At 47.8% G+C, this 131,368-nt stretch overlaps 1 protein-coding gene and 1 long non-coding RNA gene across 2 annotated transcripts; one reads left to right on the top strand and one right to left on the bottom strand.

The window, feature by feature from the left end:
* Positions 1-15,194: 15,194 nt before the first annotated feature.
* IGFBP5 (insulin like growth factor binding protein 5) lies at positions 15,195-37,692 on the bottom strand. Its single transcript, XM_029605111.1, has 4 exons — positions 36,891-37,692; positions 19,883-20,100; positions 18,890-19,009; positions 15,195-17,290 (listed from the first exon to the last, which is right to left on the bottom strand). The coding sequence occupies exons 1-4, from the start codon at positions 37,222-37,224 to the stop codon at positions 17,159-17,161; spliced, it is 804 nt and encodes a 267-aa protein (XP_029460971.1). The 5' UTR covers positions 37,225-37,692; the 3' UTR covers positions 15,195-17,158.
* Positions 35,321-125,313, top strand: LOC115093420. The gene is made up of 3 exons (XR_003857306.1): positions 35,321-35,382; positions 124,892-124,927; positions 125,026-125,313. It is a non-coding gene; the product is annotated as an uncharacterized LOC115093420 (long non-coding RNA).
* Positions 125,314-131,368: the final 6,055 nt, after the last annotated feature.

Here is a 131,368-nt window from a genome sequence, read left to right as displayed (position 1 = left end):
AAGGCACCATCGCTCTTCTCCTCCTGCCGGCGGACGAGTTAGTGGAGGGCAGAGGATTGTAGACGCTGTACCTGTGACCACCGGCCAAGCCCTCCTTCCTGGACCTCAATTTTCTGCGATATTCAGGGGACTGCACAAGCCAGCGGCGATAACCAGGTTTTGCAGCCCTTGTCACAGTGGAGGAATCGTGGGAGACCCCGCGGGGCCCTTCTTCTAACCCATCACATCTCTCTCAGCGCCATCTAAAAGGATAAGAGACCCTTCCCATTCTTCTCTAGGGCACCACCTTGGTGGTCATGTAGAGGGTGAGCATGGCCGACCTGGGACCTGCCTGCTAATCTGGAGTCTTGAGGTTGTCCCTCTTACTCTGAGCTGGTGCCGCAGGGCCACTACAAGGGCCTGCAGGAGGAACCGCGGACAGTCCCAAGTCTGCATCCCGTGAATGTAATGAAAGAGGGGGAGAAGGTGGTGAAATGAACCTGAAGCTGGTTTATTGATTCAGATGCAGATAACTTTATTGGCTGTAATGATGGAAGCAAGGCTGTGGCGTCCTGCCAGCGGGACACCAAGCGCCACGGAATGTGCCCCGGCTGCTGCAGGAGAGCCCGTAGATGGGGGGACCTCACACCACACTCTTTCCCCCCCCCCTTCTTTTTCTGCTGTGTTTAGCTGTCACTCTCATCCCCTTCCTTCCCTACGACGAGATCTGCGGTCACCGGTCAGTGAGTGAGGTCGCTTCTCTGAAAGGCCGAGCTCTCCGCAGTCCCTCTGTGGCTCCTCGCCGTGGAACCGCTTCCGTCACCTTCCTCGCACCTGAGCGAGGAGGGAGAGAATCCGGGTTTGTGCAGAGTTAATATTACAAACTCTGCTGCAAGAGGCTGTTTGAGCTTTTATAACTGAGTGCGTTCCGGGACTGGGAGTCCCGGTTCTGATATTAAAAGTCAGCGGGGGCAGGTGTAACCGTCTCTTTTTAGTCAGTAAGGAGGTCCAGACAACTGATCCGTAAAGATAGACTTTTATTGCCAGCAAGATGCAGCTAAGACAAAGGCTCAGTACAACTGCATGCCCCTCCCCTCCAGGAGCAGACTCTTATGCACTTTACAGTTCTTATCTTTTACACATGCGTTCTAAGCATTGCTGAGCAAGCATATTCCGGCTGAAGGGGCTACTGACCCCCTCCCTAGACACCCTGGAACTTTCGTGAAACTTCTCCCATGTTCTGCAGGAGAGGCTGCTGGGACTTGCAGTTCTGGAAAGGAATTCGCGAGTCTGCAGTAGTACAGCCCATCACATAATACATCCATTGTTCTAATCTAGGTTACAGCAGTGAAAGCTTATCAGAGAATAAGAACAGCGAAGCCAAAAAAATGAAAATGTGCAATGTGCTGACAGAAAGTTTCTCAATGTCCTAATTACAGCTGTATTGCAGACTGTAAGTAAACCCGTCATGAAGCAGGGAATTCTGGTACATGAAGTCCTTTGTCAGGTTGAAGCGTTCAGACCCCTTCATTCCCCCCTTTGATACTTATCATTCTTTATGAAAAGTATCACACCATCACAACGCAACTGTGGAGCTGAAAGAAACAGAAACAAGAAAAATTAGCAATTTGAGTTCTCAGGGGGCCCTAATTTCCCAAACAGTCCGATGGTTTCTTCACGGGTTTGAGACGGATGGGCCCTATTGGCTCCACCCCCCTTTGTAGCCCGAACTTGTCATGTATGGGAAGATGGCCCAGGATAAAACATGAGGATGGTTAAACAGGTTCTATAGGCTCAGAGGAATACATGTACAGTGACAGAAGCTGCGTGGCTGTTTTGCGTTCAGCAATGTCCTTCATCACCCGACGAAGGCGGTTTGAGCAAGAAAGGAATAATTCAGGGTCCTAAAAGACAAAACAGAATTAAACTGGCTGGGATAACAAACAAGCTCTTAAATCCACCGATCATGGAAAACCAACCACGGAATCCATTGGTCCAGTCCCAAGCACTATTCCACTGCTGGACAGGGACGTGTGCCATCTTGACCATGCGATCAGTGATGTCTTGGATAACCTTGTTTTGGTCATCTACCTGTAAACAACAATTGGAGAGGTTAAATGTTCCACAAACCCTCCTTCCTGGGCCAGAGGATAATCTAAAACCAATCTATTCTGGTACACTGCAGTCATAATTTTGGTATTTTGTTTTGCCCAGAGTTTAAGAGCGAAAGCAGTCGTTGGTGATGAGCTCCAGGACTGCCTGAAGCCTGATGATTCGATGCAATTAATACTGCTTGGAAGGGTTCCCGAGTTGCCCCTTTTTGCTGCTTCATCTGCTCTCTGATTTCCTTGACAATAGGGTTTGATTTCCTGGTGTGTGCTTTGCAATGCATTACAGCCACCTTGCGAGGAAGCCAAACTGCGTCTAGTAATTCACGTACTTCTGATGCATTGTTCAATTGTTTTCCCTCTATAATGCTCCATGCACTTGAATTGTAAGGAAGGCATATTTAGAGTCTGTATAGATATTTACAGTTTTCCTTCTGCCAACTGCAGAGCTCGAGTAAGGGCAATTAGTTCAGCTTTTTGTGCAGACGTTCCTGGGGGAAGAGGTTGAGCCTCAACGATTTCATCTTCGGATACAACAGCATATCCAGCAGAACGTATCTCATGAATGATTTGGCTGCTCCCATCAGTTAATAAAGTCCAAGCTCCTTGCCAGGGTTGATCCCTCAGGTCTGGTCTACTGGAATGTATTGTAGTCATGACTTCTTCACAATCATGGGCAACTGGTTCAGGTGCCGGCATAAGAGTGGCCGGGTTCAAGTTTTTGCTGTCTTGTATTTGAATTTCAGGTGTTTCACACAGTAAGGCTTAATACTTGACGAGACGTGAATTAGTCATCCATTTTGGTCCATGGGTCTCTAGCAGTCCTTGAATGGTGTGGGGAGTTGTTACGTTCAGAGTTTGACCAAAAGTTAATTTGACTGCTTCTGGAATTAGTAAGCATGCAGCCGCAATGCTTTGAAGGCAACCAGGCCATCCTTTTGCAACATTGTCCATTCCTTTTGAGAGATATGCAACAGGTCGCTCCCATGAGCCTAGAGTTTGAGTCAATACCCCAATGGCCATTCCTTTTTTCTCGTCGACGAATAGATGGAATGGTTTCATCACATCTGGCAATCCTAAGGCAGGTGGTTCAATTAAGGCTTCTTTTAATTGACGTAAGCTTGCCAGTTTGTTTCCTTCCCATTGGAAGGGTTGAGATTCTGCCTCTTTACCCCGCAGCTTGTCGTACAGGGGTTGGGCAATAACTGCATAGTTAGCAATCCACAGCCTACAGTATCCTGCAGCTCCAAGGAATGCCCGGAGCTCTTTCTTGCAAGTGGGTACAGGTTGATCTCTTATAGAACTGGTGCGAGAAATCCCCAGACATCGGGTTCCTCCACGTATTTGGAAGCCTAAATACTCTACTTCCAATTCACAGATTTGCGCTTTCTTTTTACTTGCACGATACCCTTTTGAGTACAACGTCTTTAGCAGCTGAAGAGTGGATACCGCACATTCGAGGTACGTCTCTCGAAACAACAGAAGGTCATCCACGTATTGTATGACTGGCCCATACTTTACTTGATACATCTTTAAGTCTTTTGCCAGTTGCTCACCGAACAGCGTAGGTGAGTGCCTAAACCCTTGAGGCAACCGAGTCCATGTGTACTGCTGCTTTACTCCAGTATCTGCATCTTCCCATGTGAAAGCAAAAATCTTCTGACATTCCTCCGCCACCGGGACGGAGAAGAAGGCATCTTTGAGATCAATGACACTGTACCACTTTGATGCAGGAGAGACTTGAGCCAGGATTGAGTACGGATTTGGGACGAGGGCTACTAGATCTGCTACTTGACTATTCACTTTTCTTAAGTCTTGTACTGGTCGATAGTCATCAGATCCAGGTTTCTTTACGGGCAACAAAGGGGTGTTCCAAGCAGATCGGATTCGTCGGAGAATGCCCAAGTCGTACAGTCTCTGCAGATGTATCTGGATTCCTTGCCTGGCCATATATGGAATGGGGTATTGAGGTTGATTAATCACCTGTGCATTCTGTTTCATCTCTATCCATATGGGGGTAGTGTCGATAGCTATTCCTCCCGGGTTCTGTTCGAACCATACTTGGGGTACACTATCCATCAGTTGTCTTCGTTTTTGTTGAGGGGGGTGTTGTTTTCATATCGATGTTCGATGGTTCGTTCGACTATGGGAAGATGTAGTCTCCATTCTTCTTGGAGGGGACAGATGAGTATCACTGGATGGTCCCCGAAGGAGGCTTTAACTTCCCCTGTTGGTTGAAATCTCAATGTGGTCTGAGGCTTACACAGCAGGTTCCATCCGATAAGGGATACCATGGTCCCGCCTACTTGTATAGTTCATTCTTTCTGCAGAGGGGCAGTGAGTACCTGACCTGAGGCACCCACTATAGAAACAGTCTCTTTCGTCGGGGGGCCGATTGGTGCAGTCATGACAGATCGTTGGCCTCTGAGTCCAACAGGCCCCTGATTTTTGTTGTGTTACCTCGTGGATCTCCACCAGAGGGTCAGTGGGGATTCTTCCCTCCCGGTCTCTTCAGGCTGTATGCTCCTTGTCGCCTCCCCCGCCATCTGCCAGTGGGGGTTGTCCGATCTCCTTCCTCCTCGGCCCCTTTGTGTCGGTGCAGGTCCATTTTTGTCGTTAGTATTCACTGCAGGGCTCCCGTATTTCTTTTGCCATTCTTCACAGTCTCTCTTCCAATGGTCTTCATTTTTGCAGTACGCACACTGATTCTTTCCCAAAGGGGGGGGTCTTGTTCCCCCTCCTCTTCGCGGTCTGCCATTGTCTTGGCTCCTTCCCGTCTGCGTGTCCTCGAGAGCGGCGGCTAACAGTCACTTTCTCCTTCATGTCTCTACTTGCTTCTCTCTTTTCTCTTCCACTTCTCTATTTCCACATACTTGGTCTGCTATAGCTTTTAACTGGCTGAGGCTCATGCCCTCAAAGCCTTCGGCCTTCTGCAGCTTCTTTCGGATGTCGGGTCTCTATTATTAAGTTCCTGGTTGCAGGGACGGGCCCTTTTCTTCTCTTCCTGATCCCTGTTCCAATACACCTCAAAATATGATGAAAAGATCACAGTCCATCTGGAAATTGAATAGGTGACCTGCGCCTGGAGGCAAATCAGTTCTGACGAGGCTGAGAAGCTGCAAAACATTGCTTCCTTCATACTTGTAAGTTTGGCATTGGGTTAATTCAATAAAGTAAACCTGGATCTGCAGGCAAGGATCCAAGGGGGGCGCTTTAGGTGTGCAGGAGTGATGATCAAACCCTTGGAAGCCTTGTATCAATTACATTGCAAACACTAAGAACATATGGTAATAGCCAGAGCCCAGCCCCCACCAGTGGTAAAAGAACATAATTGCAATATATATATATATATGTGTGTGGGGGGCCACTACTTTATCATTTGGGCCGACTCATATTTGCTCTTGTTCCTAATCTTGCATAGTGGCCCCTTCTCTTGCCCACAACTTCCAATAATCCTTATCTTGCGCCTGCCACTGAATCAAAATTTTTAATATTAAGTCTTTGTTTTCTCCGGTTTTTTTTTTTTTTTTTTTTTTTTACAAACGGCATCCTGTAATTCTCACAGTCAGCGCTGCACATGCTTGGCTGTCTTATCTTGCCAGTTCCTTAAAACAGGGAGTAGCTCTGCATATTTAACTACTGCTAGCCAAAGAAGCAACAAGAAAAACTTTAACAAAGAACCCATTCTTAATCATTTCTCTAAATTTCCCAGAGACAGCTTCAAAATAAACTGCGTCAGCAAAAGAGAGTTCATACTTTATCATGCGTTCCAATGTAACTTTTAAATAACAGATAATATATATGAGACAAGCATTGAAACGCACAGCCATATTGAATGCACTACGCACTGGCTCAACGTCTTTTTTTTTTTTTTTTTTTCCTCTGGCTCGATTCCCTCCTCTCTCCTGTAATTATCTCTGCCATTAACCCTTAACTGCCATCAAGTTCTAAACTTCAACACCAGTAAATGCATTCTCCAGCAATCAAATCAGTATTTTAACTTAACACTGTACATTAATTTGTTGTATAGTAGTCTTGTGCAGCATCTGTAAACCAAAATCTCTTCTTATTAGGGTTTAAAACAATTAAAAACAAAGAATCCCTGGTACATGTGCTTGCAATTCACAGATAGCAGTTACATACATTACAATCCTTAATTAATAATGGGGACTTCCAGTTCCCCATTTTGTGCGCCTGAGCCACCATTACGAGGGCGGCTCCCTCCACTAACTTCTTTGCCCACGACGGAGGATTCTCAATAACTGCAATCCAAGCAGTTATGTACGGTATATCCTCAGGGCAACCCGGATTCCCTTCTTCACTAACTATTTTCTGGACCCTCGTGGCCGTTTGGAAATCGAAAGTTCCTACCGGAGGCCAATTTACACACAAACTGGGCCACCTATGGGTGCATCGTTGAATCATTCCGGGCTTTGTACATTTATGTCTATCGAACACTTCCCTATAGTGTTCCGTCATGACTTTTAATGGAGTCGAACCGCCCCCCTCCCATCAGGATAGAATTCACAGACAAAGGAGGGAAGGGAAGACGGATAGGTAAGGGGTCCGTATCTGTCAGACACAAAAGGGTCACAATCGCCCCGACTAGGACGCGGTCAGCCCGGCCTAGAACTGCGAGGCCATTCACTCTCTTTCACACAACAAGAAACCTATTCCCACTATCGTATGCGTTACTTCTTTTTCCTCTTTTTATGCGCGTGGCTTTCGGAATGCAATTCCTACCAAACCACCGCTTGGGGTGTGATCAAAGCCCCCTCGGTCCCCTCACGGATGGACCGGTTATTTGCTACTCTTTTAGCTATTCTTCACTTTTCCCATCATTCCCTTAATACTCGCCTGCAGGGTTCTTCCGAACGTCATGAAAGCCTTCTTCCCAGATCACCAGCCCAAAGGTCTCAGAGGATCTCCGTGGAATGACCCCCTCAGATACCTGATCACTGAACTCAGCGGTGGCCACTCACCAGGCAAGTCTGGGGGATCACTCCGCCACAAAATTCCCTGGACCAACTGGGGGGCTAAAATAGCGTCCCCGGTACCTCCTGGCTGGCTCGCCAAATGTAACCGTCTCTTTTTAGTCAGTAAGGAGGTCCAGACAACTGATCCGTAAAGATAGACTTTTATTGCCAGCAAGATGCAGCTAAGACAAAGGCTCAGTACAACTGCATGCCCCTCCCCTCCAGGAGCAGACTCTTATGCACTTTACAGTTCTTATCTTTTACACATGCGTTCTAAGCATTGCTGAGCAAGCATATTCCGGCTGAAGGGGCTACTGACCCCCTCCCTAGACACCCTGGAACTTTCGTGAAACTTCTCCCATGTTCTGCAGGAGAGGCTGCTGGGACTTGCAGTTCTGGAAAGGAATTCGCGAGTCTGCAGTAGTACAGCCCATCACATAATACATCCATTGTTCTAATCTAGGTTACAGCAGTGAAAGCTTATCAGAGAATAAGAACAGCGAAGCCAAAAAAATGAAAATGTGCAATGTGCTGACAGAAAGTTTCTCAATGTCCTAATTACAGCTGTATTGCAGACTGTAAGTAAACCCGTCATGAAGCAGGGAATTCTGGTACATGAAGTCCTTTGTCAGGTTGAAGCGTTCAGACCCCTTCACAGGTACCAGAGTGCATGGGCTGGAGGCCTGGTCTTCTGGCAGAAAGCGGCTCACGTGCCTGCGTTCGGGTTTTAGGTGCCACAACGCCACCATTATTGTTCACAGACTTGCCAATTCCGAGGCATTTTCGTCTTGCCCCCGATGGGCATCTTTTGCCCTCCCTGTGTCTTTAAATCTCCCCCCCTGTAAGCTTTTTTTTTGGGAGTTCCCCTGTTCTTGTCGATGCAATGCTTAAACAAGGAAGATTAGAAAACAGCATCGCCCCCCTTCGCTCCCGCTCGCCAGGGTTAGTGAAGCTTTGCAGTTGAGGATTCAGCTGTGAATGGGCCAGTGCCGCCATTTCTCTGCACCCCTGGTAAAGCAAGGAGCCTCACCCCTGCAACAACTGAAGGGTTTCACCGGAGCATTGAAATGCTGGGAACAGGTGCCCTGAAATTCCCCTTGCACACCCCCCCCCCTCCCCTGCAGCAAGCAGGCGCCACTAAATGCCGCTCGCTGCATCCGATTGGTCCGGACCACTGACGTCACCACTGATATCGGGGTCAGGTAGCTTTATGGGCGTGACAATTTTACATGTTTCCAAAGAAATACACCCAGTTATTTCATTAAAAAGGAAAGCAAAGACAGGGGAAATATTACAAAATAACAGTAGTCAGAGTTACAGATTACACAAAGTACAGTATCCGGGACAGTTCTCGGGTTTTGGTACTGCTGGTCCATATTATTCCTGGTCAGCTTTCATGTCTGGTCTGATGACAGGATACCACATATTTTGCTGCTCTAGCTGCGGTTTCTCCTGTTTAACTTCAGGATTATAGAGAGTTTTGCTATTCATTGTTTTGTGGGAAATCTTTGACTTAGTTTTGGGAAATGTGCATCTCTGATGTCTTTGTAGTTTGCGCAACACAGGAGGAAATGCAATTTTGCTGCTGTTTGTCCATTGTTGCACTACGTACACAGAGTTGGACTTCGTGGGGTTTCCAGTTCACTTTGTCTGTGATCACCTATCCTGTATTTGGTGAGGGTCTGCCTGTGTTTTTGCCTTTTTGACTTCAGGTGAGATGCTCTGCTTGCATATATTTTCTGTATAGGTATCTGTGCAGCTTGTTCTGTTTTCCAAGTTGGACCTCCCAATATGAAATGTATTGGTATTATAGAAACTGTTGCAATATATGCATTGTTGCCTTTTCCCAGGCTTGGCTGTAGTGATGATTTCCAGGTGTTAGCCCTAGTTTGGTGCAGATTTACTACATATGCATTGAGTGTGGGGGTTTTTTTTTCCAGGGTTTTGTGTTACTTCACAGAGTGCCTGGCAGTGGACGGAGTTTGTGTTGCTATTGAGGTGACACCAGAATGTGAATATTCTTTTTTGCAGGGTGAGTAGTAAGGGGAATATCTTATTTTGAAGACATGGAGTGTATGTCTACAGTACTGGAGGTATATGATTTCTGTTGGGATTCTGTCCCATTCTGTATAGTTTGGGGTTAATAGGGATGTACATTCATTTGAAACAAAAGTACAAAAGGGAATAAATGAGTCTGTTTTCGTTTCATTTCAAATGAACTGAAAATTAAAATAATAATAATTTAGTGTATTTTTTTGTTTTTAGCAAATAGTGTGAACTATTCGCCGAAAACAAAAAAACCCCCCCAAGAAAACACAAAAAAAGCCCCAAAAATGAAATAACCCCCCTTAAAAACTAATTAATGAAACAAATATGAAAACTATTTGCCTGCTTATCCCTAGGAGTTAATAAGCTCCAGACCTCATATCACTCACTAGGGATGTGCATTCGTTTCATACGTGTCCCATTATATGCCAATTAGATGTGCATTCGTTTCATATTTCATGCTTGTATAGGAAACGTATGCACATCCCTATCACACACAGTCTCAATCCTGACCCATCTGATCCCATTTCCTGTAGCTGACTTCCACAGAATATGTTCAATCATAGAAAATAGTTATCCCGTAGGTGCTTGCTGAGGGCGCTGTCAAAAAATAGCCAAGGAGCTGTTGTGTCATCAGACCTCATTTGGGAAGCCTTGGGTACCTCATTATTAAGCCAAATTAAGCACAGCCCTGATTTCTAGAATTAGGTTTTAATGTTCCCTTTGGAGTTCCTTTGTTTGATTTTTTTTTTTTTTTGGGGGGGGGGAGGCTTTACCTGTTTTTCTTGCTAGCAGCCTCTGCCCCCCTCACCCTCTCTCCCCAGACTGGCAGGCTCAGTAGGGGAACCTCGCCAGCTTGAGGCCGGGGGGTTTTTACTCCTCTCCCCGGAAGCGCCAGCTGAAAGCCTGGGGAGAATTCCTCGCTGCGAAGGAGCTGCGTCCGGGATTTTTTTTTTTTTTTCCGGAGACGGGAAGCCCCAACTCTGGGGTCAGAAGTGCAAGAGAAGAAAAAAGGTCCCAGCAGTCCGAAAACAGAATACATAACTTTATTAAATAAATGCTTTGTCATGACAAAAAAAAAAAAAAAAAGGACAAAGATCAAAGAGTAACATAAATTATAACTTGAATAAATAGTATACAGCAATCTTCACTTTTTTAATAAAACGTGAGATTTTTTTTAACGTACAAAACGATAAAACAGAGTTACTAAACTCTTCTGTGGTCAGTTTTTCACAAACTGCTGCTTTTTTTTTTAATTATTATTATTATTATTATTCTCACCAGCAAGACTATGAATACTTGGTACTGAGAACAATCTCTCCCCCCTTCCCCCAGTAAAGTCATAAAGAACGACTGTAATGTGTTGCAGTGATTATTGCTTAAACCCCCCCCCTCCCCCCTTTGGGAGTGTGCTGTTCCGGAATATAAAGGTGTTCTGGAAGGACTGTACCAACGCGAGGGGAACGGGAGGGGTGAGGGTGGAACAAGGTGCAAGGCACTGACACCGTAACAATGTTATAAAGGGGGAAAAAAAAAAGAGACACCACAGAGCCCCAAGTCACCAGTGAGGGCGGCCACCTCGCTCAGGGCAATCCGGTCACACACACCCACCCCCTGCACGCCCGGAGTCAAGTTCCTGCTTTTCTGCCAATGGGGGGGAGGGTAGGACAAAGCCAAGGCCGGGTCGGCCTGGGTGAGGTGGCTGCCCTGGTTTTCAGGGGGGGGGGGGCTGAGCCTCTTCTGCTTCCCCCCCCCCCCCATGGCATCTCACTGGACTGCTGGTTCCAGTGATGCTAAGTGAAGCAGGAAAAGAAGTGCAGAGATGCCATGGGGGGGGGGGGGGGGGAGTAAAACCAGGAGCGGCTCATCCTGCCCTCGTGACATGCAGCCGTCTGATCACCCTAAAGTGCAAATAACACCCCCCTAGTAGTGGTTTCAAAACAGGACAGCCCAGAGCGGTACAGACGGGGGGGTGATCCTGTTAATATCTGGTTCCCCCCCCGCCCCCTAATCAATACCACCTCGCCTCTCCCCTCTCACCAGCAGCATCGGCCTTACACACAGCCTGTCTCGACATCGGCCTCCCCCCAGCTTTCTGTTTCCATGGGTAGCTTCCACTCAGTTGCCTCCTCCTCCTCCAAATTACACTTTAGACATACCAGGCCCCACAACAAGGGTCACACCTCAGGACTCCAACCCTAGGCAAGCTTGGTTTTTATCCCATGACAGGCACAACAGGGGCAAGACCAGGTCGGAGCCAGCTGTGACCCTACTGGCACCTGCACTCCCCATCTCCTTTGCAGACTGACCTACGTCATGTTTTGGGGTTTGTTTGTTTTTTTGTCCCCTTGCCAGCATCCATCGCTGGGCATTCTGGGAACTGTAGTTCTGCTTCTTTCCACATGACGCACAGGGAGGGAGGGATTGTGCTGAGTGAGCCCCGGCGCATCTATGAGTGACCCGCGGGAATGCGAGTTCTCGCCGTGCAGCGCTCCACGCCAGAGCCACAGTAAGGAGGAAGTGGTGCAGCAGCCACCAGGAACCAGTCTCATTTTAGTACGGAATGGGGATTTGTATTTTAAAAAAATGTGAGTTTGTATTTGAATAAAACGCACAGGGACTCTTCAGTCCCAGAGGTCCTTCGGATGGAAGTTGCGGTTTTGAAACAACTCCGAAACCTTGCCAGAGAAGTGCTCAGGACAGCTGGAGTTAGTGAACTTCTTCCGTCGAAGCTTTTTCGTTTCAAACAGTTATCCACGTACAAGATCTGTGACAGAACTTCCGATCGGTTCAAAGATCACACGGCTGAACGGCCTAAACTGCTGCCTACCAAGCCATGGACAACTTCAGCATGGGTTTTACCCCATAGCGTCCAACGGACCTTGCACTTCCTTCTGTGCTCAGGAAATGGAATCGGCTTATCCCCTCTGACATGGGACCACCTCAGCACCTTAGCTTAATTATTCATCAAGCTTCTCCCCTCCCTGGTTTATTTTTTTCTAGAAATAATCCAGAAATAATTGGTGGGGAAAGCAACCCCCTGCCCGTTTTCTATCTTTGGGAAGTATTATCCTCCGAGACTCCACCATAGTCCCTCGTTTTCCACTATAAGCTTCATTCTCAGTCCGTATTTCACATATATGCATGCGTAGGGTGTGAATGTACTTTCTGACCACAGTATGGCGTGTGATCATTCCTTCTTAATATTATTTGCAAAGCCAAGTTACAGGTGCTCGGCAACGAGCTCCCTCCCGCCGAAATCCCCTGGGCAGTCTGACGCTGCCCACGGGGTGCGTCCCGGCCTTCCTCTGCATTGGGTTAGGGTCATTACCAGGGTACAGCTGCTGCATGGCAGTGGGGCTGGGAGGGAGCTTTCCCCCCCATGCCCTTGGGGTTCTAATTCTGGGAGCTCAAGCCACCCCCCCCCCCCCCCCCCGGCACTCTGAAATGAGGAATTCTACACCAAGTCGGGGGTAGCTTATGCAGGCCACGCCAAAGCGAGGAAGGAACGGAAAAGGACACGCAAAATACCAGACTGAAGCCAGAACCCCAGCAGCTTTTCCCTGCTTGTAATATGTCTCTCTGGGGTGAAGCGCCTCCTTTCTGTCCCCTGTCAACCTTGCAAAACTGCTGTTAATCAAGTTGACTTAGGGAATAGCCACTGCTTGTTGCCGGCATCAGCAGCATGGGATCTGCTTAGTGTTTGGGTACTTGCCAGGCACTTGTAACCTGGATTGGCCATTGTTGGAAATAGGATGCTGGGCTTGATGGACTCTCGGGCCGACCCAGTATTGACAACTTCTTATGTTCTAAACTCTTCTTGTGTTGCTAACATAGCACGGCCGGCTCAGTCAAGGACCACCTTTCTCTCTGCTGCTAATATATGGCAGGGTCTGCAACCCTATGAGAGAAGGCACACAGCATAATCTCCAAAAAAAAAACCAGAAGGTAAATAGCCTTTAAGATATGGGAAGTAGGGCCGCTTGGTGTTGGATTTAAGTACGGGATCTATTGTGCTCGTCTATCCAGGAGGATAGAGAGAACCAAAGAGGAAAACTTGACGTGGATGAGGAGCGATGGCCTACAAAAGGTCAAGCTTCTACAGCTGACATACCACTAGGGAGGTTAAAATAGTCCAATTGGTTTCTACCTGCCGACAACTACTACGTTACTATGAGTTACTGTAAAGTAAAAGTATCCAACGAAGCTCAGGGTGCGGTCTTTGCTCGGCCTGGATGCATCTCTCAGGAGATGATGCTATCGGGGTGCAGGGCAGCCACGGGCTACAGCTTCCGAATCCTGGAAGACTCATGCTGACCCCTCTCACCTCTGCCCTCTCTGGGCCGTTACCTTTATCATGGGACGGGAGAGCGCGGGTAAGTGTGCAAAGGTAATTAAAACCCCTGGACCACTGATTTCTGCAAGAATCTCGGAAAGATTTTCAGAAGGCAACGCAGCCGACAAAAGCGTGAGCTTATCCCGAGAGAAAAAGGAAAAAAAAATGACGAATGTTCCCTTTTTGTCTGTTTACAAGAGGCCTCGTTCTCCCACAAAGGAGGGGCCCAGGTTCCTAGAAACTCCTTCTCTAATACCTGCTCCCATAACGTAGATACAAACCGCTTGGGTCACTTAAGACGAGACAGGCCAGAACCCGAGGAAATCTCCCCTCACGGTGCGGCTGGGCCTATCCTGATGAACCCTGGCCTGTTGAGTTTTCCCCTCACAATTAATTTGCACGAGATGAATTTGTAAATACGGGGTCTCCTATATATGCAAATTTCTCTCCTTCATGTTCATGGAGGGGTCACCAGGGTGGGCCTGGGAAGCCCTGCAGAGATGACCTTTCATGGACCCTCAGCAGAAGCCTACACTTCTCGCCAGGAGCTCGCCTTTTTGCCTCCCGCTGGGTCCCAGCAGGGCAGACCCTTCCCTTCTTACTTGTTTCTGGCAGTCACAGCACCTCAGAGTGTAAGGTTTTCCTGGATTCATCAGCAGGATAGAGGCAGGAGGTGACGGTTGGGTTTTTGTGGCAACAAGATGGCAGAAACCATTCTGAAGCCTGGGGGGGGGGGGGGGAGAAACTGGCGACTAAACCGGCCCTGGGTTACCATGGCTACCCGAGCACCCGGGACGCCTTCACCCGCTGCATTTTGTTGGATACTTTCCCCCGACAGCGGCAGGCCTGAGCTGAACAGGCCAGTGGAGCACCTGCGTATCTGGAAGCTTTCACCGGGGGCTTCCGCTCGCTTTCGGGCTTTGCCAGCACCTCGCAACCTCCGGTCCTGGAGTAATTCCTGCCGCACTGCATCCCTCACAGGAAACGAGGCCGAGGCCTAGTGACCCATCCCTGCCATCACCCCCTCAGGAAGGGCCCATCCCTTTCTGCATCTCCCTTCCTCCTAGGTCCTTGTCCCAAAGCGCGTCTGCAGGCGCCGGTTCCTCATGGACCTCTCCCGTTCCTGTCCTGGATTTACCCTCACAAAACGGGCTTCCCTGCTCCACTTTCCACTTCTCTTCAGCCCCCCTGAGCAGTAGCTGACAAGATGCAAACTTCTTCGCGTCTAGAGGAAGTTGGACGCCTCTAACTGTCAAGGTGGAGCACTAAAAGCTAAAACAGGCGGCAGAGAGTCCATCTTACTCCAGCATCCACGGAGCCAGGCAGGGAAGGGAACCTCGACGCTGTTCTGGAAAACATTCGGACGCATTAAACCCAATTTCAGGGGGGGACCAGATCCAGGCCCCTTTCTCCCTCGTCCCTGCCCCCCCAAGCAATCACCAAAGCAGCCCTGACGTCCTTCAAAGCGTGTCGTGTCCCCCCCCCCCCCCCCCCGAGTCTTAAACTGGGACAGCCCCCGCGCCAAGCCTGCCGGATAAAACCACCCAAACAAGCCCCTCCCACCCCCCCTTACCGAACACCACACGTGCTTGTGAAACGCAGCCCCCCCCCCTCCCCACAAAAAATAAAAACTGGCACGGAGGGGCCGGAAGGCGATGACGTGAAGAGGAGGTGGAGAGCTTCAGCCCCTTCTAACTGGGCCCGTGGCCGGAAAGTGGCAGAGTCCAAAGTTATTCTCAGACTCTTGTCTGCCAGTGGAGGGGGGGGGGGTCAGGTTATGCTTGGCAGCCGTCACCAACTTAAGCCACAGTCCCCTAACCCCCCCCCCCCCCAGCCTGAAACGCTCCCACTCAATGGTTCACGCCGCGTCATTCTCTGCATCCCCTTCCATTACACCCTCGGCTCTGTAACGGCGACTTCCTTTTCCTTAATAAAAATATAGATATAGATATACACACACACATATATATATATATATATTTATATATTATTTCATTAGTTTTTTTTTCCCCCAAAGCAAGAGATTTTGTTAACTTTGTTTTTGCCAGATCTTGCCCGAAGGAACTCAAAACGAGCCAGCAAGACCTTTGTCCAGTCGAAGTTACAAACTGAAGGCTCAGAAAGGATATAGAAAAGCTCACTGGTGAAACTGGGAGGAGCCACGGAGCTCCGTATCGCAGGCCCGTACATTTACAGCGCCTCCCGCCCCCACTCCCCCCACTCGCAGCCTCATCAAGCCGACGGGGGTGCCACCGGCGAAGGCCGAACCCCCCCCCCCCCCCCGTATACGCTGCCGGTAAAGCTCCCCAAACACCCTCCCTACCTCCCCCAAACCCCCTCCCAACCAACAGATCCACCACGAAACCCACGTGCGGTCTCTGTCCTACCCCCCGAAGACGAGCCAGCTTCAGACGCATCCGGTGGAAAAACACTGGACAGGGACAGACGATACTGAGCGTGCACGCGTGTGTGCGCGAGGGCGCCGTTCAGCTTTACCGCAGTAACAAACACAGGTCAGCACGTACTCCGTTCTGAAAGAGCGCGCGAGCGAGGAGCGCAGACAGTATCCCGGAGCTCACGGCTCCGCCTCGCTGCGTAAAAAAAAACACAAAAAAAAAACGCTCCCCTTTCTTCCTCGGCTGTTCTCATCTGGATCTCAAACGTCCTTTTTCTGCTTTGTTGAAAGAAAATTTCCCATCCAGCGTACAATTTTTTTTTCCTGACTTGAGGCTTCAACGATCGGTTTGACGTGACCCCTCCTCCAGCCGTCTCTGACTTCTAAAGAATTTCGTTTTCAAAAGTAACTGCAAACTATATATATTAAAAAAAAAAAAAAAAGATAGGAGAAAAAAAAAAAATATATATATATCTCTATAAAACACTATGAACATTCCTTGCTGATGGATCCGTTATGATGGTTCTCAGTCCTGGAAGTGTTAGGACACAGAGGCCACAGTGGCCACGGAGATGTCAGGTTAGAGCCTTCAGTCATCCAATGCATAATCGGCCTTTCAGAGGACAGGTCGAGGAGAACTTCCTAGTTATAGAGAGAGAGAATTTTCTTTTTATTTGGTTGTGGCTGGGTGGGGGAACCCAGGACTTGTTTTGAGAACCCAAGTGCATTCAGGAAATTCAGAAGCGTAAAGTCAGTCAGAGCCCCCCCCCCCTGCCCTCCGTCACTGATCTACAGCTGCCAAGCCACACAAATGCCCAGAGGGAGATTCTGGGCCGGTCCCAGATGTCTGGCAGCGCCCCCCCCCCGACCCGCCTCACTCTGGTACTTGCCGTGCCAATTAAAAAAAAGACAGAAGCAGGGACTACAAACCCCATAATGCACCGGGGGCCAAGTTCAAAACCCAGGACCGGTCTAATGTCTCCCTCCAGGAACTGGGCAGCCAGGACAGTTCTGCAGATCATTAGGTGGAAAAAAAAATTATTTAAAAAAAAAAAATCGATCGTCTTGATACAACTCTGCGCTGCTACTGCTGTTGTCCTTTTACGTTCGTTTCTCTTAACGATGATTCTTTCCCATTCGTTTTAAAAGGTGAGAGGCAGAGAAAAAAAGAGAGAGAGGCGAGTTTTCCAAAAGGATTCCGAAGTCCCCCAATTTTGCTTACGAGACTGAAAAAAAATGTACAAGTCAAAGAAAAAAAAAAAAAATAAGCAAAAAGGAATCTGGGGGTCCCTCCCGGTCGCCGGCAGTCGCTGCCACCTCATTCGGTGTTGCCGCTGTCGAAGCTGTGACACTGAAGGTCTCCCATGACGAGGTCGCTGCCGGGGAGCTTGAGGCCGTACTTGTCCACACACCAGCAGATGCCACGTTTCCGGCCACGGGAGGGTTTGCACTGTGGGGGTGGGGGGAGAGAGAAGGGAGAGGAGATGCGTAGTTAGGCAACGCAGCATGGGAGAAAGAGCATAAAAAGATAGTACCCCACCCCCCTTCCCTAATGCCCTCCTCCTCCCCCCATCAGGGCAAAACCACGCCTGGATTTCCCACCACGGAGTGCGATGGTAGAAAAAGAGCTGAGAGCTCTGGTAAAAGGCACGGGGGAAGGGCAGCTTGCCTTGGGTTATGTGGGAAGCGACGGCGTATGCTCGTCTCCCGCAGTGGACGAATGTCGGCTGGGCAGACAGGATGGGCCGTTTTTGGGGCTTTACCTGCAGTTATTCACTAGGTTACTCTCGGGCCGATACAGTAAAGTTCGCAGGAGAGCGGGCGGGAGAGCTGTGCGCGCGATTCAGTAAACTAAAATATTTAAATTAGGGCCGGCGGTAAAAAGAGGCGCTAGGGACACTAGCGCCTCCCCAGCGCCTCTTTTTGGACAGGAGCGGCGGCTGTCAGCGGGTTTGACAGCCGACGCTCAATTTTGCCGGCGTCGGTTCTCGAGCCCGCTGACAGCCACGGGTTCGGAAACCGGACACCAGCAAAATTGAGCGTCCGGTTTTCAACCCGCGAGCCGATTTCAAATGCTCCCTGGGCATTACAGGGGAGAAGGAGGCCAACCTCCCTCCCTGGGCATTACAGGGGAGAAGGAGGCCAGCCTCCCTCCCTGGGCATTACAGGGGAGAAGGAGGCCAACTTCCCTCCCTGGGCATTACAGGGGAGAAGGAGGCCAGCCTCCCTCCCTGGGCATTACAGGGGAGAAGGAGGCCAGCCTCCCTCCCTGGGCATTACAGGGGAGAAGGAGGCCAACCTCCCTCCCTGGGCATTACAGGGGAGAAGGAGGCCAGCCTCCCTCCCTGGGCATTACAGGGGAGAAGGAGGCCAGCCTCCCTCCCTGGGCATTACAGGGGAGAAGGAGGCCAACCTCCCTCCCTGGGCATTACAGGGGAGAAGGAGGCCAGCCTCCCTCCCTGGGCATTACAGGGGAGAAAGAGGCCAGCCTCCCTCCCTGGGCATTACAGGGGAGAAGGAGGCCAGCCTCCCTCCCTGGGCATTACAGGGGAGAAGGAGGCCAGCCTCCCTCCCTGGGCATTACAGGGGAGAAGGAGGCCAGCCTCCCTCCCTGGGCATTACAGGGGAGAAGGAGGCCAGCCTCCCTCCCTGGGCATTACAGGGGAGAAGGAGGCCAACCTCCCTCCCTGGGCATTACTGGGGAGAAGGAGGCCAACCTCCCTTCCTGGGCATTACAGGGGAGAAGGAGGCCAGCCTCCCTTCCTGAGCATTATAGGAGAGGAGGCCAACCTCCCTTCCTGGATATTACAGGAGAGAAGGAGGCCAGCCTCCCTCCCTGGATATTACAGGGGAGAAGGAGGCTTCCCTTCCTGGGCATGATAGGTGAATGAGGAGAGGAAGATCGGTCTTCACTCTTTCGGTATTACAGGCACGACCAGCCTCCATGCCTCCATTGACAGCGAGGTGAACCTCCGCTCCTCGAAGGGGACGCCTGACACTACACGATGAATCCATTAATTTGAGGGTGGGTTTCTGTGACCCATCTCACCTGTTTCCTTTTGTAGAATCCCTTCCTGTCGCAGTTGGGAAGGTAGACGGCTCGGGGGATGATGCGGTGAGTAGCTTTAATGTCTTGCAACGCTGACTCCATCTGTCTTCGGCACGGGCCCTGTACAAGGAAACAAAGACCAGAGGGTCACACGGACAGCCTCACCTCCCAGGCAGGATGACTGGCTGTCCCGCGCCAGGCAGGCATCTGTGCTTCTCATTTCTTTAAGCACATCTAGGAAGCTACACAGCTCAGATGAGAGACGGTTTCTGGAGGGAAAGTTGTGGCCATTCCATCTGAAATTAGAAGTACAGGTGCCAGGATGCATCGAGGAGGGAGAGGCGAAAAGCCAGGGCTGGTCTGCAGGTTTCCTCCAGGAACCGGGTCACATGGCAGCTCCGGTGTAAGGGGCAAGCAAACCCGGTGATCCAAATCACGGCCTTACCACCAAAAGCCCTGTGTGGGACGTCCACCTCACCTAAGTCGATCCGAAGAGATGGGGGTGTGGGCCTAGCTTTGCCCCACTTCATGCATGGATTTGCAGTAGGGACGTGCATTTGTTTGAAACAAAAGTGCAAAATGTGACAAATGAGCCCGTGTTTGCTTTGTTTCACGTGAACCAAAAATTTTTGAAACATGAAAAATGTTTTAATTTTTCATTTTTAGGAAATAATGTGCCCTATGCGCAAACAGGGCACCCCATATCACGAAAACTAAAAAAAAACAAACAAAACAAACAAAAAAAATGTAAAAAAACAAAAAATACAAACAAAAGATCTCCAAAAAATGAAATAACAAAATGAAGTTAAAAAAAAAAATGATTGTGCCCATCCCTGATCTGCACTTCTGATTTTCTTTGGGAAATCAACGGGAAACCCAGAACTGCAAATCCATGCACTGTACGCTCGGTTGACCTGGGGTGTGAAGGCAACCCTGGCTTCAGAGCCCACCCTGCCTCAGTCGGTGAGCTGCAGGGCCGCCACGCGTTCTCACCTGCTCCGACTCGAGCCGGTGCTCCTGGGACACGCGGAGGTGTTTCTCGGTGTCTGTATTCTCCGCCACCAGGAACTTGGCCAGCGAGTGCTTCTTGAGACGATCTTTCTTCAACGCCCCGGCTTTGTGTTCCGTAACGCGCCCAAATTTTCGATACTTGGGTGGGTAGGTCTCCTCGGTTATTTCAGAGGTGGTGGGGTCCTCGTGTGACTCCCTCTCTGCAGAAAAGGGGAGAAGAATGACCCTTGTAAGGAGGCTGAGAGTTACTCAGTATAGACAGCCAACGGCTCCGGGCTATTATTTTTCCCCATCGTGATTATTGTAATAGTCTGCTCTTAGCTTTACCAAAGTCCACTCTGCAACCCTTACAGTTACTACTTAATTCAGCTGCTAGATTTGTTTTGAATACAAAACGATTTGATCACATTTCACCCATTCTTTCCCATGAAGTGCGTATACAAGATAATGTAAAAAAATTCAGGTGTCCTTTAAAAAGCTTCCTCCTGCAATATGCCTATGGTGGGTTCTGAATAACTGATGATGGTTAAGGTATTTCTGGTTTAATACAGACTGCTGTCTGGAATTTTTTTGTTTCCTTTATTATTTTATTTTTATTTATTTTTTTTAATTTTATGGTTGTGATGTTGTTTTGTAATGTATTATGCATTGTTTTTTTATTTCTATATGTAGTGTTTAAATCGCTTTATGTATGTTTTATTGTAAATCGCTTAGACCTTTCTGTGTTAAGCGATTAATAAATTTTAATAAATGAAATGAAATGAAATCACGTCCATCAGATGAATCGCTCAGACTACATCTCCCTGCAAGCAACAGAGTAAAACCAGGACTACCTTAGGGCCGGATTTTCTAAACTACAGCGGCTTCCTGAATCCCGGCGCCAATGGGGGGGGGGGGCAGGGGGATGAAGCGAGGGGTGGGCCTGCGAAAGCACCACCGCGGTGTTATCGCTGCCGGCTTTCGCACCCAATAGCGCCATCGTAAAAGGTGCTGCCGGCTTTCGCACCCAATAGCCGCCCCGGTGCCGACGCTGCCCCGACTCCGCCCCCTATGAAGCTATTGCACGCGAAAAGGGACTTTTCACGTGCGATATCAATAGAAAATGACCCCCCCCCCCCCTTAGTTTTCCCTTCATGGCTGGAGTCACCAGGGAGCCCTACTTTCAGGAGAACCACAAATTTTGAACTTATGCTGGCATCCCTCTGGTGCAGGCGCAGAAACTGGATCCCGGCCAGAAGATTTACAAACTCTGCTGATGGCCAGGGAAGGTCTTGTGGTTCTCTTAAAATGTTAGTGTCACGGAAGACCTTTGAGCTGTAGCCCCCTGCAGGCTGCCCTGTGCTTGGAAAGGAGTCCCAAATGATCTCGCGTGCATCCCGAGTGCGCTCGGGCTGGACCTGTCCCCCTGGGGGAGGGCCCCAGCATGGGTGGCGGGAGCACCGTCTCCCGGTCACACGCAAAGCGCGCTCCAGCGCCAGCCGCCTCCCCCCCCCCCGAGGCTCCAGCTCCGCCTGGAAAGCCTCCGCCGAAAGGGCCGAGGAGAGGCCAGTTCCTGCCTCAGGAGCGCGGAGGGAGGTCACTGCCCCGACACCGGGATCAGTGTGGGCGGCCTTGGGCCACCGGACTCGAGGGAGGAAGGGGGGCTCGTTACTCATACCCTGCTCTCTTCCATTTATCGGTGCAGCCACTGGGAGCAAGGGGCGACGGTGGAACCTTGCACAAGAAAACCAGCTTGCAGAATAATGATAATAAATCCTTTTAACTGCAAGCTATTTCCAATGTCGTCTTCAAACCGTGACACAATAGCCATGTAATAAAACAATAACAGATGCTGCATAATGTAAAAAAAATTGCTATTTATAACAAAAAAGCAACAGCGACGTGCGCGCGTAAGACAGATAAATATAGCATCGCATTGCACACCGGGGGGGGGGGGGGGAGGGGTAGTAAACAGAGAGTAATTCAGGCCTGCTCTGCCGCCGGCGGGGGTGGCTATGCAGAGCCGGGCTCGCACTCCCGGTCCAGCGTGGCCCACCATGCCCTGAGCAGACGGGAGCTCATCGGGGCTGCTGGGCAGTTATAAATAGGAGCAGCCTGGTGAGACAACTGACAGACTTAGCTGACTTGTGACCTTTAAGGTGCCCACCCCACCCCCCGTGGGTTATTTTGGGCTGGATTTGAACGAGTTTGTAATTGCTAATTCAAATGCACGAGGAGGGGGGTGCGGATCGGATCTCTGCCCCCACTGGGGACGGGACGAAGACGCGCTGGGCTTAAATGTCAGCAGCCGGAGATGCAGGGGTCAATCGTCGGGCAGGTCTTTCCAAGTCTGGCCACCGAGGCCGGCGGGAAAGCGTCCCAAGCATTGAGCGGGACCCCTGAAACAGGGGGTGCCGACCGGGCCAGGGACCTGCACGCCTGACTTCCTTTAGGACAGCGAAACTACAAATCCCTGCGTGCAGTGCGGGTAAAAGCAGGACCGGATCGAAGCCGGGGCCAGTCGGAAGGATTCTACCAGCGGTTTCAGGGATTTCGTTTCGCACCGAAAGATACCGAGACTTTCACCCGAAGGAACGACAGAAATTCGTGTCGACGTTCTTGCCTGCAATCGGACCCCCTGAAGGCGCATCTTTTCCTGCTCGAGAGAAGCAGCGCCGGGAGCGGGGACGGGAAGTAAATGGGGGCCGGTAGAGGCTCAGTTCCACCCCCCAACGCCCAGGGCACAGGAGGGGCGGAAGGTTTTGAAAGAAAACAAAAAAAACCCAAAAACCCGCGCAGTTTCATTTTTGTAAACTTGGAAGTTGTTCTGTCCTTAGATGTCAAAATAACAGCGCGCACACTTCAAATTTTAAAGACAACAAAAAAACCCATTTTGGAAATGGAAGTCCCTCTAGTGGCCAGTCCGGTGGCAAGTGCAGGAGGCCTGGGGGTTTGATCCTTACAGGCAGCCAGGGCAGGGGGGGGGATCCCACAGGAGCTGTGAAATGGCCGAGAAAAAGAAATCCCCTTCCAACTGAGATTTACTTTACAGGTTTCACCTTCCTGGTTTGGCTCAGCTCCAAGGAGCTCCGTGTCCCCATGGGTGGTTAAAACCCTCCCCTCCTCATCCATTTTGTACAGGTTCCCAATATCAGCCTAAAAGGGACCAACTTCTCAGTTCATGGCTCAGAACCTTAAAAAAAAAAAAAAAAAAAAGGCCACGAAGGGATCCTAATGACTGGAGAGTAGGAGCCCAGCCGGCAGCAAAGAAGGGCCTGAAGCTCCGCCACCATCAGCCCGAGCAATAAAATCCTCTGAAAATCACCGACAGATTCTGGCAAGGGCTGCGCTCTCCGGGAACGTGCAAGAGGCTGAGCGCGCCTTCACTCACATTCGGTGCACGGAAAGAGTGCGCACACATAAGCGCCCCCACCCCTTCCAGACTAATCGTACATTAATGAAGTCGTTAATGCAGAGAAGCTGCGTTAGTACCCGGAAGAAGGCTGGAAATTCAGAGGGGGAGCACAGCGGGCTCACATTTCTGCGGCTGGTTGTAAGCCTCTGGGGCTGTGCCACCGCCGTCCCCGCACCTGGAGCTCCTAGACTTGAGTCTCCCGGGTCCGAGGTAGCCCCAGGCCTGAGACCCTGGTGGCACGGCACCGCAGGCTTACACTCGCCACAGAAATGTGACTTAACTTCCTGGCTCTGAGATGGAATAAAAGTTAAGGTTCCGAGCCTAAAAAGAAAAAAAAAAAAAAAAGCACTAAGCATTGGGGACTCCCAAATCACTGGTGGTTTACCCTGGGACCCCCCCCCCCCCCCCCCCCCAACTCACTAACCTGCCCCATCCTCACCCTCCAGACCAGGTTATTCTTACCTTTCCTGGCTTCAGTGCTAAAGGATAGGTAAAAATGCGGTCACTTTGCTCCCATATTCGTGTGCGTTTTCTGTGCACCAAGGGGGCACCGGGCCGAGCGCACATTGTTGCATTAGAAGCATAGAAATGATGGCAGAAAAGGACCAAATGGTACATCCAGTCCACCCAGCAAGCTCATGGACGTTTACTTAACTTCCGATGCATCAGCCTGATGCATTCGCGTGCAAACAGAAAAGGTGCGCTGGAGTTCAGCGCGCATGCTTTCCTCAGGTCTCGGAGGTAAGGACGGCGAGTTCAGGGCTGGATTTAAGATTTCGGTGCTCATAGGCGGGACTGGAGAGCGGGGGTGGGAGGGCACAGCGGAGTGTCACAGTGGTGCCCCTTTGAAGTGCAGCCAGCGCAGAGCCCTAAAGCAAGCAGGAGCGGGCTTGCTCTTGACCTGGCTATTTGATTCCTTCAAAATCAGGCACCTTAGGCAGCTGCCGATGGCTAAATCCGCGCCAGGGGTGAGTTTAATAACTCGGGAGTTGCATCCACCACTCCCAAGAATAGTGCTCTCCTCTAACCAGCAGAGGGCGCCCAAGACCCATGTATTGCAAAGCGTCTTTTGGCCAGGAAGTCAGGATGCTGCCTCCCAGCTATTATCCAAGAACAGGTCCTGCTAATAGGCGGAATACAACTTAATGCAAATTAATAAATATAATTAATTAAAATGGTTAACTTTTCTGTGTGTACGAGGATGGGATACTTAAATCTCTGGCTGCCACCGCCTGCAGCAGGATCCATGCCGGGCTTTGCTATCAATCTGTGACAGTGCAAGCATAAAAAATCCAGAATGTGCTCTCTGGCCCGATTTCCAGTGCCGGCAGTTTAGGCCCGGCAGGTTGTGCATGTTGACATTCGTTGGGTGAGGAGTGTCTGCAGGATGGAGAAAGGGTGGAGGGTTCTACGATTTGAGTGTGTGCAGATCCTGTCACTGTTAGACTGGAGATGGCCATGTGACGGAGCCAGAAAATTAACTCGTTCCTCACAGCACATAAACACAAACTGCACACCAAGAAGCTCTCTGCCTCCGAGGTGGTAACGAAATGGATTCTCACTGATCAAGAAGCTCCCTGCCTCTGAAGTGTGCAGACATTTGGACCCAGCCCCGATACTCAGAATGGTGCACTAGTGAGGGAGAAGCGCCCTGCCCCTGAGATGTGCAGACACACTGCACCGGGCTGTGATACCGGGAATGGTGTAAGAGTGAGAGAGAAGCTCCCTGCCTCTGAGATGTGCAGACACACTGCACCGGGCTGTGATACAGGGAATGGTGTGTGAGTGAGAGAGAAGCTCCCTGCCCCTGAGATGTGCAGACACACTGCACCGGGCTGTGATACAGGGAATGGTGTAAGAGTGAGAGAGAAGCTCCCTGCCTCTGAGATGTGCAGACACACTGCACCGGGCTGTGATACAGAGAATGGTGTAAGAGTGAGAGAGAAGCTCCCTGCCTCTGAGATGTGCAGACACACTGCACCGGGCTGTGATACAGAGAATGGTGTAAGAGTGAGAGAGAAGCTCCCTGCCTCTGAGATGTGCAGACACACTGCACCGGGCTGTGATACAGGGAATGGTGTAAGAGTGAGAGAGAAGCTCCCTGCCCCTGAGATGTGCAGACACACTGCACCGGGCTGTGATACAGAGAATGGTGTAAGAGTGAGAGAGAAGCTCCCTGCCTCTGAGATGTGCAGACACACTGCACCGGGCTGTGATACTGGGAATGGTGTGTGAGTGAGAGAGAAGCTCCCTGCCTCTGAGATGTGCAGACACACTGCACCGGGCTGTGATACAGAGAATGGTGTAAGAGTGAGAGAGAAGCTCCCTGCCTCTGAGATGTGCAGACACACTGCACCGGGCTGTGATACAGGGAATGGTGTAAGAGTGAGAGAGAAGCTCCCTGCCCCTGAGATGTGCAGACACACTGCACCGGGCTGTGATACAGAGAATGGTGTAAGAGTGAGAGAGAAGCTCCCTGCCTCTGAGATGTGCAGACACACTGCACCGGGCTGTGATACTGGGAATGGTGTGTGAGTGAGAGAGAAGCTCCCTGCCTCTGAGATGTGCAGACACACTGCACCGGGCTGTGATACAGGGAATGGTGTGAGAGTGAGAGAGAAGCTCCCTGCCTCTGAGATGTGCAGACACACTGCACCGGGCTGTGATACCGGGAATGGTGTGAGAGTGAGAGAGAAGCTCCCTGCCTCTGAGATGTGCAGACACACTGCACTGGGCTGTGATACCGGGAATGGTGTGAGAGTGAGAGAGAAGCTCCCTGCCTCTGAGATGTGCAGACACACTGCACCGGGCTGTGATACAGGGAATGGTGTAAGAGTGAGAGAGAAGCTCCCTGCCTCTGAGATGTGCAGACACACTGCACCGGGCTGTGATACAGGGAATGGTGTAAGAGTGAGAGAGAAGCTCCCTGCCTCTGAGATGTGCAGACACACTGCACTGGGCTGTGATACCGGGAATGGTGTGAGAGTGAGAGAGAAGCTCCCTGCCTCTGAGATGTGCAGACACACTGCACCGGGCAGTGATACCGGGAATGGTGTGTGAGTGAGAGAGAAGCTCCCTGCCTCTGAGGTGTGCAGACACACTGCACCAGGCTGTGATACCAGGAATGGTGTGTGAGTGAGAGAGAAGCTCCCTGCCTCTGAGACGTGCAGACACACTGCACCAGGCTGTGATACCGGGAATGGTGTGTGAGTGAGAGAGAAGCTCCCTGCCTCTGAGATGTGCAGACACACTGCACCGGGCCGTGATACTGGGAATGGTGTGTGAGTGAGAGAGAAGCTCCTTGCCTCTGAGATGTGCAGACACACTGCACCGGGCTGTGATACCGGGAATGGTGTGTGAGTGAGAGAGAAGCTCCCTGCCTCTGAGATGTGCAGACACACTGCACCGGGCAGTGATACCGGGAATGGTGTGTGAGTGAGAGAGAAGCTCCCTGCCCCTGAGATGTGCAGACACACTGCACCGGGCTGTGATACCGGGAATGGTGTGTGAGTGAGAGAGAAGCTCCCTGCCCCTGAGGTGTGCAGACACACTGCACCAGCTGTGATACCGGGAATGGTGTGTGAGTGAGAGAGAAGCTCCCTGCCTCTGAGATGTGCAGACACACTGCACTGGGCTGATACTGGGAATGGTGTGTGAGTGAGAGAGAAGCTCCCTGCCTCTGAGATGTGCAGACACACTGCACCGGGCTGTGATACCGGGAATGGTGTGTGAGTGAGAGAGAAGCTCCCTGCCTCTGAGACGTGCAGACACACTGCACCGGGCTGTGATACCGGGAATGGTGTGTGAGTGAGAGAGAAGCTCCCTGCCTCTGAGATGTGCAGACACACTGCACCGGGCTGTGATACCGGGAATGATGTGTGAGTGAGAGAGAAGCTCCCTGCCTCTGAGATGTGCAGACACACTGCACCGGGCTGTGATACCGGGAATGGTGTGTGAGTGAGAGAGAAGCTCCCTGCCTCTGAGATGTGCAGACACACTGCACCGGGCTGTGATACCGGGAATGGTGTGTGAGTGAGAGAGAAGCTCCCTGCCTCTGAGGTGTGCAGACACACTGCACTGGGCAGTGATACCGGGAATGGTGTGTGAGTGAGAGAGAAGCTCCCTGCCTCTGAGACGTGCAGACACACTGCACTGGGCTCTGATACTAGTAATGGTATTTGAGAGAGAAGCTCCCTGCCTCTGAGGTGTGCAGACACACTGCACCTGGCTCTGACAGCTGGAACAGGTCCCAGAGCTGTGATCTTCAGATGTGCACATGCAGAGGACGCCTGTAAGCGCTGCAGCAGGCTCTTAATACCGCAGACTGAATTTCTTCCATGTGAATGAAGCTCAGGAAATTGACTCCACAGCCCTAGATGCACAAAAGTATCTGGTGACCAGGGTTTCAACAACACTTCTTATCTCCTAAGAGGTCACTGCACCTCTGCCCAATGGGCAGACTGGTTTCAGGGCAGCTCTGGCTATTAATTCAGGTTCATCCCTTGCTGTTTTGTTACCGTGTCCTGCGCTTCCCCTCCTCACATCAGAAGACAGCGCCTAGGAAGGATTCTGGCCAGCCCTCTGCAAGCCTGAGCTCCGGGATTGTGCCAGAGAGGGATCAGATGTGCCTGGGACAGAATGCGCTTTGGGACCGAGTCACATCCGGTCGAGAGATCCCGCGCAGCCTGGATCCGGTCACACATGCCCCGGATAGCTCTTGCATCAGAACCCAGGACAGTCACCACGTGCAGTTACAACTCGTGCACCGAAGTCCATTACCTCTGAAATATATACAAGCGGAGCTTAATCACTGCTAACCCCCCCCCCCCCACCCCTGCCACCCGCCCCGCAGGGCATCCTCTGGCTCTCCAAGACAAGCACTCACTACAAAATGTTAAAATAGGAGCAGGGTCAGTCAGCTCTTCCTGGATCAGCCAGGCTTTATTTTCAGAGCACCCGTCTCGCCCCCCCCTATCTGCAGGGACACGGACACTTTTGTAAGCTCTTCAGAGAAGGGACTGTCTCTTACTTGCATTTGTTCAACGCTGCGTTGAGTCTGTGGCACTAGAGAAAATCATAGCCGTCCTCGGTGACCCCAGGCTAGTCCCCAGTGACTATGCAGGAGACAGATCTGCATAGACCAGGGCTCCAGGGTATACAAATTAGATCTCCTGCGTATTGCTTGTGGGAAATCTACAGAGCGGATCTGTATCGCTGCACATCCACATCCTCACATCTTACCCACAGAAAGCCTCACAGAAAGTTGGAGAGCTCTGTGTGCTTTGCAGAGATGCAATTCTTTGATAAGGAAAATGTTCTCTCTCTCTCTCTCCCTCTCTGGAATCTGTATAATATACATTTATACACCTCTACCATTCCCAGTACACGTTCTTGTGCAGTGCTTTGGGAAACTGGTTTCTGACTGCAACGTGAATTGCCTTCAGCCGCTGCTTCACCCGGGTTTCAGGGGAGCCCTAGGGTGAGCGTGACCCCCACGCTCTACGCTGGTCTTAGCCTCCTCGCCTTTGCCAGGATCTGCTCCCGTGAGCCTGGCCCGACCGCGTGGCTGCGGCCCCGGGGGTTAAAGCCGATGGCTGTGGCTGCAGCTCCCGCCCCCCCGACAGGACCTCTCTGTCACCGCCACCGCTGCCGGCGTAACGCCAAACTGCGCTTCAAGGGTCTTCGGGGAAGCTGCCCGGCGCAGGCACAGGACGGCTCCAGCTTCCCGAACCCGTCCCGGTGGACCCCCCATCCCCAGCCAGTCGGGTGTTTGAGATATCCGCGAGGCCAGATGTGCCTCTGGAAGGGACTTTGCAGCAGGGACTGTGTGAGAAGGCTGAGTGTGCCCGCTGCAGGCCCTCGGAGGGAGCCGAGTGGTCCTGTCACCGAGGCACTATAGACGGCTACGCTCCTCTGTAGGGGAGACACTGGCAGAAGCTGGGAATGAGTTGTAAGGAGCAGCCAGCAGGGAGAGGGCAGCGCTGCCAGTCAGTGGACCAGAGCAAAGCTTATCAGAACCCAGCATCATCTCGTCAGCAGCAAGCAACGGAGGCGGGAGGTTAAGAGCCAGCAGCCCGAGGGCCGGCTGACGGGTGAAGCAGTGACCAGGGTGCACGTGCGTGTGCGAGCTTGCACGCTCATTACCTGTCTCTGTGCCCGCGCGCACGCTGCTCCATGGGGCGGTGCCGGTGCTGGTTTACTGCTGCCCTGTCATCGCTTTCCATTGGAAACTACAAATTTGGCTGCACCAGGCCTGACCGGTACTCGAGATGCAGCGGGAGAATCTCCCTGCTATGACCTTGAGAAACCGCCAAACCCCCATTTTTTTTGCGGGCTTTGTGGCAGCAGGAATCCATGCACCCCCTCCCCCTCCCTCTCCCTGTCTGCCGAAAGTGCCTCCCTGCGAGTCGTGCAAGGCGATCAGGAAACATTTTAGGAAGCCTCGGCCTGGGCCTGGCCTGCTGTCCACTCTGGGATTTCTTCCAGAGCTCTGGTGAAGCCGGGCACGGTTAAAGCTTCAAATCCAGGGATGTGAATTCAAATCCCCTCACCTGCCCCGTCTATGTAACCTGCGGGCAAACTCTACCCCTCTCTGCCTGACTCCGCTCATCTGAAACTGGGTCACGATGAAAGATGTTCTCTGCCCTCTCTGGTCAGGTAACAGCCCCCCCGAGCATCTTTAAATGAAGTCCGGCTGCCCTTGCCTTCACGATGCCCACCATGGACGGAGAGCGCCGCTCTGCCCGAATCCAGGTGCCGACAAGCTTCTGGGGCGACGATGCCGAACGTCCCGCAGAGGGCCGGCGAGTGGGGGTGTTTGTTGGAAGGAGGCCCACAGCTCTCTGCTGAGACCTCACGTGGGCGACTGGAACCGTGTGGCTTTAAACGAGGACGTCCGCCGGCGAGAGGCCGAGGGCCGAGGTCAGAGGAGGCTGCCCTGCCCGCAGCGGTGGCCTCAGCCGCCCGGAACGTCCCCCCATGCCCTGGCACCAGGTGATCCGCTGGCAGGACGAGGGGGGGGGGTTTCCCCCACACCGGGCCTGGCAGCCTCCCTAGGCCTGGACAGCTCTTGCGGGCAGATTCAGAGGTCGAGGGGATGAATGACGCCAGCAGGTGGGGGCCTGTGGGCTGGGCTTGGCCGCCGGACACGTTACCTGACCCGTAATCTCCGCAGGTCGCTGTCTGTCCCCCGATATAGCAGCTGCGGGGGTTGAGGGGGCCGGGACTCGCCTTTTAAGAAAGGAACACGGATTTCTCCCCCGACACAATGCAGAGGGGAGACACGGGGACGTGGGGGAGGATAAAAAAAAGGATAGACAAGTTTTTACTTTCTTTTATTTACCGCTATAAACATAGAAATGACGGCAGCAAAGGACCAAGTGGTCCATCCAGCCTGCCCGGCAAGCTTACGGTAGCATTAGACGTGCCAGACAGGTCTCCCCCATGCTCACTTTCCCAAACCATCAAAGTCAGGACCCTTGTTGGTTGCTGTCTGAGTCCCAATCCCCGCTTGCCTTGAAGCAGAGAGCAATAAGCAGGTGTCAGGAGCATTTCAGAGGTTTGTTTTTAACTGGTGTGAATTTAAATAGCACCATAACTTCCCCAAACATTAAACAAACAAACAAACAAACAAAAAAAGCGATTAAAGAGAATTACACAACACTGCAGTCCCTGGGGCAGAGTGAGGTAGGAGAGCACTCAGTACTGGGACAAAGACCTGCCCGAGATCAGATCTGCAGGAGCTCAGTTACTGCCCGAGATCAGATCTGCAGGAGCTCAGTTACTGCTGCAGGGACCTGCCTGAGATCAGATCTGCAGGAGCTCAGTTACCGCTGCAGGGACCTGCCCGAGATCAGATCTGCAGGAGCTCAGTTACTGCCCGAGATCAGATCTGCAGGAGCTCAGTTACCGCTGCAGGGACCTGCCCGAGATCAGATCTGCAGGAGCTCAGTTACCTCTGCAGGGACCTGCCCGAGATCAGATCTGCAGGAGCTCAGTTACTGCTGCAGGGACCTGCCCGAGATCAGATCTGCAGGAGCTCAGTTACCTCTGCAGGGACCTGCCCGAGATCAGATCTGCAGGAGCTCAGTTACTGCTGCAGGGACCTGCCCGAGATCAGATCTGCAGGAGCTCAGTTACTGCTGCAGGGACCTGCCCGAGATCAGATCTGCAGGAGCTCAGTTACTGCTGCAGGGACCTGCCCGAGATCAGATCTGCAGGAGCTCAGTTACCGCTGCAGGGACCTGCCCGAGATCAGATCTGCAGGAGCTCAGTTACCTCTGCAGGGACCTGCCCGAGATCAGATCTGCAGGAGCTCAGTTACCTCTGCAGGGACCTGCCCGAGCTCAGATCTGCAGGAGCTCAGTTACCTCTGCAGGGACCTGCCCGAGATCAGATCTGCAGGAGCTCAGTTACCTCTGCAGGGACCTGCCCGAGATCAGATCTGCAGGAGCTCAGTGACCTCTGCAGGGACCTGTCCGAGATCAGATCTGCAGGAGTTCAGTTACTGCTGCAGGGACCTGCCCGAGATCAGATCTGCAGGAGCTCAGTTACTGCTCGAGATCAGATCTGCAGGAGCTCAGTTACCACTGCAGGGACCTGCCCGAGATCAGATCTGCAGGAGCTCAGTTACCTCTGCAGGGACCTGCCCCAGATCAGATCTACAGGAGCTCAGTTACCGCTGCAGGGACCTGCCCAAGATCAGATCTGCAGGAGCTCAGTTACCGCTGCAGGGACCTGCCCGAGATCAAATCTGCAGGAGCTCAGTTACCTCTGCAGGGACCTGCCCGAGATCAGATCTGCAGGAGCTCAGTTACCTCTGCAGGGACCTGCCGGAGATCAGATCTGCAGGAGCTCAGTTACCGCTGCAGGGACCTGCCCGAGATCAGATCTGCAGGAGCTCAGTTACCGCTGCAGGGACCTGCCCGAGATCAGATCTGCAGGAGCTCAGTGACCGCTGCAGGGACCTGCCCGAGATCAGATCTGCAGGAGCTCAGTTACCTCTGCAGGGACCTGTCCGAGATCAGATCTGCAGGAGTTCAGTTACTGCTGCAGGGACCTGCCCGAGATCAGATCTGCAGGAGCTCAGTTACTGCTCGAGATCAGATCTGCAGGAGCTCAGTTACCACTGCAGGGACCTGCCCAAGATCAGATCTACAGGAGCTCAGTTACCGCTGCAGGGACCTGCCCGAGATTAGATCTGCAGGAGCTCAGTTACCACTGCAGGGACCTGCCCGAGCTCAGATCTGCAGGAGCTCAGTTACCTCTGCAGGGACCTGCCCGAGATCAGATCTGCAGGAGCTCAGTTACCTCTGCAGGGACCTGCCCGAGATCAGATCTGCAGGAGCTCAGTTACCTCTGCAGGGACCTGTCCGAGATCAGATCTGCAGGAGCTCAGTTACTGCTGCAGGGACCTGCCCAAGATCAGATCTGCAGGAGCTCAGTTACTGCTCGAGATCAGATCTGCAGGAGCTCAGTTACCACTGCAGGGACCTGCCCGAGATCAGATCTGCTGGAGCTCAGTTACCTCTGCAGGGACCTGCCCGAGCTCAGATCTGCAGGAGCTCAGTTACTGCCTGAGATCAGATCTACAGGACCTCAGTTACCTCTGCAGGGACCTGCCCGAGATTAGATCTGCAGGAGCTCAGTTACCTCTGCAGGGACCTGCCCGAGCTCAGATCTGCAGGAGCTCAGTTACTGCCCAAGATCAGATCTGCTGGAGCTCAGTTACCTCTGCAGGGACCTGCCCGAGCTCAGATCTGCAGGAGCTCAGTTACTGCCCAAGATCAGATCTACAGGAGCTCAGTTACCGCTGCAGGGACCTGCCCGAGATTAGATCTGCAGGAGCTCAGTTACCACTGCAGGGACCTGCCCGAGCTCAGATCTGCAGGAGCTCAGTTACCTCTGCAGGGACCTGCCCGAGATCAGATCTGCAGGAGCTCAGTTACCGCTGCAGGGACCTGCCCGAGATCAGATCTGCTGGATCTCAGTTACCGCTGCAGGGATCTGCCCGAGATCAGATCTGCAGGAGCTCAGTTACCGCTGCAGGGACCTGCCCAAGATCAGATCTGCAGGAGCTCAGTTACCGCTGCAGGGACCTGCCCGAGATCAGATCTGCAGGAGCTCAGTTACCGCTGCAGGGACCTGCCCAAGATCAGATCTGCAGGAGCTCAGTTACCGCTGCAGGGACCTGCCTGAGATCAGATCTGCAGGAGCTCAGTTACTGCTGCAGGGACCTGCCCAAGATCAGATCTGCTGGAGCTCAGTTACCACTGCAGGGACCTGCCCAAGATCAGATCTGCTGGAGCTCAGTTACCTCTGCAGGGACCTGCCCGAGCTCAGATCTGCAGGAGCTCAGTTACTGCCCGAGATCAGATCTACAGGAGCTCAGTTACCTCTGCAGGGACCTGCCCAAGCTCAGATCTGCAGGAGCTCAGTTTGCTGCAGGGATCTGCCCAAGATCAGATCTGCAGGAGCTCAGTTACCGCTGCAGGGACCTGCCCGAGATCAGATCTGCAGGAGCTCAGTTACCTCTGCAGGGACCTGCCCGAGATCAGATCTGCAGGAGCTCAGTTACCGCTGCAGGGACCTGCCCGAGATCAGATCTGCAGGAGCTCAGTTACCTCTGCAGGGACCTGCCCGAGCTCAGATCTGCAGGAGCTCAGTTACCACTCCAGGGATGTACCTGAGCTCAGATCTGCAGAAGCTCAGTTAGCAGAGACCTGCCAGACTCACAGGAGCTGAGATTGGGAGGAGTTTGGTTATTGCAGAACACTTTGGACCCTAGACTGCCAGAAGCTCAGCTCCTGACGTTCTTCATTGACATTAAGCTTTGCAGTCCTAAAATATGAAAAGTAGTCTGCTGTAACTATGACATTTTGTTTGCAAGAACAAAAAAGAATTATCTAAAGTTGCCACTGTCGCTCCTACCAGTACAGGAGTTTGTTAAATGTCCCAGTTTCTCTGCAAGGTGAATCCCTCTTTACTATACCAGTTTGATGCAGCCTAGGGTTCCTGCTGGCAGCTGAGGAGTTAAATCGCTTGCAGTCTGTTCAGCCGGTCCCCAGTGTAGACCCCCCCCCCCCCCCCCCACACACACACCACATCCCTCCATACTGTGTCCCCCTCCCCCTCCTCCCTTCCTGCCCTTTGAGGGGTACAAGCAACCAGCTCTAAGGAGAGATAATAAAAAAGGAGGGGGGGCAGGAGAAGGGGAGAGAATGAGGAGGGGAGGAAGCATGCAGGGGTGGGAGGAAGAGTGAGGGGGAGGCAGACTTGGATGTAATGGGCACACTAGGGCTGTAGCTAGGGTTGCAAACATTTGGGGGCAGCAAGCTGGCTGATGATTTGCAGGGCTGAATCTCTTTCAGTCCACAGCAGCCCTTTGCTTCCTGATCCAGCGCCTCCCCTCCCAGGTAGTGTGGAGGGGGGGGGAGGGGTGAGCCGGGTGCAGACGAGAGCAACCTTAGGTCTTCTGCTCCTTGTCGTCTGACTTTTTCGGGGGAGGGGGAGTGTACGGCAACAGCGCCAACAGTGCCTAGGGGCAGCAAAAAAACCTAAATCTGGGAGGGAGACAGCCAGAGGCTGCTTCAGAGTGGGGTGGAGGGACGTGAAGTGGAGGAGAGTGAAAGAGTAGCACCAGGTGAGCTGGCTAGTGAAGAAAGGTATAATTGGGTTGGAGAGGGTGGAGGCAGTCTTCATCCTAAATACAGCTCACCAGGCAGATCTGGTGTCTGCTGTAAAGAAAGCAGGGGGGGGGTGTACGCTCCCCTATGCTCGGCAAAAGGTCAAGCAGTGTACAGGGGGCAGTCCCCCCCCCCCTTTTTTTTAAAATTGTGCCATATATATAAATGAAAATAAAAACCTAGACAGTGTAAGGGGATAAGTGCTACTGCGCCAGCCCCGCGCTCCCTTCCTCGCCTGCTGTCCGTCAGGAACGCAGTCTGGACAGCAGGTGGCAGTAGAGCTCTGTTCCCTGCTCCCTCGTACAATCGCCGTCCCCCGCCCCCACCTCACCCCTTTGAATGATTTCATCTGGACACATTTTTATAGGGAAAAAAGGGAGTGAAAAGTCTTCAGCGCTATTCTGGTAAGTGCAATTAGTTCTGTAAAGTCGATGTTTCATTTGGATCGAGTCCTTCTGCTTTATGGCTTTTTTTTTGGGGGGGGGGGGGGAGGAGGTTTGCAGAAGTCTCAGGATAAACCTTTCTTGTGCCGTGCGCTGCTGATCCGGATCAGGACCTTCCAACCCCCAGACAGGGGTTTTAAGCAGCCTGAAGCTGCAAACTTGGAGATGAGAGGACGGAGAGCAAAGTGACCGGGGGCTGCTGCTGCTCCCCTGACCCCAGCGGCGCACCTGCTGACACCCCCCCCCCTCCCCTCGGCAAAGCCAGCTGCGGACAGCTGTTGCGTCCATTCGTGCAAGATGCAATTCAAAAAAACAAAACTGGAGAGGGAGAGAAACCCGGAACGTGCAAACGAATCGTTGACATAAAAGAAGAAAAAAAAAAAGGCAATCCTCCCCCTCCCCCTCGCCTGAAGCTGACTCAGCAAATCGGGGCCCACCGGCACCTCCCCCTCCCCCGGCTTTAATCCGCAGGGTGGATGGGGGGGGGGGGGGAAGGTTCGGACACTTTAAGACAAAAGAAAGAAGGAAAAGGGCGACCCCTCACCTCGCTTTCCAGCCACGCTGGTTTATTTATTTTGAAATGCACTTATTAGCGAGGAAGGATGGCAACAAACTGCAGGCAAAGCAGCGGCAGGAGGGCAGACAAATCGGAAATCTGCAATCCTGCCCCCCAATCAGCTGCAGGCCATGAATTATCCTCACCTCCCCCCTGCCCGGCACCCCCCCCTTCCCCAGGCGCATATTAACCCCTCGCCAGCCAGCCTCCAGCTCTATTGGGGGGGGGGGGGGCGGGGGAATCAACCCACTTAATTTAATGAATTTTAACAAATGTTTTCAAAGAGACAAGAAAAAGAAAGCTGGCAGTGGCTGGAAAGGTGAGGCTGCTGGAAAGGCTCCAGCGCGCGCAGCCCACAAGCCATAGCCCGGGGCTACCTGCAATGCTCGGCGCTTTCTCTGGCCGCTGCTTGCCCTGGCGATGCTTGGTGGCTACCCGAGAAGGGGGATGGGCACTGGAGACAGGCGGCCAGGGATTTGGGGAGCCAGGATGTCTACCTTCCCTGTGACAGGGTCGGGGGCAGGCAGGTGAGGGGGCCGGGAAGCAGTTTGGGGTTGTTTTTTTGTTTTTTTTTTAGTTGCCTTAAACTTCGCGGGGCAGCCCCGAAAGCCGCGCAAACCACCTGCCACCGATCCTTTATTTCTCCTTTGCCCAGGTATTCCTGAACCTCCGGGGCAGGGCCGGTTTTCGCAGCCCCTTGCAGGGATCGGTCCCCCCCCCCCCCCACCCCACCAACCCTTCAAGTCCTTGGACACCCGTGTCCCCGAGTGACACCCGGGCCAGCAGGGTCAGCCAGAGGCTGGGGGAAAGTGAATCCTCCTGCCCGCGCATCTGCCAGGCACCTGCTCGCCTGGGGGGGAGGGGGGACACGCGGGAGGGGAGTCCCGGGGGGGGGGGGGGGGTTGGCACTCACCGATCTTCACTTGCACCCGGTACGTCTTCTCGTTCAGGCAGAGCCCGCGGCCGTGGAGCAGGGCGTGCAGCGGCTTCTCCTCGCCCTGCCGGGGCAGGCAGCGCAAGCCCTGCGCGCAGCGCTCCGTGTACACCCCGCAGGGCTGCGCCTCGGCCAGCGCGCAGGTCAGGCAGCAGCCGCAGCCGGGCTCCTTCACCAGCTCGCAGCCCGCCGGCGTGGGGGGGCACATGGACATGGCCTTCTCGTCGCAGGGCTCGCAGTGCACGAAGGAGCCCAGGCAGCGGGCCAGCCCCAGGCACGCGGACAGGAGCAGGCAGCAGCGCAGCACCGTCATCTCTCCTCCCCTCCCCCCCCCCGCGGGAACCGAGCAGTCCAGAAAATGCACCCCAGGGGGGAGGGGGGCAACGACGATCGAGGCTGGCGAGCTCTTTTTTTTCTTCCTTTATCCCAGAGCCGCTGCCGCTGCTGCAACAGGTTGCAGAGGGGAGGATTTGTTACTTTTGGGTAGAGGCAGAAACAAACACTGCACAAAATAATCCGCACTGTCCCCTCCCCAAAAAAAGTCTTATAATTTCAGCGGTGGTGGCACGGTGCAAGCAACTTCTTGCAAAGTCTACCAAAAGCCCCCCCAAGTAGTTGTGGATATTGCACGAAGAAGCCGAGTCACAGGTGGGGGGCTCTTTTAACGTGTTCTCGTCTCCAAAGCGGTTTAGGCTCCTCTGCTGCACACGCACTCCCCCGTCCCTAAAAAAAAAAAGCACAGCACTTTGTAGATCTCGCCACACTTTGCCCCGGGAGGAGTTTCGGAAGAGACTGATCAGGGCAGAGCGGGCTGGGGCTTTTTTAAAGAGACGGCCCCTGGCTCCTCGCCAGCCCTTCGCTGCAATCTGAGATCCCAATGACACCCAGCCTGAACGCCTGCCAGTAACCACGGCAATACCGGGCCACTCGCAAACAGTGGGGGCGGGGAGCCGCCGCTCGCCACACTGCCAGGGGCTGCGAGCCGTGCGCCGACGATCGGGAGCCTTCCTGTCAAATCTCCCCTCCACCCCCAGCAGAGCGGCCGGAGGGATCGCAGCGGCGACCCCCGACCCCCCCCCCATGCGATCGCAGCCTGTCCGTCCAGCCCTGGAAATTCGGAGGCAAAGGGAACCCGAACCTGCAAAAGTGAACTGAACCCAGAACACTCGGAGTAGGAGCATGGAGTTAGATTCTTAGCACCTTGACCAGCAAGAGGAAAGGGTTCCCCCCCCCCCTTTTTTTTTTTTTTAAATTTCTTGCATGTGCTAAAATTCCGATCGCCCTGCACCCCTCTGAGGGTACCCGGCTTTCTCTCGCACTCGCTCGGGCTCCTGCATGCAAATCTCTGTTTATGCAAAGCTTTGCATGGACAAGAGCAGAGCAGGAGCCCGGCTTGCAGGGTTTACGGGGCTGCTTCGCCGATGCACAAGCTTAGGCATGGCTATGTCTCTGCAACCAATAGCACTAGAAGTTCAGATTCGGCTTTTAAGACTAAAAAAAAATAAATAAAAATAAGCCGAGCTCCGCTGCTTTTTTTTTTTTTTTTTCTTCCCCTGGCATTGTTAAATCAGGTTGCTCTGCGGTCGATGCTCTTAGGTGCAGTGCCCGGCCGCCGCCGCTAGAAGGCGCCGTTCTCTATGTTATAACGTGAGCAGCTGCAGAGAAACGGGTAACTGTTTCCTTCCCGGGGGCTGGCTGTGCTTGGGTTTCTCTCAGATTCAAATTCAACAAAATCTATTGGCCTGATAAGTAATTCACAACATAATGGAAGTAAAATAAAAGTAAAATACAGAATAAAATCTAGCAATATACAAAGCGCAAGTAGAATAAGCATGCCTTTAGTCTGGTGTTTCCATATCTTCTAGGCTGCTTTTGGCATCTGCTGAGAGCTTTATTCCTTTCCTCACCTCTGGTTTTAACCCTTGAGCTGTTTGATCAGCCTGAAAATGGTTCCCCCCCCCCCCCTATTCCCAGGAATACCTTTATCCAGAATAACATTTGAAAAGTTTTTCTCATGAAGCATTTAAGTCAATACGCTCTTGTTTTATTTAATCAGATCCCTTTTACAACAAAAAACGGCACAGGTGGAAGATTTCCGTGGCGTTTCCACTTATGTGCGATCCGTGATTTCTGGGGCGCTCAGAGGCGACCGGGCTCAGCACTGGGTTGATTGTGCGATCACTACCACAGGCTGGAAAGGGCCACGGACTTTTCTTTTTTCAAAATGTTTGTGTTCCATTTTGCCTTTGATGACTGCTCAGACGTACTCTAGGGTCCTGGGAGTCTATTTCTGAATTAGGGTTAGTTAAGCTCATCTCAATTCTTCCGATGTGACTTGCCCTTAAATGAATTTTCACAGAATCTCGTTTGAGCTGTGTCTGTAGGGAAAAAGCGGAATATGTAAGAATAAAATGAACAAACAGAATTGCATTTTACCCCTTGGGAGGTCTGGCAGCTGCCTTTATTTAACTCCTATGTGCCCAGCAGGCCTTCCACTGTCTGAGCCCCTGCGGCTGGATTAGGAAAGCGAGCAGGTGGATAGAGAAGGGGGAATACTGAGCAAACTCCTTCACTTCATGCAAAGGGAGGGGGAGGGGGGGGGGTGATCTCCGCTGAGCTGAGCACCCCCAATCATCCGGAAAAGTGAATTCCTATTTCCGGGTGCTGCCAGGACTCCCAAGTTTCAGTTCTGAGCGCCTCCTGCATGCCACCCCACGTGCCCCGTATACACGGTCGGGCTTTCATTGCGTTTGTACAGCCGCAGGCTGAAATTACTCCCGCGTTCATCAGAGGACCCTCCCCCCTGGTATTACAGAGGCAGCAGCAAAGAATCCTCCCAGTCCCCTTCCTAGGAGCGTTCCCGAATTCCCGTAGGAGAACGCGACGGGAGCGTCGCTGCACGCAAACCTCGTGGACAGCGGCGCCCTCGCGCCTCTTAGCTTGCTAGTGCGCAGGGCCGGGAAGGTAGGTGGCAGCGCGCCGCGGGGGGGGGAAATACCTCACGCCCCGCCCACCACGTGCGCGTAGCTAGCGGTCCCTAAGACGACGCCGTAGGGCGGGGAAGGCGCGTGGGATGTCTCGTGCTCGGGACCCACATCCCTCGCGTTCACACTGGCGAGGAACGGCGGAGCACAAAGCGCCCGCACCCAAGCAAAAGATGAAAAAGTCAGGGGTGGCGTGGCCCAGAGCCTTTCTAAAATAAGCAAGTCACCATGCATAGGCGCGCAATCTGACGGCACTGTGCCCGTGGGTCAGAGCAGCTGTCAATGGCGGCCCCGCGGAACGTTCGACAGCCATGTTGGAAAGCCCCTGTTTTCGTGCAGGTGGTTCCTGAGACGTCCTGGGCGGGCAGTCCGACTGTGGAAGAAGCTGCTGGAATGAGAGGGACTCTTTTACACTGGCCGCATCGCCCCGAGTACTGCACTATGTCCGTCCACGCTACGGGTGAATGCGGGCATTGCATCACGCAGAAAGCACTTCTAGTGGGCATTGGCGGTACCAGTTTTTCCACTGACCATGACGGGACACTTCCTTATATTAGCATAAATTTACATATATCTGTACCCTGCTCCTGTCTCCTCTCTTTTTCCTCTGTTCCTTGTACCTCGACTGTTTCTCTTCCCGGTGGCCCCCATCTCTCTTCCTCATGACTCCTGTACCTTCCTGTCAGGCCAATCCTGTAAAGTGCGGCCGCGTTTACCCTGCTCCTAAGCCGCTTTTTACTCCGTTTTCGGCCGCGTTAGCCCTTCCTGCGATCCCGAATCCCCTTTAACCTACTCCTACCGCGTCCTAAATTCCCCGGGCAACCCCTTCCGCCCGCGGCATGTATATTGCATGCAAACGAGCGAATTAGCTCGATATTGCATGCAAACGAGCCAATTAGCTATTCCCTAGCATCCCGTAACCCGCGCCCCGACTATCGCTAGTTTTCCCTGCCGTTTTGTCGCGTGTTTAACCTGCAAACTTACCGCCTACCCTGACCCAGGCGGTAGAGGCATGGGTAAGGGTAGATGGCAAGCTTTCCCCCAGCCCCCGCTCACCTGCCCCGGCCGTGATCATGGGTGCCGGTCTCCGTGGCAGCCCCAGTCCTCTCCCCTGCTCCCGAAGCCAAAAAAAAAAAGCAAAAAAAACATTGCAGCCCCCCTCCGATGTCCGGACTGGGGCTGCCACGGAGACTGCAACGGCAAAGCGACTTTTTGTTTTTTTTTTTTTGCTTCGCCGCTGTCAGTGTTCCCCCTCCTCTCGGAGCAGGGCGTGAAAAGCCGCCTTGCTCCGGGAGGAGGGGGGGCACTGACAGCGGGGAAGCAACAGCGAAGCAAAAAAAAACCAAAAGCAATTTTGTTTTTTTTTTTCAAAAGGGACAATTTTTTTTTTTTTCCAAAAGCGACTTACTTTTGGGATCTGTCAAGATCCCAAAAGTAAGTCGCTTTTGGACGCCTGCCAACTTACTTTTCTGAAGCCATCATCAGGAACCCATGCGATCGTAGCTCCTCCTGACGAAGATGGCCGCCTGCACGGGGAAAGCATTCAATTGGACGCTGAAGACGTGACGTCACGATGTCTCGTCTTCAGCGGCCAATTGTACGCTTCCCCCGTGCAGGCGGCCATCTTTGTCTTCCTCGGGAGGAGCTACGATCGCATGGGTTCCTGATGATGGCTTCAGAAAAGTAAGTTGGCAGGCGTCCAAAAGCGACTTACTTTTGGGATCTTGACAGATCCCAAAAGTAAGTCGCTTTTGGAAAAAAAAAAATTGTCGCTTTTGAAAAAAAACAAACCAAAATTGCTTTTGGGGTTTTTTTTGCTTCGCCGTTGCTTCCCCGCTGTCAGTGCCCCCCCTCCTCCCGGAGCAAGGCGGCTTTTCACGCCCTGCTCCGAGAGGAGGGGGGACACTGACAGCGGCGAAGCAAAAAAAAAAAACGAAAAGTCGCTTTGAAACATAGAAACATAGAAATGACGGCAGAAGAAGACCAAATGGCCCATCTAGTCTGCCCAGCAAGCTTCACACATTTTTTTCTCTCTTACTTGCCGTTGCTTCTGCGCTGTCTTCGCCGTTGCTTCCTGGTATCTGTCATTTCAAATGACATTTGAAATGACAGATACCAGCGTGGCGTGAAGCCTTAGGCCCGCGCACCCAGGATCCTGTATAGGCGCTCTATCCAGTATCCTGGGTTGCGCGGGCCTAAGGCTTTTCGGACGCGGTTTACATTTGCATGTAATTAGGGTTCAGGATCGAGCGGTAGGTGAGCTGCACTGTGCGGGCGGTAACCGCGGGTGCCGTAGGCACTAACGCAGCTCTTCCTACCGCTCGGTACTGGATTGGCCCGTGTGTTTCTTTTCCTGTCGCCTCATCATCTGTGCCTTCCTGTCTCTTTCCATCTTTAGCCCCTGCACCCGGACTCATTCCCTCTTCTCTCTCACTCTCCCTCCATTCTCTGTGCCATGGGCAGTGGAACTCCTCCTTTATTGGGAGTGGGGTCAACCCAGCTCTGCTAATCATAATAGTGAAACCATGTTTCCTAGTCTGTAGACCAGAGCTTTCCAAAGTGTGTGTCGCGACACTTTGGTGTGTCGCCTGAGGTGTGCCGGTGTGTCGCGCAAGCCCGGTGCACGTGACACACCGGCAAGTGGGAGCCAATGCAGCCGCCGGTGGAGCTCATCCCACTGGCGGCTGAGCAGTAAAATATCGCTGATTGGCAAGGCCGTGGTGGAGCTCACCTCACCACGGCCCGAAGAAGAAAAAGGTCACGTTGAGACGTGCAGGTGCTCCTCCTTCCTGCCCATGCGGCCCCGGAAGAAAAATGTTGCCGGAGCCGCACGGGCAGAAAGGGGGAGGAGCGTCAGCCGCGTCCAGAAGAGGAGCAGCAGCGTTGTGGTAGCGGGGAGAGAAGAGGAGGAGGAGGAGGCCCGGTAGCAGGGTCGCCGCCGCGATCGGCCCGAGAAGATCAGGGTCGCTGCAGAGCCCATCCTGCAGCGACCCGTGAAGAGGAGGCCCAGAGGTAAGAGAGCGGCTGAGGGCCCGTAGAGTGCGTCTGTGAGCTGAGTTGAGCGATTGTGTGCGTCTGTGAGCTGAGTTGAGCGATTGTGTGCGTGAATGAGGTGAGTTGAGCGATTGTGTGCGTCTGTGAGCTGAGTTGAGAGATTGTGTGCGTGAATGAGGTGAGTTGAGCGATTGTGTGCGTCTGTGAGCTGAGATGAGAGATTGTGTGCGTCTGTGAGCTGAGTTGAGAGATTGTGTGTGTGTATGAGGTGAGTTGAGAGATTGTGTGTGGGAGTGAGGACCTGAATGTTTGCAGAGTCAGCATGTGAGAGAGCCTGTGTGTGTGTGAGAGAGACAGCATGTGACAGTGAGAGCCTGTGTGTATGAATGATTGTATGAGAGAGAGCATGTGACAGTGAGAGTCTGTGCTTGAGCAAGACAACATGTGGGTGTGAGAGAGAGCTTGGGTGTGTGAGAGTCAGACAGCATGTGCAAGAGAGAGACTGTATGAATGATTGTATGAGAGAGAGCCTGTGAGTGTGTGAGAGAGAGAAAGCATGTGAGAATGAGAACCTGACTGAATGTTTGAGGGAAGAAGATAGATGGAGAGAAAAGAAATAGAAAAAAAGACAATATGAAAGGAATTGGCAAAAAAAGAAAGGGGAGGTGGAACAAAAAAGCCTGTGACCAACCAATTAGAAAACTAAGATCAGACAGCAAAGATAAAAAAAAAAGAAATAAATTACTTTTTACTGATTGGCACCTGTAATCTTTGGTAATGTGCAAGAGTAGCACTTTCTCTATGCTGATTTCACAATGTACGAGATCAACATGGAGGAAGTGGAAACCCACGGGTCCTGCACAGAGGAGGCAGCAGAATGGGCTTCAGTGCCAATAGCAGCGATCAGCGCCTCCCCAATAGCCATGCGGCAGCAGAGGAATGAGAGAGGCTCCGAGGTTGCTGGCAAAAGAAAGAGAGGGGGTTTGCCTTTAGTGTGTGCCTGCCTGAGGGTGTGTCTGTGTATGAGAATGTATGGGTGTCTTCCTGGGGTTTGTATGTGTGAGAATAGGTGCCGGCCTGTGTGTGAGAATGAATTGGTGCCTGCCTGGGGGTCTGTGTGTGTGTGAGAATGAATGTGTGCATGCCTGAGGGAGTGGTGTGAAAATGAATGGAAGCCTGCCTGGGGGTCAGTTTCAGTGTGTGAGAATGACTGGGAGCTTGCCTGGGTGTGTGTGTTTGTGTGTATGTGAGGGAGCCAGACAGAGTATGTATGAGAAAATCCAGGGGAGTAAGAGTTTGTGTGGGGGTGTGTGTGGAGGGGAAGAGAGTGTCTTAGAGCCTGAGAGTGTGTCAGTGTTTGTGAGAGCGAGACGTTATGGTGGGTATAAGAGCATGAATGTGTATGTATGTGACAGTATATGTGTGAGAGAGAATGGAAATGTGAGTATGTGTGAGAGAGAGAGGATAACCTCCTAATCCTTGACAATATCAGGGTGACTGGAAATCAAGAGCTCCCACGTATGGACAGCAGGGGCTTTTTAAAATCCTTATTAGTTTTAATTATTGGGTGTTATTTGATATATGTGCTGTTTTGAAATATTTTATTGGTGTTTAGGAAATTGTAAAAAATGTATATGATTTTAATGAATAGAAATTCTATTTATCAGTAGTTTTAAAATATTCTTTTATTAGTATGGTTTTACTATTATAACTGATGCTTTGTTTCTTGATTTTATTTGTTTTATGAGGAATGGTTGTTCTGTTTTTCCATTGCTAATACACAGAGTCTAGCTTCTTGGGGTTTCCATTTCAGTTTTTGTCTAATTTGTGCTCCTTTATTTTGTATTCTGTATTTGGTGAGGGTCTGTCTCTGCTCTGTGTGTGTGACCATGATGAGAAATTCGCTAGCATAGGGATCTATAGCAATCGGGTTTGTTTTGTTTCCTCAGTAGGTGGTGTATTGGTATTCTAGGACCCAGTATAATATTTACCCTTGCTTTTTCACAGGTAGGGTTATTGTTGTTTGAGTCCTTGGTGTTATTACTGTTGTGTTACAATGGGATTGCAGTATAGATTTTGAGTGTCTTTTTTTTTTTGCGAGGTTTTATTTTCGTTCACAATGTGCCTGGCAGTGGAAGGTGTTTGTGCTGCTGTTACTGTGAGGTGACACCAGAATTTGAAAATATCTTTTAGTATGATGAGCTGTAAGGGAAACATCCAAGCTCCATTGTTTGGGGGAATTTCAGTGGATGCACAGAGTTACAGAACTGGAGGTGCAGGATTTATATTGACATTCTGTCCCTTCCTATAAATTCCAGTCTTCACTCTCATAGCCATATAGAATTAGTTGAATGAGGCTATCAAATAATTTTATAGTGTGAAACTGGCCAGCTTTTTAAAATTACGCAGAAGACCCTTTGGACTTTCTTATTAACACCAAATATTCAAATCTGTGTTCATCCCATCAAGCTCATATATCTCATTAAAGAGGTAAATTGAATAACACAATAACTTTGTTTTATTATTGTTACTCATAAATTATAACAATAACATGAATCTTGGAATATATATTTTTAATATAAATTTAAGGTTTTCATGAGATAGGTTGTGTCGTGAAACATTTTATTTATGTACATATTTAAGGAAACATACATAAATTGTCGAAATACATTTTGTTCGTTTAACCTTTAACCTCTGGTTTGCTAGTAGACTGAATTACTGTGTCCCGAAATTATGTTTGTCTAAAAAGTGTGTCACCAACATGAAAAGTTTGGAAAGCTCTGCTGTAGTGACCCTAGCCTGTCAGTATTCTCAGTCTTCAGGTGGTGGACGTGCATCTCCCTATGGGGATTGCTTTGAGCTTTTTGAAAGGAGAAATTTGAAATTCTAAATTCAGGAAAAGAAAGCCCTGCTCTCCTGCGGTGAAAGCTAAAGGTCCTTCCCCTAGTTGAGAATTCCTGAGGCGATTTCCATGGTCCCTCAGAGCTGTGCCTTAGTATGGTAGCTGGGTTTCCCGGCTTGGACTTAGCTGCAGGGCCAGTGCTAGCATTTTTGCTGCCCTGTGCAAAAAATTGCTGTGCTGCCTCCCCCCTTTCTTTTTTTTTTAACACAGAATATTTGTTGTTTTTCCAAATAACCAACATGCAATGCATCTGATGAAGTAAACTATCCTTGAAAGCTCGCGCTTTAATACATTGATTAGTCTATAAGGTGCCATCTGGCTCCTGTCATTTCAACACACAATAGAAACTGTCAGTCTTAATGCTCTGTCCCAACCCCCCTTCTGCTGCCAAAAAAAAGCCCTGTGCCCTCTGGCAATTGAAACTATGAAAATTAACACACTTCCCCCGAACCTATTTTACCCCTTCTACAGGTCCAAAATTTCTAAATTGTGCAGGAGTGATCCCCAGGTGCTTCTTCCCCGCCTACCAGTACATAAAATTGATGCTGGCTGGGCCCTGTAACTGGCACCAGTTTGTTGTACAGAAAAACTTGCACTGATGTAGTGCTAGCCTAGTGGTTAGAGCAGTGGGGCTATGAACCAGGAGACCAGAGTTCAAGACCTGCTGTCCCTCCTTGTGACCTTGGGCAAGTCACTTTATCCTCCATTGCCTCTGGGGCTAGAGAAATACCTACGGTACCTGAATGTAAACCGATGTGATATCTCAGATCAAATGTCAGTATAAATAAAAAACCAGAAAATCCTTCAAAAAAAGACATTTGGAACCCATATAGTACTAAGCTTATTGTAATGTGTCAAAGGTGTGGGTTTGGCCCTTGGACAGCCAACAATGTAGTAAAAATCCCATTACCAAAACAGTACTAACTGCAAGCACTCAAACAGGAAATAGATTTGCCTATCTATGAAAAGGCAGATATTACACCAGGCCTTAAAACACTTCCTATTAGGAAAGCAGAACAAACCAGTCTGCTCTAAATTCCTACATAGAAACTATACATGCTAGCAGAATACCTCATCTTGCTTACATATGTAGAACACAGACAGACCCTCATCAAATACAGAATAAAGAGACTATAAAATATAAATAGAAATGTGTAGACAGAAACTGAACTGGAAACTTCAACAAGCTACACTCTGTATATTATGCAGCAATGGAAAAACAGTAACATCATCATTCCTCATAAATCAAACAATAAAATCAAGAAATATAAATCAATCATAATAAGCCATACTCATAAAAAGAGTATTTCCACAAAGATGACAAATAGAATAGCATCCAATAATTAAGAACTCATAATAATAATAATAAAGAAATCAAGGCTGCATTGGGAGGTCATAAACCAAGCACTTTTACAAGTTTCTTTAGTGAAATATGGTACCATATCAGGGGACAGAGTTGCACTTATAAACCAGTTTATTGCACTGTTTTGGAACATGATATTTCACCTATATGAATTAATATCGGACTGATGAAAATATGGCCTTCTGGCCTCCATGCAGGCAGGAAGGCACCCTTACACATAGGCCGGCTCTCACACACAAATCATTCAGGCAGGCAGGCACTGTCACACACAAACAGGCAGACACTCGCACACACACACACACATACATGCAAGAAGTAATTCAGGGCCTCATTTTTGGCGGTAGGGGCCTGGATTTCTTCGGCTACCATGAGATGTGTTCCGCGGCGGCCTGGGCTTTTTTGGCTGCTGCAAGATAGGCTCTGTGGTGGCCCAGCCAAACCTGTTTTTAGAGGATCTCAGTCTTGCCATGTGGGATGCTTCCTTCTCTTCTGTCAGCACCTGATGACATTATTCAGACGCAGGGAGCCGAAAATGAGGAAGCGGTCCGAGGCACTGCAACGCTGTGATCCTCCAGGAGCAGGGAGGGTAAGTGAAGGGATTGTGGCGGCAGTGGAAGGGACCTAAAGTGCCCCAGCTTCCAGAGGCCCCGCACCCTTTGCAGTAGAAGAGGACCGGAAGGCTCATCTGCATACTGCTCCCAGCATCCCCCGGGAGAGGCGTCCAGAGGTCACCGCGAGCGATCCAGGGATTGAATTCCACAGCCCCAGCTTCCAGAGGCCCCGCAACCTTTGCAGTAGAAGAGGACCGGAAGGCTCATCTGCATACTGCTCCCAGCATCCCCCGGGAGAGGCGTCCAGAGGTCACCGCGAGCGATCCAAGGATTGACTTCCACAGCCCCAGCTTCCAGAGGCCCCGCACCCTTTGCAGTAGAAGAGTAGCAAATCACCTGGACCAGATGGTATGCATCCTAGGGTACTGAAGGAACTCAAAAATGAAATTTCTGATCTATTAGTTAAAATTTGTAACCCATCATTAAAATCATCCATTGTACCTGAAGACTGGAGAGTTGCCAATGTAACCCCAATATTTAAAAAGGGCTCCAGGGGTGATCCGGGAAACTATAGACCAGTGAGCCTGACTTCAATGCCAAGAAAAATAGTGGAAACTATTCTAAAGATCAAAATCGTAGAGCATATAGAAGGACATGGTTTAATGGAACACAGTCAACATGGATTTACCCAAGGGAAGTCTTGCTAACAAATTTGCTTCACTTTTTTTAAGGAATTAATAAACATGTAGATAAAGGTGAACCAGTAGATGTAGTGTATTTGGCTTTTCAGAAGGCATTTGACAAAGTCCCTCATGAGAGGCTTCTAAGAAAACTAAAAAATCATGGGATAGGAGGCGATGTCCTTTTGTGCATTACAAACTGGCTAAAAGACAGGAAACAGAGAGTAGGATTAAATGGTCAATTTTCTCAGTGGAAAAGGGTAAACAGTGGAGTGCCTCAGGGATCTGTACTTGGACTGGTGCTTTTCAATATATTTAAAAATGATCTGGAAAGGAATATGACGACTGAGGTTATCAAATTTGCAGATGATACAAAATTATTCAGAGTAGTTCAATCACAAGAGGATTGTGATACATTACAGGAGGACCTTGCAAGACTGGAAGATTGGGCATCCAAATGGCAAATGAAATTTAATGTGGACAAGTGCAAGGTGTTGCATATAGGGAAAAATAACCCTTGCTGTAGTTACACGATGTTAGGTTCCATACAAGGAGCTACCACCCAATAAAAAGATCTAGGCATCATAGTGGATAATACTTTAAAATCGTCGGCTCAGTGTGCTGCAACAGTCAAAAAAGCAAACAGAATGTTAGGAATTATTAGGAAGGGAATGGTTAATAAAAGGGAAAATGTTATAATGCCTCTGTATCGCTCCATGGTGAGACCGCACCTTGAATACTGTGTACAATTCTGGTCACCGCATCTTAAAAAAGATATAGTTGCACTGGAGAAGGTACAGAGAAAGGCAACCAAAATAATAAAGGGGATGGAACAGCTCCCCTATGAGGAAAGGCTGGAGAGGTTAGGGCTGTTCAGCTTGGAGAGGAGACGGCTGAGGGGGGATATGATAGAGGTCTTTAAGATCATGAGAGGTCTTGAACGAGTAGATGTGAATCGGTTATTTACACTTTCGAATAATAGAAGGACTAGGGGGCATTCCATGAAGTTAGCAAGTAGCACATTTAAGACTAATTGAAGAAAATTCTTTTTCACTCAACGCACAATAAAGCTCTGGAATTTGTTGCCAGAGGATGTGGTTAGTGCAGTTAGTGTAGCTGGGTTTAAAAAAGGTTTGGATAAGTTCTTGAAGGAGAAGTCCATTAACTGCTATTAATCAAGTTTACTTAGGGAATAGCCACTGCTATTAATTGCATCAGTAGCGTGGGATCTTCTTAGTGTTTGGGTAATTGCCAGGTTCTTATGGCCTGGTTTGGCCTCTGTTGGAAACAGGATGCTGGGCTTGATGGACCCTTGGTCTGACCCAGCATGGCAAGTTCTTATGTTCTTATCCCACCTGCCACCAATGAGGGTTCTAGTGGAAAATGTGGAAGGCCATGGTCCCTGTGGCCCTCCTTTTCTGACACCTCTGCCGTGTGCCTCTTCTCCACCCCACCCCCCTTTCCATGTGTCTCCTTTGGCTCTCTCATCCAATCTGTGCCTCCCCCCTCCCCAGTATCTCTCTTCTCTATTCCCTGTAACCTGTTCTTTTCTCTCCCATCCCTTCCTTTTTGCCTCCTCTGTGCGTCTTTCCTCTGAAGCATTCCTGAGATGTGCAGGAAGCGCTGCTAGAGCAGCCAGGAGGAGGGAGACACTGAGTTGTGTTCCCATCACCTCTCCCCTCAGCTTCCAGTCACAGTAGAGAGAGAGAAAGTGGGGGAAGAGCCACAAAACAGCTGCTAAGGAGCGTATGCTCAGGTGAGGTCCCACTCTCCACAGCTGCCAATTATAGCATGGAGAGAGGAGATAGGGCGGGGCTACAGCTGTACTCTACCTGAGTCCCCTCCCCCATCTGTAAACAGGAAGTGGTGCAGGCCTATAGGAGAAAGGAGCTGCATGCTGCAGGAGCCAGATTGTGTGTGTGTGAGCAGTACTTCTTACTGAATACTGTATAGGTCAACTAAAAACTGGACTGTCCGGTTCAACTTCGGGCAGTTGGCAACTCTAGTAGGCATGAGCCATAGGAAGGTGGCCTTCAGAACTACATTTCCCATGTAGGATTGCCAAGTAAGATGACCCAGTTGTGTGCGTGGAATTGTAGTTCTGATTGCCTAAGAGAACTCAATGGGACAATCAGAACTACCACTCCATGCATGCAATATGGCGTAAAGGAAGACTGGATCAGCCTGTTCAGTGGCATGACATTAAGAACATAAGAACATGCCGTACTGGGTCAGATCAAGGGTCCATCAAGCCCAGCATCCTGTTTCCAACAGTGGCCAATCCAGGCCATAAGAACCTGGCAAGTACCCAAAAACTAAGTCTATTCCATGTAACCATTGCTAGTAATAGCAGTGGCTATTCTCTAAGTCAACATTATTAATAGCAGGTAATGGACTTCTCCTCCAAGAACTTATCCAATCATTTTTTAAACCCAGCTATACTAACTGCACTAACCACATCCTCTGGCAACAAATTCCAGAGTTTAATTGTGCGTTGAGTAAAAAAGAACTTTCTCCGATTAGTTTTAAATGTGCCCCATGCTAACTTCAGGGAGTGCCCCTAGTCTTTCTACTATCCGAAAGAGTAAATAACCGATTCACATCTACCTGTTCTAGACCTCTCATGATCTTAAAGACCTCTGTCATATCCCCCCTCAGCCGTCTCTTCTCCAAGCTGAACAGTCCAAGCTACCTGAGGGAGAATGAGAGGAAGGGGAGGCAGCACATGGCAGAGAGAGAGAATATGCCAGCTCACTCCAGGTTTTCCAGAGAGGTTGATCCAGTCCTTGTTTCATCTTATTGCATGCATGGACTTGGAAGCTCTGTTTTCTTTGGAAATCCAAACTAAAGGTCCATGTATGCAGTGGAGCACAAATCAAGTGGGATCAACTTGTCCTGAATTAAAATGGAGCCAGCTGGTGATGCTAAAAGGCCAAATTGAAGATTTGAGAGTCTACATCTTTCATTCCCCTTACAATTTCGTTTCCTAGCACTTGCCCAATCAGTAAAGGCAATGGATAAAACGTTCTGAAGATATAGAAGTAAAAAGAGGAGGACCAATAGGGGAATAAGCAAATAAAGAATAACAAAAATAAAATATGCATAAGGTGAGTCCTGTTTATTGGATGAACTCAGTTCATTTCAAGAGCTAATACCCTCTTCCTGATTCTGTTCTGACCTGAGGAAGAGTATCATGTTTCTCGGGCCTCAGACCGCCGCATTCACCTTGGCTGGGAGCTCCCTGCTGGTTCCTGCCATACCCCGAGTGATGGGCTGCTGGGCTTCGATGCCGACCTTCCACGTGGCCGATGCCTCTGGCCACAGCTAACACCCTGCTTCCCTTGGCCCTCTTTAAGGGCCAGTGGTGGGAAAAGCCTGTGGCACCAGCCTATGGCCTAGAAAGGGCTCACTCCTGCATTCATTGCCTCAGCAACTGGTCCCCTACTCTTAGTCGAGTGTGTTTGAGTTCCAGCGTCTCGTCTCCAGCCTTGTCTTCTGTGCCAGTAGTGGCTTCAGTCTTTGCTTCCTTCCTCGTGGTTCTCTTCTTCTTCTTCTTGCCTGCCTGCCCGGCCTATCTGCCCCTTTCCACTCAGTCAGATACCTGTGTTGACCTCAGCCTGATCTCAGATATGCTTGACCACTGCCTGCCACTGACCATTGCCTGCTCCCAGATGCGCTTGACCACTGCCAACCACCGACTGCTTCTGGATATGCCTGACCGCCACCTGCCTCTGACCACTCGCCTGCCTATGACCCTGCCATACATGGTCCTCCATTTCTGCTATCAGCAGAGACCTCATCTACGACCTGCAGGCTCCGGTATCGAAAGGCCTCAACTCGAGGGGAACGAGGGCTGGTATAGGTGAAGCTCCAGCTGGGTCTCTGCTTCGTCCGGGTCTCCCTGCTGATGGTGGGAACCTGCAGGGCTGCTTCCTGCAAGTTGTGCCAATCCTGCCTCAGCCCAAGGGTCCACAAATGCAATAAAGAGAATATTAGCTCTTGAAAGCTCAGCAAGAAATATGCTAAGTTCATCCAATAAACAGGTCTCACCTTAGGCACTTTTTTTTTGTTTTGTTAACTTTTATTTCCATGCATGCAAGTGAACTGGCTACTCTATTCAAAAGAGAGAGAAAATAAAGGGGAGGATCAGAAGAAAGCAAATACCTGAAACATATTCACGCTAGAAAGAACCGGTGATGGACCAACGACACAGGAGCTGCGGGGTGAGCGCATTACTGGTTAGTGGGGAAGTAGTATCAGTACTCGAGGCACAGCTAAAAGCAGCAAACAAAAAGGGTTTGGTGGAGGACATTTTTGAAAGCTGATTTCCATAGGTAAAAATGCATGCGTTGATGCACCCATGGTGACAGATGGCGTTCCTGAGGGCGCGTTCAGGCTGCTTTGTCAGTCATGCCCTTGGGAACGCCACCTCTCAGCATGGTGGCTTGTCTAGCTTCCACCTCGCCACCTGCATCTTTTTTTTGGCACGCCGTGCTCCGAAGGCCCTGACATGCGGTCTGCTGTGCGGCCTTTGGAGATGGGCATTTTGGAATCTCCTGCACTTTCGGGCCCAAAGCCAGGGAAAGTGATGGCAGCGGGTGAGGAGTTTGAAAGGCCCCTGATCCTGGTGCTGGTTATACCCTTGGGACCTTTGGCATTGAACCTGGGCCCCTGGGGAGATTTTTTCCTAGAATGTTTTCATTTTTTCATCGGACCTTCTGTGCCTTTGCGCAGCCAAGGGAGGTAACTGGGGGGACCCCTTCAAGAGCACTGGGAGGTCTTGGCTTGGGCCCTTCCCAGGTTCCTGCCAAGAGACTGCGACCGACCCTTGAGGCACCAGGCACTCGTGGGAGAACTCTAGAGATGCGGAGGAGCCCAGCGACGTAGAGAGCCTGGCATCTTTCAAGGAGGGGAAGTTCTCCTGGGCCGTGAGGATGACTTGGTCGTATGCCTGTTTCACCGAGATAAGATAGCATTTTTGATTGAGCAGTTGTTTTGTGCCTTTGGATGGAGGAGTCAAAACCATAGGAGGCTCTGATGTAGGATTCCATTATTAAGAGGAAGTGCAAGACCATTACTGCCTTTCTCTTCCACCCAGAGGTAGAGGAAATGATGTTGGTGGAAGGGGAAGTCCCCAAATTCAGGCCTGAAAGGAGTCGCCATCTTGCAATGTCTACATCCCCAATGTCTAAATATTAGACTTTAATAAGACGCTTGTCAGCACTTTTTCAAACAAAGATATGACTCAGAATTTTAGAAAAAGTATAAATTTAATGTTTCATATCTTTGGAAGCACAGGAGCCATCCTTCAAGATGGGCATAGCAACACTTCCAGCTACTATGCAACAGAAGTTCTTTCAGGTTCCGGTAGCGGATGCTTTGGTCACTGCCATGACCAGTTGGATCAATATTCTTGTTGAGATGGGGTGCAGGACAGGAAGATGGAGCCCCCTCCCCCCTCTAAGATTGTTCATCTCTTCAGCAGCATCAGTGCAGATTTCTGTCTGGTGGTCCAGGATCTCCTTCGCTGGATCCAACAGCGTCCAGCGAGTGATGAGGTGGCCAGAATGGAGTCCTGGTGGCCACTCTGTATGATTTGTTACATAGTTCCGGCCAGTCAGTGGCCCTGTCAGTTGCAGTGCATCAGATCTTGTGGTTACGCAATTGGGCAGCTGACTCTTGGTCTAAGACTCGCCTAGGGAAGTTGCCCTTAAGGGCCAGCTTCTACTCAGGAAGGATCTGGACCAGTTGGTTAAGAATCTCGATGATCCTAAGCCCCAACGCTTGCCAGAAGACAAGGGCCGCTCCTTCTACAGGACTGACAAAGGTTGCAGACAATTTCGAGCTTCATGGCGGTATGAGCCAGGTAGACTATTTTGGAGCTGTTCCTGCTGCATATTTGGGTTCCATGGACCAGGAGCAGTCCTTTGGAACCAGAAATCAGAAAGGGAATGCCGGTTCTTCTGGAGCTGGTAGAGCCTTCTCTTGAGGTTCCGTGGGTTCATTCGATCTTGACACCTATAGGAGACCATCTGAAGGAGTTCTACAGGGAGTGGACCCACATAACTACCGATTAGTGGGTGCTGGAGATAATTCGCTCTGGCTATGCTTTGGGCTTACATTGACCCATTAGAGATGTCTTCACGATCTCCCCCTGCTCTGCTCTGGCCAAGCTAGAACCCCCAACAAAGGCCTATTATTGCCTTCCACAACAGCTGTTTCAAGGTGATTTCTAGAATCAAATATCAAACAATTCTAACAGAACCGTTTTTTTTGCAGCCATCTGGGTCTGTTTAAATTTTGCCTTGTTGAGATTCCTCTGGTATTTTTCCATGTGATTTTTTTTTTCAATTAAATTTTCATTAAAAGTTATAGAGTTTTGAGAATACAAACTTTTCTGGGAGTGTAGGATGATTATGAAAGGTAGTGCACAGCTGTTTTCAGTGTGTGTGCTGTGATATTTTATATGATAATCCTTTAATATATAAAAGCTTTTTTTTAATCTCTTTGATTTTGATTCAGTGTTTATATATTTAGTGTGAACTTCTTTACTGGCTACATTTTTTGGGTCTGGTTTTGGTTTTGGCTTCCAAGCCATTGGAACCTGATGGGGGGGGGGGGGGGTGCATCCCAGAATGCCGAAGGAGCTCAAGAAGGTGCTTGACTCTACTCTTCCCAGCACTTGAAACAGGATAAGGCTCCAAGGGACTGGCGAAGAGCAGAGCAAGGCGGGAAGGGAAGACTGGGGAGCAGTCACTCTGACATTAGTGACGAATAAGGTAAAGGAGGCACTACTGACAACATAGTGCATCACCCGGAAGCTGCCTTCATAGAGAACACGGTTGGTTTTCACAAAGAGGAAATCTTGCCAAACAGATTTGATTGATTTCTTTGATGAAGCGACCAGCGTAGTAGTAGGTCAGGAGGGTGCAGTTGATCTGGGCTCTCTGGATTTCAGGAAAACCTTTGACGCTGTTTCACAAGGAAGAACTGTATTCACGTCTGAAGGCCAGTTTACGATAGGACATTGACGGGTTGGGGGCAGTTGAAAGGAGGGCAATCCAAAATGGTGCAACGGACTGAAGGAGCTAAAGACGTGCCCAGTATAAGAAAGGAAGGAAGGAGGAGATACGATAACAAAAATGCAAACGTCTCTAGCAAGATTAATTAAAATCCCAGAAGGAAGCATTTTCCATAGAGTGAAAGGTTCAAGGGCAAGGAGGCGTCATGTGACACTGAAGGGAGGAATGTGAGAAAATCCTTTTTTTTTATTGAGGGGGTGGTAGACACAGGAAGAGATATCCTGTGGAGGTGGCAGAGGCAAAACAGTGACAGAATACAAGCATTCAGGGGACAGACACAAAGGGACCTCAGTGCTGAGGGGGGAGGGTGAAGACCCGAGGCAGGTACCGGTGGTCCTTCCCTTCCGACATCTGCGTCTGTGCCTGCTTCGAAAGGTGGAAATAGTCCACGCAGAGACACTTCTGCAAGCTAAAACGTTCGCAAACACCCGAGGAGGACTTTGGCCTGATTCTTAAACTTAGCACTTTTGAAAACGGTCTCAGATCTTTTACAAGATTTTCCTGCTTTGATTTTTTTTATTTTTTTTCCCTTTCAGAAGTTGCACGAAATTAAATCATTGGGCAAAAGGTACACTAATTCACATTAACCAAACCTGTAGGAGTTTTGTACTTTCCTCTCTGTCCCATCTTCAAATAGACTATTCTGAGCTATCCCTGTCCATCCCCTCACTGAGAATTATCATGGCCCTAAGGCACCTCTTCTGCTGCCAGGAAATAGCAACCCCAAGTCAGCTCAGTCACCGGAGGAGACCCCTTGGCACTTGTGGCTTCACTTTTGCGTACTCCTCTCCTGCAAAGGGTGCTTGTAAACCTCATTGTCTGGTAGAAAATCAGAGATGCTGTGTTTTTGTGCAGCATGCGCAAGTTTATTTTATATTTTAATTACAAGGATTCTCCTAGAAAGGAAGCGGAATCCTCCTGGGCTTTGTTTCCTTGTGCAAGGATAAACTAACAAAGAGTTAATGTGTAATCTTAATATTCAGTTTGATGTTGATTTAAGTAATTGCAATTTGTTTTCTAGGAGCAGGCAACCACTCCTAGGCCAGCATGGAGAAAGGGTGTTACGAGCCAGCCTCCCTCAACAAACATCCAACCAGAGCACATGACAATCGATGTCCTGCTGCATAGGCGTCCTAGGATGAGAATCAGAACTTGTGGTGGGAATTGTTTGTGCCTTGTCTAAAGCTGCCTCTCGTTTTCGATAGAAACAGCTGAATCTGGAGGCATAGCCTAGTGTTTAGAGCAGTGGGCTACAAGCCAGGAAAGCCAGGATTCAAATCCTGCTGATGCTCCTTGTGACCTTGGGCAAGTCACTTTACCCTCAGGTACAGATTTGGGCCTAGTTATCGCATAATATTCCCAAAGATTTCTTCCACCTATGGAAATAAGCTCCTTTGCATGCATAAAATTGCCTAACGCATGCAAAGCAGCTTATGTATAGGCAATTCTCTGAGGAGGTGGCTGAAAATATTAAGGCAAAATGAGCAGTGTTCAAGAAGTATAGAGAATCCCCAAAAAAAAGGAACACACAGAAGATTATCTGTTAAAACTGAGAGAGATGAAGAAAGAAATCAGGAAAGCAAAAGATCAAGCGGAAGAAAGGATTGCCAAAGAGGTAAAGCGAGGTGACGACATTTTTCAGATACATCAGAGAAAGAAGGGGGGTCTGAAGTGGTACAGTGAAAGGTGACGAGGAGCAAGGTGTAGAAAGTTGAAATGTCAGAAATATAAAACAAATAGTTCAGTGTTGACAAGACATAGCAATTAATGGACTTCTCCAAGAACTTATCCAAACTTTTTTAAACCCAGCTACACTAACTGCACTAACCACATCCTCTGGAAATAAATTCTAGAGCTTAACTGCGCTGAGTGAAAAAGAACTTTCTCCGATTAGTTTTAAATGTGCTACTTGCTAACTTCATGGAGTGCCCCATAGTCCTTCTATTTGAAAAAGTAAATAACCAATTCACATTTACTCTCATGATTTTATAGATCTCTATCATATCCCCTTCAGCCGTTTTTTCTCCAAGCTGAACAGCCCTAACCTCTTTAGTCTTTCTTCATAGGGGAGCTGTTCCATGCCCTTTATCATTTTGGTTGTCCTTCTCTGTACCTTCTCCAGTGCAACTATATCTTTTTTGAGATGCGGCGACCAGAATTGTACACAGTTTTCAAGGTGCGGTCTCATCATGGAGCGATATAGAGGCATTATGACATTTTCCGTTTTATTAGCCATTCCCTTCCTAATAATTCCTAACATTCTGTTTGCTTTTTTGACTGCTGCAGCACACTGAGACGACAATTTTAAAGTATTGTCCACTATGATGCCCAGATCTTTATCCTGGGTGGTAGCTCCTAATATGGAATCTAACATTGTGTAACTACAGCAAGGGTTATTTTTCCCTATATGCAACATCTTACACTTGTCCACATTAAATTTCATCTGCCATTTGGATGCCTAATCTTCCAGTTTTGCAAGGTCCTCCTGCAATTTATCACAATCCACTTGTGCTTTAACTACTCTGAATAATTTTGTATCATCTGCAAATCTGATTACCTCACTTCAGATTTGCAGATGATACAAAATTTATAAAAATATTGAAAATCACCAGTCCAAGTACAGATCCCTGAAGCACTCCACTGTTTACCCTTTTCCACTAAGAAAATTGACCATTTAATCCTACTCTCTGTTTCCTGTCTTTTAACCAGTTTGTAATCCACAAAAGGACATCGCCTCCTATCCTATGACTTTTTAGTTTTCTTAGAAGCCTCTCATGAGGGACTTTGTCAAATGCCTTCTAAAAATCTAAATACATCTACCGGTTCACCTTTATGCAAATGTTATTAACCCCTTCAAATAAATGAAGCAGATTTGTGAGGTAAGACTTCCCTTGGGTAAATCCATGTTGACTTTGTTCCATTAAACCATGTCTTTCTATATGTTCTGTGATTTTGATCTTTAGAATAGTTTCCACTATTTTTCCCAGCACTGAAGTCAGGCTCACTGGTCTGTAATTTCCCGGATCGCCCCTGGAGCCCTTTTTAAATATTGGGGTTACATTGGCCACCCTCCAGTCTTCAGATACAATGGATGATTTTAATGATAGGTTAAAAATTTTAACTAATAGATCATAAATTTCATTTTTGAGTTCCTTCAGAATCATGGAGTGCATACAACCCGGTCCAGGTGATTTGCTACTCTTTAGTTTGTCAATCTGGCCTACTACATCTTCCAGGTTCACAGTGATTTCGTTTAGTTCATCTGACTTACTACCCTCAAAAATCATCTCCGGAACTGGTATCTCCCCAACATCCTCATTAGTAAACACGGTGAGCAAAGAATTAATTTAGTCTTTCTGCAATTGCCTTATCTTCCCTAAGAGCCCCTTTCACCCCCTGGTCATCTAACGGGCCAACTATCTCCCTTGCAGGTTTCCTGTTTTGGATGCATTTTTTAAAGTTTTTATTATGAGTTTTTGCCTCTGCGGCCAACTTCATTTCAAATTCTATTCTTAACCTGTCTTATCAATGTTTTACACTTAGTTGACAATGCTTATGCTTTTTCCTATTTTCTTCAGATGGATTCTTCATCCAGTTTTTGAAGGATTTTTTTTTTTTGGCAAAAATAGCCTCTTTCACCTCACCTGTTAACTATGCCGGTTATCATTTTGCCTTCTTTCCACCTTTCTTAATGTGTGGAATACATCTGGACTGCACTTCCAAGATGGTATTTTTAAACAATGTCCATTCCTGTTGCACACTTTTAACCTTTGCAGCTGCAGCTTTCAGTTTATTTCTATTTTCCCCATTTTAACAAAGTTTCCCTTTTGAAAATTTAGTGTTAGAACTGTAAATTTACATATTGTCCCCCTTCCAGTTATTAGGTCAAATTTGATCATGTTATGATCACTATTGCCATGTGGTCCCACCACCGTTACGTCTCGCACAAAATCCTGCATTCCATCAAGAATAAGATCTAAAATAGCTAAAGTTGGTTCCTAAACCAGTTACTCAATGAAGCAGTCATTTATTCCAGCCAGGAATTTTGTCTCTAGCTTGTCCTGATTTTATATTTAACCAGTCAATATTGGGGTAATTGAAATCTCCCATTAATACTGCACTGCCATATTGGTTATTTCTCTTAGCATTTCACCATCCATCTCATCATTTTGTCCAGGTGGACGGTAGTATACTCCTATCACTATACTCTTACCCTACACACATGGGATTTCTACCCATATAGATTCTACTGAGTATTTAGTCTCTTGTATGATCTTTATTCTGTTCACTCTATGCCCTCCCGGACATAAAGTGCCACACCCCCACCAAGTTGATCCTCCCTGTCATTGTGATATAATTTGTATCCTGATTTAGCAATGTCCATTGGTTATCATCCTTCCACCAGGTTTCTGAGATGTCAATTATGTCTGTCTTGTCATTTACTGCTATACACTTTAACTCTCCCATCTTACTTCTTAGACTTCTGGCATTGGCATACAGACATTTCAAAGTGTGTTTTTTGTTTGTATTAACAACCTGCTTTTCAGTTGTTTGGGATAATTTGTAATCATTTAGCTCAGGTGATTTTTTTACTTATAAGCACATAGACTACTTTTACTTTCTTGGAACCTCTCTGTTGGGATGCCCTAACTCTCCTGTTTCATTATTTTTCTTCGAAGATACATTCCCTCGGATCATGCACTGCTGAGTGACTGTCAACTTTCCCCCGTTCTAGTTTAAAAGCTGCTCTATCTCCTTTTGAAAAGTTAGCGCCAGCAGTCTGGTTCCACTCTGGTTAAGGTGGAGCCTGTCCTTTCAGAAAAGTTCCTCCTTCCCCAAAAGTTTCCCCAGTTCCTTACAAAACTGAATCCCTCTTCCTTGCACCATCGTCTCATCCACGCATTGAGACTCCGGAGCTCTGCCTGCCTCTGGTGACCTGCGCGTGGAACAGGGAGCATTTCAGAGAATGCCACCCTGGAGGTTCTGGATTTCATCTTTCTACCTAAGAGCCTAAATTTGGCTTCCAGAACCTCCCTCCCACATTTTCCTATGTTGTTGGTGCCCACATGTACCACGACAGCCGGCTCCTCCCCAGCACTGTCTAAAATCCTATCTAGGTGACGCTTGAGGTCCGCCACCTTCGCACCAGGTAGGCATGTTACCAGGTGGTCCTCATGTTCATCCATCTATCTACATTTCTAATAATTGAATCACCAACTATGACGGCTGTCCTAACCCTTCCCTCCTGGGCAGTAGCCCTGGGAGACTCGTCCTTGGTGCGAAAATTAATGGAGATTCTACTGAAAGAAAGGATAGTGAACTTTCTACAATCAGGAGGGTTGCTGGACCCGAGGCAGCATGGATTCACCACGGGAAAGTTCTGTTGGACAGATCTAATAGATGTTTTTGATTGGATAACTAGAAAATTGGATTGAGGAAGAGCGCTTGATGTGATCGACTTGGATTTCAGCAAAGCTTTTGATACGGTCCTGAATAGGAGACTTGTGAATAAAATGAGAAGCTTGGGAGTGAGCGCCAATGTGGTGGCCTGGATCACAGACTGGTTGACTGGCAGGAGACAGCGTAGAGAGAGAGCCATGTTAAGTGGAGTGCCACAGGGATCGGTGCTGGGACCGGTTCTGTTCAATATCTCTGTGAGCGACACTGCGGAAGGGGATAGAAGGTAAAGTCTTGTCTGTTTGCGAATGATACTAGGATCTGCAACAGAGTGGAAACACCTGAAGGAGTAGAGAGAATGATAAGTGATTTAAGAAAACTGGAAGAGTGGTCAAAGACTTAGCAGCTGGGATTCAGCGCCAAGAAGTGCAGAGTCCTGCATCTGGGATGCGGTAATCCAAAAGAGCTGTATATGGTGCACAGACCAAGAGAAAGATCTTGGGGTGATAGTGTCTGGTGATCTGAAGATGGTGAAGCAATGTGACAAGGCGATAGCTAAAGCCAGAGGGATGCTGGGCTGCATAGAGAGGAATAGCCAGGAAGAAAAAGGAGGTGATGATGCCCTTGTACAGGGCCTTGGAGAGGCCTCACCTGGAGTACTGTGTTCAGTTCTGGAGATTGCATCTCAAAAAGGATAAGAGACAGGATAGAGGCAGTCCAGAGAAGTGCGACCAAAATGGTGAGGGGTCAGTATCGGAAGACTTATGAGGAGAGGCTGAAGGATCTAAATATGTATTCACTGGAAGAGAGGAGGTGCAGGGGAGATGTGATACAGACCTTCAGATACCTAAAAGATATTAATGATGCTCAAACTTCAAACCTTTTCCTTTAAAGAAAATCAGTAGAACTAGGGTCACAAATGAAACTCCAGGGGGAACAACTCGGAACTAGTGTCAGGAAATATTTCTTCACGGAGATGGTGGTGGATGCCTGGAAGGCCCTTCCGGAGGAGATGGTGAGGATGAAAACAGTGAAAGATTTCAAAGGGGCGTGGGATAACCATTGTGGATCTCTAAAGGTTAGAGGATGGGAATGAGGAAAAGGGTGGATGGGGGTAACTGGGGATTAACTTGCTGATGCAACAATTACTACTCTTAACAGAAGGCATAGAAATCATTACCCTTAACCAATAAGCCTTGATGCTTTTGATGCAAGTGCAACATTTTTCTCCGCTTTGACATCAGGGGCAAAGAGGAATTGGACTGAGGCAGCAACTGAGGGCGCCAACGTGCTGTCTGGGGTACTGATAAGTATGGGGGTAACATAGTAACATAGTATTCTCAGCAAAAAAAGACAATCGGTACGGGCCCCGATTCTTATGATCTGGGGAACTGATGCGCAGACATAAGGGAAAAAGCCCGGGATGCTTCTACGGGCAAGTCCATAAGCACAGCACGTCAAGCAGCACGGGCTGAATTTTCCAGAAGGCTCCTCACCCAGTAAAGATGTTGCTAGCAGAAATGTTTAATGGGTTATCATAAGGCTTGGGGATAACTGCACGGATAACAGCAGTTGCTATCCTTAAGAGAAACACGGGGGTAACCTGCACGGCATAGCAGATACCTCTACAATAAGAAGCTTTCCAGGCAGACTGGACGGACCATTTGGTCCTTTTCTGCTGTCATTGCTGTGTTATTATATGTTAATAAAATAACACAGCGCACTCAGAAAGCAGCCCCGTTAATTTATTATTTCTGAGGGAGTTATTTTCCTGAGGGAGCATCGGCACAAGCTAACACAGGTCCCCAGGGTCCCGCTGGAGAATGTAAAGGGCCGGAAACGCCCTCCACCAAAGCTCACAAATCATCCAGGAGGTCTTTGGAGACCTCTGCTTGCCCCCTCCTCGTGGAGGCTCTGGACACACAAAAGTATAAAATAGTACAATGCAAATCCTGCGGCGACGGCCCACTCCCTTCCCCAAACCCTCCTCTTTTTAAAAAAAAAAAAAAAAAGTGCTCCGCAGATCTACAACCTCCCTTCCCTTACAAGCAGCCCCCCCCCCCCCATCAGCCTCCAGCATTAAAAAATGTGCCCTGGTGGTCGAGGGGGGGTGGTGGCACACTGACCCCTATCCCCTCCCCTGTCTCTAAAGCAGTGTGATCACTGGGTCCCAAGCACCTCCTTACTCCAGGTCTGGCGGACACCATTACCACATGATAGGGGCAAGGTCAGGTCAACGCCATTTTGGATAACTGTGTCAAGCGGGTCTGGAGCAAGGGGGCACTCCGGGGCCCCCACTGACCACCAGTGCTTTAGAGGTCTGGGGGGATTTGGAGGAGGGGGTCAGGGTGCTCCTCTCAGACTCCAGGGTCCTATTTTTTTATGGCTGGAACTTGGGAGGGGGGGGCATTAGACCCCCCCCCCCCCGGAATATTTTATTGTGTGGACTGGCAGGGATCAGGGTGAGCAGGTGTCTGGAAAGACTACCAGGGTGGTTTGTAAACTTTGGGAACTGGGGTAGGTTTGGGCCTTTTAACGTTGATGGCTGCCCTGGTTAAGGCGATTGGGCTGTGTGTACCGCGGCGCAACGTTTTGTAATGCGTTTGTGCCACAATAAAAAATATTGTGTCACGATAATTTGTCAGGGGAGGGAGGGAAGGGGGGGGGGGGGCTCAATATGGGGCTGTCCCCACCGTGATACTGGACCCCTCTCACAATAAATTATTATGGCTTAGTAAATCTCCCTATCAGATTCTGAGAGCTCCGGGGGCTGTTCCTGAATGCCATCCAGTGTGAAGTGCCCGGAAAGCAGAATATAAATCTGGCCCAACAGTAAGAAAGGGGGCTGCTGGAGGAGAATTCACTGTGGTAATTAAGGGGTTAGGGAAGAGATGGGGGAGTGGGTGTCAGCCTGGGGCACGAGTGTATAAGCCAAGGGAACTTTTCTAAATAGTGCTCCAGCCACTCCCAACCCAGCATCCTGACCCACACGTCCCTCCCGACCCACACGTCCCTCCTGACCCACACGTCCCTCCCGACCCACACGTCCCTTGGGTTACCGGGGCCGGGATGGACAGTCCTGATCGCTTTAGAAGTAAAATGTGGTGAAGGTGGCCCCATATTTCTAAATAAATGTGCAGACATGGCTTACTTCTTCCGTATGTCTGTCTTGACTCGACTGTAGGACTGTCCCTTATGCGTGTTTGTTTAGCGTCGTGCAAGTCTAGCAGCGGTGGTAGCGGTGCGAAGTGGCAATGGGAGATTTAGAGGAAAAGGATGAGATAAAAGATGGGGTAGAGGTGGATGGTAGGTAAAAAAAAAAGGAGGAGGAGGATGAGATCTGTTCAAAGGACAAAGGGAGGGTGAAAGACAGGGCAGAGGGAAGGTGAGAGATGGAGATGAAAGAGAAGTGAAAAGCGATGGAGGGCGAGAGATCAGTGGAGAGAGACGGGGGAGGGAGTGAAAAGAAGAGGACGGGGAAAATAGAAAACAAAAAAAAAAAAAAAAAGAATCGGGAGGAGACAGACACAGGACCAAAGAAAGGAATGAAATGTCTGATGAATCCAAGACTTCACAGCAGGTAAGGACCCCAAGGGATCACTTCTAGAACATTCTTTCCTCTTCCGAACCCTTCCTGGTATTTGGATGTCTCTGTTACTTCGCCCTGAGCCCTCCTCTCTCTCCTCTAGGATCTGTAAGTTGCATCTCCCGTGGCTGCTTGGGATGTCCATGCACGTGGTGGGCGGGAGATGGCCGGGAGTGCCCGACCTCGGCTGGGGCACTTGGGTCAGAGTACGAACAGGGAGGGGGCCTCTAGGAAATGTGACCGGCTTTTAATTCGTTACACCTGATGGGGTAAATAAATTAAACAGGGCAGATTGGCGCAAGCTCCGCGGGTACTTTTACTGGCGGGGGTTTGCCACAGTAATCAAAGCAAGGCGCTGCGCGCGTAGTTTTCCTTTAATTATTGCCTCTCTCGTAAGCGCCGGTATAAATTTGAGCCGTTTATCCTGTGTGCATTTTTTTTCCTAGGGAAAACTGTTGCACAGACGCCTCCCCTGCAGCACTTACCAAAATAAGCAGGTAAATGTGTGCACATTGTCGACACCACGGGCATCCTCTCGCCTGAGCAATGTTTCAGCCGTGGAAATATCTTTTCATTATCGTCCTCCATATCTACAACTTGCAATTCTGTTTTTACCGTGGCAATAATGAAAGCGCGTTCTGGAGGTAAAATAGCTTTTTAGCCATAGAAATTGGGCTTTGATGATTGCCCAACCCATCTGCGGGTAAAAAGCGCATTGTTCAACTGAAAATACATGGAGGCCACAGCAAAAAATGCAGTATTTGTGGCATGCCAAGTGACCCGCTGCAACTTTAGATAGGAGTCATCCTGGCAAATGAGCTTCTATAGGAGAGGGTGGGCTGCGAAGGGAAAAGCCGAGCCGATTCTTCCCGTCTGTCCCTTCCCTCCGCACCCCCTCGCTCTCGCAGTCCCCCGTGCAGTACTGGAGGTGACAGCGAGGTGGCGCCGTCGATGCGCTCTAGGTCCTCGCCGCGCGCTCTCTCCAGGAGCCCCGGTGACGACGGCCACGGCCTCTGCCTGGGCCGCATTCTGCATCGGGAAGGAAACAGAAAGCAAAACCTCCAAGAGAGGAACACGCTGCACAGTTTTCTATCCCCCGCACCCTTAGGAACTGGGGCTTTAGGCAGGGAAGCCAGCAAGGTGTCTGGAGGCGTCAAACCTCTTTGCCTCTGATAACCCTTCAGAAAGGTGGCGGAGAGATTTCACCTTGTATCAGCTTGGCCTCCTATTTCTGGCAACTAAAGACAGCCCACGTTGTTTCTCTTTCCTGTCTTGCATGTTCCCCTTTTCTCCCCTTCCTGTGACCAGACTTTCAGCACTGACGGGTGTGGAATTTTCCTGCAACATTGGGGCAATCGTTAATGGATAACTGGGGGGAAAAAACGTAATTATACCGCACAACTGGGACACTACTAAAAGAAGGGAATGAAAGGCATTAAGCTAAATTACACTTCACCTTGCCCCTGCTAATTCCTGTAGAAATAAAATTAGGGTATCGGTGCTGGAGGTGTGTGTTGGTAAGGAAAGGACAGCTAATTCCAAAGGCTGCAAATAATCCTTGGTGGTCATCTCTTTTTTCTGATTTTCTTCGGGGGGGAGGGGTGTTCAGGGGTTTCTGCTGACATTGAGCTGTTTCCCTAAGTGTCTTGTAAATGAACATGAATGACTGGAGCCTTGGCTGCATCTTAGGTCTCCGTATTCAGAGTGCGCGTGATTTAATGACAGCTCACACCCTTCCCATATAAACTTTTAAAGGAGAGGTCTCACCAGCTGGAGACCATCAAACTAAAATCCTTGCCCTCCGCTTTGGGTCTTGTTTGGAGAGCAATAAAATGGAGGCAGAAGGGCAACCATATTTAGTTTCTAAGAGGATTAAACTCCCATGATGCCTTCCCAATGATATTGCTCTGCACAGAATAAAGACAGAGTTTTGGACACACGTCTTGATGTAGAGAAAATTGAAATCTTACAGTGAGCAGTGCTGTCAATATGGGGTGGAAGCAAGGATTGGTAAGTGCCCCTCCCTCCCAAAACCTCTTGCCACTGCAGTTAAAAACCACACCAATTTTCATTTTCCCATACAGCGCACAGTGCATAGCGCAATAACAGCACCAATGGCCCAGTACATTTAATTTGCTTCTGCTGCTACTAGGAACTAAGTCCTGTATGGTTCACATTACAATTAACCGTGCCATGCTATATAGATATACAGGTCGATTTTTAAAAGTGTTGCTCACGCCAAAATGTCCACATATGTACGTTTGTGGGCCACGTGCAAGCAACACGGATTTTTAAAAAGCCGCAAAATACGTGCAAATGTACCCATGCACATATGAATAAAAGGGCGGGGCCAAGTAACTCCAAATTTTAAAAAGGAAACCCGCAGTGTGCGTATGCTAGATTTCCGTGTAACTTTACTGCTGCTCCTGGTGAGAGGAAATTCTGCAGATCTCAAGTTTTAGGGCTTATAGGTCAACTGGGCAGCTTGCAGGGTAAAGAATCAGAGGGCTCTGAAAGACTTTGCTATTAACTGGACAAACTGGTGGACAAATTGGAAAACTGGGAATGTGCCTCGTGCGAGCGCGTTTTAAAATTTGCTGATATGTGCGCAAAAAAGACGACATGGTCCTGTTGAAGACATGCGTGCTAGCTGTGCTCGAGTTACCTCTTAAAATTAGGAGCAATCTTACACATGGTTGGTGAATTTTAAAACATGCGTGCGTATGTGCGCGCACAATTAAAAATTCTAGCATATTCTCAACTCGTGCGCCAATACGCGTGTGTTTGGGTGGGTGTACGTGTGCTCATTTTGTTTCAATTTTTTAATTAAATTTTCAAACATCAAGCAAAATGAACAATTTCAAAAACAATCACGGATACATGATTGTCTCTTTCCCTGTATCCAGTTACATTGGTGTAACATAACCCAACTGTATGAACCCTCCCATCCCCCTCTTAACAGTGCTGGATTCCAAACCACCCCTAAAGCTGTCTTCTCAGCTATCTTAGTTCTTTATATGCAACCTTCAAAATCCTCAATCAGTTAATCATTAAGGATCATGCTTCTCACCCTATACAGCAAGGATTGCAGATACCAGTCCCAAATAAGTAAGAAGATTTTCTTCTTCCTCTGTACATCAGTTTTTTCCCCCTATTTTTTGAATAAACACATCTGATGGAGCTTATTCCGCCACTGAGTCAGCGCCAGTGGATCTTCAGCTAGCCAGCACTGTAATGGAGACTTTTTTTTGCTAAGAGAAGAGCTTTAGGGACCCATATCCTTCAATATTTAGTTCCCTGTACGTACACAGATCAGGCTAGACTCCTGGGTTTTGCATCTCTGCCAGCAGATGGAGACAGAGAAAGTTTTACTGACACTGCTACATAACCCCGAGTGCCACCTGCAGTTCCCCAGTATTTCTCTGTCTCCAGCAAATGGTCGAGGGTGCAAAACCTGCAGTTCTGCAGACAGGGAGAAGTGTTTGGGTTAAGACCTTGCACCCAGGGGGTTTTTAGGTTCTGGTGGAACCATCCCTCTTGGTTGAGGCGGATGAGCTGGGGGTTGGTGGCCCTTTTTGAACGCTCAGTCCTTACTTCCATGGGGTGTTAAATCTGGTGGTCCAGATCCCTCCTTTTCACGAGACCGCTGAGGCGGCTAGAGGCTCGGGAAAGCTATTTGGCAGCCTGTCCCTCTTACAGCTCTGTGTTCCAGCTTAGCAGGGAAGTATTATAAAGTTAAAAAAAAATATAGAAACATACGACTTCCTGCCTTTGCTGTTTTGGCGGCTGGGGTGTTGTTTTTCACAGCAGCAGAGCATGCTAGGTAGACGGCTGTTTAGAGGTAAGCTTCCCTCTGTCTGTGTGATGGTGCGTGGCTCGGCGCAGTTCTGGCTGAATTGCGTTGGGCTGTTCATTGGGTGTTGAGGGGTCATCAGATAGCCCTATCGCCACGAAAAAGCAGAGACTGGCTCCCGCTTCTGCTCCTCAAGCAAGTCAGGGTTTGCGCTGGGTTGGTGTCTCTCCATCAGTACAGGAGTGGTGGCCATTTTGAATACTCATGTGGCCTTTGCCGCATTGGCAGGGGAGGTGGGAGCAGAGGTACTTGGATAGGGAAGATTTTCCCATTCTACCAATTCCTGGGACCTCTGAGCCAATTTCTGACTCCTCCAGGCCTTTTTCCATGGTCTTTGATTTATTATTACATGAGGCCTATTTAGCTAAGAAGCATGCAGCAGTGTCGGGTTTGGGGGCCTGGGTCCAGCCTTCAGAGGTTCTGTCTGCAGGTTCCAAACCCGACCAGGCAAAGAGAAAGCGGACTTCTCCTATCCAGGGTTTGTTGGGCCCTTCTCCATCTACAGGAGACGCGGAGGATGAGTTGGAGGACTCAGGTGATGCCCCTGATGGGATGGGGGGGCCACCGTTGGATGATCAGGCGCTTGATCCGGATGTAGGTGGCACAGATCAGGTGGATGATCCAGAAGATATTCCAGTTACCGAAAGAGATGACCCCAAGGTGGTCCATCTTTTTCATAAAGAGGAGTTATGGCCTTTGATTCCTCAGGTTCTTCAGGAGCTCAGGGTCAAAGTTTCCCAGGAGGACTCGGATTTGGAACAGACTGATCCAGTCCTGGATGGGCTGAGGGGTCCTGCAAATGCCTTCCCATAACACAAGTCCACGAAAAACCTAATGGACTGAGAGTGAGGAACTCCTGATGCTGGCTTGAGGGTGGGGAAGGCTATGGCAAAGCTTTCTCCTTTGCCTGAGCAGATGCTGGAGCTCCTCTCCCGTCCCAAAGTCGATACTTCAGTGTTGGCAGTCACTAAGAAGACGACTATTCTGTTTGCAGGGTCCGCTGCTTTGAAAGTCGTTCAAGATCGAAAATTGGAGGTTCATCTCAAGAGGATATTTCCTCTTGAGATGAACAGCCCTGAACTTACGAGCGGCCATTTGTACTAGTTTTATGCAGCAGGCTTGTTTGTGTTAGGTGCAGCAGCTACAGGATACTCAGCCAAAGTCGGGTGAGGAGGCGAAGAAGGCTGAGTGCTTAGAGGTGGCAGTGGCATACGGAGCGGATGCTCTTTATGACTTAGTCAGAACTTCGTCTAGGCCTTATTACTCAACCCTCAATGTTACTCAATGTTAATGATTATTATATATTACTATTTATATATCATTATTTATTATGTTTTACTTATATTTATTCATCAATCAACCTAAATGGTTACACAATGCTACCCATTGTTACTCAATGTCACTCAATGTTACTCAATGTCACTCAATGTTTCTTATGTTTCCATTGTTACCTAATGTTAATTAGTTCCCTGTGTTTTAATGTAAAACATTGTTACAATTGTAAACCGGAGTGAAGGCTGACACCAAACTTCGGTATATAAAAACATTCAAATAAATACATAAAAATAAAATGATGTCTGTGGTATCAGCCAGGAGGTTGTTATGGTTGCAAAACTGGTTGGCGGATGTGTCGTCCAAGTCTAAGTTGGGGTCTTTGCCTTTCAAAGGCAAGCTCTTGTTTGGCGAGGTCTTAGAGCAGCTAATGAAGCATAAGGGAGAAAAACAAGGTGCAAAGGTTGCCAGAGGATAAGCCTAAAGGCAAGAGGCTCTTTCAGGCTTGGTCCTGCTTTCGGGATAATAGGAGGTTCACCTGGCAAGATGAGCTCCAGATCCGCAGAAGCAATTCTTTCTCAGGGGCCAATCCTGGGGTCAGTCCTTTCGAGGGGGCTGAAGACCTTTCTGGGACACCACAGGTGGTAGCGCAGCTGGGAATAAGTCCTTGCGATGAAGCAAGGCTGGTAAACTTCATCGTTCTTGTTGTAGGAGGTTGCTTGGCACAAAGTTAAGTGGAGTGGACCAAAATTACCACAGACCAGTGGGTTCTCAGTGTAGTAAGAGAGGACTGCACGTTAGAATTTGCTTGTTCTGTTCGAAATTTGTTTCTAGTTTCCCCTTGTGGGCTCTTAGACAAGCAGCTAGTGGTTCGAGAGATGCTGAATAGGTTGCAGAGGCTATGGGCGGTATTTCCGGTCCCCCGCGAAGAGCGAGGCACAGGAAGGTATTCCATTTACTTTATCATGCCAAAGAAGGAAGGCACCTTTTACTAATTCTGGACTTAAAGAGAGTAAATGCAGCGCTGAAGGTTCTACGTTTCCAAATGAGACCCTGAGGTCGGTTATAGTGGCGATGCACAAGGACGAGTTTCTGGCTTCTTTTAATTTGACAGAAGCATATCTGCACATAGCCATCCGCCCAGACCATCAACAGTTTCTGTGGTTCATGGTTCTGGGATAGCATTTTCAGTTTCAGGCTCTTCTGTTCGGTCTGGCTACGGCACCACACACTCTCACCAAGGTTGTGGTGGTGGCGGATTTACATCGAGAAGGAGTTCTGGTACACCCCTATCTAGACGCCTGGCTCATCAGGGTGAAGTCAGGGGACCTCTGTTGTCAGTCGGTTCAGAAAGTGCTCTGGAGGCTTGAATCTCTTGGCTGGGTGGTGAATTTGTCAAAGAGTCATCTGGTTCCGTCGCAGTCCCTGGAGTATCTAGAAGCTCGTTTCGACACACTGAGTGGCAAGCTGTTTCTCATGAAGAATTGTGTAAAGCTTCAGGGGCAGATTTGTCGGTTGTTGGGGATGGCAGTGCTCAAGATCTGGGATTATTTGCAGGTACTGGGATTAATGGCTTCGACCTAGAAGTTGGTGTCGTGGGCATTTGCGCATATATAGCCCCTGCAGAGGGCTCTTCTAGGCCGGTGGAACCCACTCTCGGAAGCGTTTCATCTTTCCCTGCCACTCATGGGCGTTGGCAGGGACAGCCTGTCTTGGTGGCTCCTTTATTCCAATACGGACCATGGTGTGGAGCTAGAAGCTCTGGATTGCGTAATTCTAACTACCGATGACAGTAAAGTTTCAGTTGGAATATCCATCCATCTACACTATGCTTAGAGTAGGAGAGTTATCCCCCTCCCTCACACATGTTAGGCCCAGGGAGAATATCCTCCCCCTGGCCCCATCGGGGAATTCACACCCTGGGGCTGTTTGGGAATGTGCAGTGATGGGGATGATACTAAGATCTGCAACAGAGTGGAAACGCCGGAAGGAGTGGAGAGAATGAGACGGGATTTAAGGAAGCTGGAAGAGTGGTCGAAGATATGGCAGCTGAGATTCAATGCCAAGAAGTGCAGAGTCATGCATATGGGGTGTGGAAATCCAAAAGAAATGTATTCGATGGAGGGGTGAAGGGCTGATGCGCACGGAGCAGGAGAGAGACCTTGGGGTGATAGTGTCTAACGATCTGAGGTCAGCAAAACAGTGTGACAAGGCGATAGCTAAAGCCAGAAGAATGCTGGGCTGCATAGAGAGAGGAATATCGAGTAAGAAAAGGGAAGTGATTATCCCCTTGTACAGGTCCTTGGTGAGGCCTCACCTGGAGTACTGTGCTCAGTTCTGGAGACCGTATCTACAAAGAGACAGAGACAGGATGGAGGCGGTCCAGAGAAGGGCGACCAAAAAGGTGTATGGTCTTCATCGAATGCCTTATAAGGAGATATTGAAGAATCTAAATATGTACACCCTGGAGGAAAGGAGGAGCAGGGGTGATATGATACAGACCTTCAGATACTTGAAAGGTTTTAATGATCCAAAGTCAACGACAAACCTTTTCCATTGCAAAGAAATCAGCAGAACCAGGGGTCACGATTTAAAACTCCAGGGAGGAAGACTCAGAACCAATGTCAGGAAGTATTTCTTCACGGAGAATTTGTTGCCAGATGTGGTTAGTGCAGTTAGTATAGCTGTGTTTAAAAAAGGATTGCATAAGTTCTTGGAGGAGAAGTCCATTACCTGCTATTAATTAAGTTGACTTAGATAATAACCACCACTATTACTAGCAATGGTAACATGGAATAGACTTAGTTTTTGGGTACTTGCCAGGTTCTTATGGCCTGGATTGGCCACTGTTGGAAACAGGATGCTGGGCTTGATGGATCCTTGGTCTGAACCAGTACGGCATGTTCTTATGAGAGGGTGGTGGATGCCTGGAATGCCCTTCCGGAGGAAGTGGTGAAGACTAAAACTGTGAAGGATTTCAAAGGGGCGTGGGATAAACACTGTGGATCCATAAAGTCTTGAGGATAGAATTGAAGAGAAGAGGTATGGGGGTGGCTTGCGGGAATGACGGCTACTACCTGGTGATTAATACCCTTATTCAATAAACATACACACGGTTAATGCGACTCCAACATTGCTCTATGCTTCAATGGCAAGAGGAAATGTGGGCCAAAGGATTTGCATTCACAAATAAGCGTGGGAGTAGCTTGCTTGTTGCGGTGGTTACTACCCCAAACCAATTAAGCCTGATACTTCACTCTGAATACATATATAGCGCAGCTCACTGCTTCAACGGCAGGGGGGAATGAAGATAAGAGGATGTACATTCAGACAACTGCCAACAAGGACTGAATTGCATAGTCTGGGTAAACAAATAAGCATGGGAGTAGCTTGCTTGTTGCAGCGGTTACTACCCCAAACCAATTAAGCCTGATACTTCACTTTTAATACATATATAGCACTGCTCACTGCTTCAACGGCTGGGGGGGGAATGAAGATAAGAGGATGTACATTCAGACAACTGCCAACAAGGACTGAATTGCATAGTCTGGGTATACAATTAAGCTTGAGAGTAGCTTGCTTATTGCGGCGGTTACTACCCCTAACCAATTAGGCTTGATACTTAACTTTTATGCAGCTCCAGCACTGCTCTCTACATCAAAGGCGGGGGTGGAAGGAAATTGGAACCAAAAAAGTTACCAATGACCTCAGCGGTCAGAGTAACAGATAAGTATGAGAAAAGCTTGCTGGGCAGACTGGATGGGCTGTTTGGTCTTCTTCTGCCGTCATTTCTATGTTTCTATGTGACTTAATCCCAGGACTTCTCAGCTTAATGCTAGAAGGCGGGCTACATTTCTGTAACCAGTTTACAGACAGTAGCAGTGCTGTGGGGGTAAGTGTAATGGGTGGAAATGCCGCTTTCGGTTTCCTCTCCCCCAAATACTTCTGTCTGGAGACACCACTGCTGCTGCTGAAGATAGGAATACTTTCCAGAGGCGGGAAATTCTGTGATGTTACATATTTAACCTCTTGTTAGTGAGTGGTCATGGTCAGACAGGTAGTGCCCAGGGTGCAGCCTTCCTGGAGAGTGGAATGACTTCAGATATTTACTTTAGACGTGGATATATAAACCAGGGAAAGCGCTGAAAGGGTTAAAGGACCCCAGTGTCCCATCCCAGGAAAAACAAAAATTCAAACTGGCAGATGGATGAGGTGTACAGATCCTGGTGATTCTAGTAAAGTCTGTTCATTCTCAGAGACAGCAGAAAGGGAAGACCATCTACATCCACAGCAGATGAATACAATCAATTAACAAAATCAAATGAGGAATATAGCAGCTCAATGTCTCTTCTCAAAGAAATATCTGGAAAGCATGTGCACCTGAAAGATTTATTATCAGCCATGACTACAGAGGTCAGGGACCAGGATAGCTTTCCTATCCCCTGGAGCTCAGTACACAAGTTCCTTATCCTTTCAATTTCTTCTTGCGTCTATCAGTTGTATTAGTTCGGAATATACAAACCCCCCCCCCCCCCCAATCCATCCTTCAGGTGCGCTGACTGGTGAAAACTTCACAGCCAGTCTATGAAAATTCCCTCTGGGGCTGCTCCACATTATCCTTCTAGTGGATGTTAAGAGTTAGACAAAAATCTGGGAGCTGCAGAGTCAGTTGGAGCTCTCCATACTGGGACCTCACATGCTTAGGGTCTCCAGGCTCAGACTTCAAGGGCTTAAAGACCCAGGCCTCTTTACAATCTAAGGCATAGGATATTTAAGGGCTACTCTAGCCACACATAACATTGACGGTGTTCCTCCGCGTTGCTGCCAGTGAAAGGGATTGACTATTTTCCACCTGACTTGAAGCCAAACTATTTTTCTATTTGCTCTGGAGGAATTTATACTCCTCACACACAATGACATCCACCAAAACAGAGTGCTCCAGGGGACAGCAGGAGCGTCACCTGAAACGGATGCAAAAACAGAATAGCAGAACGGGAGAGAAACACCAGTAAAGGAATCCCACTGCTACCACCACCACTGCCAAATCCCAGGACACCAGTAAAGAAGAATACCATAGAAGACTGAAATAGAAAAGCTCCTTAAGAACAGGAAATCAGATGCAAGCTATCAATCAGCTTACAATTCCTACACTCTCTTATAGTTTTGGAATAGTAGACTGGCCAAATAAAGATCTTGAATGTAAGAACAAGAAAATTTCTATATACATAATCAAATAACTTTGTGTATGTATATGCAGTATATAAAAACTTTTAAAATAAATAAAATAAACTGTAAAAACTGATGTATGACAAGGCTGTACATTCCAAGAATTGAAGACCGTATGGGCCTTATGGAAATAGATTATACATATAGAAATGCTATTATAGGCCTTCAAGCACACCTACCAGCATCAACACATTCCCATACTGAAGAAATGCTGTAGTACGAGAGTAAACATCCAAAACCGGCCTCCATCCGCTCAGATGAAGATTTTGGCAAGTGGAAAGAATGAGTGAGAATCTTCCAGCATATAAGGGGAAAGAGGAAATTAAATTAGCAAAACAAGGTAAGAACTCTTTAAAGAATCTGACCAGCAAACGAGGAAAATCAATTGGCAAAAACACAAGAGTGGGAAATATTGAGCCTTGCTTCAAATACCCCATGTGGATGAAAATCTTAACTCAGGAACGGCTAAGGAGAGGTGAACTTAAAGCTCTGGATGAGAGATTGATAATTACAGCCCAGGATAGTGGATGAAGGACAAGATGGTTCACAGCCAGCATAGAAAAAAAAATGGTGAAACAGGTAAATGCAAATTCTGTAAAACAGAACTGGAAACGCTGACACTCCTAGTCCTGGATGTCACATTGATGCCAGAAGGCCCTGTATACAGAAAGGCGTAATGAGATGGCATTGGTCATCCACTGGAAATTGTGTAAACGTACCAGAAAAGCAATGGGATCACCATCCCTAAGAGAATTGCAGAGAAGAAAGAAGTTGTGATTTCCTGGGACATCCTTATTCCAACAGATAAAAAGCTTGATGCAAGGAAACCAGACTTTGTGGTAAAGGAGAAAAGCACAAGAAGAGCACTGCTGATAGAAGTGTCAGTACTAAGTGACTACTCTGTGGATCGTGTGGAGAGAGAGAGAGATCCTCAGGTTTGAAATGCTGCAATCGCAGACACAGAAAATGTGGCAGAAAGATACAGAAGGAGTCCCAATTGCATCAGCTACCAAAAAGAACTTCTAGACCTATTGCCTGTGCACATAACACCCTGGGCGCAATGCAAGTATTAAAAAGGCCTTTAGCAGTGAGTTTGACAGATGGAAATCACACTGAACATACTCTGGCTTACGTTATCCCGAGAGATGCCCAACTGAACTGGAACTCCACTTCTGTACAATAGATGAGGAAGAACATGTTGCTAATCTTCCTTTTTTGTAAATCATTTAAAATGTTGAAATTAGTTTGCTAGTTACGTATGCTTCCACTTATTTTGTATACAGCACTCTTGCAGACTTGCTTATAAAACACCAGGCAGCCCTGCATTCAGAGCCGTATGGAAGGGAAGCCTCTGCTGTTCCACATTCTGCTACAGAGCTCTCCTCTTCCTCTCTGCTTTCCGTGCAGTCGATACAGTTCAACTCGCCCGGAGATCAAGCTGTCCCGAGGGAGCTTCGAGCATAAAGCGAGGGCCGGTACTGACCCCTCTCACCAACTTTTCTCCCCCCCCCCCCCTCTTTTTTTCTACATCCCAGATTTATCCCTGTTCTTCTCTCAGGTTCTCGATTTCCACTCCTTCGGCCAACTCTGCATCCATTTCAATAGGCCTCTTGTAAATCAATCTGTCACCCTGCTGTAGTATGAAATACTTTCCAGTTTTCCAGCACTGCCGACTGAAGTGCATTCAGCAGGCCTGGCTTCCCCGTTGAGAGTCTCTGCACTATCTCTTCCATACTGAATTACACATTTCTGAAGATTTTATAATTCCGTTCCTATCAGCGATTTCCATATCGTTCCCTTGCAAGCCACTGAAGCAGAGCTGGCAGGCTTATGAAACGCTACTGATGGACATGTTGGAGGAGAATGTAGGGCAGGCGTTAACCTCACCCTCATCGGTACATAGGAGTTGTTTTAGAGAAGAGATGAAACAAAGAAATGATGAGACATTCTCTGCTGAAGAGGACTCTTGGCCCAGTGATGGAAGGATGGTAGCCATCAGAGTAGTTTCTAATTTTGGGCCTAGCCCTCTATCATCTGACTTCAAAAATTAAACATAGACCACAATGTATTTATTAGATTTATAAATCGCCTAGCAACCATTCCTAGGTAATGAACAATTGAACTTTCATAATAAGATAAAAATGCAAGCATATAAAACAACCATGAAAACAGCACATATAGTAAAGACAATGTTTTGTTTTTCTCTCTAGCTTTTCCTGACATAACTTAGGTTTGCTAGTTAATGAATATTTGTCTTCTCATGACTCAGTTTGGTTTTTTTTCTTCATTATTTATTTTATAAACAATTGCTGTTTCATAAGAACATAAGAAGTTGCCATACAGGGTCGGACTGAAGGTCCATCAAATCCAACATCCTGTTTCCAACATTGGCCAATCCAAGTCACAAGTACCTGACAAGTACCCAAACATTAGATAGATCCCATGCTACTGATGCCAGCAATAGCAGGGGCTGTTCCCTAAGTCAACTTGATTAATAGCAGTTTATGGAGTTCTCTTCCAGGAACTTGTCCAAACCTTTTTTAAACCCAGCTACACTAACTGCCCTAACCACATCTTGTTGCAACGAATTCCAGAAGCATCTACGTCCTCCCTTGCAGCTACTGATGCCTCTTTGGGACCTTAATCTTGCCTCCTTGCTGACACTGCCTCTCTGGACATCGGAGGCTTGCACTGCCGTTCCTCCTGCTCTCCAACTTGGCTGGGAAGACCCGCCGTGCACGGTGCCCCCATGGACTTTCTCTCCGCCCACCTGCAACGTCATCTAGGGCGATGGGAGGATAAAGCATGAGTGCAGTGCCAGCTCGCCCCTTTGTACGCCCCTTTGTGTCGCCCTGGCAAACATCACTTTTATTTTATTTGACTCCAGTTTCTCCCATCGACCATGGATAAATAACGGGTAAAGGAAAAAGAAAAACATTTAATTTCACTGACACTAATTCCAATTATGTAAAACATTGTTCATTGCTCAATATTGATTCCAATATTGTCTCTGTCTCTAAATGCCTTTTTCTTTCTCTATTACTGATCAAGGCACAGTCTATGATTAAGACAATTCCTGTTATCGTTATATTGTTCGATTTGAAACCTGATATTTTTGCAATTACTGAGACTTGGCTTAAACCGAATGATTCAGTTTTAATAAATCAAATTTTTAACTCTCACTATAATATTTACTTAATTCCGAGAAGCAATCGTAAAGATGGTGGCTTACTTCTCATAGCTAAGAAAAACCTTAATTTGAAATCAATAGTAATTTCAATTACCCCCCCCCCCCCCCCTTACGAAGTAGGTTTATTTAAATCAAATAAGTTACAGGTATGTTTACTCTATTGCCCTCTTGGTCTAATAGAACACAATAGCTCTCCAATCATAGAATTTTTGATGAATAATTTAGACACAAATAAACCTCTAATAGTACTGGGTGACTTGAATCTGCATGTTGAATCCTATTCACGCTCCTCTGCCTGTGAGACTTTTTAATCACTCTCCCAGCACTGGGTCGAGAACAGATCATAAATTGTCCAACTCACAAGGCAGGCCATACTTTAGATGTAACCTTCATTAATAAAGACTTTTCTAACTGTTCTTCATTAACAAATACACCTGTACCTTGGTCCGATCACAACCTGATTCAAACCAACATTATTTTTAATGTTAATTCACTTACTTTAAATAATCAGAATATAACCTTTTCATATTGTCGTCCCATTAATTTAGAAAATGTATCTATACAATTTGAGACTGTGGTAAATAACTTTATTTATACTAACAGCGATAATGCAATCACATCTTGGTTCAACATTACAAATACTCTTGCTGATAAATTAAGCCCAATCATCACAAAAACGGTAAAAACACAAAAAAGAAATAATCCTTGGTGTAACGCTGAAATTAGAGAGGCAAAACAAATTATAAGAAAGAAAGAAAAATCCTGGCGAAAAAATCCATCTCCTCTTTCTCTGAGATCCTATAGATCCTATCTCTCTAAATATAGAACCCTAATCAATAACACAAAAAAATTATTTTATACTAGAAAAAACCACAATTTTAGTTTTAACACTAGAGAATTATTTTCCATAGTTCATAACCTGACTAAAGACTCAACAGAAATTGCTACATCTTTACCTGAAAACAAATGTAATGATCTAGTGATTTATTTAAAAAATGAAATTTGAAATCTCGTTGGTTTACCGATTACTTCCCGCGAAGTAGATTTTAAAGTACTTTGCCTACTACATAAATCCATATATGAAGATGGAAAAGAATGGCTAAATGCAGCAATACATTTTTATACTCCTTATGCGCGTAACCCTTTTAAAATCCGGCCCTAAGTTCCTACCTAAGGTGGTGGTGTTGGATTTAGAACATAAGAAATTGCCATGCTGGGTCAGACCAAGGGTCCATCAAGCCCAGCATCCAGTTTCCAACAGAGGCCAAAACCAGGCCACAACAACCTGGCAATTACCCAAACACTAAGAAGAACCCATGCTACTGGTGCAATTAATAGCAGTGGCTATTCCCTAAGTATAATTGATTAATAGCCATTAATGGACTTCTCCAAGAACTTATCCAAACCTTTTTTGAACGCAGCTACACTAACTGCACTAACCACATCCTCTGGCAACAAATTCTAGAGCTTTATTGTGCGTTGAGTGAAAAAGAATTTTCTCCGATTAGTCTTAAATGTGCTACTTGCTAACTTCATGGAATGCCCCCAGTCCTTCTATTATTCAAAAGTGTAAATAACCGATAGAGGTGTTTAAAATCATGAGAGGTCTAGAACGGGTAGATGTGAATCGGTTATTTACTCAGTGGTAACATGGAATAGACTTAGTTTTTGGGTACTTGCCAGGTTCTTACGGCCTGGATTGGCCACTGTTGGAAACAGGATGCTGGGCTTGATGGACCCTTGGTCTGACCCAGTATGGCATTTTTTTATGTTCTTATGTTCAAGACCTCTCATGATCTTAAAGACCTTTATCATATCCCCCCTCAGCCTTCTCTTCTCCAAGCTGAACAGCCCTAACCTCTTCAGCCTTTCCTCATAGGGGAGCTGTTCCATCCCCTTTATCATTTTGGTTGCCCTTCTCTGAACCTTATCCATCGCAACTATATCTTTTTTGAGATGCGGCGACCAGAATTGTACACAGTATTCAAGGTGCTGTCTCACCATGGAGTGATACAGAGGCATTATGACATTTTCCGTTCTATTAACCATTCCCTTCCTAATAATTCCTAACATTCTATTTGCTTTTTTGACTGCTGCAGTACACTGAGCTGACGATTTTAAAGTATTATCCACTATGATGCCTAGATCTTTTTCCTGGGTGGTAGCTCCTAATATGGAATCTAACATCATGTAACTACAGCAAGGGTTATTTTTCCCTATATGCAACACCTTGCCACATTAAATTTCATCTGCCATTTGGATGCACAATCTTCCAGTCTTGCAAGGTTCTTCTGTAATGTATCACAATCCGCTTGTGATTTAACTACTCTGAATAATTTTGTATCGTCCACAAATTTGATAACCTCACTCGTCGTATTCCTTTCCAGATCATTTATATATATATATATTGAAAAGCACCGGTCCAAGTACAGATCCCTGAGGCACTCCACTGTTTAACCTTTTCCACTGAGAAAATTGACCATTTAATCCTACTCTCTGTTTCCTGTCTTTTAACCAGTTTGTAATCCACGAAAGGACATCGCCTCCTATCCCATGACTTTTTAGTTTTCGTAGAAGCCTCACATGAGGGACTTTGTCAAACACCTTCTGAAAATCCAAATACACTACATCTACTGGTTTACCTTTATCCACATGTTTATTAACACCTTCAAAAAAATGAAGCAGATTTGTTAGGCAAGACTTCCCTTGGGTAAATCCATGTTGACTGTGTCCCATTAAATCATGTCTTTCTATATGCTCTACGATTTTGATCTTGAGAATAGTTTCCACTATTTTTCCCGGCACTGAAGTCAGGCTCGCTGGTCTATAGTTACCCGGATCGCCCCTGGAGCCTTTTTTAAATATTGGGGTTACATTGGCCACCCTCCAGTCTTCAGGTACAATGGATGATTTTAATGATAGGTTACAAGTTTTAACTAATAGATCAGAAATTTCATTTTTGAGTTCCTTCAGAACCCTAGGATGCATACCATCCAGTCCAGGTGATTTGCTACTCTTTAGTTTGTCAATCTGGCCTACTACATCTTCCAGGTTCACAGTGATTTCGTTCAGTTCGTCTGACTCATCACCTCTGAAAACCATCTCTGGAACTGGTATCTCCCCAACATCCTCATTAGTAAACACGGAGGCAAAGAATTCATTTCCAACTTAACCTGTCCATTGTCCTACCAACATTTTTTCCCAGGCCCCATTTGCATCAAAGCAAATAAGCCCTGCACAGTTTGGACTGCAAAAGAGCCATAGCCCTCTATCTGGAGTGGACTGAAGCTCATAGACAGTCCACCCAACGTTTTGTTTCTTTTGATCAGAACAGATTGGGGATCACCATTCCCAAGTAGATGCTTTCCAATTGGCTAGCAAACTGCATCTTCTTCTGTTATACCCGGGCGGGATTGCATCTAGGGGGCCATGTCAAGGCTCACTCTGTTAGAGCCACTTGCGAGCAATCCCCATGGAGGAGATCTGCAGAGCTGCAAAGTGGAGTTCCACCCACTCATTCACATCGCATTACTGTTTGGATAGGGATGACTGACATGACAGTAGGTTTGGCTAATCTATCCTTCAGAACCTGTTTGAGGTGTAGAACCCAATTCTGTTCCCACCTAGGGCCCATTCCTTATTTTCAGGCTGCCCTCCACCTCATTACCAGCAGAACTTGTTGTGCCTTTGGCACTTGTTTGTTTGGTGTTTTGTTGGTTCCCTTTTATGCTGGGGGACATCCTGTAGCTAGTGATTCACCCATGTGTGAAGAGAGCCATTCCGCTTGTCCTCGGAGAAAATCAGAGTTGTTTACCTGTAGTAAGTAAGCAACAGGTTCTCTGAGGACAGCAGGATGTCAGTCCTCATGAAACCCGCCCACCACCCCACAGAGTTGGGTTTCACTTCATGGGTATTGTTCTTAATTAATTTCGTTCCTCAATTCTCTTATAATACTGAAGGGACCCTACGTGGATGCACTGTATAACGGCATGCTGGGCATGCTCAGAGAGGCTCAGTCATAGTTCTAGAAAGTTTGACAGACATTTTTCGTGCTGGGCTCCATCCAATGATGTCACCCATGTGTGAGAACTGGCATCCTGCTGTCCTCCGAGAACACCTTTTACAAGTGAGCAGCTCTGCTTCATCCAGCAGCCCTTGCAACAGGGAGAAACTAAAATGGGGGGTCGTGAGGGAAATAGGCTTGTGCTGGGGAAATATTAGCAAATCAAATCTACAAAACAGAAAACGGGCAGATTCCAGATCAACCAACTGTGTGACAACTTCCTGGTTGCTGGATCAAAGGGAAGCACTTAGAAGACATCATATCTAGGACTCTAGATAGGGGAAACTGTGTGGCCTGGGGAGTCCCCAGGACCCTCAATGCACTCTTGAAGGGCACATTTCAAAAGCCGTTTGCATAGGGAAATGGAGGTCTTTGAAAATTGCAAAACCTATATGTGGGTAAAGTTATTCATGTAGTGCTGCCGTGCATATTCTCTCCAGGCTGAAGAGCCCGCATGTAGTGCTGCCGTGCATATTCTCTCCAGGCTGAAGAGCCCTAACCTGTTTAGCCTTCCTCCATAGGGGAACCGCTTCATCCCCCTATCATTTTGGGCATGGCTTTGGGAATAGGCCCATTTTTATTAGGGTGAGCTCATTCCTTTGAAATTAAGTCCATCTAGTGTAGGATGCGCTGGAAGGTCCTTGCTTCCTTTCCACCGAGATCCCAGGAGAAAGTTAATTTTTTCGCAAAGATTCCAGACGCAAAGTGCCAGTTTGACCTCTGGAAAAGACGGACTCTGTCTGAGGTGCTGAGAAGAGAAAATGGGCATTTGAGGGCATAGTTGCTGTTTACTGTGTAAACAGGGAGGAGGACTCTTCAAATCTTGTATTAAGTCATATAACCAAGGCAGGATTAAGAGAGGGATTCACTGGGGCTCAGAAAGGTCCAGGAACTTCAGAAGGAGCAATATCTACCCTAGAGATATTGTCATGCATATGAGGTCCAAACCAGATGCTTCCTTAGTGCACATCAGGTGAAAAACAGTCAGTTTGTAAAGCCTGAATCTGGTGTTTGAGCAAAATCTTTCCCTTCAAGAAAGTGAATACTTGCCAACTACGTATATCTCTGGAGCTAGTAGTTTGAAAGAGACATAAACTTGGTGTTCCCCAGAATTTCCAGTTTTATCTGAGTGTGGCTGCAGGCTCTAACAGGTAGGCCTGGCTTGGAGCTCCCGGGCAAAATATTCGAAATGGCACCTGCATGGCTTCTCACCCCAATCCTGGTGCCTTGCAACATGTGCTGAGGAGTAGGAGCCTCCCTCTGCTGGTTGGAGCAGGAAGCTGCCGTTATGGCTCCCCCAGCCACTGAGAATGGGGAATTACCGAGCTGGAGGAGCATGGCCCTTCCACACTGAGACCGGCAAGAAAACGTGGGAATGGAGAGGGACTGAGCAGTGGGGCGGGGAAGCTTCTACTGATGGACTGGGTCTATGAGACTCCATAAATATATTGTATCCCATCCATACAGACTGCTGAGTGGTGCAACAGAGCTAACCTGGCTAAGGAAGATCAATCCACATGCTTTCACCTTCACTCAAAAGGGAAACAATTTGGATCTTAAAATGCTTCTTGCCGTTGATGGGTACAGGAGAAAGATTCTCCTTGATTGTTGTAGGTTGGTTCTGCAGTACCAAAGGCCAACACAACCTACTTTTGGATCATACCGATGAGTTCTGGCTTAGAGGATGGGTGGGAAGAGATACATGCGATGTTGTGATCTTATTTTTAGAGTTATATGCTTTCATTTAATGATGTCTCCATTCTTGGTGCTGGAATTAATCCATGACCATCTTGTTGTCCACTTTGAACGACACACAATTGGGCTGATGCAATAGAGTGCGCTCAGCCAAGCGCACTGGTTAACCCGTGGTTGGACACGCGTTTTGGACGCGCGTCCAACAATCCCTTCTGCAATAAGGGGATTAGCGCGTACAAAATGCACATCCAACCCCCCCCCCCCCCCCCCCCCCGCGAAGCTAATAGCACTCATCAGATGTAAATTCATGTTCATGAGGCTATTAGCTATTTCGCCAATGCAAAAAATAATGTGCGCCCGATGCAGAGTTTAACCCGCGAAAATTAACACCTGCCCAGGACAGGCGTTAATTTTTGAGGAGCCCAAAAAGTGTAGAGAAAAGCAGAAAATACTGCTTTTCTGTACTTCCTCCGACTTAATATCGAGGCGATATTAAGTTGGAGGAACACAAAAAGAACTGTCAATAAAAAAAAAATAGTGTGCCAGCGGTCAAGTTAGGAAGAGGGACGCTTAATTAACGAGGCTGTACACAGGTTATGAAAACGGATGCTGGTAAACTTCGGCGTCCGTTTTCCTAACCCGCTGACAGCCGACTTCTCCTGGGCGCCCGCTGCCGAGGAGGCGCTAGGGGCGCCCAATCTCCCCTAGCGCCTCCTATTTATTTATTTATTTATTTAGCATTTTTATATACCGACGTTCTCGATACAAATATCAAATCAGGTCGGTTTACATAAAACAAAACAATCGCGGTGAGGCGTTACAATAAACGGAGTTTCAGAACATGAGAATAAATATTAAATAAACAACAGTGACTCATCAAATGACGAGAATCTATATAGTAAATAACATGTAATAAAATAGATAATGGTGTAAATAACTAACTTGAAATAAAATAAATAATAAATAGAATAGTATAAAATATATATGTAAAGACAACAGTAACTCGTTATGATACGTGAAACATGTAGAGAATAACTAAGAATAAATGATGTGTTAATTTGGCTTATACAGGTATCAGGGACCAATGTTTATGTGCCTGGTTATGAGTAATGCATGGGCTAAAGAATTAATGCATCCACAAGTGGAACAATCAAACAGGTGGGCTGTCAAATAACGTGGATTTACCGCGGCAGCCCATCCACAAATTGCATCTGGCGCCCCGGAGAGGTCGGTCGGTCGGCGCGCGTTAGGAGAGCGGGCGTTTTCCGCCCACCGATGTTGCATCGGCCCCTAAGTCTGTCATGAAATATTTTTCCCGCTTTCCTTCTTTCCCCCCAGCGGCTTGTCTTTCTCTCCTGTGCTCTCTGTCTCCCAGCTTCTCCTTCATCCTCTCTGTCTCTCCCTCTCGTCTCTGTCCTTCTCATGCTCTATTTCTTTCACCCTTTCTCTCTGCCTCTTTAAAAATTTTCCTTCCAGGCAAAGAGCAACCGGATTTAGGCTTTCCGTCCCAAGGTGCCAATGCTTTTGTGCGTTATCCTCTCTGATTCTGGAGACTGGGCCACATTTCTTCTCCCAAATGACTTTTTCCTGTTGCCAAGAAAGCTGAAGAACATTCTGCAGACTTCTGGGCTGCCAGTGATTTAATTTGTAGCAATATCTGCAGTCTCTGGCTGGCTGGAGGCCTCTTTTCCCTTGCATTCTCTGGAGGAGAGTCGAAGGTGTCAGACCAGATTGCGACACCGTGCTGACAGCTCTGAATCCTCTTCAGAGGCCAAGCAAAACCCGCCGCGTGGAGATGGATCCAGTTGCTGCGTATTCCGGCACCAGGCACCTGATCAGCCTTGCCCGAGTCCTGTCATCACTCAGCTGCTTTCCCTTGAAGTCTTTTGTGGTTTTCTCCTCAAAAAAGAGCAAACAGGAGGGCCCCTCTTATAGCCATAAGTGGGCCTAAGGGAACTGCACACTGCAGAGAGAAAAACGGTCCTTCCACACCTTCCTTGTAGACCTATTTCTTTTTCTTTTTTACTCCTCCCCTCAGAAGCAGCACAGACTCCCTTCCTGTTTAATCTTGCCAGCTCAAATACAGGGTGCGGCAGCTTGTCCATGCACCTGAGAGCTCTACAGACTCCCCATATCTGGTGCATCCACCCCTTGACCCAACTTCCGTGGGCTTTCAAGGCGGTGGCTACAAAATCTTGTTCATTTCTGGCAACACTCTTTATCTCTTGTCTCTTCACTGTCTCCCTGCTCTGTCCCTCTGTAGTTAATGTAGCTGCTTTATAAAGGGTTAATCTTTCAGGCTGCTAAAGAGCAATTACGTAAATAGGTTCTATCCTTCCACCCAGCCTCCTGGGGGGGGGGGGTGTGTGTGTGATAATTATTTGTCCAAAGTAAAGAGAACTACTTTGACGGCCTCCTACTCTAACAATGCTAGCCTGAGGGCAGCGGGGTTTCCCCATTCAAGTTATCCCTCTTAAAGGGGCAGAGGACCATGGGCTGGAAGTGCAGAACTTCCAGGCCCTTTTAGCTCCCGCATCTTTAAGGAGCTGGCTGGGATAAGACTTTGCTGTGGGGTAGGGGCCATGGCTAAGCCTCTGCTCCACCTCCTCCTTTCCATGCTAGGAACATCTATACCTGGCCAGGCTTTATGACTCTCTCATAATTTCTTAGTCTTCCCATATAATCTGATTGACTTTTTTAATTGGGTGACTAGGGAATTGGATAGAGGAAGAGCGCTCGATGTCATCTACTTGGATTTCAGCAACGTTTTTGATATGGTCCTGCACAGGTGGCTTGTGAATAAAATGAGAAGCTTAGGAGTGAGTGCTGAGGTGGTGACCTGGATTGCACACTGGTTGATGGACAGAAAACAATGTGTGATGATAAATGGAACTCACTCTGAAGAGAGAGCGGTGTTAAGCGAAGTGCCGCAAGGATCGGTGTTGGGATCAGTTCTGTTCAACATCTTTGTGAGCGACATTGCGGACAGGATAGAAGGGAAGGTTTGTCTTTTTGCGGATGATACTAAGATCTGCAACAGAGTGGACACGCTGGAAGGAGAGGAGAGAATGAGACGGGATTTAAAGAAGCTGGAAGAGTGGTCGACGATATAGCAGCTGAGATTCAAAGCCAAGAAGTGCAGAGTCATGCATATGGGGTGTGGAAATCCGAAAGAATTGTATTTGATGGGGGGTGAAGGGCTGATGTGCACGGAGCAGGAGAGAGACCTTGGGGTGAAAGTGTCTAATGATCTGAAGTTGGCGAAACAATGTGACAAGGTGATAGCTAAAGCCAGAAAAATGCTGGGCTGCATAGAGAGAGGAATATCTAGTAAGAGAAAGGAAGTGATGATCCCCTTCTACAGAGCCTTGGTGAGGCCTCACCTGGAGTACTGTGTTCAGTTCTGGAGACCGTATCTACAAAGAGACAGAGACAAGATGGAGGTGGTCCAGAGAATGGTGACCAAAAAGGTGGATGGTTTTCATAAAATAACTTATGAGGAGAGACTGAAGAACCTAAATATGTATACCCTGGAGGAGAGGAGGAGCAGGGGTGATATGATACAGACCTTCAGATACTTGAAAGGTTTTAATGATCCATGGTCAACAACAAACCTTTTCCGTTCGAAAGAAATTAGTAGAACTAGGGCTCACAATTTGAAACTCCAGGGAGGAAGACTCAGAACCATTGTCATGAAGTATTTCTTCACGGAGAGGGTGGTGGATGCCTGGAATGCCCTTCCGGAGGAAGTGGTGAAGACTAAAACTGTGAAAGATTTCAAAGTGGCGTGGGATAAACACTGTGGATCCATAAAGTCTAGAGGATGGGAATGAAGAGAAAAGCCATGGGGGTGGCTTACTGGAATGGTGGCTGCTACCTGGTGATTACTACCCATACTCAATAAGCCTTCACACGGTTAATGCAACTCTAACATTGCTCTCTGCTTCAACGGCAAGGAGAAATGTGGAAAAGAGGATTTGCATTCAGACAGCAACCAACAAGGACTGAACTACACAGTGTGGGTAAACAAATAAGCGTGGGGATAGCTTGCTTATTGCGGCGGTTACTACCCTAAACCAATTAAGCCTGATACTTCACTTTGAATGCATATACAGCGTTGCTCTCTGCTTCAATGGCAGGGGGAAATGTGGAAAAGAGGATTTACATTCAGACAACATCCAACAAGGCATTGATCTGTGCAGTCTGGGTAAACAAGCATCGGGGTAACTTGCTTGATGTGGTGGTTACTGCCCTTAGCCATTAAGCCTTATGCTCACATTTGATGCAACTCCAACATTACTCGCTGCATCAACGGCAGGGGATGGCAGGAAATTCGAATCAAACAATTACCAACAAGGGTCTTGAACTTGGTGGTCGGTGAAACAGATAAGTATGGGAAAATAAATGTGGGAGCTTGCTGGGCAGACTGGATGGGCCGTTTGGTCTTTTTCTGCCATCATGTCTATGTTTCTATATAAAATAAAATAAAGAGATTTTTGAGACTGTAACCTTCTCCCTATCCCCCTCCCTGGTATTCACTTTGACAGAGTGACCCATGAGAGAATTACTTAGAAAATTAAATCGTCGTGACATATGAGGCGATGTCCTTTCATGGACTGCAAACTGGTTAAAAGCTTGGAAACAGAGAGTAGGACTAAATGGTCAGTTTTCTCAGTGAAGAAAGATAAACAGTGGAGTGCCCCTGGGACCGGTGCTTTTAAATATATTTATAGATGATCTGGAAAAGGGAATGACGAGTGAAGGGATCAGATTTGCAGATGATACAAAATGATTCCATGTTGTTAAATCACAAGCGGATTGTGAAAAATTGAAGGAGGGTCTTGTGAGACTGGAAGATTGGGCATTTAAATGGCAGATGAAATTTAATGTGCACAAGTGAAAAGTAATGCACATGAGGAAAGGTAACCCACACTGTAGTTACAGGAAAAGAACCTGGGCGTCATAGTGGACAATACTTTGAAATCCTTGATTCAATGGACTTAGTTTTGGGGTACTTGCCAGTTTCTTATGGCCTGGATTGGCCACTGTTGGAAACAGGATGCTGGGCTTGATGGACCCTTGGTCTGATCCAGTATGGCATGTTCTTATGTTCTTAATGTGCGGCAGCAGTCAAAAAAGCAAACAGAATGTTATGAATTATTAGGAAAAAAATGAAGAATAAAACAGAGAAGCTAAAAAGGTCATAATGCCTCTGTATTGCTCCATGGTGATGTCGCATTCAGAGTACTATGTACAGTTCTGTCTGTCGCATCTCAAAAACAACATAGTTGCAGTGGAAATGTTATAGAGAAGGGCGACCTAAATGATACAGAGGATTGAATGGCTCCCCTATGAGGAAAGGCTGAAGAGGTTAGGGCTTTCAGCTTGGAGAAAAGACAGCTGAGGGGGATATGATAGAAGTCTATAAAATCATGAGAAGCCTACAATGCGTAAATGTGAATCGTTATTTACTCTTTCAGATAATAGAAGGACTAGGGGGCACTCCATGAAGTCAGCAAGTAACACATTTAAGACTAATCAGAGAAAATTATTTTTCACTCAACGCACAATAAAGCTCTGGAATTCATTGCCAGAGGATGTGGTTAGTGCAGTTAGTGTAGCTGGGTTCAAAAAAGGTTTGGATAAGTTCTTGGAGGAGAAGTCCATAAACTGCTTTTAATCAATTATACTTAGGGAATAGCCACTGCTATTACCGATATTAGTAGCAAGGAATTTGATTTACTGTTTGGGTAATTGCCAGGTTCTTATGGCCTGGATTGGCCACTGTTGGAGACAGGATGCTGGGCTTGATGGACCCTCGGTCTGATCCAGTAAGGAAACTTGTGTTCTAAGGAGCCACACTTTAGAGACCGAGGAGCAGTTTTTCATTTGGTGCAACATCTGGAAAAGGGATTCTCTTTATGAGGGACAGGCTGACCTGTAAGGCCCAGGGGATAACATTTAGATAATTAAAACATCAGTTCAGGCTGCAAGTGTTCCAAAAATAGAAATAATCTTTCTGAAGATAACAATGATTAGGCAGTCCAGCTTTATGCAAAACAGTTTAGAGGTAAAAATGTAAAGGAAAGCAGTCTGAAGTCCATATTCAGACGCAGTCCAGATAGCAAACGGGCCGATACAGTAAAGTGCGCTCTGGTGGAGCGCACTGATAGCCTGTGTTTCGTTGCGCATTTTGGCCGCGCTATTTTTACCCCTTATACAATAAGGGGTAATAGCGCATCGAAAACACGCGACCAACCCCCCCTGAAGCTAATAGTGCCCGCAACATGCAAATGCATGCTGATGAGCCTATTAGGTATTCCCGTGCAATACAGAAAGCAAAATGTGCACATTTTACTTTCAGAAATTAACGCCTGCCAAAGGCGTTAATTTCTTCGGGCACCGGGAAAGTGTACAGAAAAGCAGAAAAAACTGCTTTTCTGTGCACCCTCCGACTTAATATCATAGCGATATTAAGTTGGAGGCCCCAAAAATTAAAAAAAATTAAAAATCTGCCCACAGCCCGCAGGTTGGAAGACGGACGCTCAATTTTGCTGGCGTCCATTTTCCGAACCCGTGGCTGTCAGCGGGTTTGAGAACCGACGCCGGCAAAATTGAGCGTCGGCTGTCAAACCCGTTGACAGCCGCCGCTTCTGTCAAAAAGGAGGCGCTAGGGACACGCTAGTGTCCCTAGCGCCTCCTTTTACCGCGGGTCCTCATTTGCATGCGGGCCGAAGCAGAATCACGCGCCCAGGACACTGGCCGGCTCTCCCGCGCTTCTTTCTGTATCGGCCCGAAAGTTAGCCAGATAAATATATCCACATAACTTTGGAGGAATATTCAATAGTGCAGCCCCAGTACTGAATGCAGCCAGCTATGTTACAGGGTCATCCCTTAAAACCTGATGTGGCCTTACCGCGTGTGATGATGCCCTAATGCATGTGATAACGACTGCATCGCGATGTTAAAATTTAAATGAGGGTTAGGGCGGGGTTAGGAAAATGTTTTTTTTATGGTACCACTGTGGGCGATAATGTTTTAGACTTTATCGCCGGCAGTAGCACCGGAAATAACCCCACCTTTCTGGGGGGTGATAGTGTGCACTGCACCACAACCGAGGCCGGGTGCACACTATCACCCGCCGCCCCTTTTTTCCAGCTAACTTCTGAGTTAGCCAGCTAAATATTGACCTCCATTTGTCCAAAACGTGATTTCGGCACAGTCTGGAAAAACAGGTTATGACCTCAAACCCTTGAATATTGAAGCAGAACTAAGGGGACCTCTCCTACTTCTCCTAAAAGGAATCTTCTCCCTAAAAGCCCTGAAATCAGGAACATCCTCATCTCCCACCACCTTGTTGGGAACCCCAAGTCTTCCAGATGACTTGCTTTATCCTTCCAGCCTGAGTCTGAATGTAAATAGGTCCTTTAGAGAAACCGCTCCAACCATAATATGGGAAACAGAGGAAATTACCCTTTCCCGTCCCAGAAGCCAAACCCTTGGCTGCCTTTCCTGCTCCCTGGGGGACATCTCCTTGAACACCAACACCAACTCCCACATGACTCCCTCTAGTGCAAGGGGTGGCCTCAAGAGCCACAGATAGATATGATTTGATTTCCAGGATATCCGTCATGAATGTGCATGAGATAAAGTTGCATAAAATGAACACAGTGCATGCAAATCTATCACACACATATTCATTGTGGATATTCTGAAAACCTGACCTGTCTGTGGCTCGAGGATTGGAGTTGGCCACCCCTGCTCTATTGAATCACTGAGTCACCTATACAGAGTCCAGAACTAACCTACCCGTTTGGGGAATGGACCCTCACTATCACTCAAACTATCCACTGCCCACCGGTACCCAGTGAAGCTCTCATTTCTGGAATTCTAGTGCAATCTATGGGAAGACCTAGCCGGCCCTAAATGACTATTCAAACAGGCCTATCAAACTTCACTGCTGCCCCGGCATGTGCAATCTATTCTCTTCTTGTACCAAAAGATCACAGGACAGGGTAGATTGCTGTTCGCAAAGAGAGCATAAAGAGTTACAGGGTCTGGTTACTAAACCTTGATAATTTTGTCATGATACTATATGATATTCATCAGTTTTATCACGTTAAAACACTAGCATGAACGCAGTGGAGGGTGGTTCACTGATGGGGAAGATTGGCTGCATGCCATTGACATTAGATTAAGCTGGTACTGAAATAGGTAGTTATATTCTGTGCTCTTGTGTTTTTATTATCTTTTAATTTTTATGTGCGTTGATGTTTGGTAGTGGACTATTTTGTTTTAATGTGTTTATTATGTATGCTTGATTGTTCTTTGCTGATAATGCAGTGTGATAAAAACAACATGCATTGCAAAAGCATAATCCATTGCAAACATAGCCCATTGCAAACAAAATAAGGCGTTATTTTATGAGCATGCTCAGTGAAGGGTCACCACCCCCTGGAAGGCAGCCGGCACTTACCGGTACGCCTTTGAAGAAAACCAGCTACTGATTGAGCGTGTCCTGGCTAATTATTGCATGCTCTTTGGTAGGGAAGCACAGAAGACCTCACAAGCAGCCAAGTCCCATGTCAGGCGAGCATCACAAGATCCATCAGCAGCCAGGGCACCGCAAGAGAGGATGAAGGAGCGGAGCACGCACTGATACCACAGCCTTGAGGCAAGACTCAAAAATAGGGTCAGCCAGATAAAAAAAACACCAGAAAGATGCCAAAGAAAGATGGCCCAGGCCTTATAACCCTATCACTCATAAAAGAGCACTTGCAATATGTATTCAGCCATGGAGGTAGCAGGCAAGATTTGGGGAGTAGCATTTTACCTGCAGAGGGGGAGGACAATTGGCAGACATCGAATTTGCCCAGCTAGCTGCTTACTAATATTGAGGTCAATATTCAAAGCCAATTAGATGGATAAGTCACAAGTTACGCATCTAAATGGCAAGTTTTTGAATATTGAAACACTTATCCGGCTAAATTCTAGCAGGCTAAAAAAAAAAGGCATTCCGAGGCATGTCTAAGATATCTGGCTAACTTTTATTAACCATTCCCTTCCTAATAACTTTATTCATCATTCCTTTTCTAATAATTCCCAACATTCTGTTTGCTTTTTTGACTGCTGCAGCACACTGAACCGACGATTTCAATGTATTATCCACTATGATGCCTAGGTCTTTTTCCTGGGTGGTAGCTCCTAATATGGAACCTAACATTGTGTAATTATACCATGGGTTATTTTTCCCTATATGTATCACCTTGCACTTGTCCACATTAAATTTCATCTGCCATTTGGATGCCCAATCTTCCAGTCTTGCAAGGTCCTTCTGTAATGTATCACAATCCTCTTGTGATTTAACTACTCTGAATAATTTTGTATCATCTGCAAATTTGATAACCTCACTCGTCGTATTCCTTTCCAGATCATTTATAAATATATTGAAAAGCACCGGTCCAAGTACAGATCCCTGAGGCACTCCACTGTTTACCTTTTCCTACTTCCCTGGTACCTTTATAAAATAAAAATCTGCCTATTTTCAGGCCACCCCTGCGACCCCTATGTCAAGCCCCCATTCACCTGGACCCCTCCTCGGACCGTAAAATCCCTATCTTACCCGCTCCCGGCTCCTCCAGCGTGCTGGATTGCTGGAAGCTGAGAGCGTGGGTAGTGTACGGCCGAGGGTGCATCTTCTGGAACGGCCAGGATTGGTAAGGTCACGCCTCGCTCCTGGCTGGGGGCGTGTCCAGGCGCGTGGGGACCTGACATAGCCATTGTGGGTGGGTGAAAGCGGGGACGGCCCAGAAGTGGCCGGATTTTTAAAAAGGAACCAGCGAAGGGGGCGGAGAGGTCCCAAATTATGGATCTCTCAAACACAGCTATCGAGGCTGGGGATGAATTCAACCCTGAAATACACACAGAGCACCATCCCCCCCAGCCCCTCCTGCCTGCGGCTCAGTACAACAGCACCGAACGCACGGTAGCGTCAACATTCAAACTTTACTTATCAATGCCAGCTGGACGTGTCAACACGCTAGGAGGCAATCCACAAGCACATTCATTCTCACGGGATAAAATATATTCCAGGGAAAACGCAGGCTGTGCAATATGGAACATAAATGTATGTGTGTGGGGGTGGGGAGAGGCTATTTCAGGGCCTGGGTATGAATAAGAGTCCTTTTCAGAATCAAAAGAATTGAATTGCCCCAAAGAATGTGAGAAGCCGTAGAGTGCACTGGGTAACCGGCATGCACAGGCAGATCGGGCGATCTCCCCCTGTCCCAGATCCCAGTGAACTGGCTGTCCACCTGGCTTCCCAGTGGCCTGTCCTTCTCCCCTGCAGATCCTGGTCAGTAAAACGCAGCCGCTGCTAGGCCGCAGGCTGGGACGCTCCTTTCTCTTTACCTGGCACTGCGCTTTGCCCTGCAGGGATTTCTTTGCCCAGGACGGTGTGCATTGACCTGACAAGCTCTTCCTTCTTCACCTCTCTGGGAGTTTTGCGCAGAGATGCGCGCTGCTCCAGGCACCTGGATGTTGCCCTGTCCGGGTCCCGACTCTCCTTCTCTGGCCTTCTCAGTTAAGTCTGGCAAAGGATTTTTGTCTCCACACTGGGGGCTTCTGGCTCTAAATGGCAGGAAGTTTTTTCTCTTTGCATTGTTGAAGTTTCACACGTATTCAGATGCTATTGCTCCCTCTCTCTCTTTTCCTCCTGACATGATCTTTTCCTCACCGAGGATACTGTGATGCCAACGCTCGCTTCAGGCCACAGCGGCTTCAAGAAAACCTTTGCTCCTTCAGGCTGTCCTGGAAACCAACCCCCCTCGTTCCTCCTCCGACTCCCTGCCAACTCTCCATGGCTGCAGTCAGAGCTCTCCGCTTCGCACCGCTGGCGTCTGCCACCCATTGATCTCCTGGTACAGGCAGCAGGCTCCTGTCTGTCTCCCTCTCCTGTTAGGAACGACCTCTTAAGGCTGATGGAAGTGAACGGCAGCAACACAATTAATCTAATAAATGCTAGTTTTTCCAAAGTCCTTTATAAGAAGATAAGAAATGCTGTGCTGGGTCAGACCAAGCTTGGTCGAGCCCAGCATCCTGTCTCCAACGGTGGCTGGTCTGGGTCACAAGCGAACAGCAGATCCTGAAAAGTTAATCTGTTTCCTATTAATTACTGCCAGGGATAGCAAGAGATTTCTATAGTCTGCCTGGCTAATGATGTTTTATGGACTTTCCCCCCCAGGATCTTGTCCAAACCTCTATAAAACCCCGCTGTGCTCGTCGCCTTGCCCACGTCCTCTGGCAACAGATTCCACAGCTGAGTGAGAAAGAACTTTTTTTTCAATTTGTTTTAAATCTGTTGATTGTTAGTTCATGGTTTTCAATTTACAATTCACTTCTTGGGGGTCCCATGTTCAAGAAGTGAATTGTAAATTGAAAAACTCCTTTTGTTGCTTATAATTAAATAAAATTGGTGGTTTCAGGTATTGAGCAGTGCCTTCATTAATTTTGTGAGCCATACATTCTTCTTTTCTGCAGGAAGTATTTCTTCACAGAGAGGATGGTGGATGCCTCCGGAGGAGGAGGTGGTGAAGATGAAAACAGTGAAGGAATTCAAAGGGGCGTGGGATAAACTCTGTGGATGCCTAAAGCAGTGGCTTAGCCACGGGTGGGCCATGGCCCACCCACTTTAGACTCAGACCCACCCAACCAGTAGAGCCCTGTTTGAGCAATGCCGTCGAGGGATCCCATCCCCGCGACGGCGAAGAGGAGCCCTCAGAAGAAGCAAGGCTGTCACGGGATCCCATCCGTACAACAGCGAAGAAGAGGCCCAAAGTTGCAGTGCCGTCGTGGGATCCTTTCTCATCCCTGTGGCAGCAGAAGCAGGACTTTCGAGGGGCTAATGAAAAGGCCTTACGTGTGTGTGTGTGTGTGAGTATGGGAGCTTGAATGTGTGTAAGAATGGGAGCCTGGGAGGAGGGATGAGAAAGTGACAGCTTATGTGTGTGTGTGTGTGTCTGTGTGTGTGTGTAGAGAATGTGAGCTTGTGGGGAGGGAAGAGCATATGAGAGTGAGAACTTATGTGTGTGAGGGAGTCTGTGAGAGAAAGTCTGTGTGTGTGTGTGTGTGTGAGGGAGGAAAGGAAGAAAACAATAGGAGAAGAGAGACTGAAAAGGAATTCGGAAATGATCCACAAGGGAAAAAAGGGACTGGGACCAACTGATTAGAAAAATACAAAGATCAGATAACAAAGGTAAAAAAGAATATTTTGAGATGTTAGCAATTTGAATATGTCATCTTTGGGAATGTGCATTTCTTATATTTTTGTATTTTGCTCTTTCTTCAGTATTCCAATGTTCAGAGACTTTAGTGTCTCAGGCTTTCTGTTTTGGTTTTATCTGCATGTTTCTGTTTCTAATTTGTGGTCTCTTATTTCTATGTTAGGTAAGGGTCGGTCTCTGTTTTGCCTGTGTGTGACTGAAGTGCAGTATTTCTGCTCGCGTGTAGTTTCTCTGTAGTAGTCCAGCTTGTTCTGTTATTCCCGTAGGTGATGTATTAATGTCCTAGGGCCTGGTGTAGGATTTGCATTGCTGCTTTTTCATGAGGTTGCCGTTATTTGAGTCCTGAGAGTCAGTGCTGTGACTGTATGGTATGGCAAGGTTCTAGACGTCTCTTTTTTTTTTGCAGGAGTTTGTTTCACTAGGTCCTTCACATCCATTTTACTGGTCTTTCTATGCCGCATACCGACAGTTTTGCATTCTGACTACAACCTTTATCATCCACAGTCTTTTTCTTTCCCAACTCTTCTATGATTCTGTTCAACAGTTATGGAAGTACCGGTATTTCCTCTTTGTGTTCAGTAATATACCAAGTCCTTCATGCTCTTGTATTTAGGATGGTTTCAGATCACCTACCCCTCAGTAGCTAGTTCCACATATTATCATGTGTACAAGTGGTAAGTATGCTTTCTGGTGTCTCCTTTGTCTGAATCATAACCTCAAAAGCTATGGCATTTCTTGCTCTAATTTGTTCTTATTGTACACTATTTGCCCCCTATAGCCTCCTATTGGAATGTTTTGCTGTCCATAGCATAATCATTATTGGTACCTATTTTTGGTATGTATTTAACTTTCTTCTGCTTTTTGCCATTGTGGATGGTTATATATAGATATAGATGTAAGATATATACGCACTAGGGATGTGCAATCGTTTTCCCCGAATTAGACAATTTCAACAAAATTGCCTAATTCAGAATGGTTCGGGAGAACCGAAAAACGGAAAAAATTCATTTTCGGGTTAGTGCGCGCTAATTTCCCATTAGCGCGCGCTAACCCAAAAATCGGGACACCCGGAAAAAAAACAACCCTGAATTGCGGGAAAAACGAAATTCCCATGGGGGGGCCCCGAAACGAAGCCCGACCCGAAATTCTAACCTGAGGCACATCTCTAATACTCACATATTCATTGCCACGTTGCTGTTTGCTTTTTAGAATTCCTATTCAACAACCATTTATTTGGACCTCTCATCATACGTACACGGTCCCGCCTGATGCAGCCCATGCGAAGCACGGTTCCATGTCAGGCGACCTATTGTTCAATAAATATTGCTATGTACACATTTTGAAGGCATTTACTGCTTATTTAAAACATTCCCTTTGTGGCTCTTGTACCATCTGTATATGTTTGGTTGCAACACACTCTTCTCTTTGCCGTGCTTATAGTTTTTACATCTGCAGTTTATTTATTTTATTTATTTATTTAGAGGTCTTGTATTCCTTCGTTCCACATGAAAATCACTAGTTCAGCACTGTTCATGACATTAAATTGATACGTATTAGAGAACATCAATAACATATACCATTATTAGTTACCGGGCAATGAGTAGAGTATTCAGGTGGCAGCCTGGGAGGGTATTAGGGGGAATAAGGGGGAAAATGGGAAGAGAGTTAGGGTGAGAAAGTAATCATTCAATCAGTTTGGGTTGAGTTGCATGCATTTTGGAACAGCCATGTTTTCAGGTCTTGTCTGAATTTCTTCTTGTCAGTCGTGGTTCTTAGTTCTTACGCCATGCTGCTCCAAAGTTCAGGACCTGCTATAGATATTGCCCTTTCTCTTGTTTGCGACAGGTGGGAGGTTTGTAAAGTAGGGATCGAGAGGAGACCTTTATTTTGAGATCTCAATGTTCGTTGGGGTTTGTGTTGATTAAGTGGTATAACAGAAGACTTGAGGGTAACCTGCATGGAACGGCAGTTACTACCCTTAACACAAGGCATGGGGGTAACCTGCATGGAGCGGCAGTTACTACCCTTAACACAAGGCATGGGGGTAACCTGCACGGAGTGGCAGTTACTACCCTTAACAGAAGGCATGGGGGTAACCTGCACGGAGCGGCAGTTACTACCCTTAACAGAAGACATGGGGGTAACCTGCATGGAGTGGCAGTTACTACCCTTAACAGAAGGCATGGGGGTAACCTGCACGGAGTGGCAATTACTACCCTTAACAGAAGGCATGGGGGTAACCTGCACGGAGCGGCAGTTACTACCCTTAACAGAAGACATGGGGGTAACCTGCACGGAGTGGCAATTACTACCCTTAACAGAAGGCATGGGGGTAACCTGCACGGAGCGGCAGTTACTACCCTTAACAGAAGACATGGGGGTAACCTGCATGGAGTGGCAGTTACTACCCTTAACAGAAGGCATGGGGGTAACCTGCACGGAGTGGCAATTACTACCCTTAACAGAAGGCATGGGGGTAACCTGCATGGAGCGGCAGTTACTGCCCTTAACAGAAGGCATGGGGGTAACCTGCATGGAGTGGCAGTTACTACCCTTAACAGAAGGCATGGGGGTAACCTGCACGGAGTGGCAATTACTACCCTTAACAGAAGGCATGGGGGTAACCTGCACGGAGCGGCAGTTACTACCCTTAACAGAAGACATGGGGGTAACCTGCACGGAGCGGCAGTTACTACCCTTAACAGAAGACTTGAGGGTAACCTGCATGGAACGGCAGTTACTACCCTTAACAAAAGGCTTGGGGGTATCCTGCATGGAGTGGCGGTTACTGCCCTTAACAGAAGGCATGGGGGTAACCTGCATGGAGTGGCAGTTACTACCCTTAACAGAAGGCATGGGGGTAACCTGCACGGAGTGGCAATTACTACCCTTAACAGAAGGCATGGGGGTAACCTGCACGGAGCGGCAGTTACTACCCTTAACAGAAGACATGGGGGTAACCTGCATGGAGTGGCAGTTACTACCCTTAACAGAAGGCATGGGGGTAACCTGCACGGAGTGGCAATTACTACCCTTAACAGAAGGCATGGGGGTAACCTGCATGGAGCGGCAGTTACTGCCCTTAACAGAAGGCATGGGGGTAACCTGCATGGAGTGGCAGTTACTACCCTTAACAGAAGGCATGGGGGTAACCTGCACGGAGTGGCAATTACTACCCTTAACAGAAGGCATGGGGGTAACCTGCACGGAGCGGCAGTTACTACCCTTAACAGAAGACATGGGGGTAACCTGCACGGAGTGGCAATTACTACCCTTAACAGAAGGCATGGGGGTAACCTGCACGGAGCGGCAGTTACTATCCTTAACAGAAGGCATGGGGGTAACCTGCACGGAGCGGCAGTTACTACCCTTAACAGAAGGCATGGGGGTAACCTGCACGAAGTGGCAGTTACTACCCTTAACAGAAGGCATGGGGGTAACCTGCACGGAGTGGCAGTTACTACCCTTAACAGAAGGCATGGGGGTAACCTGCACGGAGTGGCAGTTACTACCCTTAACAGAAGGCATGGGGGTAACCTGCATGGAGCGGCAGTTACTACCCTTAACAGAAGGCATGGGGGTAACCTGCATGGAGCGGCAGTTACTACCCTTAACAGAAGGCTTGAGGATAACCCGCAGGGAGCGGCAGTTCCTACCCTTAACAGAAGGCTTGAGGATAACCCGCAGGGAGCAGCAGTTTCTACCCTTAACAGAAGGCTTGAGGGTAACCCGCATGGAGTGGCAGTTACTACCCTTAACAGAAGGCATGGGGGTAACCTGCATGGAGTGGCAGTTACTACCCTTAACAGAAGGCATGGGGGTAACCTGCATGGAGTGGCAGTTACTACCCTTACAGAAGGTATGGGGGTAACCTGCATGGAGTGGCAGTTACTACCCTTAACAGAAGGCATGGGGGTAACCTGCATGGAGTGGCAGTTACTACCCTTAACAGAAGGCTTGAGGATAACCCGCAGGGAGCGGCAGTTCCTACCCTTAACAGAAGGCTTGAGGGTAACCCGCATGGAGTGGCAGTTACTACCCTTAACAGAAGGCATGGGGGTAACCTGCATGGAGTGGCAGTTACTACCCTTAACAGAAGGCATGGGGGTAACCTGCATGGAGTGGCAGTTACTACCCTTACAGAAGGTATGGGGGTAACCTGCATGGAGTGGCAGTTACTACCCTTAACAGAAGGCATGGGGATAACCTTCATGGAGTGGCAGTTACTACCCTTAACAGAAGGCTTGAGGATAACCCGCAGGGAGCGGCAGTTTCTACCCTTAACAGAAGGCTTGAGGGTAACCTGCATGGAGTGGCAGTTACTACCCTTAACAGAAGGCATGGGGGTAACCTGCATGGAGTGGCAGTTACTACCCTTAACAGAAGGCTTGAGGATAACCCGCAGGGAGCGGCAGTTACTACCCTTAACAGAAGGCATGGGGGTAACCTGCATGGAACGGCAGTTACTACCCTTAACAGAAGGCATGGGGTAACCTGCACAGAGTGGCAGTTACTACCCTTAACAGAAGGCTTGAGGATAACCCGCAGGGAGCGGCAGTTACTACCCTTAACAGAAGGCATGGGGGTAACCTGCATGGCGCGGCAGTTTCTACCCTTAACAGAAGGCATGGGGGTAACCTGCACAGAGTGGCAGTTACTACCCTTAACAGAAGGCTTGAGGATAACCCGCAGGGAGCGGCAGTTACTGCCTTTAACATGGCTTGGGGGTGTCGTGACCTGCATGGAGCAGCATTTACTATCCTTAAGGCTTGAGGGTGACCTACACGGAACAGCAGTTACTCCCATAAGCAACTTGCTGGGCAGACTGGATGGAGGGTTTTGGTCTTTATCTGCCTCGTTTACTATATTACTGTGGTCTTAGTACTGATGAAATGCAAAGCAGAATGACTACAAGGAAGGTAATGATCATTGTCTCTTTCTTTGTTTTGGTCTTCCCCGAATGATGCGTAATGTATTTGCCTTATCTTCGGTGTATGATTTCGTGGTGTGAAATGACACAATCTGAGCCTCTCCACCCAGGAGCTATGCGTGGAATGTGCTGAAGGCACAGGGCGGCAATTGTACGGAAAGGTCAGCTGTATACAGTTTGTTGCATTTCTCAATATTACTGTCACCTGAGGCTCTGAGCTGCCTCCACCTTCCCGGATAACTCTCTCTCTCTGCATTGCATTTAAGAAGGAAGACAATAGGATTCTAATTTGTCTATGGCCTATTTTGGTTTTTTTTGTCATTGTTCAGTTGTTTTACCTGAAGATACTCAGAGCGTCTGTCTGTCTTTTTACAGCGAAAGGGGCGTTGGGAGCACTGCCAGCGTCTGAGCTGTTCCCGTTTAAAAATAAAATGATCAAGCCAATATACAGAATAGGGGAGCCACTCCAGTCTTCTGCAGGAGTCACCTCAGGTCGTCCACAGAAACAGCTGCCTTGGCATTCAGAATTCTCCTTGATTTTCCCTGGAAACTATCTTTATTTTTAATTTTTTTGAATAGGTGCTGCTCATGCGGGGTTACATTTTTGGTCTGGCACCCGACTGCGGATGTACAAGCAAGGTATCCGCCTGCGCATTTAGATGTAGGGCTTGTGCCCGCAGCCTCTTAACGTGCTTCACGATGACGGTGTGAGCTAAGTGCATTAATGGCAGGCCTATAAGGCACCTTTTTTCCGGAATTTTACGTGTACTTGCACGGTTTCCAAACACACCTCCAGAATGCTTTTTTTCTGGTGGCCGAAACGATGCTCGTTACGAAAGCACACGCATACTTTCAGGTGATTAAAATTCCTCTTATGGCTGTCTTAACTGGACCCCAGCTCAGTATTTACCGATGTAAAAATCTTTTACACGTGATCTCACTGTGTGTGCTTTTTATCAGGTCGCTAGCACCGGGCTTTGGAATAACATCGCCTGTCTCGCTATCTGGGTCCTCTCCCGTTCCATCTCGTAGAGGCTTTGTCTATCCACATCAATTTATCAAGCTTTTCTTGTGTATCAGTGAACCGGATTGGTTGATTTCTCGTCACATGCCCGAAAGCAGGCTAGAATTAACTTCGCTATTGGCTGAGGATGAGGTCATCTGAAGGACTGTTGCCGGGTTCCACTGGCACCAAGTAAACATGATGACCTCCGTTAGTGTCAAGGAAGCCTGGCCTTGTCATAGGAGAAAATTGCTGCCCCTGGACACCTGGATCCTTTGCAGGTTGCACTGGGCTCCACACGTAACATCTTCTGTGCATCATTTCTTTTGGTTGAGTGGTAAAAGAGGCCACTGGGATGAATATGGCAGGAGTGTGGTGTCCCCTTTAATAAGGCGCCATTTGGTTGAAGAATGTCTTCTCTGACCTCTTCTTTGGGCTCAGGGCTGGTCTTCTCTTCTTCCTCAGAGCCAGTGGCGTAGCCAGAGCTACATTTTGGGGGGGGGGGGGGGGCCAAAGTTAACATGGGCGGGCAGAAGGCGTATAGATTTGAGCCTACTAGTTGTATTCTTATCAATAAATAATACCTTAGAGTGCACCTGACAATGGATTTCTTTGTAGTCTGCAGCAGCCATCATGCATCATGAGTGATGCTTTAAAATATTTTGTTTCAAGCACTTACCACCATTAAATATAGCTCATTGATCTGTATTGATTTATTTTATATGTATTGCAGTTTATAAATACACAACAATATCATATACAAAGTAAAACAAAGAACACTTCACTGAAACATCAGATCCAATCACGTAATAAAACAAATAGCAATGTATTCTTTTATGAATCCTCTTTCCAAAAATGCAGAACATAGCATAACTACAATAAAACAGCAAGAATCATAAGGTCTTAAGGTCTGCAATGTGTGCAGAGCAGAACTAGGATTGTTAATACTATAACCCAACATGCAAAAAAATATATATTTAATTCTGATGTCAGCTCAGTGACAGCAAAACAAACTCCCTCTACTGCCAAGCACTTAGTGAAGTAATACAAACCCCTCCAAAATATAATAAAACCGTCTAGGGCTGATGGGGGAGGCAAGATGGTGGCATAGACGAGGTCGCGTTGCTCTGCTGCTTTGCACCTTCCTTCTTTGCTTATTATTTCTCCTGTTCCTATGCCCTCTAAACGTGAGGGAAAGCTACGGTTCTCTTCAGATTCCTTACCTTTATCGGGGCAACAGATTATCACCAGCTTCATGACCCCTCCAGCAGTTTTACAGGGAGCCGAGGACTCTGATGTGATTCGAGGTGAGGGAGAGCCCCGAATTCCTGCAGAAGATGCATCCCTGAGCCTGGATCTTCAGCCCCCACCGGGGCAATGAGGACCTCAGGCGAGCGCTGCCGCCACGCCTGGCGATGACGCTCTGAGGGCGTCTGCGGTGGAAGGGCTGCTCGCCCGAATTTCGCCGCCCTCACAGGGACTGTTTTCCCTCGATTGAGATCATGGGTGGGACGGCTGAGGGGGGCTGCCGGCTCCTCGGTGGCTGCTCCGCTGAGTTTGGAGCCGTGGCTGGGACCTCCTCTGGCTGTTCTGCCTCGGGTAGCCGTGACCATGCAGAGTGGCGAGTCCTTCCTTAATCCACACCGTCCGGAGGTGGTGACTCTTGAGGCTGTTTGGGATCGAGCTGTTAACTTCAGGGGGAAGGGGCATCTCTCAAGGTACTTAATTCAAAGAAGGCCCTTTTTCTCAACAGATTGCAGGAGCAAGTGGATTTAGCTAATTAAAAAAATCTCCAAAGTTGAGGATTCTGTGAAAAAATATTCAGGAGTTTAACGATACCATTGTGTAGGACCAGAATGCTCTCTCCAGAAGAACAGCGTTTTTAGAAAACAACGTGAGACATTTAAATCTGTGCCTCCCTATAACTCTATAATTCCCCTCTAACTCTGGGGCAAGTCCATATATAACCTTGAAGAGGTGCTTTCAAGGGGCTCTAGGCTTTACGCCACAGCAAATGCTTCCAGTAAACATTGATTATTTCCTTCCTAAAAGAAGTTTGGGAGATATTTTGCTGGTCTCCTTTATTTCACCTTTGATGCTGCTGCTCCTGCTGATGCCAGCGAAGGCCCCAGTGTGGACGTGCGGCAGGGTGTCACAGCCAGCCTGCTTCCGACGCCGCTGCCTTCCCGGCATGCGTATGTCCGACCTTGCTCCTCTTAAAGGGCCCGTGGCGGGAAAAGGCCAGCAGCGCCCGATGATGTCATCACTAGCATGGGCCTGTAAAAGGCCCCTTCAGCAGCTTCTCCTTGCCTTGGCAATAGGTCAACTATTGTGTACAGCAAGTTGCCTCAGCGTTTCCTAATCTTCGTTCCTGTGTTCCTGGTCTTCATCTTGTCAGTTCTGGTCTTCTCCCTCGAGTTCTTTGTCTTCAACCTGTGGCCAGTCTTCAGTTCCTTGTCTTCATCCCGTGGCCAGTCTTCAGGTCTTCAGCATCTTCTGTGTCTTCGTTGGCCTGCCTGTGTTGTTCCTCTTCTCCCTGCCTGTTTTGCCACCCCCATCCTCCCTTGGACGGATCTCTGGTTGTGACTTTGGCCTGCTGACACTCAATGATGCTTGAACTCTGCCTGCCACTGACCACTGCCCGAGTCCCAGCCATGTCTGAGTGGCACCTGCCTCGACCACTGCTTTCCACCTCGGTCCAAGGGTGCACACCTCGCAACATGTGGGTTTGAGTTCTACTGCCTTGCCAATAAATGTAAAAAGAGAAGGCGGAAGATTTTATACATTGGGGCAGTCTGATAGTCGCAGATGGGAAAAGGTTGATTTTTTTTGCTTCCCTATCCAGCAATAGACAATTATTACCTTAAACATCTGAGCTAGGTCCAATCCATTCTCTACCTGACCATTGTTTTTTAACCCATAGAGGCGGTGCTCGGACCACAGAAACCCAGCATGAGGACTGTTTTTTCTTCAATGTGCCCCTAGCAGGGGTTATATGAAATTTAACTTGGGAGAAAATGAGGGAATCCCTAGACTACAATCCACATTAATAAAGGAAAATAGCTAAATCCTGAATAATCTGGTCCCCCAAACCCACCTGCCCCATCCGTTTACTGGAAATAGCTATGCTTTTACGTTTTTCCTAAAGCAGAAATAGTTTGCTTTCAGTCCAATTTCCCTAGCGAGCTATTGCATGAAGTAGGGGCAACAACCCTGAGGCATGTCCCGTGAAGTTCCCATGCAGACAGACTATTCAGCAAGGCCCCTCGGCCACACACCTTGGCACCCTTCCTGGTTTATACCCGCTTAGCCTTTCTGAAAGATAAGCTGGGCTTGTTTCACTTCACAGCTGAAAAGTCTGAAATCAGAAGTTGAAATCTGATCCGCGGGGTGGTTACTGGCAGCATGGGGGGGGGGGGGGGGGTAGCTCTCCCCCTGCGTGACCCTGGCTGCCATGTTCTTTAACGACTGAAGTTCATGAATTAATTTCAAGGGTAAAGCCAACGGAATTGACAGCACTACCTGGATTCTTTCCCCCGTGGCACAAGCAGCTGTTTCTCATCTGCATGCAAGGTCCCCCCGATAGCCCAGTCGGTCCCATCTAACGGCCGCAAGCACGTGGTGACAGCGAGGAGCCTGGGGGAGGAAGTCGCGGACTGATATCTGCCCAGCTGATCTCTTCGTCCTCTCGCGTGACCCCCCGGCCACCTTCTCTGACCCATCCTTGACTGATGAAATAACAGGGCAGCCCGGCCGCCACGCCGAGGAACTCTGGGAGGAAGGAATCATGAAACCGACTGCGGCCAGGGGCCGGGCCTTCTCTGTCCCGGGAGTAATAAAGATCCCAGGGCTGGAGGGGGCAGGGATATTTTTTTTTTCTGCCTCTTCTTGCGCGGGCCCTGATCGAGCTTCGGGTTTAGGGGCTGATTGTGACCCAGGAGAAAGACTAAAGGAAGAGTAGGAAACTGCTGGGCATGGAAAAAAGAGCAGAGACTTCAGTCAGTCCCACAACCTGCAAACATTTCACCTTCTGCCGCGCAATGATGCAACTGACCTGCTGTTCTCCTTTTGGGGTTTAAGGGTGAAAAACGTGAGACTTTTGTCTGGAATGCCAGGGTCTGACTCAGGCTTCAGCTATGAATGTCTTCGGGGAATATCATCCAGTCAAATGATGTAACATCTGGATCATTTGACACTCCAGCATGTCAGAGTAATTACTTCGGATATTGCTTGGTGTTTCTCAGGCAGTCACGAGCGTCACCTTGACAAAAGCCTTTGGCTTCCATAGCAGAGTTCGCCTTGACTGACAGAGGGCTCTAAGAGGAAGATTTTGTTCTGAACCAAACCACTTTGCAGCACATCCAGGGGTGAACAGTGTTCCACTTACTGATCTGATATCGTGCAGGCCTGAACACCTGCATCAAACGCCAAATAATTAAAGCTGGATCTTGCACAATAAAAAAAAAACTAAATCTGAAACAGGTGAGGCCCTAGAAGGTCCTGGCAGGTAGAGTGGTACCACGGAGGGAGGTACTGAGATTAATGAGAAACGTGATCAGCCTGAAGGCCCCGGGTTAGGTGCTCTGTCTTGCTGAAAGCGAATCTGGCTGCGGTTCCAGCCCCTCGCTGGTCCCAGGTCAGGGTGATGACCTCGACAGGCTTTTATTTTCCTGTGTGTGAGATTTCTAGCAGCAGCTTTGCTATGATTGGATTTCATTCTTGGGTCCACCCCGCAGCCTTCCCCTGCCCTCATGTTCCCTGCTTGGAATCTTAGCTGAGGCTCTGGCCCAGCCTTGCGTCTGAGGCCCAGCTCATCTTCTCTGAGGTTTCGTCACCGCAGGGTGGGTCACCGTGTAAAGGATCGTGGGGACAGGGTCAGCCACCTAGAGTGGCACGAAAACGCCCAAATGCACACCTGATTCTCCACAAACCCAGCCCCTGTGACATCCCAGCTGCTCCCTAGGCTCTACCTAGATTGGAGCTCCCAACACTCGGAGGAACCAAGCAAACCTTTGCCAACCGTGACCTTCCACATCCACACACGACTGTTACTGTCACCCGCCCTTAGGAAACATGCATTTGATTCAAGGAAGAATCATAAATACTTGTTATTTATCAGTGTCACCCAAACTGTCTAATAACTCACTGTACACTAAGCAAATTAAATATATTATTCTTCAATCTGGATGGTTTTTTTACAAACATTTTTAAATTTCAAAATGCATTCAAATACACTCACAACAGCTTGTTAAGCCATTGGTATTTTACAAAACTTAATTTTCTTTAAAATACTAAAATCTCTGTTGGTCCAATATAAACTATCACAAGCTACAGAGATTCTGTTTCTAAAGTGGAAGAGAACACACAGGACCCGTAAAATCAACAAGAACCCTGGGGAACCAGGAAGCGACTGGTGTATCTAGAGCTTCCTGGAATACTGTCCTTTTATTAGGATCTGGGAGGTAGTGGGCCTTGGCCTGAGGTGAGAGTTGGCACCGCCCATGGGGAGGAGCCCCACTGGGCCTCACCGTCGGGAGGCGAGGTCTGTAGCAGCAGATGACACAGCCCAGGGAGTACAGAGAGAGCGGGAGACTGGGGTGTGGATGCAAATGCCAGAGTAGGAACTCCCAGTGGTGAAGTGCAGAGCAGGCCCCGAGGAGCTGGGAATGCAAGGTATGGAGGAGTACTGAGGGAACAACCCCAAGGGGCGGCGCCACGGGGTGAGTCAGCACGGGAGGAATGACGTAGGCTTACCCGAGGAGCGGGGAAGCCCCTAGGATCTCTGGCAATGCACGTGGGCACTACCCCGAGGAGCAGGGAAGCGTGAGCACAGTCTCTGAGGTTGAAGCAGAACATTGCCCCGAGGAGCGGGGGAGCGTGGCACAGTCACTGAAGTACACAAAGCGCTACCCCGAGGAGCGAGGGAGCAAATCACCTGGACCAGATGGTATGCATCCTAGGGTACTGAAGGAACTCAAAAATGAAATTTCTGATCTATTAGTTAAAATTTGTAACCTATCATTAAAATCATCCATTGTATCTGAAGACTTGAGGGTGGCCAATGTAACCTCAATATTTAAAAAGGGCTCCAGGGGCGATCCAGGAAACTATAGATCAGTGAGCCTGACTTCAGTGCCGGGAAAAATAGTGGAAACTATTCTAAAGATCAAAATCATAGACCATGTAGAAAGACGTGGTTTAATGGAACACAGTGAACATGGATTTACTCAAGGGAAGTCATGCCTAACAAATCTGTTTCATTTTTTTAAGGGGTCAATAACGTGGATAACGGTGAACTGGTAGATGTAGTGTATTTGGATTTTCAGAAGGTATTTGACAAAGCCCCTCGTAAGAGGCTTCTAGGAAAACTAAAAAGTCATGGTTTGACCTTTCGTGGATTACAAACTGGTTGGAAAACAGGAAACAGAGTGGTTCATTTTCTCAGTGGAAAAGGGTAAACAGTGGAGTGCCTCAGGGATCTGTACTTTGCTTTTTAATATATTTATAAATGATCTGGAAAGGAATATGACGAGTGAGGTAATCAAATTTGTGGATGATACAAAATTATTCAGAGTAGTTAAATCACAAGCGGATTGTGATACATTGCAGGAGGACCTTGCAAGACTGGAAGATTGGGCATCCAAATGGCAGATGAGATTTAATGTGGACAAGTGCAAGGTGTTGCATATAGGGAAAAATAACCCTTGCTGTAGTTACATGATGTTAGGTTCCATATTAGGAGCTACCACCCAGGAAAAAGATCTAGGCATCATAGTGGATAATGCTTTGAAATCGTCAGCTCAGAGTGCTGCAGCAGTCAAAAAAGCAAACAGAATGTTAGGAATTATTAGGAAGGGAATGGTTAATAAAATGGAAAATGTCATAATGCATCTGCAGAGACAGATTGGCCTATTAGGGGATTAGGGATCCCCCGGTGGGCCGGTCGCTCTGGTGACGTCTGCCGAGCACGGCTGCGATAGAGCTGAGCTGGGCAGACCACGGGGTATCTCCTGGGCCGGTTTTGCCGAAAATCCCCAGGCGATCTTTTCCTGGAATCCGCCCCTGTGCCTCTGTATCGTTCCATGGTGAGACTGCACCTTTAATACTGTGTACACATCTGGTCGCCACATTTCAAAAAAGCTATAGTTGCGATGGAGAAGGTACAGAGAAGGGCAACCAAAATGATAAAGGGGATGGAACAGCTCCCCTATGAGGAAAGGCTGAAGAGGTTAGGGCTGTTCAGCTTGGAGAAGAGACGGCTGAGGGGGGATATGATAGAGGTCTTTAAGATCATGAGAGGTCTTGAACGAGTAGATGTGAAGCAGTTATTTACACTTTCGGATAATAAAAGGACTAGGGGACATTCCATGAAGTTAGCAAGTAGCAGATTTAAGACTAATCGGAGAAAATTCTTTTTCACTCAACGCACAATAAAACTCTGGAATTTGTTGCCAGAGGATGTGGTTAGTGCAGTTAGTGTAGCTGGGTTCAAAAAAGGTTTGGATAAGTTCTTGGAGGAGAAGTCCATTAACGGCTGTTAATCAAATTTACTTAGGGAATAGCCACTGCTATTAATTGCATCAGTAGCATGGGTTCTTCTTAGTGTTTGGGTAATTGCCAGGTTCTTGTGGCCTGGTTTGGCCTCTGTTGGAAACAGGATGCTGGGCTTGATGGACCCTTGGTCTGACCCAGCATGACAATTTCTTATGTTCTTATGTACATCAATTGGATCCAAACATCAAAATTTGTAAAGATCATTTCATTCAATTCTATCAAATTATCAATAGATTATTATCAAAGATTATAATTATCAAAGATCATTTCATTCAATTCTATCAAATTATCAATAAAACCGAGTTGGAAATCAGATCTGCTTCCAGCGTGATTATTATTGTTGCTGTCCATTTTATGATAGCATCAGTGCTGTTTACAAGGGATTTGAAAAGCAGTTAAGAGCTAAGCAACAAAATCAGGGCCTAGAAATTAATCTCCCCCCTGCAAGGAAGTCTGAACACTCAGAGAATTTGACTACCCTTTTGAGAACTGAGCAGTGAACATCCAAACTGAATTGTACGCTCTCAGGACTATCCACCTGGTGGAGCTGACATGTGCATAAGTCCACTTTGAAAATTTAAACTAAAGACTGCCTATACTATCTACACGTAGAATTCATTTCTATGCAGACTGCTGAAAATTACCCTCTTATGGTACCTAAAAGATATATTAAATGGAAAGCAAGCAAGCGTTTTTCAGCATGGAAAAAAAGTTATACAAGGGAAAGGCAATAAATATGGTTGAATTTAAACATAGCATCAAAGCATCTTAAATTCACCTTATTTATCGACTCCCCCCTCGTATAATAATAATATAATAAATGTTGGCAGATAAGGATAATTTCACCCACCCAGTTTGCCTGTGCTCATATTATTCTAGCTAAGTACACTCCCAGCTGTCAACCATATATGTGTGACCATCTACCTACGGCCATTACACTTCCTTACCCTTACGCCCAACCTGCTGAGCTATGGGTATTTCCCAGCAAGCAGCTGTGTTGCAGATCTTAACTTATCGACTGATGCCACCTTGTGGCTGATTTTTATATTTCACTGCTTTCTACTTCCTGCCTCTGTTGTTACCTTAACCTTGTGTGTTGCTTGCTGGGTAATACAACATGACACCCGTTCACTAGCAGCTTTCAGTTGTCTTTATTTCTACATATGAAATATGGTGTCAGAAGTATATGAATCTGAATTGCTTCCCTTCATCTGAAGTAGAGATTTTCCAGAGTGCAGTGGGCACAGGAACTGTGAGCAGAAGGCAAGATATGCAGTGATATTGATTGGTTTAGAATTGCATGTGCACTCCTATGGCCGCTGAAGCACGTGACGAGAGCGTTTCTGTGTCGAGGCAGCTGCTAATAGCATTCCACCCATCAAAGGCATAAAAGTTACTCATGACTTAAGTAGCAACTGGGAAAATTTCAGGACAGGATTTGAAGACTACTCTCTAGCCACAGGTTTAAATGAGAAACCGGCCGAAGTGCAGACAGCAATATTGAGGAGGGTGCTAGGCACTGACTGCTGACATGTTTTATAAGCCCCGTTTGAGCCATCCTTAATGCACTGGAAGCCTATTTCAGGCTTGCAAAAAATGTAATATATGAAAGAGACATATTTGTCTGCAGTAAACTTGGAGAGGGTGACTGCATTGACAACTTTATCACACGTTTGAGAGAGAAAGAGGTGACATGTGAGTAAGGCCCACTAAATGATGAACTGATTCAGGATAAACTAATCCTTGGCATAGCCAATGAGTGCACATGGCGCATTCTTCTGATAGAATGAAACTTAAATTTGGATGCAGCTATTGAAGTAAGTCACACAGCAGAGCTTCTGATTTGCAAATGAGAACTATTGAAAGGGATCAGAAGGCTGACAGTGTTATTGTAACAGATAAGCATCGATGAAGCACTGATGACGACTGCACTAAGCAATAGCAGGGTAACCCACCTGCAACCAAATCTGCAGCACATAGGTATTGTAGCAATGCACATAAGTGAGGGGAAAAACAATGTCCAACATATGGAAAAAACATGTAGGTTATGTGGTAGCCTGAATCATTTTGCGAGAGTGTGTCTATTGAGTACAAGGCAAAACACAATGAGTAAGCTATGTTAGTGGGAGGAGAAATCAGAGTCAGATGATGCAGACTTGCAAAGTCCTGATGTGATCTTCTCAAAGGAATGCTCAGGCACTATATAAGCAACAGGACACAATGATTGTGAATATTACAATCCTGTCAGCTGGACTGGGGCAACAGGGAATGTCATATGTCTGAAAAATAAGATGGGGTTAGCATCGAGGTCACAACTACAACTGAACGGCACTAAACTGAAGCTATATTTAGGAAGCTTATGATGTCCTTGGGCCTTTTTCATACTCAGTGCAGCACAGGTGAACTTGAATTTCAGATTTTTATATTCTGCTTTTCACACCTTTTTCAAGCAGATTACATTCAGGTACTGTAGGTATTTATCCCCAGGAGGGCTTATAATCTAAGTTTGTACCTGAGGCAATGGAAGGTAAAGTGACAAGGAGTGACAATGGGACTTGAACACTGGTGTTGTGGTTCATAGCCCCTAACCACTAGGCTGCTCCTCCACTCCCCACATTAAATATCATGGAGACCCAGCATATGCAGATTTATCTCATGCATATTCATTATGGATATCCTGAAAACCCAACTGGCTGAGGGGTCCCCAGGACAGGTTTGGAAAGCCCTGAGATAGTGAATGCCAATCTGGTTCAAAGTTTGAGCACCTCGGGTTGATCCAGTTCACCATTCCTGCTGAGTTAAACTGCATAGACCATAAGTACACCAGACCATTGTCGAGACTACAGCTGATCAATGCATATGACGACATGTTTAATGGACCAGTGGAATCAGTTCCAGGAGAAGTCCATTTTGAGCTCAATCCCAGCATTTCACCAATCTAATGTGCTCCACAGGTTGTACCAATATCCATAAAGCCATAAAGCACAGCTGGACAGGCATGAAACAGATGGTCATCTCGCATTGGTGACCAAACTGATTGACTGGATAAGCAACATGTTTGTGGTAAGGAAGCCGGAAAGCTGAGAATTTGTATTGTTCCAAAGTTTCTAAAGCTAGCACTGAGGAGATCTCACTATATCATGCTAGTGCTTGAAGATGTCTTATACAAGCGGGCTAAACCTTGACCGTTTAGCTTGTTGATGCATGGGATGCATTTCTGCAGTGTAAGTTAGATAAATGCAATCTGATGACAATTTGGACTGCCATTTGGAGTCTCAGTAGCACCAGAGGTGTAGCTGCAGAAGCAGCACAAACTGTTAGCAGGTCTCAGTGGTATCAAGTCAATAGCGGATGACATGCTCATTGTGGGTTACAGTGACTCTGATGAGAAAGAGGAACACGACCATGATGACAAGCTCTTGGCTGTAATGGATTGATGCAGGTACGTGAAGCTAAGGCTTAGTGTGAAGAAATTATAATTCAAGGTGAAGGAAATCTGCTTCCATGGATACATCCTGTCCTCACAGGGACTGAAAGCGGAGCTGGATAAGGTTAGAGATGTACAGGATATGCCACAACATATGAATGGAAAATCTGTGTAGCACTTCATCTTGTTTGTAACCTAGCTAGCAAACTCCATGCTCCATCTGTCAGAGGTATGTTAGCCTTTGAGAAGACTTCTGGATAAGGGTGCCATATGTCACTGGTTTCCAAAGCATGATGGGCACTTGGTTGTAGATGCACCTGTGTTGAAGTACTATGATGTCAACAAGCCTGTTATGTTATAAGAACACATGAACATGCCATACTGGGTCAGCCCAAGGGTCCATCAAGCCCAGTATCCTGTTTCCAACAGTGGCCAATCCAGGCCATAAGAACCTGATAAGTACCCAAAAACTAAGAGGTAGATCTTTAAAAAGTATGCGCGCACGTACTTTTGTTCGCGCAACCGGCGTGAACAAAAGTACGCCGGATTTTATAAGATACGTGCGTGGCCGCGCGGATCTTATAAAATCCGGGGTCAGCGCGCGCAAGGCTGCGCAAAATCGGCAGCTTGCACACGCCGAGCCGCGCAGCCTGCCTTCGTTCCCTCCGAGGCCGCTCCGAAATCGGAGCGGCCTCGGAGGGAACTTTCCTTCCACGTCCCCCCACCTTCCCCTACCTAACCCACCCCCGGCCCTACCTAAATCCATCCCCCCTACCTTTGTTGGGCAAGTTACGCCTGCTTGAAGCAGGCGTAACTTGCGCGCACCGCCTGCATCCCCTGGCACAGGCCGCAGTGCCGGGGAACTCGGGACTGCCCTCCCGGCCCGCCCCTGAACCGTCACCATGCCCCCGGACCCACCCCGGACACGCCCCCAGACACGCCCCATCCCCGCCCCTTTTACCAAGCCCCGGGACTTACATGCGTCCCGGGGCTTTGCGCGTGCCAACGGCCTATGCAAAATAGGCGCGCCAGCGCGCGAATGCCCTGCACGTGTAAATCCAGGAGGATTTACGCGCGCAGGGCTTTTAAAATCTAGCCCTAAGTCTATCCCATGCTACTGATGTAGTATTAGTAATAGCAGTAGCTATTTTCTAAGTCACATAAATAATAGCAGGTAATGGACTTCTCCTCCAAGAACTTATCCAATCCTTTTTTAAACACAGCTACACTAACTGCACTAACCACATCCTCTAGCAACAAATTTGAGTTTAATTGTGTGTTGAGTGAAAAATAACTTTCTCCAATTAGTTTTAAATGTGCTACATGCTAACTTCATGGAGTGCCCCCTAGTGATGTTAGTAACAAAGGGCCTGGATGCTGGTGGTCTTTGCTTCTAGGGCGCTTACCCCAGCTGAGCAGAATTATGTACAAATCGAAAAGTAACGTTTGAACATTGTCTTTGTTTGCTGTTTTCAACATAGCCTCTATGGCTGTGATATAGTTACAGCTTAAACTGACCATATGCCGCTGAGAGCATTTTTCAAGAAGCTCCTATTGTATGCACAAACTTGACCCCTGGCACGATATCACTCCTTCTCCTTTTGTCCTTAGCTGGGAAGTGTAGCCAAGTCAGCTTGCATCACAGTGAATTAAAACTGACACCTCCATCCAATTACATCTGAAAATGTGCCAAAGCTTTGCAGCCATTTAATACTGGTTGACTTATGCCTCCTGTTCTTGGGAGCTTGACTGGACTCATCCATAGCCAGCTCTGTGCAAGCTGGCTTTTGTCTTCGCCCTTTTATTTTTCCAGTTTATTGGACATACAATGTTTCCACAGCTGGTTCATCATCCAGGTCTTCTCTCCCTTCCCCATTTCTTTAACCACTGCACCCCCATCTACTGTTACCACTGCCCTCCATAAATTGTGCCATGGTTTGGGTTGCTGCCACGTCTGAGGGCAGGGCTCGCAGTCGGACTGTGAGCACATTCTCTTTGGGGAGTTTCCCCTTTGAAAAGGTGAGCCGGGTGCTTGGCTGAGGGTGCTCTGTGTTCACCCGCAAAGGTGCACGTGGAATGTAAGGGCAGGGATGTGACAGTGGATCCCCCTAAGCAAACTTGTTCCTGCCCACTTCTGGGACATCCGAAAGCGCGCATGCCACCATCCCGGAACGCTCATTGTGGAAGCGGCCAGATGTTAGCTGCTCGCCGGAGTAGATTTTCTGTTTTTTGGGGTTTTTTAAATTCTTTATGTATGGAATTTACTACAAATTTTCAAGAAAATAATCTTGATCGTAATAAAGAATACTTATACATTGAAAAAGAAATAGGAAATTAAATACACACTTCTTCAATTCTACAAGTCCACAATAATGGATCCAATTACAAAAATAATAATTTGAAGAAAAATTTCCCAAAGGAAAGGGCAGTATTTAAACAGCGAATATACTATATTTTATAAGGCATTCATCGTACAAAAGGCAGAACAAAACTGTAGAATCAATTCCCACTACTTTGCTCAAATAATTTGTCATTTAGGAAAAAAGTTAGTTGAGGAGGAGAGAAAACAACATATGAAAGACCCTTATATTTTACATTACATTTGCAAGGATATTTCAAAACGAACGAGGCCCCTATCTGCAAAACTCTGGGTCTCGGTAGAAGAAATTGTTGCCTCCTCTTTTGCGTTTGTTTAGTAACATCTGAATAAACTCTAACATTTAATTGGAAAAATACTTCAGTACGATGTTTAAAAAAATAGCCTTAAAACCCAGTCCCGATCAGGTTCTAGTGCAAAGGTGACCGCCATAGTGGCCGCCCGCACCAGTTCACTGGGATATATCCAGATTAGGAATTCAGTAATCCATCTCCTGAGCTCCATCTTGCTTCTCTGGAGTTTCTTGCTTCTTGAATGGAGGCAAGTAATATGACTCAGATAATGGTGGTACAGCCGCCTCTGGAACTTTGAGGATTTCTAAGAGAGATTTTCTGAACATATCCTTCGCCGGTATGTGTGGGAGCTTAGGGAAATTGATAAAACGAAGATTCTTCCCTCGTACTACATTCTCCAAATTTTAGCATGACGCTGTTGATTCTCCTTTATAAGGATATCCTGGATAGGTTTCAATTTTGTTATATCTTGTTTTAAATCCCCCGTTTCTTTTAAGAGGGAAATTTTCGAGTTCTCCAACATGACAACTCTATCTTCAATATTATTAACTTTATCCACTATTGCATTAAACTGCGATGCCAAGGAGGTTCCCAAATTCACAAAGATCGTATCCAAAGTAATTAAACTTGGACTTACCAGAGTAGGCACAGCAATCTTACTTAGTGGGAAAAAGTAAGGAATCTGGGAGTAATAATGGACCCAGAAATCAACCTGAAGCAACACCTATCTATAAAAGTAAGAGAAGGCTACGCAAAACTTATGGTCCTCAGAAGATTGAAACCATTGCTCACACCTGCCCACTTCAGAACAGTATTGCAAACACTTATCTTTTCCAGCACTGACTACTGCAACGCACTCTTACTAGGACTCCCAAGCACATCGATAAGACCACTCCAGATACTTCAAAATACTGCAGCCAGAATACTGACGGGAAAAAAGAGGAGGGACCATATAACCGAAACTCTAGCAGACTTACATTGGTTACCTATCGAATACAGGATAAAATACAAGGCCTTATGCACCATACACAAACTAATATATGATAAAGAAGCAGACTGGCTAAACACAGCCTTACGAGTACACGTTCCACAAAGAAACCTCCGCTCAGCAAACAAAGCACCACTAACAATCCCTTCAGTAAAGTCAGCAAAATTAACCCAAGTGAGAGAAAGGGCTTTATCATTGGCTGGGCCCATACTATGGAACACGATGCCCCCTGAACTCAGATTACAGAATAATCTCAAAACTTTTAAGAAAAATTTAAAAACATGGCTCTTTAAAAAAGCCTTCACTAAAGAGTGTGGAGGGTAGAGAATGAAAGTACAGGGTAATGCAGATGAGAATGAATTTACTCAATCCTACATTTAAGAAGTAATATCTCAAAGAGATAGTAACTCAATAATACACCTGGACTCGACAAACATTACTCAAATAATGATTTTATTTATGAAATTGTAACCAAACTTTATTGGCACCTGTTAGAATGTACGATATCCTACATTTACTTACCTTAGTCTATGTGCCTATTTGTAAACCGTTGCGATGGTATATAACTTAGCGGCGGTATAGAAAAGTTTATAAATAAATAAAATAAATAAATAAATAAATCCATAGTTTTTACTTGTTCAGGCTGTTTCTGATTTCCTCCTTCCATCGATGAGCCGGCACTACCCACGTTGGGGCCATCTCCAGCCTCTCCTCCAGGCTTTACAGGGTATTCCAACCCAGCACGGAATCGAGGGGCGTCTGCCGTCGGCTCACCCCGGGCTCTGAAGGCTGCCAGGTTTGCCGGTGGAGCCCTAAAGATCGGGGATAAAGAAGTTGATAGGTCCAGGGGAGAGGCCAGTAGCTCTCCTCCTGCCACCTCCCCAAGGACAACGCCTCCGATCTCGCTCGCTGAACGTGGGCGTCCATAGGGCCCGAAATAGGGGTTCCCGAGAGGACTGCGGGGTCAGCCGTCTCCTTCGCCCGACGCTTCCGGGCTGTATGCGGCATTCACAACAGGTTAGTCAGGAAACAAAAAACGCCGAGACTCCCACAGACTGCTCTACTCCCAGGATCCATCTTGGATCCTGGGAGTAGATTTTCACACAAGCGGTTCTAGCCAGGTCTCTTCTTAAGATATCTGGCTAAACCCGCTCGAAAGCTGTCCTCACTGTGACTACTTGGCATATACCCAACAGGCTTGCTTCTTTGGCAAAAACACACTCACTTATCCATATTGAAGCAGCTCAGCTTCCAGCCCATGCTGCTAAACCAGCCAAATCAAGCCACAGCCTTACTTTTCTTGGGTTACAAACTACTGCTGCAGCAGCCACTGCAAACCAAGCGTGCTGCAGTCTGAAGAAAGGGCCTGCGTGCTCTTGCAAGCTCGTGTGCAGCGTCTGTGGAAAAGTCTTCTGCTGAGCTGGTGAAAGGGTCTCTGAGCCTGTGAAGAAGACAGCCAAGTCCCAGCGGAGGAATGCAATTATCAATAGACTTCTCCTTGACTCGTACGGCACTCCATACATTTGGCAGGCTTGCCAAAGCGTCAACTGCCCCTTATCTAACGCGAGGCTTAATCATCATTTTCATTCCTACCTGTACCCTGGAGCCTATGTACTAGAATATTCATTCCATCTGTGTACCATTTTATTTCCTTTCATTAAGTTTAATATCTTTTTCTTTTCTATTAATCCTATATGGGTGGAGCAGTTCAAAGCTGGTTGCACAGCAGTTCTGAACAGGGCACCGACTGATGGCTGTGCCATAGTTTACATTAATAGGGTGGCACCGACAATAGAAGGAGCCCTGAGCTTCAAAATGCTTTGGAGATTTAACTCAGTTTTGGCTTTTCTCACAAGGCCCCCCCCCTGCCCCAAACAACACACCACGTTGGGAAACCTTATTTCATTTTTTTTTCCATTCCATCCAGGTTTCCAGCATTCTGTAGGGATCCGCCTGTCCGCCCACTCCACCCCTACACTCTGGAGTTTGTTGGAGTCTCTTGAGAATCCATGGAATGTATTGGAGTCTCCAGCACAATCAGCAGATCTTCTTTCCTGAAAAACCCATCCAGCTCAGCTCCGAGAATTCTTGCAGCATATGGTGGAGAACTCACAAGTCAACACACTCTCCCCTTTGGATTGCCAGAGCCCCACCTGCAGCTCTGAAGGGTAGGGAGCATTTTGTTCGGCTTTGTATTTTGGTCATGGACTTACTTGTGTAATCGTCTGGTACATCCCAGGAAACCCTCGTGGACTTGGCCCACGTTGCTATGAAGCGGATGGGAACATTGCACCCAGATGAATAAGAAAAGACTGCCATCATCAAATTCCTCGTTCGAGCTTTCTCTTCCAGAACTGATAAATTAATTAAAAACAGTTTCGCCACTCACTCAGCCATTCTTTAATTAAAGTCATTTCTCTGGCACCTTTGATGTGTCCTGATGACGCTTAAAAATGGATAGCAGGGAAACGTCTGCTCTGTTCAGCTGTATTTTGTGGGCAGACACTGAGTTACATTTTTTGTGTTTTTCTTTTAGAATGATATAACTACCTTTGTTTCCACTGTATCTGCCACCCCTTCCACAGTGCAATTTCGTTTTCAGTCTCTACACATACATGTTTGGCAGTCTATTCAGGTCAAAATTAAATCTTTTATTGTCTACTTTTCTGCTCTTGGCTGGGCTGGTCTTCTATGTTTGTACCACCTGTCTTTGCAATAAATAAAGCACAGGGAAAGACCTCTGCAGGCTCAGGGCATGACACGCCCACTGCCAACAGTTCGGCTCATAAAACAAGATCTCGTTAAATCTGCTTTTATGATGGAAACCAATATGCAGCTCCAAGCAATCGGCATTTTACTGACGTTTTTACAGCTTCCAAACAAAACACAATGTTGAACTTAATATCATGGAGTCAGTTTCAAGAACATTCTAACCTTGTGTTGGTACCGCCACGCTTCTATTCTGGACTGCACAAAAGTCGTACAATAACTCAACAAAATTCTCAACATGTTTTACAACATTAGATTGCTTTCTCAGGGAGGCTACAAATAAAGCAGAATACAAGACAGGCCTTCAATAAGTACAGAGGATCCCTAGGTTTGAAGAAGTGTAGGGGAAGCCAGAGGTCAACTGAGGACTATGGCACTGCACCAGAAAATACACTGGGCATCGGATTTTATATTTCTAAGTAAAGCAAAGCCGGTTACCTCTATCAAGTGTGTGATGTCGTTTGATGGCGTGCAGGTTGGAGCAGTAACTAGAAAGCTACTAGAGCTTTCTCAAGTGCTTAACTAAGCATGGGTGAGGTTTTCTGCACCATGGTGTTCGCATGGGGGCCCCTCAACTCTTTAGAGAGGAGGGTGGGTTATGTGAGGGCTGATGTCTTGCTATTTTCGTAATACACCTGTTACAAGTAAGCAACTTTGCTTTTTCCGAGGACAAGCGGATATGCAGTTCTTACAGATGGGAATCCTCTTAGCTAGATGTCGTATTTAACAAAAAATAGGATTTTGCAACTGTGAGCAGTCTTGGGGTAGCCAGAGAACAGACTTCAGCCTGGACTCTGGCAAAAATCTTTCATAAACGTCTTCATTTGTTGCCAGAACAAACAAAACAGCATTGTTATTCTTTGCAGTTCAATTAAACAAATGCAGTATAACAACTTTCAGTTCTCTTTCCTTAGACTTCCTTCTATCCCTCCTGAGCTTGCCTCGTTAAACTCCTTTCCCAGAAGCCTCCTCCCAGGATCAGGATTCCCTACAGAATCAGGTTTAAGATGGACAAGGGCAGAACTCTGGAGCAGGTCCTTTAAGGTGTTCTGGAGTTTTCTCCTGGAAACCTCCTCACATGTCAGGCTGAGCGCTTACGAGAGTTTATACTCTTGAAACCACGGAGGCCCCATTTTCCTTCCCCACCCTTTGCTGGGGCTGTCCAATCTTTCTGGGTTTCCCTTTCCCTAATGCAGCAATAAACCAGGTCCAAAGGGTCTTAAAGTGGGGATAATCGTGCCCCGAAACCACTAGGTAGGGAAGCTTGGGGACCATTCTTGCCCCACCACTTGGCAGGTGAGGTATTGCTGCTGATCCCCAGGTATACAAGCAAGTGTCGTCTCTTTATAGTATACAACCTTTGAGCTAACTCCTTCCGACGTAGTGTCTTTCTGCACCTGAATCTATCAAGGCTCATGTAGGACAGTCATCCAGTTCAAATGGGATCAAAAAGTGGTGGCCCCTCACGTGGACCAAATTACAACACTGCATTTTCACAAAAGTATTCGCCCATTGCTTTTCCCACTCTTCATTCTCCCATTGCGGGCAGTCCTCTCTACTATGCTCTCTCACGCCACAATGGGAGCATGCCTGTTGGATAGGTTCCACTTTGATTTCAACAGTCCCTACAAAGGCTTCGCCACATCCTTCCCTTCAATGACTGCATTTTCTCTTACGCTGTTCTGCTAACGTGCGCTCCCATTGTACATCCTCCAGCCATAGGCAATCTTCGGCAGTATGGTCGTCCATCATACACAAGGAGCGTGGCTGCTGTTTTAAATCTATCCCTTCTTACCAAGGGTTCTTCGTTTTCTTCTTTGTCATCGGGACAGCCCTCTTCCTCATGTCTATTCTCAGCACAAAGTGAGCAAAAAGAACAAGCGTCCAGACCCTTGCTACTCAGGAAGCTAGGAACCCCTGGAATTCCCTTTTTCTTCCAAGTCCTCAGTCATCCCTGCTTTGAAGATCTTCCCTTGTCAGTGCATGTATTAGTCTTTGGTGTTGACATGCAATGCCTCACTTCCTTGATTATCGGAAGTCTCTGGCCACATGCCCTCACTTCCCACAGTTGAAACAAGCAGAGTAGCCTGATGACTGTACTTTAAGTAAGGAGGCAGAATTGTCCTGCTCTGAGGACTGTTGTTGGGGTCCTGTGCTCTCACTGCCATGATAGGGAGTCTGTGCAGGTTGTCTCGCCAATCTCCACACTACTTCTTGCATCAAGCTGAGCCGGATGAAAGGTGTCTGCCGCTTCCAAGGCTTTCTCCAGGTTGAGCCCTGGGAATCGACACACACCCAATTCTGCATAGATCGGTGCAACCCAACCAGGAACTGCTCCAAAAGGACCTGATTGGCTACCTTGAGACTTGTCTTCACTTCTGACTGTAGCTGCTTTCCATGTGGCATCTTTTAGCCAACAGAGAAGGCGGTATGGGGTTCCCCCCAGCTGTATGGTACTCCTTCGGTCTCTGTCGTATAACCCACTCTTTCCAGGATGGCAATTTTGACTGCAGAATAGTTGGCTCTTCCATTGGGATCGGCTGCTTGGAAGGCTGCTTGACTCTTGCCCTGAGTAGGTTTGCTAGGTATGTGGCCCAACTGGGTTCTGGCCAGCCTGCTGGGAGGGTAGTTCTTTCCAAATTCTAGAACACATCCAGGTCTTCTCCCGCCTTCATTTTAAACAGAACAGGAGGTGGAGGGTGTGCCAGCCTTGCGGGGGTTTGCAGGGCTTGCGCCCACTGGGTCAGCACCATTTGCTGGTTGCTCAGCAAGCCCAGCCGCTGGGGCATTTGTTCAGTTAGGGGGTGCAGGTTTTCTGCTGCCCTTCGGCGAGGGCCTGTGAGGCTTGCTCCAATCCAGCCCACTGGCTCTGTTATCACAAAAGCCTGTTGAAAGGCTCTGCCCTCTTCTGGAATACTCAAATGCAACTTTCTTTCTCCTGGTAGAAATGAATAAAAGCTGCCTGTTCGGCACTGACTCACTATAGATTATATATGTCCTACAGTACGGGCAAAGCTATCCTTCCTAGCCTGCTGTAAACTAAAATCCAAGTTAGGCCAAGTAATGCATGGAAAAAGAAAGACACGTTCCCCCTTTTTTTTTCTTTCTCTCTTTTGGCGTGGTTTTTCTGCATGTGCAGGACTTTAACGCAGAAATCCACATGCTGACACCCCTGGGCCAGTTTTAAAAAGCCGGTGCGCGATAACCCCGGGAGATACGCCTGCGGCCAGGCTGCGCACGTGCGCTGCAGGCGTTTTCAAACGCCCACGGACATAAGATAAAAAAAAAAACTATTAGAAGGGATTTAGAGGTCAGGGAGGAGAGGGGAAACGGCAGGCAGGGTAGGAAGGGGGTGTAGGAAGTTCCCTCCCGGTGCCGCGCACACATGGACGCCCACGCGGTTCTCTAAAAATGTACCTTTCTGTGTGGCACCGTGAGTGGTCCTGGGGTAGCCAGAGAACAGACTCTGGCAAAAATCTTTCATAAACGTCTTTATTTGTGACCAGGACAAACAAAACAGCATTGCTGTTCTTCACGGTTTAATAAAAGAAACGCAGTAATACAACTTGGGCTTCCTTCTCTCCCCTGGGGCTCCTCTTCCCCTCCTAAGCCTGGCTAGTTATGATTCTTTCCCTGATGCCTCCGCCCAGGACCAGGATTCCCGACTGAATCATGTTTAAGGTGGACAGGGACAGATCTCGGGTCCTTTAAGGTATTATGGGGTTATCACAAGGATAATGAAGAAAAACATATTACCAACAAGCAAACAAAATATTTTTGTTGGCAATAAGCCTTTTTCTGATTTGTGATGTCTTCTTTTCTTTTTTTTTTTTTTTCTTATTAGAAGACAACCCGGAAACAATAAAAATGAGTCCTAGAACTTAAGAATCATTTGTTAGCCTTTCTTTTAAATTCTTGTATTTTTAAAGGGAGATACAGAGGGCCTTGTAACTTGAGAGGTTTCTGGGTTTGGAGATTAACTGCTGCCCTACAGGGGGTCTCCCACCAGGGAAGCACATACATTACCCTAGGTAGAAGCAGAGTATGGAGCAGATGGAGCACTGAAACCCACTCAGCTACCTTGTTGCTCGGATAAGTCTTTGTAGTTAAATTGCACATAAAGTTTGCCAAAATATTGCTTGCTTTATCTTGCAGATAGATTCTGCCTACTCAGTGTTGCTTAGGTTATTGAATTCTTTTTTTTTTCTGTCTGTCTGTCTGTTTAGAACTTAAGAATCAACTGCTGGCCTTTATTTTAAATTCCTGTGTTTTTAAAGGGAGAGGAGAAGTCCATTAACTGCTATTAATCAAGTTTACTTGGGGAATAGCCACTGCTATTAATTGCATCAGTAGCATGGGATCTTCTTAGTGTTTGGGTATTTGCCAGGTTCTTGTGGCCTGGTTTTGGCCTCTGTTGGAAACAGGATGCTGGGCTTGATGGACCCTTGGTCTGATCCAGCATCGCAATTTCTTATGTTCTTATTAAAAGGGGATAGATGGTTTACAGTAGAGACGCCCAATTTACCCAAGTGAGCTGCATTCAGGATCTCTGCTCCCACTCCCACGGAGCAGTCAGAAACCCTGGAATAGTTGGCTGACAGTGGGCTCTGGCAGAATGAGGCCTGGGATGAAGGGACACCCTCGCTCCCCACAGTTACCCTTCCAGAAAGTCATTTCTGCACTGAAAAATGAAGAAGCTCCAGCAATAGAAAATGAGGTGATATCTGAAAGGGACGAGGTCACCCAATGCACCCAGAAACCCTTCCACATAATCAAATGTCATAAAAGAAAGCTGCTTCTGCTGGGAGACTCGGTCACTAGAGGAACCAATTTGGGAGCTCATTTTGATGGGGACACAATAGCCTAAACACCTTCCAGGATCCACAGCTGGTGCAAATAGACGGTCAATGCAATTAAAGAAAAAAGTAAGGATTCTGAAATCAGTGTTATCGTCCATCTGGGGACCAATGACCTCACCAGAAATGGCATCCAAGCAGTGCAGAAAGATTTTCAAAATCTAGTAACCCCCTCCCTTCGGGGTGCATTCTTGGGGACCCCCCCCCCCAGCTGCGGTGGCAGAGGCAGCGTCGGCACACCCATGGCATCAGAGGAGTCACCAGTTGTAATTGCCCAGAGTGGGGAAGGATAGAAAAGGAATTCTCCCCCTTATCGGGTCTCCCGATATTAGGAATAGGGGTCCGGAACCCACCCAGCGAGTCTCCCAGAGGACGAGAGAGAAGGCAGAACCCAAATAGAAAAAAAAAACCCAACTTGAAAGTCAGCAGATAGAACTTTTACAAATTCTGAGCTGTGACTCAGATTTATTATCACAAGTTTAAACAGTGAGAAACAAGTAATGGAAATGTTATAACGGTACCGCAACTTTTCCACAGTTAACACAACTTGGTTTTCTCTTAATTCACAGTTAACAAGTATTTTACAATTGGATAAGTATGGTTTGAGTATTAACTGCTATACTTTCTATATCAAGAAATTTAGTGCCCCAATTCTGTCTTGCAGGTACAGCAGGACAAGATCAACACTCTCTAATTGCAGGTAAGTAGATAACAAGTGTTTTGTGCTGTTTCTTGTCTGTGTTGTTTGACTCTGCGTGTCTAATTAACCCTTTTTATTCTTTCTCTGTCTCTTTCCAGTGAACTCTCCAGTCCCTGTGAACTTTGAGGCTTTTGTACTGCGCGTCCTTCACTTATGTCTCTTATGACAGCTGCTGCAGTGATTCTTTCTTTCTCTTTCTTTGTGGTGTCACAAAACTTTCAGTCTAGCTAGACTTTGTGGCAAGTATGCACTTAGCTGACTTTGCTTAGGATGATACTTCGTACCCTCTGCCTCTGATAGGGGGGCGTGGCTTGCTGCAACGCTGCTCGTGGGTGTGGCTTGAGTGCCAGAGGGTCCCAGATGTCGCTCCCCGACTGTGATCCTCGTGCTGGATTGGGTAAGTTGTCTCTGGAGCAGTCAGAAACCTGTCTATACTCTTTAAATAACAAAACACCACGATCCTCCACTACACTAACTGCATTTATCTTCCGGAGTGTACTAGGAATGCTCCTTCAGTGTTTATTCATGGAAACTAACAGGAACTGGGCTAGCTGTTTGTGGAAAACAAAAGATAATTAAATATCCTTATTGTAGCTAGCACAGAGGAATTAAATTCAGATGCTCGCGTGTGTATGGTGAGGATTATTTTCACACTTTCTTTCACGTACCTCTCACACTATTACCACAGTGCAGTGAGTAAAGGTTCAGGTGCTCATCAATAGGTAGTCACTTCCAGTGGCTGTAGATTTATAGACATAATCTGAGAAGGTGCCACCAAGTAATTTCTAACTGGGGATGTTATAAGTATTAAGGCACTATTATCTGTACTTCCATCTACTCTGCCTATATTCTCACCTTGGGGCAGAGTAAAGACTCACAGTGTCAGACTGGTTCCACCCAAGATAAATAACTCTCACTTTAGAAGCAGTTTTGCTGTTTGTCACTCCTTTCTTTTCTTTTAGCTTTCTCAGTGGGTTCTGTCCTCAGCTTTGCCGTAAGCAAGCTTGCAGTTTCATTTATCCAGCTTGTCTCTCATCGCAGCACCCCACTGCAGTAAACCAGACCCTTCTCCTGTGACAGGCTCTGGTTCTCCTAGATTAGCTCCATTGGAGAGAACAAACTTCTTTAGAAGATATGTGTATTCTCCCATATTATGAGAGCTGCAGCACTCTCCTTGTTAGAGAAAACCAAGATCACTTATTATTATATATATTTCTTCAAAGCAAGCCATAACAGTGGCCTATACAGCCATATGTAGATATAGTGATTGGAAAATCACTCCCTTTATCCACATTACATTTGCAAATTTCCAGTCAATTCTTATGATGCTATCAATGGCTGATGAAACTTCACAGCGATACAGACAGGTTTATTTAATATTAACGATTAAACTGCCTACCCTGGACCTTACCTGGAATTTACCTTATTTTTAAAACAAATGAACCCTCCCCCCAAGGGAGAGAGGGGTAAAGAGCATGCTGCCATTTAAGTGAACTGCAGCAGAGGGAAAACAAAGAGGACAATGCAGCTCTGTAACATGAGCGGCCAGCCCAAGAAACACAGAATGAGATTGAAAAAGTTGCCAGACCCCTTACTGTGAAGGTGCTTAAATGACCATTGAATAGATGAGTCAGAGAGTCAGGTAGGAAATTTGCATGTCACAGCCCTCTGGATTACTGTTGGTACCTTGCAGTGAAATATCACTTTAAAATCACACAGAACTATGCCTGGAAAAGTCCTACATTGGAGAATTCTGAATGAGAGAGGGATTAATGAGAGAAATGTTCTGAAAAAACAGTCCTAGAAGAAAACAGGTTCTTACCCTGACTAACAAGGGGAGTCAGATCCTTCGGTACACAGTTTGAAGACAACAGAGAAAAATAAAGCTAGGCAAGATAGAAGGGTATATTTTCTTTCCGTGGTCCTGGCTGGGTCTTGGTCTTTTGGCTGAGAGAAGGTGATCCATCCAGGCTGGATAACAGTGAATGGCTGGCCATGAGCTTAGTGGAACTAAAATCACTGAAAACTGAGACAGTGGAGGTCCTGAATCACTGAATACTAAACAAGCCATGATATTAGGGGAGCTGTAAACCCAAGCCATGGAAAACTCTCCTAACAAGGGAGAACTGAAGGACAGTACCAGAATGAGTAGTCCCCCAGGAGGAAAGGCACCCCAGTGGCAGATCAGGAGGTAATCATGGGGACCCCAGCAGCAGATTCAGTGGTCCCCCAGGAGGAAAGGCACCCCAGTGGCAGAGTGGGAGGTGACCCTGGGTTCCCTAGAGCAAGGGGATCGCAGTGGTGGATTGAGCAGTCACCCAGGAGGAAAGGGAACACAGAGGCAGATCAGTAGGGGACCCCAGTGGCAGATCGAGTAGTCCCCAGGAAGATGTGGACCCAGTAGTAGGTCGAGCAGTCTCCCAGGAGAAGGGGACCCTAGTGACAGGTCCGGAGGTGCCGTTGGGTTTCCCAGAAAGGTATGAACCCCAGCAGCATTCCAGGAAGCAGATTTGGGTCCCCCAGGAGGGTGTGGACCCCAGCGACAGACTGGGAGGAGGAGTCAGGTCTCCAGGAGGATGTGGACCCCAGCGACAGACTGGGAGGAGGAGTCAGGTCTCCAGGAGGGTGTGGACCCCAGCGACAGACTGGGAGGAGGAGTCAGGTCTCCAGGAGGGTGTGGACCCCAGCGACAGACTGGGAGGAGGAGTCAGGTCTCCAGGAGGATGTGGACCCCAGCAACAGACTGGGAGGAGGAGTCAGGTCTCCAGGAGGATGTGGACCCCAGCGACAGACTGGGAGGAGGAGTCAGGTCTCCAGGAGGGTGTGGATACCAGTATTGGCATGGACTTTTCAGCAGAGTGGAAGCGGCACTGAGGAGATGACAGCAGTTTAGATACAACAGACCCCCCCCTCCCCAGGCCAATACTGCCCACCAGCCCAGTTGCATCTTTTCACATGGGTGAGGTTTGGGATAAAGGGGGAGGATAATAATAATAATACTTGATTAAATGGGAATGCAAGAGGTCCTTTCTATGTGGTATCCTGTGGGGGCAAACAACTTCAAATTGCCAAATATTAAATGTTCTTGCCACCTTGTAGAAATGTATATAGTTGTGTAGCCTGAGGCTATTAAGTGTGCTGTTCGGCAGTATATTAGTGATGTACACAGTCATGTAGAAATGTACATATTTATGTAGTCTAATAAGCCTGTATATATTTGTACATACTGCCAGCCTTGTTCTCAGTCCCATTTGTATAATCTAATAAACCTGTATATATCTGTACATACTGCCAGCCTTGTTCTCAGTCCCATTTGTTTTCCTGGGGTGAAGGGAGGGAAATCCCACCCACTGACACCTTCTTCTCCAGGTGGAGGCACCAGGTGCCAAGAATGTGAGGACCAACAGAGTCTGCCCTAGAGGAAGCTCCCGCCTGGTTGGTCCCAGATCCAAGAATGCCCTGTGAGGTAAGTGGACAAGGGGGTGTTACACAAATATTATACTAGCACAGTCACACATACTTCAAGCAACCATACTGGAGATGTGTGCCTTCCTCACTGTGCTCCATTGTATTGTGTATTTCTGGGATTTCAGAGCAGTCTCTGAAGAGAACTGGCCAGGTGCTTTCTGCTCTCTTACTGAGTGAAACCCGGACTAACTGAAATCTCCAACTCACCCCCAGGAAGATCAGTGCTCCTGTGCTGACCTCAGCAAAAAATAGTTCTAAGAGGCATTTAGGACCAGTTTTAATATACTTTTGACCTATGGACAACCCCCATCTTTGTATGAAGTTGTAGAAAAGAAAATTTTGGAATTTTGAGACATAGCTTGTGGCTGAGATGGAATCTAATTTTTTTTTTATCAGTGAAAAACCTATATGCATCAGTTCACCAGCACCTTCACATAATTTCCCTCCAACATTGGCTCACAACTTGTTGTCACAAGCTCATTTGCATAGACACAGACACCTTCCTCAGGATTCTAATGACAAAATGGAGTTTGACACATTCTGAGATCCCAGACCACCTTTGGCTGCCAGGAGGAGCCCCCACAACTTGGCTTCAATGCTTATTTTGTCTCAATTTTAACTTTAAACAGAGCTCTGGACCCCCTCCAAAACTGATTATGGCAAAATTCAATCGAGGCTATAAATCCAAGGTGGGAGCTCAGGCAGACTTTCCCCACCTAGAATCTGCTTTTTAAAAATGTTGTCATTGCTCAGATCCATTTTTTATAAACTTTTAAAACATCTTCTGACCTCTGTAGAAGCATGAAGTATCTCCTCCGGGTCATTTCCGGGTTGATGACTCACATGTCCGTTCTCCTGCAGCTTTATTGCACGTACACTGCAGTCATCAGAGTCTCAGCAGCACCCCTTTGAAAATCTGCCCCTAAGGGAATACCTATTCAATGGATCCCTGAAATGGAAGTGGTGTCACAAGATTAGAGAAGAGCGGCAGTGGTCCCGCATCAAAAAGGTGGTAGCAGAGAGGAACCTATAGGCCAGTTGTTCTTACCTCAGATTTGGAAAACTAATGGAGACTCTGTTGAAGGAAAGGATAGTCAATTATTTTCAATCTGTTGGGTTGCTAGACCCAAGGCAACATGTTTTCATTAAAGGAAAGTCCTGTCTAACTAACATAACTGATTTTTTTTAATTGGGTGATTAGAGAATGATAGCAAGGAAGAGCACGTGATATGATCTACTTGGATTTCAGCAAAGCATTTGATACGGTCCCACATAGGAGGCTCATGAATAAAATGAGAAGTCTGGAAGTGGGTGCAAAAGTGATGGAATAGATTATAAACTGGTTACTGACAGAAGAGAGCATGTACTGGTAAATGGAGCCTATTCTGAAGAAAGAACAGTGTTACGTGGAGTGCCTCAAGGATCAGTTTTGGAACCAATTCTGTTCAGTATCTTCGTAAGTGACATTGTGATTGTTATGCCTGTCGGTCGCAGATGGCTGCGACCGCGAGTACTCACTGCTTGTTCCACACTTCTACCCTCCCCGGGTCTGCTCGCTGCACGGGCCTGCCTGCATCGCCGCGTTCCTCGGGCCTCCTCGCGGAGGCATGGGCGCCATTACTTCCTGCTCCGATGTTGGGCCCTCCTAGGTGCGAGCGTCACGCCTTTGAAGCTGCTTCGGCGGGAACCTTGATGATGTCATTGGACTCTTGTATTTAAGCTTCTGCTTCACCCCCAGCAAGCCGACTTGGCAACAAGTTCCATACGAGTCCTACGCCTGCATCTTGTTCCTGAGCTGCCGCTCCTGCCTGCTTCGTGGATCCTGTCTGGCACCCGCTCCTCGGGGGTCAGTGCGCGCTTCGGGGACTTGCTCCCTGGCCTACCCTGCTCCTCGGGCTGGCCCTGCGCCTCCTGGGTCCCAACTGGCTACCTGCTCTATCTCTCGGCTCTCCCTGGGAACTACTGCAGTGTCTTGTGAATTCTCAGCTGGCCTTCTCCACTTCTCGGGGTTGCGCTATATTATTTCAAGACTGTCCGCGCTCCATGCTCCTCGGGCCGTGCTCACCAATCCTGAGATCACCCTGAGCTTCCCCGCTCCCCGGGGCTTGTTCTTGGATATTCTACCATTGACAGCAGTCCCGCTCCATGGGCCCTCCTTTCTACGGCTCAGCCAGTCGCCTCTGGTCCCAGCTACCTGTCTATGTCAGCTTCTGCTCTTGGGCTCGGGCTTCCCGCATTGCAGGTTTGCCTTCACTCTCTCGTCTACGCCCACTATGCTACAGCTCCACCTCCCGGAGCTGTCCTACCGGAGTACCTCCTGCTTCACTTTCCCGGCGCCATCTGTGGTCTGCCTGGCGCCCTCTCTCTCCTCAGACTCTCCGTTTACAGTCTACCATCCTAAGGGGGTCGTCACCTGGTCTCTGGGAATCCCCCGCGACTGTGCACAGAGCCTTCCTGTACTCCAATACCTTGCCTCCTGACGGTGCGGACCTGTGGGGCTCCTCCCCTCAGACTGTAACAACTCGCATCTCGGGCCAAGGGTCCACACACACACCAATCATAACAGTGATGGGGTTAGAAGGAAAAGTTTGTCTTTTTGCAATGATATTAAGATCTGTAACAGAGTGGACATGCCTGAAGAAGTAGAGAGAATGAAAAACAATTTAAGAAAGCTCAAAGAGTGGTTGAAGATTTGGCAGCTAGGATTCAATGCCAAGAATTGCACAGTCGTGCATTTGAAGTGTAGTAATCCAAAATAACTGTATGAATTGCGGGGTGAAAAACTAATGTGCACACATCAAGAAAGGGACCTTGGGGTGACAGTGTCTGGCGATCTGAAGGAAATGAAACAATTGACAAGGCAGTGGCTAAGGCCAGAGGAATGCTGGGCTGCACAGAGAGAGAAATAACAAGTAGGAAAAAGGAGGTGATAATACCCTTGTACAGGTCTTTGGTGAGTCACCTGGAGTACTG

This window comes from Rhinatrema bivittatum, chromosome 6 (genome assembly GCF_901001135.1).
Source record: "Rhinatrema bivittatum chromosome 6, aRhiBiv1.1, whole genome shotgun sequence".
In the NCBI taxonomy this organism is placed as follows: Eukaryota; Metazoa; Chordata; class Amphibia; order Gymnophiona; family Rhinatrematidae; genus Rhinatrema; species Rhinatrema bivittatum.
Note: the sequence above shows the minus strand (reverse complement) of the source record. Positions and strands in the feature narration are given on the sequence as shown.

Coding starts and splice junctions, on each gene's coding strand:
- IGFBP5 (XM_029605111.1), bottom strand. CDS start 37,224: ATGACGGTGCTGCGCTGCTGCCTGCTCCTGTCCGCGTGCCTGGGGCTG. Junction 19,010..19,882: donor ACCGGCTCGAGTCGGAGCAG/GTGAGAACGCGT, acceptor TTCCTTGTACAG/GGCCCGTGCCGAAGACAGAT. Junction 17,291..18,889: donor GATTCTACAAAAGGAAACAG/GTGAGATGGGTC, acceptor CCACCCCCACAG/TGCAAACCCTCCCGTGGCCG.